The sequence below is a fragment of the Brassica napus genome, chromosome C3 (genome assembly GCF_020379485.1).
Source record: "Brassica napus cultivar Da-Ae chromosome C3, Da-Ae, whole genome shotgun sequence".
NCBI classification, from domain to species: Eukaryota; Viridiplantae; Streptophyta; class Magnoliopsida; order Brassicales; family Brassicaceae; genus Brassica; species Brassica napus.
The window spans coordinates 55717946-55858432 of NC_063446.1; the positions used below are offsets into that span (position 1 = coordinate 55717946).

General features: G+C 35.8%; 17 protein-coding genes, 3 long non-coding RNA genes, 1 other non-coding gene and 2 pseudogenes across 26 annotated transcripts in view; 7 read left to right on the top strand and 16 right to left on the bottom strand.

Annotated features, from left to right (window-relative positions):
* Nucleotides 1-2380, top strand: part of LOC106360081 (ethylene-responsive transcription factor ESR2-like) — a 4587-nt gene extending 2207 nt beyond the window's left edge. The window contains exon 1 of the mRNA XM_048750852.1: nucleotides 1-2380. This exon is cut by the window's left edge and continues 2207 nt beyond it. Coding sequence (XP_048606809.1) covers nucleotides 258-1157 — 900 coding nt within the window. The 5' untranslated portion in view covers nucleotides 1-257 and the 3' untranslated portion in view covers nucleotides 1158-2380.
* A 172-nt stretch (nucleotides 2381-2552) lies between these two features.
* LOC125583609 lies at nucleotides 2553-4219 on the top strand. Its single transcript, XR_007320653.1, has 2 exons — nucleotides 2553-3802; nucleotides 3929-4219. It is a non-coding gene; the product is annotated as an uncharacterized LOC125583609 (long non-coding RNA).
* A 984-nt stretch (nucleotides 4220-5203) lies between these two features.
* Nucleotides 5204-5831, top strand: BNACNNG04910D. Its single transcript, XM_013801569.3, has one exon. It carries the CDS (start codon nucleotides 5296-5298, stop codon nucleotides 5551-5553), a length of 258 nt encoding a protein of 85 aa, XP_013657023.1. The 5' UTR covers nucleotides 5204-5295; the 3' UTR covers nucleotides 5554-5831.
* Nucleotides 5832-10179: 4348 nt separating this feature from the next.
* Nucleotides 10180-11086, bottom strand: LOC106361762 (probable E3 ubiquitin-protein ligase XERICO). The gene is made up of 2 exons (XM_013801566.3): nucleotides 10915-11086; nucleotides 10180-10815 (listed from the first exon to the last, which is right to left on the bottom strand). The coding sequence occupies exon 2, from the start codon at nucleotides 10787-10789 to the stop codon at nucleotides 10370-10372; it is 420 nt and encodes a 139-aa protein (XP_013657020.1). The 5' UTR covers nucleotides 10790-10815; nucleotides 10915-11086; the 3' UTR covers nucleotides 10180-10369.
* A 206-nt stretch (nucleotides 11087-11292) lies between these two features.
* On the bottom strand, nucleotides 11293-14474 carry LOC106361761 (annotated as a pseudogene).
* A 10676-nt stretch (nucleotides 14475-25150) lies between these two features.
* On the bottom strand, nucleotides 25151-26747 carry LOC111208243 (protein JINGUBANG-like). Its single transcript, XM_022707175.2, has one exon. The coding sequence runs from the start codon at nucleotides 26555-26557 to the stop codon at nucleotides 25289-25291; it is 1269 nt and encodes a 422-aa protein (XP_022562896.1). The 5' UTR covers nucleotides 26558-26747; the 3' UTR covers nucleotides 25151-25288.
* A 6025-nt stretch (nucleotides 26748-32772) lies between these two features.
* LOC111203788 lies at nucleotides 32773-39360 on the bottom strand. Its single transcript, XR_007320654.1, has 3 exons — nucleotides 36062-39360; nucleotides 35902-35952; nucleotides 32773-35808 (listed from the first exon to the last, which is right to left on the bottom strand). It is a non-coding gene; the product is annotated as an uncharacterized LOC111203788 (long non-coding RNA).
* Nucleotides 39361-48664: 9304 nt separating this feature from the next.
* Nucleotides 48665-49935, bottom strand: LOC106360080 (anther-specific protein BCP1). The gene has a single exon (XM_048750853.1). It carries the CDS (start codon nucleotides 49765-49767, stop codon nucleotides 49414-49416), a length of 354 nt encoding a protein of 117 aa, XP_048606810.1. The 5' UTR covers nucleotides 49768-49935; the 3' UTR covers nucleotides 48665-49413.
* An 11393-nt stretch (nucleotides 49936-61328) lies between these two features.
* On the top strand, nucleotides 61329-70960 carry LOC106359193. Its single transcript, XM_022699884.2, has 4 exons — nucleotides 61329-63224; nucleotides 63313-63384; nucleotides 65281-65349; nucleotides 65437-70960. The coding sequence occupies exon 4, from the start codon at nucleotides 67979-67981 to the stop codon at nucleotides 70295-70297; it is 2319 nt and encodes a 772-aa protein (XP_022555605.2). The 5' UTR covers nucleotides 61329-63224; nucleotides 63313-63384; nucleotides 65281-65349; nucleotides 65437-67978; the 3' UTR covers nucleotides 70298-70960.
* On the top strand, nucleotides 62804-66148 carry LOC125575245 (receptor-like protein 1). Its single transcript, XM_048749799.1, has 5 exons — nucleotides 62804-63224; nucleotides 63313-63384; nucleotides 65281-65349; nucleotides 65437-65848; nucleotides 65965-66148. The coding sequence occupies exons 1-5, from the start codon at nucleotides 62804-62806 to the stop codon at nucleotides 66146-66148; spliced, it is 1158 nt and encodes a 385-aa protein (XP_048605756.1).
* LOC125584685 lies at nucleotides 68387-68493 on the bottom strand. Its single transcript, XR_007321595.1, has one exon. It is a non-coding gene; the product is annotated as a small nucleolar RNA R71 (small nucleolar RNA).
* An 8053-nt stretch (nucleotides 70961-79013) lies between the features above and the next one.
* LOC106359192 lies at nucleotides 79014-80012 on the bottom strand. Its single transcript, XM_013798927.1, has 3 exons — nucleotides 79912-80012; nucleotides 79539-79710; nucleotides 79014-79400 (listed from the first exon to the last, which is right to left on the bottom strand). Exons 1-3 carry the CDS (start codon nucleotides 80010-80012, stop codon nucleotides 79014-79016), a joined length of 660 nt encoding a protein of 219 aa, XP_013654381.1.
* A 742-nt stretch (nucleotides 80013-80754) lies between these two features.
* Nucleotides 80755-84513, top strand: LOC106361760 (T-complex protein 1 subunit epsilon). Its single transcript, XM_013801565.3, has 9 exons — nucleotides 80755-81059; nucleotides 82227-82545; nucleotides 82642-82990; nucleotides 83089-83221; nucleotides 83301-83353; nucleotides 83452-83554; nucleotides 83709-83875; nucleotides 83969-84082; nucleotides 84175-84513. The coding sequence occupies exons 1-9, from the start codon at nucleotides 80861-80863 to the stop codon at nucleotides 84343-84345; spliced, it is 1608 nt and encodes a 535-aa protein (XP_013657019.2). The 5' UTR covers nucleotides 80755-80860; the 3' UTR covers nucleotides 84346-84513.
* Nucleotides 84514-84597: 84 nt separating this feature from the next.
* On the bottom strand, nucleotides 84598-91604 carry LOC106361758 (trans-Golgi network-localized SYP41-interacting protein 1). 2 transcript variants are annotated; one of them, XM_048750854.1, is made up of 8 exons: nucleotides 91196-91604; nucleotides 90986-91093; nucleotides 87890-90892; nucleotides 86361-87195; nucleotides 85647-86278; nucleotides 85319-85457; nucleotides 85128-85209; nucleotides 84598-85033 (listed from the first exon to the last, which is right to left on the bottom strand). In XM_048750854.1, the coding sequence occupies exons 1-8, from the start codon at nucleotides 91346-91348 to the stop codon at nucleotides 84931-84933; spliced, it is 5055 nt and encodes a 1684-aa protein (XP_048606811.1). In that variant the 5' UTR covers nucleotides 91349-91604; the 3' UTR covers nucleotides 84598-84930. The 2 variants fall into 2 exon arrangements, with proteins under 2 accessions (XP_048606811.1, XP_013657018.1); XM_013801564.3 differs by having other exon boundaries at nucleotides 87890-90898.
* A 2323-nt stretch (nucleotides 91605-93927) lies between these two features.
* BNAC03G75840D (E3 ubiquitin-protein ligase AIRP2) lies at nucleotides 93928-95981 on the bottom strand. Its single transcript, XM_013801563.3, has 4 exons — nucleotides 95293-95981; nucleotides 94825-94981; nucleotides 94656-94722; nucleotides 93928-94577 (listed from the first exon to the last, which is right to left on the bottom strand). The coding sequence occupies exons 1-4, from the start codon at nucleotides 95370-95372 to the stop codon at nucleotides 94129-94131; spliced, it is 753 nt and encodes a 250-aa protein (XP_013657017.1). The 5' UTR covers nucleotides 95373-95981; the 3' UTR covers nucleotides 93928-94128.
* Nucleotides 95982-96171: 190 nt separating this feature from the next.
* Nucleotides 96172-97613, bottom strand: LOC125583610 (annotated as a pseudogene).
* A 128-nt stretch (nucleotides 97614-97741) lies between these two features.
* Nucleotides 97742-100239, bottom strand: LOC106361756 (3-oxoacyl-[acyl-carrier-protein] reductase 2, chloroplastic). The gene is made up of 11 exons (NM_001316054.1): nucleotides 99990-100239; nucleotides 99755-99909; nucleotides 99414-99467; nucleotides 98997-99077; nucleotides 98878-98923; nucleotides 98710-98804; nucleotides 98607-98639; nucleotides 98395-98529; nucleotides 98205-98298; nucleotides 98028-98110; nucleotides 97742-97962 (listed from the first exon to the last, which is right to left on the bottom strand). Exons 1-11 carry the CDS (start codon nucleotides 100165-100167, stop codon nucleotides 97930-97932), a joined length of 987 nt encoding a protein of 328 aa, NP_001302983.1. The 5' UTR covers nucleotides 100168-100239; the 3' UTR covers nucleotides 97742-97929.
* A 6556-nt stretch (nucleotides 100240-106795) lies between these two features.
* LOC106361755 lies at nucleotides 106796-111719 on the bottom strand. 4 transcript variants are annotated; one of them, XR_007320655.1, is made up of 4 exons: nucleotides 111458-111719; nucleotides 110644-111375; nucleotides 107220-110412; nucleotides 106796-107072 (listed from the first exon to the last, which is right to left on the bottom strand). It is a non-coding gene; the product is annotated as an uncharacterized LOC106361755 (long non-coding RNA). The 4 variants fall into 4 exon arrangements; XR_001272959.3 differs by having other exon boundaries at nucleotides 106796-110412; nucleotides 110644-110842; nucleotides 111002-111375; nucleotides 111458-111657; XR_002657191.2 differs by having other exon boundaries at nucleotides 106796-110412; nucleotides 110678-111375; nucleotides 111458-111658.
* Nucleotides 111720-121195: 9476 nt separating this feature from the next.
* BNAC03G75800D (uncharacterized membrane protein YuiD) lies at nucleotides 121196-123121 on the top strand. Its single transcript, XM_013801561.3, has 5 exons — nucleotides 121196-121887; nucleotides 122099-122255; nucleotides 122341-122391; nucleotides 122489-122581; nucleotides 122808-123121. Exons 1-5 carry the CDS (start codon nucleotides 121763-121765, stop codon nucleotides 122880-122882), a joined length of 501 nt encoding a protein of 166 aa, XP_013657015.1. The 5' UTR covers nucleotides 121196-121762; the 3' UTR covers nucleotides 122883-123121.
* A 277-nt stretch (nucleotides 123122-123398) lies between these two features.
* LOC106361752 (U-box domain-containing protein 6-like) lies at nucleotides 123399-127172 on the bottom strand. 2 transcript variants are annotated; one of them, XM_048750857.1, is made up of 6 exons: nucleotides 126851-127012; nucleotides 126643-126743; nucleotides 125990-126175; nucleotides 125806-125913; nucleotides 124570-125702; nucleotides 123399-124464 (listed from the first exon to the last, which is right to left on the bottom strand). In XM_048750857.1, exons 2-6 carry the CDS (start codon nucleotides 126691-126693, stop codon nucleotides 123651-123653), a joined length of 2292 nt encoding a protein of 763 aa, XP_048606814.1. In that variant the 5' UTR covers nucleotides 126694-126743; nucleotides 126851-127012; the 3' UTR covers nucleotides 123399-123650. The 2 variants fall into 2 exon arrangements, with proteins under 2 accessions (XP_048606814.1, XP_048606813.1); XM_048750856.1 differs by having other exon boundaries at nucleotides 126643-127172.
* A 217-nt stretch (nucleotides 127173-127389) lies between these two features.
* On the bottom strand, nucleotides 127390-129722 carry LOC106361747 (nuclear pore complex protein NUP54). The gene is made up of 9 exons (XM_013801557.3): nucleotides 129121-129722; nucleotides 128990-129043; nucleotides 128853-128912; nucleotides 128654-128764; nucleotides 128383-128448; nucleotides 128214-128300; nucleotides 128010-128111; nucleotides 127780-127929; nucleotides 127390-127698 (listed from the first exon to the last, which is right to left on the bottom strand). The coding sequence occupies exons 1-9, from the start codon at nucleotides 129535-129537 to the stop codon at nucleotides 127585-127587; spliced, it is 1161 nt and encodes a 386-aa protein (XP_013657011.3). The 5' UTR covers nucleotides 129538-129722; the 3' UTR covers nucleotides 127390-127584.
* Nucleotides 129723-130657: 935 nt separating this feature from the next.
* On the bottom strand, nucleotides 130658-131059 carry LOC106359191. The gene has a single exon (XM_013798926.1). The coding sequence runs from the start codon at nucleotides 131057-131059 to the stop codon at nucleotides 130658-130660; it is 402 nt and encodes a 133-aa protein (XP_013654380.1).
* A 6421-nt stretch (nucleotides 131060-137480) lies between these two features.
* LOC106361751 (putative F-box/kelch-repeat protein At1g27420) lies at nucleotides 137481-138529 on the bottom strand. Its single transcript, XM_048749800.1, has 3 exons — nucleotides 138447-138529; nucleotides 137930-138153; nucleotides 137481-137857 (listed from the first exon to the last, which is right to left on the bottom strand). Exons 1-3 carry the CDS (start codon nucleotides 138527-138529, stop codon nucleotides 137481-137483), a joined length of 684 nt encoding a protein of 227 aa, XP_048605757.1.
* Between the last annotated feature and the right edge of the window lie 1958 nt (nucleotides 138530-140487).

A 140487-nucleotide genomic window follows, 5' to 3' on the forward strand; every position in this document is an offset into this window, starting at 1 on the left:
CGAACGTAGAACATGAGCTTCGTTAACTACTAAACCTACTTTTGCATTCTACATCACTGATAGAGTGGTCAGAAGTCAAAAAGACGCAAGTCTCTTTTATTTAAAATTTTAAAATGAACAGTGTAGTTTTTTAATCTCTATCTATAAATAAGTTATCACCTACCATCATCACATTCAGGTACTCAAAACCGTAGATAGCCCACAGAACAAAACAAATACTTTCTTTGCTTACAAAAAAACCTTCCTTAGGTCAAACCATGGAAGAGGCAATCATGAGACTTGAAGGTGCTGAGCACAGAGAAACAAACAACCATTCCCTTAAGAGAAAGCCATCAAGAACTTCCTCCACCGCTCCTAGCACTCCCGGAGGTGTAACCATCGCAAAAGCTGCCCCTGGCGGCGGCGCTTCCGGTGGCACAACCATAAGGTACCGAGGCGTTAGGCGTAGACCATGGGGTCGTTACGCTGCTGAAATACGCGATCCTATGTCGAAGGAGAGACGATGGCTCGGTACATTTGACACAGCCGAGGAAGCAGCTTGCGCATACGACTGTGCCGCTCGAGCCATGCGTGGTCTTAAAGCTCGAACCAACTTCGTCTACCCACTTGAATCTTACCACCACAGTCTTTTCTCGCCTCCTCCGATGAACATGTTCCTTCTACGCGACGTCTTAAACTCTCAGCCTCTTTCTCCTTTCGCTTACCCACACTACAATATTTCTAACGTAAGCGGCCTCGTTAACGATCCCTTCACTAACGCTAACAATGTTTTCGAAGATCATTCGCCTAAAGCAAAGAGGTCAAGTACCATCGACAACGACAACATGATATCAATCCTCGAACCAGAACCAGCTGGGTCTGGTCTTCTTCAAGAAGTTGTTCAAGGGTTCTTGCCAAAACCTATCTCTCAACAAACTTCAACCCCTCCTCAGACCAACCAACCGTGTGTTGGTGTTTTCCCGACAATGCTAGAGAACGGTTTTCAGACAGATCTTGGTGTACCGAATCACATCAATGTGGAAGGAAACGGATTCAATCAGGTGAAGTATCATGGAGAGTTGGCTTGGGCCGATCATGCGAGTGGGTTTGATGCAGCTAAGATGCATCAGAATGGAAATGGCGGAATGTTTTATCAGTATTGCTTTCATGATTATTAGACCATTATTGTTGCTATTCGTACTTTTTTTTTTTTTGGACGAATTCGTACGTTTCTTTAAGGTTATGAGAAATGAGGTTATGGGTATCTAGCTCAAAAGTCTTGTGTCCTTTGTTTCTGTTTAGTTGTATGATCAGTTTTATCGCCCATGATAGATTATTTTTGCAAGGGCAATATTTATCTTTAAAAAATAAAAGAAAGAAATTTTATCTGAGTATGCTTTTTGGGGTACAGTAGTGTATGAGAACAACTAATTGATGATATATGACATATGTCGAGTATATAAGCAAAGTTACGAAGAACAAGTAAAACATACGGGGAAAAAGACAACACCAAAAGGACAAAAGGAGATCTCTAGAAATTAGATATTTTCTAATAAGTTGACTTCAGAATTCATGAAGACAGCCTTTGCCTTCTTGCTTTTTTCATCTTTTCTCTCACCCTCAAATCATAGGAAGCACATATTCTGATGTTTACAATATCGTTAAATCGGAAGTACATATTTTAAATCTGAAAAGGATAATTGTCTAAATACTTGTGTTTTTTTTTTTTTTTTGAACAACAAAATACTTGTGTTTTCTTTGGGTAATTCAGGTATTAGGCACAATAATACATCGTATGAAAATATGCAATGTTATTATTATTTTTGAAAATATGTATGTATGTATTTGGTACGGAGGAAAATATCAAGCTAATACGGAGAATTTTTCATGTCATATTTGGGTTAGGAAATCTACTTCAAAGGTGAAGAGGATAATCCATCCTTTAAGGTTTAAGAAGACTCTTTTTACTGAGAATAAATAAATCATTAGAACTCTGATAGTTGTGAGAACTTTGATGATTAATTTTATTATTGTTATCAAATTTGTTATTAATTAAAGAAGGTGAATAATTAGTCAAGATCAATAATAAAATACAAACAGTATCCAATATCTTTTAAGTTAGGTAATTTTAAATTAATTTGAGCTCGAACAGTGCAAAAGCTTCATTAAACAGGAAAAATAGAATTACTCGGTATGTATTTAGGAATGAGCATTTTATCCGTTAAATTTGATTCAATTCGATCCAAAAATTATGGATATCCGTAAAGTTTCGAAGTAAAATAAATAATAAAAATCAATATCCGTTAAAATCGAAACAAATCACAAATATTAAAATTTTGGGAACCGGATATGCGCCCTGGCAATATATAAATACATGTGAATCTTGATTATATTTAAAGTTTAAAATGTATAAGTTTATATTATTATTATTCTAACATATGGTTCACAAATCTATTCACGTTATTACTTAAATAAAAGTATTACATAAAAAGAAGAGGAAAAAAAATGTCAACTATAACTTTTTTCTTAAGTTTTGTGTTATTATAATTGTTAACTAAGTTTAAAATTTACAAAATATGTTGTTTCAATACTTATTTTAATTTTCTATATCATGAAGAAAAAAATTAAAAAAAAATTTGTATCGAATTTTTAATATTATTTGTATTAGTCAAAATGAATGAGATATCCATAAGTATTCGTAAATATCCGCAAATATCTATATATTTTCCGGATATCTGTTTTTCTGGATATCCGTATTTTTTCAAAGCAAAGCAAATAAAAAAATTAGATATTTGTTACTTACGAAACAAATCATAAATACTTTCAAAAACCCGGATATCGGATCCGTGTCCAGTCCTACTTGTAATAGCGAATTTAGGAATGCACAAAGAGCTGCATTAGCTAAGAAATCACATCTATATTGATTACCAAAAAAAAAAAAAAAACACATCTATATTTTCCCAAATGGGGTATAAATCGAGAACATATAGAATCGAATGAATAAACAGAGTGAATGAATATCGCGAAGCACTCTTGAAGCTTAAGGCATCTGCCATAGGTTGTCTTTTGACGTCAGTTGTTACGATAATTATTTTTATTAATAATTGTTGTTTTATAGATTACCCCTTTTTGGCCGGCTATTAACTACTTACCCCTTTTATATTCAGTGCATTGCATTGTATTCGTATAAAATTAAAATTTTGGATTGCAAATAAAAGAGGCCACTATACAAATTCCTTTTGTACAATTTAATATATACTTTTAAACTGCACTTAAGAAAGTGTATACTAGATAATTGATGGGAGTAATAATCATGGATGATCATCATCCATTAAACACAAGAAAAGGACTGACGTGGCTTGTGGGAATAGGAGTAGTTGAAGCATTATGACAAGTTGAAGGATATAGTTGGTCCTTAATGGAAGGCATCATCATTCTCGTGATGACCAAACAGAAAAGGAAGTTATAGCTTATTCAAATCTAAAATTGACCATATAAACACAAAGAAGGATAACTCTTTATTCATCTCGAATCCTCTTACCTTTCATATTGAAATTATGAACGACAAAACCGAGATCGAAGCTACCATGGAGAGTACTGCAGCAGTGAGCACTGGCGGGCTATCTCGTCAGACCAGCATCACTAAGACCAATTGCCTTTGTTCACCGACCACTCACCCGGGCTCATTTAGGTGCAGGCTACACCGAACTCCTTCCCTGCAACGTACCAAGAGCGTTGAGGCAACAAACGTACTTCAAGATTCTATGGCTAAGCCGGGTGCTTCTAGCACCGGGGATGAACCGGCTAAGTAGTCGCTGGGATAGTAGGTTCGCTTAAGTGTTTTTTGTTCTTTCGAGTATCATGGATCTTTTTGCTAGCTACTGAGTAGTAACCAAACAAGGTTGCGTTTCATTTTTGTTGTTAACCAAAGAACTTTTTCTTGACGTAGGCCTATAATCTTCTTGGACCGGACACCAAAACAGGTTAAATTAGACCGCCGGTGTTTGAAATCGGATCCCTACAAATTTTCTCCATTTGGATGGCCAGCCGGATAGTAACATTTCTATTTCTCATTTCTTCTCTGTGTCTTGTATTTATTGGCTTTATGTATAGAAGGGTTTCTATTACTTAAGAGTGTGTAAAACATTTAAACTCACTAGATGTTAGAAAAAAAAAACATTTAAAAACTCACTATCTTCGAATGTCTGATACATATATTTATTGATAATTCGTTCACTTATCAATCTTGGTTCAATATTTCAGATGTTTAAATTTTGTCAAAAACATATATTTTTTTCTAGGTATTAAAAAATTCGTCTCCTGAAGATATTGGCCTTTAAAGTGCTTCAAAGGGCAGTATAAAATTGGTGTCTATCATGAGACTACAAAGGACAACTGTAAAAACGAACTTAATGGTGATAGCCGGGTGATAGTTGACTGGATGAATGCAAGACGTTAAATTGCTTAGAGCAGTTAAATGTCAACTTCACTTCTGAATATCTGACATGGTACATTTCTAACCACTGAGCTACTCCAACTCCGGATTAGTTGGGCTTCGGCATAGTTTAGATTATTATAGAAAATAACTGTAAAAACGATTACAAGTTGGACTCTCACATCCTCTTTCTAAGGCGCTTGGGCTTGTTTCATGGTGCAAAGTCAAACCAGCGATGGGCCGGATCAACCTGGTTTGCAAAAAAAAAAAAAAAAGCTGCATCTCTTTTTGACCACGCAACAAATACAAATCTTTATATAGGACCACGTTTCTCTTACGTTTTCCACTCAAAATTGCGCATTATTAAGGCATCTAATTCGATCAAATCAAACTAGGACGAATAACCAACAGTAACTACCTAGTCTACCATTTACCGTTCCTTTTATACTCATGGCATATACCTTTGAGGCTTTGAACCTTATAACCCGTTGGCCCACGTCTCAAGGGTCCCAATAATGTGGTATGTATTGTAAAATGTTCTCGAATCAATAAACTTGCTTATTGTTGAAGCTAATTATCTCTTAACCCTATATCGTATTAGATCCTTATCTATTAGACTATCATTATACCATATTTGTAGACATGTGCGTCGAATAATATTAAATCGGCCAAAGCCTTCATATTATATTGCTATATTTTCTCGCAAAGACGTAATAAAAAAAAGGGGAATACGATTCACCCTCGTCTTTTTATGTTTTCTTCATGTACCACATTACATCCCTTATATAAGGATACTTCCTATAGTTTCAAAGGTATCACTAACAAAATCATATTCAAGAACAGAAAAAAAGAGCTAAAGAGGGTTTTTCATTTGAAGAAGAATGACACTTGGAAACTCCTCTAACCACAAATCTCATCATCATCCTCATCACCGCGACTCGGTGAAGGAGTTTCGAGTTTCCTTTGCAGCTGAAGAACCGATCCATGTCTTGGAGTATGAGGATATGAGGAGGACTCAGAGCGAGAGAATGAGTAGGAGAGAGGCTACGAAAGAAGTAGATGTTGACAAGGAAGCAGATGAATTCATCAAGTTTGAGCATAGGAAGTTCTGTAAGTGGACGACGACTAAGAGCGTCTAGAGCCGTCTAGTCCATTGGGGATGAATAATTTAAAAAACACAATAAGGACATATACCATATTTTATATATATTGTATTGAATTATATTGATGTATTGTGCTCTGTCTTCTTCCTTTTTCTTGTGTGGAACCATCTTCTGGTTCTTACTGAGGTTTAGCGTCTAGAGCCGTCTAGTCCATTGGTTCTTACTGTGGTTTTTGTAAGAAGATTGATGTCGTCTGTTTCCTTTATCTACTAAAAGGGTGCATGGAAATAAAAATTTAAAACTATAATTGGTAATTTTCTTGAGTACTTTCATTTTAGAGTATTTAAATTTTAAAATTTTAATAGGTATTTAAATAATTTAACAATAATAATAATTAGAAATAGACGAAAGGACAAAAAGTCAAATTAGAAATTCTAAGATAATAACATCAACCATATTATAAATGACTTTTAAAACATTACAAATTAATTAGATTTTGTTTTCAATATTATCTACACTATTAAAATAGAATCCTATTTAAATTTTACCGTGGCATATTTTTTTTTGACTTATTAAGTAATGTTGTGACTAAATGTATACACGCTTCAAAATGATTGATATAGAAGTCTAATAATTTTATTTTGGGAAATTTGGCGACATGACTATAGCAAACAACAAAATTAAGTCTATACTCATTACAATCAAATGGCTATGATATTTCTATAATATTTACTATATTATCCTTTCTCACTTTCACTTTTCTTTTAATTAACTTTATAAGTTTAAAAATTATATATTCAAATTTTTTATATGTCTATAAAAAACATAGATTTTTTTTTTGTATATGACATTTTTGAGTTTTGTAAAACTAACATATATTTATAAAATTAAATATATACATTTATAATACGAATCTATTCTATTTATAAAAAATAGAATAGAATTGTAGCTATACAATTTCTATTTTTTCTGGGTTTCATATATGTTTCTGCCATATCTTCATCTTTATGTTCCTCTCCCTCTTTCCCTCATCTTTGTCTTTTTCTCTCTATCTTATATGTAATGTTCAAATAATATATTGTTGTATTATATTTTATTTTTTTATTATATTCTATTTATGTATCATAGAATAGAATTGTTTCAAAGCATTCAATATCCCTCCCTCCCTCCCTCCCTTTGAGAAATTGCATTCTCTATACACCACTTTCTTGATAATTAGGTAAATAAATGGATGTAATGTGTTGAACTGTTTAACTTAGGACACATCTGCTCCTATCTTTAATCCTATATGCCTATGGAAACTGAAGAGATAAAGGTTTTTTTTTGCTAGTATACCAACATTGTGCGGCCCAAAGAAACACTATTCAAGACAAATTGTTAATTTCACCATAGTTTTAAGATTTTTGCCCAATTGACTTTTTTTCCTATATACTTCCACATATTATACTATATGGCCACAAATAATAGAATGATAATTTTTTTTATTATTTGTACTATATAAATAATTTTTTTCTTTCACATTCTATATTATACACTTAAACATCTATTATACGAATAAATATTCTCTTTCATATTAGACATTTCTTAAATGACTTTGAACTCTACAAATAAACAATACTAATATAATTAATTCTCTTCTATAGTTGTATTTATATTTGAAACAGACTATTCTATATCGTTTGTATAAGTAGAATGGTATTTGGTTATTGTGTTTATAATGCAAACACTCACGCGCTTCTGAAGGAGTAAAATGTCTATTGATGTGCTAAATTGACACACCTTCCAAGCTATGGTTATTTTGTTTAATTCTTTTGCTACTATGGTCATCTCACAAATTCACCCATTTATTTTAATTTATCTTTTACTGTCATCAACGCAGTCGTTTTCATCTTCTTCCTCTCTTTCTCATTTTCGCCGTTGTTCCCATCATTTGTTGCTAAATTGAGATTTTTCGTATGGATTGATCTAAAGATTGATAACAATTGAACTAGAGATGTACACTGTGATTTTGTGTGTTTGTGACACTAAGAATTGAGTTTAAGAGTTGTTCAATTGAGATGCTGGGTATTTGGTTTGAGATTAGTAGGCATCGATCTAAATATCAAAATTGGTGATTAACGATTGTTTTAAGAGCTGTTTTAGAATGATCTTTGCTGTGAGTTTTTGCTTTTTTTACAGGATGGAGCAATCACTTTGTGTCGAAACCCTGATTAATCAAAACATATTGATCGAAGAAGGGCATCAACGGTCTGAGATACCCTACGGCCATTTGGAGGTTCATCAATCCTTTATTTATTTACAATCTCTCAGCCATCACTCACTTTGCTCATCGCCTAAATCCTTTTCCGTTCTCTCTCACACAAATTTGCTCACCGTAAGGAGAATCTTAGAAAATAAGGATGTCTGCAGCCCAGGAAGAAGACACGAAACACAGACTCAGAGGAGCTCACATCAACCTCAAGGTCGAGGGTCAGGTAAATTCTTTATGTGCTAAGATTTAGGTTTTCTATTTCAGTGTCGTGTCTAAGTGTGATAAGGCTTTTTTGTACTACCTGTACCGGCGTCTGATGAGGGTCTTACCTTTTTTGTTTAGATCCAAAACCCATTGATATTTACGAAACCGGACCAGAGTATCCTCCTTATGTTTAGTGTTTACACGTTTGCTTCACTTTGCTAATTCTTTATCAAAATTTTGAAACCTTACCTATTCTCTTAGCTCTTAAGTTTTTGTAAAGCTGTTGGTTGTTGTTCCTGTTCAAAGGTTTTTACATCTTTATAAGGATAATGTAAAACTTTTTGATGTTCATACGGTTGAAGACTATGATGTAAAATAAAGTTGAATACATTTAGTATGTGACAACTTTCATTGCGAACATGAGTATCAATCTAATGAATTATCTGGCTACATATTTGCTGATGCATTTGCAGTCCGTTTCCGAATAGTTTCCCCGTATAAAAACCTCTTTTTAATAGTTTGTGCTCCACTTTACGACTTTTACAATTTTAGTTTTTTTATTTTATTTTGTCTCTAACCTATAATGGCAATGTATTGATGCTCAAGATCAGACTCATTGTTTCTTTTTGTAGAAGTGCTTTATGTTTACAGGATGGAAACGAGGTGTTTTCTAGGATCAAGAGTAGCACCCAGCTGAAGAAGTTGATGGATGCTCATGATTTCAGAGAGCATAAAAAATGCAGACAGGTCAAAATGTTTTCCAGTACTACAAAGAATGAGAGAAATTAGTGAAGGGCATTTGAAGTCATTCAAAGATCTCTTGCGGTATATGCGTAGAAGTTATAATCAAGCCTCATGCTCCTCAAAAGAATAACTTTCACGCTACTTCTCCTTCTCTCGCTACTGATTCTCCTCAGCATAAAAGATCAAACAAGTTTATGTACGAAGAAAAGCATGTCATAGGAATGAGTTGATACAACAGTTATAGTATTGTGGCAGCTAATTGGGAAGTATAAGTCTGTAAATTTCAGTGAAATCTAAACACCATAAACTATAGTATATTGTATATATATATTTTTGAAACACTTAACCTTTGGGTTGAATTTTCCAATGTTTTGAAAACCCAATATAATATTATATTGTATAAATTTTTAAAAACTTCTTGTGAGTTATTCCAATAATGTTACTGCTCTAAGCACCTAAAGTTTTATTTAAGTACATAACAGCTGATGCGAGCACCATAAATTATAGTATAAAACAATGTTTTTATATTGACACTGTTTATAGTTGTTTTTTGTCAAAATTTATAGTTGTTACTATATTTATTAATGAAATAAATACACAAAATATTATTAGCTGAATAATATATATATAGTAAATTTTATATATTATAATCTTATGCCAGGAAAAATGTACCTACTCCTAAATCTTTAACAAAAATAAAATATTATTTTTTGATAATTTAAAAGGTTAACTATTATTAATTTCAAAAGAAAAGGAATATTTGTGCACAGAGCGTAGACCAAACTTTAAATCGAGAAAATATAATAAAAAATATAGCTATTTAAATCAAAATCAAAATCGGAAATTTTATATCCCTATTCAGATCTACGCATTCGAATTGAAGATTAAATTTCATTGGCTTCCTAACATTACTCTTTGAACCAAACCCAAAATTAAAAAAAAAAACTAAATTCAAACCAAACCCAAATTCATAAATAACCAAACGATTTTTATATTTCTGGAATCGAAAACAAAAACTCACTATCAAACAAGAACCAAACCTAAAACCAAAAAAATACAATTCACACAAACCAAAATTTATAAAATATTATCAAATTTAAAATTTTAATTTAGAAATATAAATTATATATAAACAATCATGCGTAACCGCGCGGGTCAGAATCTAGTTTGATTTAAATATCAATATGAAATATTTGAGCGATAGAAGTGTCATTAATCCAACTTTACCCTTTTTATTATTTGGATGAGTGTTCGATTCATGGCTTTATCAAAATCCATATTCATTTGTAAAATCATTATCCCAGGAATGGGTCAGACGTTTCTAGATTCATATGTTTTCTTTCTTAATGTAGAAAACCCTAATAATCTCCAATTTCAAACAAATATATTCTTCTATATGCAAATACAAGATATAAGATTTCATGCATATAGTGTCATCTAAGTGTAATCAGAAGAGCTTAAAACACAGCAATTCAAGTCCTTTATTATTATGCAAAAAACCCGTTTCCATTAAAAAAGGGGAAAACATAAAACACCAAACTGGTAAAAAAAGCAGAAAAGGGGACAAAACAGAGAATACAGAATGTTGGTGTTTTCATAACAAAAGCAAAATAAAAAAAAAGGAAAGTGTTAAACAAGGTAGTTCCACCACCACTAGAGAATGGATCTGCAAAGAGGACAGGTTGTGTGATCATTACCGAACCAGTTGTCTAGACAAGCTCTGTGGAAGAAATGCTTGCAAGAAACCAGTTCACTCACTTCCTCTTCCTCTTTAAACCCACAAAGACACACACAACACTCAACACCTTCCTCTTCTTCTTCATCTTCTTCATTTTCTTCTCCTCCTCTGTTCTCACACAGAGACTTGAACTGCGTTATCGAGATTCTTCTTCTCCTCCTCCTAACGCAATCCTCTTCACGCTGCTCTATCTCCATGGACGCTTCAGTATCGGTTCCAACAATTCGGAAAACAGACATCACCATGTTCTTTAACAGAGAAACTGAAACAACCGTGTTCATTACCAGAAGTGGTAGCACTCCTTCCGAAGCTGTCGGAAACTGCGAAAGACCCATTTTTTGTAACTTCTTGTTACTGTATCCTATCCACAGAGATTTTGAAGCGTGAGTTTAAAGTTTGAGAGTTTGAAAATCTTCAAAGGGAGAGAAGAAATAGAGAGGAAGGATTAGCCGCCACTCACATTCCGGTGGGCGATTTTTTTTTTAACTAGCGGTGGTCTAACCACGTGTGACCACGAGAGAGGTTGTGGTTAGAGACTCATCACCTTTCAATGATTGTGGTGGTGACTTGATATTCGTCTTTTATAACGAAATAAATCGAAAATGTGTCTCTCTGTTGTGTTTCTGTGGTTACTGTTTCTCTGACACGTGTTGTGAAGTGGTGCGTTGTGGAGAGCTCCTTGTTCTCCCGAGGTGAACTCACAACTGACACGTGGAAATTCAAATCTCACGGGTTGTTACGTAAGCTCGTTGGCTACAACAAAAATGACATTCTCTTGATCCATGTCACACTTTGGCAAGGCATCAGCCTATTACACTATTGCGAATGTGAACAAAAAGATCGTAACTTCCAGATTTATTGATGGGTGTTAACATTACAACAGGAAAACATGCTTTAAAACTTTATCAGCTAGAATATACATAAGAATCAAAACTAAATACTGAAGAGTAACTGTATAAAGTACCGGATTTCGTCATAGTAGAGGTTCAGCGAGTTCCATCTCGTTCGAACTGTGTTGTTGTTGTTCAGACTCAACTCTTCGACCTCCCACAAAATCAATCCCGAGAAGTTGCCATGGCCAACATACGTATCTAGCTCTGTTTGAACTATTCGTATCTCGATGGGTTTCTAAATCTTCGACTTTACGGTTTAGCTCTTGCATTCTTTCCCTCAGCCTAGTTGCCCTATTGTCTGCGAGTTTCAGAGATCTCTCTGCTGCCTCCCTTGCACCCATGGCTGCTGCAGCCGTCTCTTCCTTGAACTTTAGTTTCTTCTCTGATTCTTTAATCGCATGCTTTGCCTCTTCAAGTTCTTCTTTAAGCACATGCAGCTGAACAGACAAGGACAATAAGAGTTCAGACCATCACTCTTTGTTGAAAGGATCCAAAACCAGCGAAACTCCTTTATTCACTTCACCAAGAACTACACACCATAGACATACTTGATTAATAAGATCTTTAATCTCTGCCCGATATTGAATCTGAACCCTATAAAATCCTGAATACCCAACTCATTCTCCTAAACTTCCTTTTAGCTTGTTAGCTCTCTAGCTAACCGACTCAACTATTAGTTGCTGAGCTGTCAACACTGACATAATCTAATACAAGCTATTTCGGGTAAATTACAATGCTCATGCACTAGACTAACACAAGGACTTATTACGCACCTGTGATGTGAAGTCTTGTTCAACAGCTCCACCAGCAGCAGCCTCTTACTCGGCTGCTACTTTCCATCTTGCTATTTCTTCTTCAGCAGCAGCAATGTCAGTCATAAGCCCTTCAACCTAAGCATCAAAAGAGTTTAAACAAACTCAATTTCTCGGGGCAGCGTATATAAATTCAATCATGCATTGACAAATTAAAACAATTAACTTCACAACTCTACAGCAAGCAGAAATCCACTCACATTTTCATTCGCTATTCTCTCCTTTTCTTTAAGTTCTTCTATTTGGCGCATTCTCTGGTGAAGCTCCTTTGTCTGCGAGTCCAATTGTTTCTTAAGAGAACTAGTCTCTTCCCTGGTTGATTTACAAAACCAAAGTGGTCCACGTAAGTTACACCAACAAAAGCAAGAAAATGATCACTGTGGACAAATAGTTACTTCTACGGACTTTCAGTAAACATCAATTGCGATGTCGCAAGCACATGTGGAAGTTAGTGTTCCCAATATATTGCTGTGCGAATCAGATTCCTACGATTTGGACTTGTTCGGATAATGATACCCGTGGTTCCTAGGCGACCCTATGCTCTGAACCTACTCATTTACTTTACTAGTTAAACTAAATAAATGTCCTCTATCAAAGCAACTAGATATAAAGGAGTTCCATTTTTGAGAGTTTGCCTTGATTCCTCCAACGAATGCTGCAGTTCAACAATCTTGACCTGAGATGCCTTAACAATATTCTCCAATGTGCTTGCCTGCATTCAAATGTGGACACATCATAAGGGACCCAAATGAATGAAGCTGGTAAAACATAAATGACGTAGAGAAACACTAACCAGAGAATATATTTCATTCTCTTCTGTACTATTATCAACAGTATTGATATCACGTGTGTCTTGAACATTCTCATCCTTTAAAGGTTTAGTGGGCTTGAAATCAACACCAACATCTCTCAAACCATTCTCTGCAGCTTGAAACAGTTCGCTTTTTTGGGATGGCTGCTCCGTTATCATTCTTTTGGACAAAGCGCTCCTCAGTAAAGTACCAATATGTTCCTTCTCTTTAACTAACAGACCCACAGTTTCATTCAAATTCTTCACTTCGTGGCTCTTCTCTTCCACCAAACTTTGTGTTTTCCCAGAAACCACTTTCGTCAGTTCAAAGATAGATTCCATACCTGCTAACGAAGCTCGAACGTTCTCCTCCATCTCTGTCTCTTGTGGCATAAAGAAAGACTCAGACAAATCTAACTCTTCTGAACTATTCACGTCAACTATCCTCACAACCTCGTAAAGCTGGTCATGGATCTTCGAAACAAGATTCAGTTGTTCCACCAACAAAGGACGCTGAGCAACCATCTTCACCTCCAAAGCCTTCAACTTCCCATCATACTCGTCAACCAACTCCTTCAGCTCCACAACTTCACCTTCTCTAACTTATCTTTCTCAAGCTCACCAATCCTCTTGTCTTTCTCACTCACATCCCTCTCTAAATCATCAACAAAAGAGGCCTTCTCCGCAACCTCTAACCTCAAGTTACTAATCGTCGACTCCAACTGAGAAACCTCAATAGCTATCTCGTAGTTTCGCTGGTCCACCTGCTCCCTAGCTTCATTCCTAGACTTGTCAATCTCCCTAACGAGATCCTCCACGATCTCATTCGCAGGCTTGATAACACCATAGGCAACAGAAGCCAAGCCTGTGTACTTCTGAGACTTCGGAAGAGTTGTGAAACTCTTAAAGCTCCTTACTTTACCAGATACCTTCTCAATCTCTCCTTTCAACGCATCTCTATCTCTAACAACCTCATCAAGCTTCAACTTCATCTCATCTTTACCTTTACTCACACTCTCCAGCTCCTTTGAAAGACTCTCCTTCTCCTTCAAGGCTTCGTCTCGTTACCTCTTGGACTCGTCGCGCTTCTTGATCACCTCGTGGGCAAGAGCCTTGAGCCGATTGAACGAAGCTTGGAGATCCGATTTCGAACTCTCGGCCGCTTCTCGAGCCTTCTTCTCGCGATCGAGCTCCGCGATTAGCTCCGTCACCCTCTCGTCTCGTACGTCTTCACGAGGCGGGTCGTTTAGAGCAACGGGAGATGGCTCGTCGATCTCGACGTCGCTGAGGACGGCTTCTGCGTCCTCAATGGATTCACTAGTCATTATTCTCACCGTCGAATCAGCGAAGACGAGATTGCCTTCTCAACGATCTAGTGAATTCCGAGCAGAGATAATGTCGGGAGGTAGTGAAAGTCTGAAAGAAGAGCCGGTCTTCTACGGCGGTGGAGCTTCGAATTCGACGGCTAAACTCACGGCAAGCACGCGGTGGAGCTTCGAATCTCGGGTTTTCATTTATTTTAACTTACTCCTTAGTTACAAGACTTGGTGGCAACTTTTCATTTGCTTTAGGCCCAACCGTGTTAGTTAAGCCCGTTTAGCTCTAGGCATTTAAGATTTTAATTTCAAAAAAATATATTTCAGTTACATGCTAAAAATTCGATAAATTAATAAGTGTCATAAATTAATAATTTTTACTGGTTCCGAACCATCTTCTAAAAATATGACACAATTCAATAACATAATAAATTAATATTTTGTTTTTATTTACAGTGAAATTTATCTTTAAGTTCTTTTAAATATTTCTAAGTACATTATATAATTGAATAAAAACAATATAAATTTATATCCATAAAAATTCAATCAACATACATATACCGTAAAATCAAGTATTCTTTATTTTTTTACATAACACATATTTTAAAATATATAAATATGAAAAACAAATTCCGTAAATTAATAAAATCAATGTCCTAATATTATTAATTTATAGAATTTTTACTTTATACACTATAGAACTGAATAAAAAAATATAAATTTGTATACATAAAATTTAATCATTACATATTTGTCATAATTTTACATATAGCATATTTTAAAATATATAAGTATAGAAAAGAAAATTTATGCAAATTAATAAAATATCAAGTTCTAATATTATTAATTTATAGAATAATTACTGTATAATGTTTTATCATATACAAATCTATGCATTTAGATTGGAAGAGTGAAAAGGTCCAGTTCTATTATCGAACGGCGAAAAACCATAAGTAGCAAAAAAACATAGTGGAAAAAAAAAGAAAAATTGGACAGTATAGCAAGGAAAAAAAACATAATTCACCAAATAACCAATTTTCCTAAATTTTCTTTACATACCGTCATATATATAATAATACAGTATTGTCCTTTCTTACAACTGGCGTAACCTGCAGAGAAAAAAATTTAAAATTAATAATTATTATGTGTAAAAGTAAATCATGGCTTAATTGGATCTTCACATCTTAGAAAAGGCTTGCGAGATTACGTGTTACAGTTCTTGTTACATGTTTTTGAACATGTAAAAATTTCACTATGATCTATACTGTATAGTTTAATATTACATAATATAGTTTAATATTACATAATATAATGTATTTTTTATATTTTGATATTTGGGTTTAGATTTTATATTTAGGTTAGGGTCTAGAGATTATATTTTAGGGTTATTTAGAAGGCGAAGGGGTATTGTTGGGGTTAGCATTAACTTCTTACATGCAATTATAGATATCATAATTTCACGAGTATTGTTGGGGTTAGCATTAACTTCTTACATACTATGTCATTTATTTTTGTTCCATTTTATTTGGGTTTATGGTTATATTTGAGTTAAGATTTATATTTGGGTAAGGGTTTAGTGATTAGAGTTGGTTTATATTCGGAGTTTAGGATTTAGTGATTAGGGTTTTGGTTTTAGTATTTAGTAGGTGAGGGGTATGGTTGGGGTCATTATTAACTTATTCCATGCAATCATATATGTTTCATGATTTCACCAATATATATGTACTATGCTATGTATTTTGTTCCATTCTATTTGGTTTTATGGTTTATATTTGGGTTTATGGTTTAGTGATTAGGATTTTGGATTTAATATTTAGTAGGTGAGGGGTATGGTTGGGGTCAACATTAACTTATTCCACGAAATCATATATGTTTCATGATTTCACTAATATGTAATATGCTATGTATTTTGTTTCATTCTATTTGGGTTTAGGATTTATACTTGGGCTTATAATTTATATTTGGGTTTAGAGTTTAATAATTAGGGTTTAGTAATTAGGGTTTAGAGTTTCGTATTTATGAATTGGCGATAGTGTTTAGTATTTAAGGATTGTGGATGTTGTTACGTCCTCCTATACTATTTCAGTGACATGGAATAGAACACTACGTGCATATGTATATTACCGTATATTATTTTTTTAGATGTTGTGGTTCAGGTAATGTTTAGTACTTAGGTGTTGCATAGTGATTGAGATTTATGGTTCAGTATATAGGGGTTGGGATAATGTTTAGTATTTAGGGTTATGAGTGGAGTTATAATCTTATACTATTTCAGCGATATATATGGAATAGAACATTCGGTGTATATATGTGGTTAATGAACATGTGACGTGGATGTTTGATATGTGATTATAAACACGGTACAAAAAGAACGACGTCACCTACTTTCTCACTTGCAACTGGAAACCTGTTATGAAAAAGGACAGAATCAGATGAAATGTGTTCAAAGAATCTGACATTGAATTATGTCAAAATCAATGCTACTCACCTAATTTATCACTCAAATGTGGCTATTTGGCTAATAAGCCCAAAAAAAACACCATAGTTGACAATAATTTACTTACGAATTACTAAATTATTTGATAGTCTTTTAGTATATGCAAGTGTAAGCAGTTCATTGACAATATAATTTAAAAAAATTATATAAGCTGACCTCTTGTTTTATAGTATAAATTAAGGGAAATTAGGCAGTATAGCTAAGAGAAAAACAATATTTAGCTCTATACCCAAATGCCCTACCATACATCGATATTAAGTGTATTTTATATAATATTACCCTGCTAGCCTTCAACGCAACCGGCGTAACTTGCAATTAAAAAAAAAATATTAATTATCCAACCAGGCAAAAACTATGTGTGGCCATCGGAAAGTCACACATCTCCCAAAAGTAACTTCTTCTTCTTCGTCATTTTCCGAGAATGTGAAAAGTTTCTGGCCAATATTTGTTGAACCACGAAATCAAGCAGCAAATTAGCTGTCGTATATTGCTCTTCCATCCACCGCGGAGCCATCGTCTTCCGTTCAAACTCGTCACTCATCATAGGTTCATCAAGCGAACGCGCCGATTCGGAATTCGAAGGAGATTCAGCGAGTTTAGACGGAAACTCGTACTCGCAGGCTGAGCCTCTTCTAACCAGGGTTAACAAATTAACGACATGTAAGTCCTCGAAATGCGTTGCGAAGGGGAAATCGTCTCTGCTTGTGAAATTGGTTGCTAGAAGAGTTCGTAAGTGTGATCGGCATGAACGACCACCATAGCCTCATCTCCTTCATATCGGCGATTAGGTTAAGATATGTTGCAATATTGTAAGTTCTATGTTTTGTGCCATAGATTAAATTATTTCAATGTTTTTCCCCTTATTTGGAATAGATTCGGCCCTAGTCTATTCTAAGTTGATAAATCTAACTCATCGTTTCTGTTGCATACCCGATCTAGTAAGTTGAGGCAAACAAATTGATTTAGGGTTGAACTTTTCTTGGTTCGTCGTACTCATCTGTTTACTGCGAAGGGGGATAGTCATTTTAGAATGAAAAGTCCTTTTACGATAAAACAAGTTTAGTTCTCTGTGAAATGAAATATCTTATGAAACACGTGCTATTTGAAATGGAAAATCTTAGTTTTGGAGACTGGTTATGTGCCATTCCATTTTCTGCTATTTCTGAAGAATCGTATCAGAACTAATATACTGTTCGTTTTCCATTCCATCTGACCTTCAGTTCCTTTCCATATATATATTCTATATTATTTCAGATGGTATAATTCTAATTGCATATGTTACTTCTTTACTCGCATAGGCTATTTTCGATTGACACAACTAAACATTTAACCCAAGCATAGAGTAATTCATATACTAGTAGCATATCACGTATGCTGCCATTTCCTTTCAACTTGTATACTAACATGTGTTTCTTTTTCATTTTGTTCTTCAGGTTTGTCATGGATGAGCTGGAAGAGTAATAGTATTTCTATACTATTTTATGAAATGGAACAGCTCTTCTCTTATTTGTCATGTTTATTAATATATAATGTACTATTTAGTAAGTTATATTTCATTCGATGCTTGAAAGAAATGGTTCAATCTTGTTCTTTGTTGTTTTATGTTTTATTGATATGAGTTTTGTATTGATATATACATGTGTTTTATATTAGTCTGTATATGATTTTGTAAAGAGAAAATAATATATTGAACGTAAATGGAACATAATTTATTATGACATCAAATAAAACAGAATACAGTGTGATGTTGAATGAGAATACTATTCATATTATCTTATCTCTTCCACCTCTTTTAATGCCATTAATCTTTATTTCTTTTTGTTACAATCAATATGAATTTTGTGTAAGCATTACGTCATTCTCTGTAATCATAGACACCTCCAAATTTTAGACAATATACATGTATTGTGCTATATCGTTTGTTACCTTTTTTATTCTATATACTCATGTAGAATGAAAATGCATGTTACTTGCAGTTCGAAATTTTGGTTTAATTTATGAAAGATTGAGGTTGAGATTGGATAAAGGTTTATATTCCGTGTAGGATTTAGTGATTAGTGGCTAGGGTTTAGTTTATGAAAGATTGGGGTTGACATTGGATTAGGGTTTATATTTCTGTGTATGGTTTAGTTTATGTATGGGGGGGTTGACATTATGGTAAACATTACCATCTTCCATGAAGGCATACCCATATAAATATTTGAGAAATATGTTAAGATGATCTTTAGAGTGTAACTACATTTTCAGATTTTCTATTTTATATGCCTCATGTAGAATGATAATGCTTTACATACTTTTAATATTTGGGTTTATGGTTTATATTTGGATTTAGGGTTTAGTGATTAAAGTTTAGGGTACAGTATTTTGTAGGTGGAGGGGGTAAGGTTGGAGTTGGCATTAACTTCTTCGATGATAACATAAACATTTCATATTTTCACCAATATGTATTATGCTATTTATTTAGTTCCAGTCTATTTAGGTCGAGGGTTTATATTTGGGTTTAGGGTTTATATTTGAGTTTAGGGTATAGTAATTATGGTTTAAGGTTAAGTATTTAGGGGTTTATGGTGGGATTGTTATATGGTTTATTATTGAAGGGTTGGGATGTGATTGGTGTTATATACTATTTTGGTTGGAGATGGGTTAAGGTTGAACATAAATGCATTAGTTCACAAGAATAGTCTCCATTCCATTTTAGATAGTATAGAATCATAGTTCAAAATTTATATATTTTGCTTTATTTTATTTTTAAAAAATATTATAATTGGAAGTTAGATTTAATATTTGGGTAGTGGTTTAGAGATTCAGGTTTAGGATTTAGTATTTAGGTGTGGAGTTGAGTTTAAGGTTTATATTTTTGTTTCGTATGAAACTGTTTTGTTTGTTTCTATCAAACATAGTACTTTTATAAATGGAATATAATATTTATATAGCACAGTTTACTTGTACGTGGTAAGAAAACAAGTGACGTAGATGTATTTGCTTGATTCGTTAGTTAGTTAACAGTACATAGTGAATGTGATACACCTCTTAAGTCATCAATGTCATCTCTTTTTATGTTTTGACCGCTAACTTGTTTGTAGCGGGGGTATAACCGGCTTAGGAGAAGACAAAATGTTACTCACTCAATAACGTCAAAATCATATTCATCTACCTAATTATACTCTCGATTTTTATTATTTCGCAAATTCACCCATAAATTAAACTTCAAATAAATATATGTACATATTGACTAGGACTAATATTGACATGGCCTACAGACTATTAATTATTTCACTTCAACGGTTATGTGAACGCTGTTCTTTTGTCAAACATACTTTGTGCATAAATGTAGTGAGGAAACATATATAACAGACTTGACATTTATAAGCTATAGTTGGTTTTATTTCGTTAAAAAGTTATAGTAGACTTATTAAACTTGAGTTATGAGGTCGTGAGTCGCGAGACAGCAGACCCCGTAAGTCAGTCCACTATAATATCGTACTACACTAAATATAAAAGTATAAAACTGATTTATACGTATCCACGTATATATGAGGTAACGTAAATATTCATATCAATATATGTCTAGATATACGCTTAAAGACATTTGTCATCTTCTACTTAATTCACCTGCAGCAATCGAGATACACGTGAATCCATACTTGCGAGATGATGAGATCTTTAGGGTTTTTATGAACTTCCAATAGTTATATTCGAATTTACCCAATCCTCATGTTTTCGGTCTAAGGTCGTAATCGGAAAGCAATCTTCTCCACTAACCGTAGAAGAAGCCTAAGTTTGGGCCACACATAGTAAGATTAATATCTATCCGTCAATAGAAAAAGGAGTATATCATCATGAGAACTGACTTCTTTGGTAATAAGACGAGGTCAAGTTGGCCAACTTGTATGTCTACTTTTCATGCTCACGGTCACGTACACGTATTAAGGTATGTGTCAAGTTTGTCCACTTTTGTCACACAAGATGGGTCTTCTCATTCCATTTATTTGGAAAAATGTGTGATGAACAGTCTATGCATCTGTCTGATGGTCGTTTCAGTAGTAGAAAATAGTAAAAGCAATATAAACTATGATTAATCACACAAAATTTAAAATAATTCACAGAGATGTAAGGGATTATATGTAAATACAAAGAAAACATCTTCTTATAACTCTTTTAATGTATTATATATTTTATATTTATAAGTATTTTATATAATGAAAGTACATTATAAAATCAGTCACACACACCATGGGACTGGCATTGTGGTAAAAGACCTATGCTTGCTCTATTCGAGAGGCCTCGAGCTACAGTGAGAGTGTTATGTACACAATTTTCTAGTTGTAGTTCACAGTCCACATGCTGTTTTGATCAGTTCTCCCTATGCAGAAAGGGGATATATATTGTTGGATCTTCACAGAAAAGATGTGTTCATTTTGATATTACATTTGTTGAGGTTGTATTCCCTTAACTCTGATACGTAGGAAAAAACCAGTTACTTTGTTTCAGGTGACTTCGAAGATTCTCGGAGGAAAACGAGGAACTTTGAAAGTTTAGCAGTCAACCTTCATTTTGAAGAAAAAAAACAGTCAACTTTCTCATAACGTTGAAGCCCTAAAGTGATGTGGTGGTGGCTGAAGCTCGACCACTTAACATAATCTGTTTTTTATTCAGTGAAGCAGAGTTGGTCCAGTTGGACATATGCAAATTCTCATTGAGCAATATACAAAAATGTTTTAGATATATTACAGATTAGTAAATACAATTAGTGTCATAATCAAGATTTTATTCGAATATTAATGTAGCTACTCCTTTTGATCAATTACAAAGTCCTTAATACTATATATGGTCAGATTTTGATATACCACCTATAGTGAGGAATAGACTATTACTAACTACTACTCATTCAAAGTTTATAACTTAATATAGCCATTTAGCTGTAATGGCTACGTCCAGATAGGGCTGGACACGGATCGGATATCCGAGTTTTTGAAGATATTTGTGATTTGCTTCGTATGTTACGGATATCTAATTTTTCGATTTGCTTTGCTTTGGAAAAATACGGATATCCGGAAAAATGGATATCCGAAAAATAAATAGATATTTGCGGATATTTACGAATATTTACGGATATCTCATCCGCTTTGATTAATACAAATAATCTTAAAAAATTAATACAAATTTATTTTTAATATATTTTTTTTGCATGATATACAAAATAAAAACTAAAAGAAATAGTGAAACTACATATTTTGTAAATTTTAAACTTAGTTAACAATTATAATAACACAAAACTTAAGAAAAAAGTTATAATTGTTTTATAAATTTTTTCTCTTCTTTTTTAAGTAATACTTTTATATAAGTAATAATGTGAATAGAATTTTTCAAATCATATGTTATAATAATAATTATATAAACTTATACATTTAAAACATTAAGTATAATCAAGATGTATATATATTTATATATTTCCGGATCGGAGCGGATATCCGCTTCCCAAAATTTTTATATTTGTGATTTGCTTCGATTTTAACGGATATTGATTTTTAGTATTTGTTTTGCTTCGAAAGTTTACGGATATCCAAAAATTTCGGATCGAATCGAGATAAATAACGAATCGAATCAAATTTGACGGATAAAATGTCCAGCCCTAGATACTTTGACTCCAGTATTATTGATTGGTTGGCAAAAAAGTACTATTAAAAATTGTTTTGATAATAAGTCACACCATGTTAATTAAATGTTAACTAATTAAAATGTACTTGTTTGACCAAAGACAATAAATAAAAATGTATTTTATCATGCAATTTCTGTAGAACTATTTACAAGTTGCATTTTATGTGATTCATCTTTGTCCAGTTTCTAAGTCCCCCTTGTTTTCTTTGTCGGCTTTTCCAAGTAACACTCTTTAATATTTCCAAGTAATTTTCTTCCATTGAAAAATGATTTTGTACTTTTTTGTTTGTGCTAAAGAAGCTTATAATTCCATTTTTCTGGTCTACCTATGAAAAGGAGATGTTTCACTATAATTGTAGTTTTGCTTTGTGTAATCAGAATGAATGGATTACAGTCTGTCAGTGATAGTTTATTTAATAGTATAATCTTATCCATTGGTATAAAAGTCTCAGGCCTTTTTCATTCGATCCCGAGTAGAAGACCGCATTTTGTTTTTAAGTTAATGGCTAAGCAATCTCATACTCCCTCCGTTTCCCAAAAAATATAGAATGTTTTAGATTTTTTAATTGTTCCATAAATATAGATTTTCTATATGTTTAAGGTATTTTTTTATACTTTTAAGAAACATTAAATAAAAATATTTAAATTGATTAAATTTCATTGGTGAAAAGTTATTGCAAAGTGTATAATAAAATAAAATAAAAATTAAATTATAAATATTTATTAAATTCTTAATAATCGTGAACGCTTTAGAAAATCTTACGTTCAAGAACAAAGGGAGTATAATAGATTCATTTACTGTAGCTAGATCTCATTTATATATATATATATATATATATGAAAATAGCTAAAAAGTCAATTAGGCAGCAAAAAGAGTGTAACAATTGCATGATCTAATGATTGAAACACGATGCATCGATAAACTAATAAAAATTAAATTTGCAGTATCAAAATTTTATAATTTCCAGTCATTATTTGTAGAGTAATTTGTGATGCATACTTTTTATTAGAAACTTATATTGCTATGGATATGATACAGTAATAGTATTTAGTTATCACCAATGAATGAATATAAATTGTTCATTAGTCCTAACTCCTAATACATGAGAGACTAAAAATCTCTTGGCATTGTTTGCTAAAATTTTAGGTTGGTTTTCCAAGGCTCTGATACAGGAATTTTTTAGTTCTTTACCAACAATATTGTTTGTCAAAAAAGATTCCTTCAATATAAGAAAACAAAAACATTATTATAGTGTGGGTCTGTCTACTATCTTCTCCACTTCTCACCTTAATACAAGAGATGAAGCACCTAACGAATTACCCTTTTCTCATAGATAATTCTCACTTTGGGTTAAAATACATCAATGATCATTATAAAGGTAAACACAGTAATTATGTTATCTTGGTAAACTCACATTTTTCGACCAAGAAAAAATTAAACTCACATTTCTTTTGAATTCGCATCCCAGTTCCCACTAATAGATGTTATGTGTAAAACTAAAAACTATACTTTATAGGCCTAGGGGTTAGTCTCGATTTCAGTTTTAGAACAATTTTAGCTAATTTCGTCCAAGACAAGAAATCTTAGTTATTAAAAAAAAATATAAAATGTCTTATCCACTCTCACGGGTCTTGGACTTCTTATTTCGGTATATCTTATGTGTCTTGAAAATCTCACTTTGGTACATTAACTTTTGCATGCGAATATTTATAATGTACTCCCTCCGACTAAATCTAATGTCCACCAATCATATTTTCAAAGTATAATTGTCTACAAACCAATCCCAAACCTCTACAGAATCTAATACAGAGCGAATGTCATAGACTTATCAAACATCACCACATAGATTTCCCCAGGTTTCAAGGTGGCGCAGACAGCATCTTCGTTCCTACGCCTGAAAACATGTAAATATGACTGTACACGGATCGGATATCCGGATTTTTGAAGGTATTTGTGATTTGTTTCGTATATTACGGATATCTAATTTTTCGATTTGCTTTGCTTCAGAAATATACGGATATCCGGAAAAACGGATATCTGAAAAATAAATAGATATTTGCGGATATTTACGAATACTTACGGATATTTCATCTGCTTTGATTAATACAAATAATCTTAAAAAATTAATACAAATTTATTTTTTAATATTTTTTTTGCATGATATACATAATAAAAACTAAAAGAAATAGTGAAACTACATATTTTGTAAATTTTAAACTTAGTTAACAATTATAATAACACAAAACTTAAGAGAAAAGTTATAACTGTTTTATAATTTTTTTTTCCTTTTTTTTATGTAATACTTTTATATAAGTAATAATGTGAATAGAATTTGTCAAATCATATGTTATAATAATAATTATATAAACTTATACATTTAAAAGGTTAAGTATAATCAAGATGTATATATATTTATATATTTCTGGATCGGAGCGGATATCCGCTTCCCAAAATTTTGATATTTGTGATTTGCTTCGATTTTAACGGATATTGATTTTTAATATTTCCTTTGCTTCGAAAGTTTACGGATATCCGGAAATTTCGGATCGAATCGAGACGAATAAAGAATCGAATAAAATTTAACGGATAAAATGTAGAGCCCTACATGTACATGTGTTTCCACTCGTTCGGTTTATCCATTTTATTAAACCACTAATGACCTTGTTATTCTTAATACCATTATTAGTTTATTTCTATCTATTGTTTTGCAATCTTACATGACACGAATATATAAAAACTTTCTGTCACGTATTGTAATATTCCTTTTTTTTGTAAAGTGACGGTTAAAAAACGCCAAATTGTTGTTCGCCAAACAAATAAAATAGTAATATCACAAAAAGAAAAACAATAAATAACTATTTTAAAAATTATGCAATGAGATCCGTGTAAACTAAATTATCCGGTTTGGTGACGGAGACCTTCCAACACTTAACCTCCCCGTCAAGACTTCCACTAACGATTGAAACGACACCGTCTAACTCCGAATCTTTAACCGCTGCAAGCGACTTAACCGGCTTCGTGTGACCGGAAAGCACCTCCAAGCAACTATAACAACCATCTGTTCCGCGCCGCCAAATCCTGACCGTCCGATCAGCAGATCCACTTAGAAGCAAATCGGAGACGTTAATCAAGCTCAGTATTGCTTTATCGTGTCCCCTCAAAGCGCCACTCACCGCCATGTAACTGGAACTGTCCTCTCTCTCCCAAACCAAAATTGACCGGTCACACGAACCGGAGAACAAAACCGAACCATCCTCATTTAATGCCAGAGCATTAACCGCCGACTTGTGCTTTTCCAAAGTCGCAACTAACTTGTACCGTTTCGAATCTGCGGGTTTCGCCCAAACCCGGATACGTCTATCCGCGGATCCAGTGTAAACGGTGCCGTTAGTAGAAACGGCGACGGCGTTAACGGCGTCATCGTGCGCTTTGATAGATTCCTGGCAACGAAGATCGGAGGCTCTCCATATCTTCAAGGTCTTGTCCCAAGAAACGGAGTAAATGAACCCGTTATTAACGGCGAGAGCGGTAACGGCGTCAGCGTGTTCGATCCAGAGACGTTTTTTGTGACGGCGAACGTGAACGTAGTTTTTAGGAAGAGCGAAACGTCGCAAACGGTCGTTTAACGTGGGCAGAGTCGTTAACTGTTTGTAACCGTTTTTGGCGGTTAATTTCCAAACTCCGATTTTACCGTCCTGATGAGCAGTAAAGATTTTCTCACCGTAGAATCCGACAGACTTGACGGATCCTGAGAAAGGATCCTGGCCGTTGAAAGTGTCGAGATGAGCACACATGGCGCGGTCGTAGATGCTGACTTCGTGTCCGGAGACCGCGAAGATATAACCGCCGTTGACGGCGAGACAAGTGACGGGGAGACTCCGTTCCCGGAGTTTGAAAGAGGAGGTAACGGAGTGGGAGACGGCGACGGCGAGAGTCTCGGAGGGGATTTTCTGGAGAGAGGGAACGGAAGGGAGCGTCTGGAGAGAGAGGCTGCTGTGGAGGCTGGTAGAGCCGGTGGCTTCGCTGAGCGACGATGACGTGGCGCTGTCGGTGGAATCCAAATGCGTCGGAGATTTTGGTGTTCGTCTTCTCCGGGAAGAAAGTTCTGAATCGAACAGCCATGAGATAACCCGCATGCTCGTTAAGTTTCTCTTTCTGGTAAGTTTCGTTTGGTGAGAGATGTTAGCTTCTTGTAGGCGAAGGTAGAGATGACGAAGAGATATGCAAGTATATATATACTAGACTAGATTACAACCGGCTTTTTAAAAGCCCCAGACTAAAAGGTTGTAAGTTTTATGTATCTTAAATAATTGACAGATTTCTTAAACATATATTAAAAACATTAAATATTATTTTATTATTTTTTGTCCTATTTAAAAAAAAAAATCCACTAAAATCTAACACTTATATTTTTTATATTCAGATTTTCAAGTAAATACATTAATTAAAAGGTAAAACATCAGATTTTCAATATATATATATATATATATATATAACTAAAGTATCATGTAATATATTTGAATTATTGGGTATTTTGGTAAAAGAAGAAGCATAGTCAAATACCCAATGCCAATGGTGTGTTTGCAGGGTAAAGAACAAGAACTCAAAAATCAATGAATAAGAAAGATATTGGGTCTGCGTTACAGCATTGATGAGGTTGGAAGATAGCGCATGAGTCAAGGAGAGAGTAGGACACTGTAACTATGAGCCAATTCTATCATCAATAGCTAAAACTATGATGTTATAAAGATGTAGACGCACTTTTTGAATGTTGAATAATTGCGATCAAAGGAAGTAATGAACGGTGTGAGTGCACAAGTGGGAACTTGGACGAAACACGAGACTTAGTGTAAGAGATTTGTCACATCGTTGCTGGAAAGTTGCTAACTAAAAGAAAGACACAATGAATGGGGTCAATGTCAGAAGGGAGCCACGTTGAATAGCTTAACCAAATGGATAAATAATGTTTGTTTCTTCGTAAAGAAACTATACAAGTTGGAAAACTCAGGTCGTTATCTTGAGTAGACTGGGAAGCAGCGATGACAGGAGCTAGTCTGCCAAGAATAGTGAAAGCTGGTAGGAAGGTTCATGCAGTCTTTCTCATATGTTTCCCAAGAACCTACAATCTGCTTTGTACTAAGGAGAAATATTTTATGCCACTTAGCTTTAGGATCCGAATGGTAACCGCGGTTTTGGTAATAAAAGTGGTGCGGAATTGAAGTGCGGTACGGTCCAATTGTGGTTTGTGCGGTTTGCGGGATAAGTGCGGTTTTGAGAAAATTAGCGGTGCAGATTTGTGTTTGATTGGTGAAAATATAATTTGTGGAATTGAAATTTTTTAAAAATATAAATAATGCAAAAGAAATATATCAGTATAACTAACATAACTATTTTTTTAAGTATTAACAATTATATTTAAGTTTACATGATTTACTTTAAATTTAAATAAAAAGCCGAATTTTGATATTGAACCAATTTTCTAGTTCAATTTTGTTGTAATTATTTTCTTATTATTAAAATATATGATTTTAGTTTGTTTGTTTTCTGTTTTTTTTTTAAATAAGAAATTAAATAAAAAGTAAAATATTTTGGATTTAAAATTGTGAAAAGAAAAAATAAATATTAATTTCATAAAGTATTTTAGATGAATAAAATCTATATTTTCAAAAAGAATCGTAAACTAATAAAGTAAATTATATTATTTAAAAATAAATCAAATGGAACTTGTAACCCAAAAAGTTATACACAATGCAAGTCAAAATATTATTATATCCTATCAAAAACATAACAAGTAACTTAAGGTACTTTTCATTAATATTATAAATAGTGGTACGTGAGTCGATGATATTTGAAACGTAGACTTTGTGCTATATTGAAACAAATATTATTTACACAGGTGCGGTTTTCAACTGAACCACTATCTTTTACGTGGGAGTAGTTTTAAAGTGCGTTTTTTGGATTCTGCATATATACAAAAATAATTTGCGTATTTACTTTTTGTTTTTTACTAGTGTGCGTTTTTGAGTGACAGTGGTGAATGGTGATCAATTGCGGTTTTGACAATTCCTCACTGAAAACCGCGAATTGCATGTCGCCATTCTCAACCTTAGTTTGCCATAGGTCTATCACAAGTCATAATATACCTATGTAAACACAAAACAAAAATATGCTTATTTGACAAACTAGAGGAAAACATTTTTAAAATTGACTAATGCGAAACCAGTGTAGCCTAAAAAAAAGATTAAACAACTGACACTAAGCCTAAATAATCACCAATATAGATTCGCTTCATGTCTTTTAGTCTTTACATACATGTTGATCACTTTATTCGAAGATCTGTTGAGGATTAATACAAAACTAGATCATAACCCGCTCATATGCGCGGAATAAATTTTTATACTAATATTTATTCGGTTTTAATATTTTATACCACTACAACCTTTATCGATATAAAATGATGAAAATAAATATTGGTCTCTTAAATATATCATATACCTAAGAGTTATGAGGTCCGTCGATTTTGGTTCAACTGGTTTGAATTTTTAAATTTTTAGTATTATGCTCTTAAGTTCGGATTTTACTAATTATCAGATTCGGTTCAGTTTCTTCCGGATTCGGTCTAGATCGAATTACAACCAATATCCGAAATCGTCCCAAAATATATTTTTTAAACCTCAAAAATTGACAAAAATGTCAAAATATTTAAATTATTCATAAATCTAATTTGAACTATTTAAAATATAAAAATTAATTAAAAGATATTTAAAAATAAATAAAACAAACTACAAAAATATTTAAATAATATAAAATATCTAAATTACTTTGACATATAAAAAACATTAACATATTACACTAATTTTGGATATCTTCGAATCATAGTTCGGTTCAGATTATAATCAAATCCCAACGTACTAGGATCATAAGTTCTGTTTGGTAAAATTATAGTAGCTGTATTGAGTTATGGAGAAAAAAATATTAGACGAATGATCAAATCTCTCATTCTTCGAACAAACTCAAAAGAAATTGATTGTAATCTTTTCATGATATTTCATTAAAAGTCTTTTTGAAATAAATATCAAAACTAAATTATTTAAAAAAGTGTATTTTTGGGATTTCTAGGATCAAAACCAATACCTTTTGTTAATTTACAATCATATTTTTAGTAAATAAATCAAAATAATTATTTTATTTATTTTATATGGTATATAATTAAATGTTAGTGATAATGACATAAATATATATAGTATATTTTAATATATATTTATTATTTACACTTTCTACTCATATGATTTTATTAACATTTGTATATTTGCTGTAATAAAAATTTAAACCATTAATCACAAAAATTTAATGTGAATTGTTCCAATACGAATTTCAAAATTAAAATATTGAAATCTCAATAAATTTTCACTGCAAATTTTGAAATTAATAAATTTATATATTTATATTATATAATTTAATTTATATGATATTAATATATATATATATATATATATATATATATAATATGAATATCTTTTAATGAGACTTTATACTCATTTTTATTTTACTTGAATAAAAAAAGTTAAACCATTGATTACAAAATTTCAATGTGGGACTTTTACCATTTTTATTAATATAGTCGTTTTAAAATTCTAAATATAACATATACGAAAAAATCTAAATTTTTTATATTAAATGTTTAATGTGATTGTTTAATTTCTTTTAATAATATAAAATTAAAAAAGATTCAAAAATTGTTATCAAATATGTATAAATTCATAATCATTAATTATCATATATATGTTATTCTTATTAAATAATTCCGTAGCTTTTATTTAGGGAAAGAAAGAATATTATTTTGTGTGTATATAATCAATTTGTAGTTATTTTAATGAAAAATATAATATATAATTTTATGGACCAACTTATTTTTTTAACGATTCCGAAAATCGTTCTGGTGATGACACATGGCTATCAAAACATGTTGTAATGTTCCATGATTAATATATAGGGGATATTATTAATTAATATTAATGACATTTTTTAAAAAATAATACATGAAATATAAAATTAAAATTAATTAAAAATAAAAGGCCTTGACATTAGTGAATTTTTTTCATATAAAGAAAATAAAATTGTATCCTTAAATAGGGGTGGACACAGATCGAATATCCAGGTATTTGGAGGTATTCGTGTTGATTCGATCTTTAGCCACCTGGATATTCAATGACTCGGATATCCGAATTTTTTTAAAAATTTTAAAGAATATCCGATTTGATCCGTAAATAAATTAAAATTTTTAAAATAATTGAAAATTTTAATAATAACATTTTATTAAAAAATAAAGCATTATTTAACTTTTAAAATTTTAGTGCCTAATATAATAAATTTAGTTCATAAAAATGTTGTAAGACTTATATAAACTATAATATATATATATAACGTCTATATATAATTCTTTACATATAAAAATATATATATGCATATAACATATCGAATTATATATTTGTTCCTGTCGACAAAAAATAAATATATTTGTTCCTAAAAATATTGGTATTTGTGATTTTTTTTGTTTTTGGATATTGTACTTTAATATTTGATTTGCTTCGTAGAGTTACGGATATCCAGATTTTTTGATTCAAATCAAAACGGGTAATGAATCGAATCAAAACGGATAATAGATCGAATTAGGCTGTTGATTCGTTATCTCTTTGGATTCGAATCAAAAAAATCTAGAGTTTTATTAAAAGTATGCATGTGAGTTTTATATTAAAAGATGCGCAAAGTACTTAATGTGAACACATTTATGAATATAGTGTGAATGCATTAGCATATTTATTATCAAATCATTGTGAGGTTGTTACGTGTCCATTTTAATGTGAATGCATTTAATACAATGCTTATCATTTAATATATAAGGGATACGAGATAGTAAAAAGAACAAAAAAAAAACAAATGAGAGAATCACCTCATGATGTAGAAAGTAATCTTTACTATATAAAAGTAACTAAATTTGAGACTCATAGACTATGCCACATCAACCAAAATATTTATATCCAATGAAAGTGCCACATCATCAAGATTTACATGTCATCATCTAACCTCATGAAATCTGTATTCATTCCCTTCTCTAACGTTCTCGGTATAACTCTTAAAGACAATCCAAAAACCCTAAAGACAACCGTTCAGCAGCTCCGTAATGACCACTTAGATTCCTGAAAGCCTTATTTAATAATAAAACATTCCAATGTCAGATGCCCCTTCGATTTCTCCAGCTCTATTATATATATATATATATATTCCTCGGGTTTTCGATCTTGCACTACTCCATAGGCCAGCAAAAAAGATTCCAGATTTTATGGCTTCAAAATCAATCTTCATGGTTCCATCAGCAATTTCCAGTGAAATTTGGGACGATCATTGGCGTTGAGCTGCTTTTCCTTGAAGATAAGGTACAACCTCATATTCTCAAACCAATAAATTTGTTACCCTTAATTGCAATTGCTATGAATTAGTGAGAATGTTCTTCAAATGATTTTTGGTATGTATTTAAATTCCTTTAGATGCTTGATATGTTATCATGACTCTATTCTTGGTAATGATATTATCGTGACACTTTCTGATGGACCTTTTGTTTTTGCAGGCAAAACTTTGCAAGAGTATCTGAGTGGACAAAACAAGCCTGAATGTCTCAAATAATAACCTGAAGGTATAGTTTAGTAAATTTAGATATTGAGGATTTAGGTTTCTCTGGAAACAAAAGAGACAGCTTTCGTTGATTATTACGAGATTGATGATGCCTTACAGACAAGAAGCACGAATGTCAAGCAAATGGGTGGTAGTTACTTACATGATTTTCTTCGACCACAAGCCCCAGATAGTAAGATCTCTTATGACATAACTTTTGATAATCAAAAACACTATAACAACATATTATATCCAATGAAAGTGCCACATCATAGACTATGCCACATCAACCAAAATATTTATATCCAATGAAAGTGTCACATCATCAAGATTTACATGTCGTCATCTAACCTCATGAAATCTGTATCCATTCCCTTCTCTAACGTTCCCGGTATAACTCCTAAACACAATCCAAAAACCCTAAAGACAACCGTTCAGCAGCTCCGTAATGACCACTTAGATTCCTGAAAGCCTTATTTAATAATAAAACATTCCAATGTCAGATGCCCCTTCGATTTCCCCAGCTCTATTATATATATATATATATATATATATATATATATATATATATTCCTCGGGTTTTCGATCTTGCACTACTCCATAGGCCAGCAAAAAAGATTCCAGATTTTATGGCTTCAAAATCAACCTTCATGGTTCCATCGGCAGTTTCCAGTGAAATTTGGGACGTTCATTGGCGTTGAGCTGCTCTTCCTTGAAGATAAGGTACAGCCTCATATTCTCAAACCAATAAATTTGTTCCCCTTAATTGCAATTGATATGAATTAGTGAGAATGTTCTTCAAATGATTTTTGGTATGTATTTAAATTCCTTTAGATGCTTGATATGTTATCATGACTCTATTCTTGGTAATGATATTATCGTGACACTTTCTGATGGACCTTTTGTTTTTGCAGGCAAAACCTTGCAAGAGTCTCTGAGTGGACAAAACAAGCCTGAGTGTCTCAAATGATGACCTGAAGGTATAGTTTAGTAAATTTAGAAATCGAGGATTTAGGTTTTTCTGGAAACAAAGGAGACAGCTTTCGTTGATTATTACGAGATTGACGATGCCTTACATACAAGAAGCACGAATGTCAAGCAAATGGGTGGTAGTTACTTACATGATTTTCTTCGACTACAAGCCCCATATAGTAAGAGAAATGACATAACTTTTGATAATCAAAAACACTATAACAACATATTTTATTCTGAAATAAAGTTGCATTTTATTTTACCTTTAAGAACAAAGAGCTGGCTCTTACGATAATGCATTGTGAATTATAAATCGCAGGTTAATTTTAAAGTGTTTAAAGTAGTTTGTCTCATGTTGCTAATGATATGTATCTGTTATAGTTGTTTTGATGTTTTATTATATGCTTACAGTATCCGCACTCGTATGAAGATGCCAAAGGAAATGACGACTCAAATAAGGTTTTGTGGATTCTTTTTAGGTGAGATCAAGAGGCAAACAATTTTTTTCAATGGTGTCAAATCAGACTAATGCAATGAAAAACTGGATTTGGGAATCATCTATTTATGGAAAGTGCAGAATCAAACAAAAGTGGTTTACTCATCTTGCTCTAATAATATCAGCAACAACAAACATGTATGCAACTTCTCTCTTTCATCCCTTCTCTAAATAATAAACACATTAACAACTAAAGTAGTTTCCACCCCAAACATTGTCCATGTCTTGAAAGGCAACTGTTACTCACGTGCCTGAAACCAAACTCCTTATACAGTCTCACCAACTTCTATGCAACAACTCAAGCAAAGACATGTTCAAGTCTACCATTCTCACAATATGATTCATTGACAAAATCATCTTTAAAAGTAGTATCTAATTAATGATATTTAAAAAAAAATTCTCAAAATAAGCTACCAAAGATATAAAAAGAAAAATATCTAAAAGTTTTTATTTTTTTGCTAAAAAAAATCTAAAAAATTAATAGATATATATACTAACTTATCGAAACTAACTTCAAAAGAGTCCAACAAAACAATGTTAACAAGTTTTATTTTACGGTAGATTACATGAGAATCATACTCCCAAACTAAATTAGAAAAAATAACAAATAAAAAACATCAATAAGAAATTTAACTTGATATGGAAGCTCTTTGAAAAAGAAACATGAAAATGGTTAGCTAATAGTTTTTTTCCAACAAGTTCCCTATTTACAAATATGGATCATCTATTCTGGAGAGTTTTCCCGCAGATGGAGGATCACCAGTTTGCATGGATTCTATGGTATATCTGGAAATGTAGGAATAATAAAGTTTTCAGCAACTTGGATATAGATCCTATGGATATGATTAAATTGGCGGAAACAGAATCAACATTATGGGCTGAGGCACAAGTAGTAAATGACCAGAGGACGCCAACACCAAGAATAGACACGGTATTGCCGTCGATCCCAGGAAGATGGTGTTTTACGGATGGCTCGTGGAAGGAGGGTGCTAAGTTTTCAGGACAAGGTTGGCTTAGTACTTTGGAAGGTTTCGATGGATTACTGGGGGCGAGGAATGTAAGGGCTAGTCTTTCGCCTCTTCATGCGGAGATGGAAGCACTTTTATGGGCAATGGAATGCATGAGGAACTTACGTCAATTTCAGGTTACGTTTGCAACAGATTGTTCTCAATTGGTGAAGATGGTTTCGGAACCAGAAGAATGACCAGCTTTTGTAATTTATTTGGAAGATATCAAGACCCTGAAAGAGAGTTTCATATATATTCTAACAAAGCTGTATTTCATATATATTCTAACAAAGCTGTATTTCAAAACATTATAATCAAGAAAGATGTCTTCGGTATACCTAAAGCTTGATAACTACATATAACCACAACGCAGTGATATACCTTATCTATATTTTGTGCCATAACATGTTCTGCCTTTTACCTTATGTGGCGCTTAAGGAAGAATATGTTTCACATCTACTCTACTGTGTTCTGAGTTAGCTAGGATATATATTCTACGGAAAATCCGGAAAATATGGAAACTTCCATATTCGGTTAAAGATGTTTCCTAAATCTAAGCTAAATCTTCTCTAAATATCTCATAGAATAGTTTCTCCCACGTTTTTCTCCTTCTCCCACGATCTTTTTCTCTTCGTTTTTTGTGTGTTCTCTCTTCTTCATCCACATAATCATCTATTCTCTCTATCAATACAACATGGTTCTAATCTATGTTTAATCTGGTGAATGAATGTCTAGTTGCAGTGAAGAGTGGAGTTTCGTAGTAGACAAAAGGTCGAATGGTAACATTAGAAACTACTAGTCCATTAGAAACTACTACTCTATCTGCAGAGGAAAACAAAATAGAGATGCACTCTTTTGAACAATGTGGAAGGCTTTCATTTATTAGATTGGGAAAGATGATGAATGTAATTTCAGTGATTTTTGTCAAAAAAGTAATAATAATCAATGTTGTTGAGATCAATTCACAATGTAAAATGAGATCACCGAATAATATCTTCGTTATATTCTGCTTCATCTTGATTTTCATATTCAAGATCAGCTCCGCCATATAATTCATCCTCTCCTCCATTAGCTTCTTCAATACTATAATCCTTGTTCCAGACTGGTTTATCTTCTTCTGGTGCATCTTCTTCAGAACCCTCAGGTTCCAAAAGGCATTCTTCTTCGCTGCTTTGCTGTGAATTTTTCACTTGGTCACCAACAACAACTGATTCTCCAACTTAGTCATCTTTGGAGAGTTCTCCTACACAGAAGTGAATACACATAAGAAATTACACAAAAAAACAAGAGGCTAGATAATGTGACAGATAATGCTAGAGAGACGGGGTAAACTTACATCATCAAATAGCTTATCCAAGACATCCAAATTGATATATGCACTAAGTCTCTGTACACAAGAAGACACAAGAAATTTAGCTACATTTGAAAAACTAAAGAAGATCTAAAAATATATCAAACTATAACAGAAAATGAGCTGGAAGAAAAGTAGCACCGACCTTTTTCTTTTCGCTTTCTGCATTGCTTAGGCTTGTGGTTGCAGAAGTTTTCTTACTAGGAGGAGCAGCAGTCTTACTAATAGGATCTTTCTTTTTCACTGCTGTAGGTTTCCTATGCATTCCCTCATAATCGATAGAAAATGTAAGTATCATTAACAAGAACGTCAACATAACAGTTAGCAGAATTCAAGAAAATCAAAGACAGGATGAAAGCAAAAATACCTTTTTGTACTCAGGGTTCATCATCTCCCACGCCATCTTCATCAGAAGGGATTCTTTTGTAGTATTCAGATAATCAGCAACCTGATGAGCAACAATAAACCATAAAAAGTGAGAACAACAAGTATATAAACCAGGTTTTATCATGCATAAAACCGAACAATAGACACAGCAGAAAGAAAGCAGAAGACAAAACACAAGAGAATCAGTTTGACGATGTTTATATGGTCGGAGAACCAACGCGTGATGGGACTTACATGTGTAACAATAGGCGTGGTTTGCCACATTCCAGGAACCAATTGTTGTGTTTACAGAGACAAGATTAGAGATTACGGGCAGATGAAACACTGACGAAGAACATGGGTTCTCTCCATTGAACCCTAAATTGCCATGGAAGAGAGCCATGACTTTGCGGCGGAGAAGACAAGAAGAAAAATAAATTAGGGTATAAGGGTGGCCACGTCTCCCTTTTGTCTATTTTAAAATTTTGTTATTTTTAACTTTTTAATATTTTAACATTTAAAATCAATTACGAAAATTACAATTTATAATAATAATTCAAAATTAAGGGTAGTATGGTATTTACAGGAATTAAAATCATAATTTCCTAAAACATCTTCTACAAATCCTATTGTGACAAACCAAAGTTCAAAGTGTCTCATTTTTCTAATTTTTCCTTTAAATAATCATGTTTATCAAAAAGAAAAAACCAATGTAAAAATAAATTAGAAAAGGAAAATACTATCTAAAATTAGTTGATATCTATGCTAAATTTTTGAAGAAATAACATGAAATATTTTTAAATGAATCATAGATTATGTCAAACATACGGAAATTGAATATATCAAAATAAAATAAAAGTTGTCAATATAATTAACCTGATAAAATTGAAAGAGAAAAGAAGATACATGGAGAAAATATTGAAAATAAAACAATAAAAACATATAATTATTAAACAAAAAAATAAAATTTTGAAATACAAAATCTATCAATATAACAATGTTTTAAAAAGGGAAATACCAAAAATACCACATTCCTAATACTGGGTTTTTTGAATATGGAATTTAGGATTCGAATAAATATATAAATGAATAATTATTTAGAAAATTAAAATGTAGTTTCCAAAAGAATTTTCAATTTTCAAAAGATAATTAAAAAACAAATTCAGAAAAAAAATTATTAGAAAGTTCGAATTTGAAAAAGTATAATTCAAAAATATAATTTTTTATTTATTTAAATAATTATTTATTATATATAAAAAGCAAGGTCTTTTGCTTCTTAACGAAGAGGGTAAACATGGAAAATTTCTTTTTTTAAAATGTTTTTTTTAGCGGTAAACATGAATAATGTACGAGTTGGTAAATATGAAAATTTCCCTTTAAAAATTTTAATGAAATATTTTATCTATAATCACCTGCATTATTGTTTTAAACATTCCAAGCTTTTTTTGCTCTAGTTTAATTCAAAATAATTTTAAATATTCAAAATAATTTAAAAGTTAAATTTTTTATAATATAGAATCCGCGCGTAGCGCGGACACGGATCTAGTACTATTAAAGAATCCAAATATGATTAGCCGCATATTAACTTTCTTATTAACAATAATTAATGATACTTTTACATGAAAAAGAGATCAATATGAGATCAGTCGTTTTTGCAAATAAACCCATAGCAACAGATTTGCACTACTATCCTATGCAGTCATACAATATTTCCATAAATACATATTTTTATTCATGTGTCTCTTATATCAGTTTCAGTATAGCATTCTAGTTATATCATCTTAATTCATTCCAGAAATGGGATCTTTAATCCACAATATTCATTGAGCTTCTCAAAGAAGAAAGGTCAATGAATTTCCCAGGAAGTAACCATGTACCTTTCTATCCTTTATGACTGAAAACTTATTTTTTTGTTCAACCATGATTGAAACCTAAACTTTGAAAACTTCAGGTTTGATTGAAATGAAACGGCTCGTAATGATTTCCATTTATGTATCTGAATTAAGAGAAGACATATCATATATAGACGATCAACATTCTAGAAGTTTTGTTTAAAACATTTTAGAAGTTAAGTAATTATCTTAATATATGTTTCATCTCTCGTTATCAATTTGGACTCCTGTGTTTTTTAGGGGTTTCTTTTATTTGCATTTTAACTGGCACATTTACATGGCTATTCGAAAACTTGTCTTTTAAAGAATTCCTTGTATAAGTTTAATTTGTATATGAAAATTATCCATATGATTTCACCATCGTATTTAAACTTTGCAGCAACCTAAAGGAGAAACAATAAGACCTTTCAGCGTGTCTATCAATGAAGATTCGTTTGACAATGGTCTATATGGAAATATAGGTGAGACCGGTCTCAAAATCCAATATGTAATGAAAGAAAAGTCTCATGTCCGAGAACATGGAAAATTTTGATATTAAGGTACCAGAAATTGAATATCACTATATCATCGACTGAATATTGGTCACTAATTATTTGTTTCTTCTTATTGCTCTGATTTTAAGTAGACTTTTAACTAAAATATCACAAGGAGTTTATAACATTTTGGGGAGACAACTCAAATGCCAGCGCAAAAATCGAAAGATCAACGAAACATAAACTGCCGGAATAGAACATGACTTTTTCTGTGTCTTTATGTTAGTAGGTACTGTGTTTGCTTTGGGAGTCTAGTAACCAAGTATCAATTTATCAACTTCTCTATTATAATTCAAGAGGCGTTATATACTGTTATAAATAGAACTGGAATTTTATTGTATCGCAGGAATTTAAATAAGGACAAAATTTTATACCCGTGGAATTTTTAATACTGATAGAAAGATTATTATTAGAGAGAAGAGAAGAGTGAATGATGATCTTACAAATGATCGAAATCGATCATATATATAGAAAAGAAATTTACTGTGTAAATAATGCAGCGGACCCCACATCCTTTATATTTTCAACATATTCGGTGCTGTCTCGATATGACTTTCATAACACTCCCCCTTGGGGGCCGGTGTCACTATTCACTCTCGCTTAACGTCTTTGTTGCCTCGTTAAAAACCTTTCTAGGAAAACCCAATGGGAAAAACCATAGTAAGGTAAAAAGAGTACAACTACGTAAGCTCCCCCTCGAATGAGCAGTCATAGATCCTTCTGATGACGCATTCCAATGTTATGGATGTGTTTTCTGAATACCGAGGTAGGGAGTGATTTTGTGAAGAGGTCGGCTGCATTGTCGCATGATTGGACATATCTTACTTCAATCTCTTTCTTCTTTACGAGCTCTTGAGTGTATGAGAAGAATTTCGGATGAATATGCTTCGTTCTATCGCTTTTGATATATCCGTCTTTTGTTTGAGCAACACATGCTGCATTATCTTCATATAAAATAGTTGGCTCCGTATTTTCGTCAATCCCACTGCTTGAACAGATGTGTCGGCTTATTGATCTCAGCCATACACATTCTCTACTTGCTTCATGGAGTGCAATGATCTCAGCATGATTTGAAGAAGTAGCCACGAGCGTTTGTTTCTGGGAACGCCAAGATATAGCAGTGCCTCCGATCGTAAAAACGTATCCTGTTTGCGATCGGGCTTTGTGTGGATCTGAAAGATATCCTGCATCTGCAAAACCAACCATTTGACCTTTTGAACTTTTAGGATAAAACAAGCCTAAATCAATGGTCCCTTGGAGGTAACGAAAAACATGCTTAATCTCATTCCAATGTCTTCGAGTTGGGGATGAGCTGAATCTTGCCAAAAGATTCACAACAAATGATATATCAGGCCGTGTACAATTTGCAAGGTACATCAGTGCTCCAATTGCACTTAGATATGGTACTTCCGGACCAAGTATCTCTTCTTTTTCCTCAGGTGGTCGAAATGGATCACTTTCAATATTAAGTGATCTAACGACCATTGGGGTGCTAAGAGGAGTTGATTTATCCATGTTAAATCGTTTCAACACTCTTTTAGTGTATGTGGATTGATGCACAAATATACCATTTTGTGAATGTTCTATTTGTAGGCCAAGACAATATTGTGTCTGTCCAAGATCTTTCATCTCAAATTCTCCTTTGAGATAGTCTGATGCCTTTTGTATTTCCTTTTGAGTTCCGATGATGTTAAGATCATCAACATATACAGCGATTATTACAAATCCGGATATTGTTTTCTTGATGAAAACACATAGGCATATAGGATCATTCACATATTCTTCTTTTGTTAAATGATCACTGAGACGATTATACCACATACGTCCAGATTGCTTTAACCCATATAATGATCTTTGCAATTTTATTGCACATAACTCTTTAGGTTTGGAACTTAATGCTTCTGGCATTTTAAATCCATCAGGAACTTTCATGTAGATATCAGTATCTAATGATCCATATAGATAAGCTGTAACAACATCCATGAGACGCATCTCTAGATTTTTATCAGCTGCTAGACTCATCAGGAATCTAAATGTAATGGCATCCATAACTGGAGAATACGTTTCTTCATAATCGATTCCAGGTCTTTGAGAAAAACCTTGAGCCACTAGACGAGCTTTGTATCTCGTAATCTCATTTTTCTCATTTCGCTTTCGAACGAAAACCCATTTGTACCCAACTGGTCTCACATCTGCAGGTGTGAGCACAATAGATCCAAATACTTTTCGTTTATTAAGCGAATCAAGTTCAGCTTATATTGCATTTTTCCATTGTTCCCAATCATGTCTCTTTTGACATTCATAGACAGATTTTGGTTCTGGATCATCGATTTCTTCATTTATTTCACTTGACACAATATATGAGAAAGCATCATCAAGGTCATTTTGTTCATTTCTATTCCATATCCTTTTATTATGGATGTAATTAATAGAAATCTCATGATTATCTTTTGATTCATGATGCTCTGATTCATGATGCTCTGATTCATCAGAATCTTTATCATTTATTTCTTCCAAAATATTTTCTGCTATTTTGGGTGCATCATATATTTCAGCTCTCTTCTGTTTCCTAGGATTCTTATCCTTAGAACCAACAGGTCTACCACGCTTCAGGCGTGTTTTTGGCTCTCGTGTGTCATCCTCCTTTTCTTGTTCATTTGGCATTTTGATACGAGCAGGAGCATTTGCAGCTGGTATATGAGATTTAGTTACCGTCTTGGTATCTACAAATGCATCAGGTAGCTGGTTAGCTATACTCTGTAAATGCATAATTCGTCGAACTTCTAGTTCTGACTCTTTAGTAGGAGGATCAAGATATAACAATGATGGTACACTCCATTTTATATCACTTCCAACATTTTTGTTTTCTCCCCCTAGAACTGGGAATACATTTTCGTCAAAATGACAATCAGCAAAACGTGCTGTAAAGACGTCACCAGTCTGTGGTTCTAGGTATCTTATAATTGATGGGGAATCACAACCAACATATATTTCCAATCTTCTTTGTGGTCCCATCTTTGTACGTTGTGGTGGTGCTACAGGCACATATACCGCACAACCAAAGATTCTAAAGTGGGAAATGTTTGGTTCTCGACCAAACGCTAACTGTAGTGGGGAATACTTATGGTATGCACTCGGTCTGATCCGAATGAGTGCTTCTGCATGCAAAATGGCATGTCCCCACACAGAGGTTGGAAGTTTTGATCTCATGATCAATGGTCTTGCAATCAATTGCAGACGGTTAATTAAAGATTCAGCCAAACCATTTTGCGTATGAACATGAGCAACCGAATGTTCAACTTCAATTCCCATTACCATACAATAGTCATTGAATGCTTGGGATGTGAATTCACCAGCGTTGTCTAGTCTAACTCTTTTAATAGTATAATCAGGAAACTGTGCTCGCAGTTTGATTATCTGAGTTATAAATCTCGCAAATGCCACATTTCGAGATGATAATAGACAAACGTGTGACCATCTACTGGATGCGTCAATTAATACCATAAAATAGTGGAATGGTCCACAAGGTGGGTGTATAGATCCACATATATCGCCTTGAATTCTTTCAAGGAACTTTGGTGATTCTTTATCTATTTTGTTTGGCGATGGCCTTACGATCAATTTTCCTAGAGAACATGCAACACATGTCATTTTATTCCCTTGAGAAATCTCCTGGATTTTCAGTGGATGACCATGTGAACTTTCTATGATTTTACGCATCATTGTAGTTCCTGGGTGGCCAAGGCGATCATGCCATAACGTGAACTCTTCTGGGCTCCGTTCTACTACAAGATTTGATTCGATCTCATCGATATAAGTATGATGTAACCCCGAAGGAAGCTCTGGAAACTTTTCCAATATGTGTTTTCTGCCACATTTCTCAGAAGTTACATACATGTATTTCTTTCCATCCTCAGTTGCAGACTGAGTATCATATCCGTGAAGATATATGTCTTTAAAACTCAACAAATTCCTTTTAGAACTTGGAGAATATAGAGCATTATTTATGGAAAATTTTGTTCCATTCGGTAAAGTAAAGTTTGCTTTACCAGTTCCTTCAATCACGTCTGCAGGACCTGATATTGTATTGACGACAATTCTTGTCTGTTTTATATCAGAGAAATATCTCTTTTGTCTCAGAATAGTGTGTGTTGTTCCACTATCTGGTATGCATATTTCACGAATCCGTTTCTTGGATTTTGCTTCATTAGTATTCTGATCCATTTCTGAAATTGTTATAAATATTAATAAAAGAAAAACATAAAATTCATTCATATAAAGAAACACATAATAATTATACAATAAGATGACGTTAAAAACATCATTATTTGTTTAAAACATGAAATATAATAATTATACATGGTAATACTGAAAACTATTCAATACTCTTATCATAGGCATTTCGATTCTCTTCAGGAGTAATCTAGTCCAGCTCATTAGCGAAGTCGGAGGATTCAAGGTATGAGGTCCCTTCAACATTTTCCGTGAGGTTCACCTCTTTAGCCTTTCCTTTTATGGACTCTTGATATAACTTGCACAAATGTGGGGGAGTACGATAGGTACGGGACCAATGTCCTTTACATCCACATCTGTAACATACAGTCTCACTTTTCTTTGTGGTATCCTCTTCGGTTTCTTTGCTTTTAGGAGGTTGTTCAGATCTAACCCATTTGTTAGATAGTGCAGCGGACCCCACATCTTTTATATTTTCAACATATTCGGTGCTGTCCATATATGACTTTCATAACATATACTTTATTATCTTTTAGACAATTTGTTACTATCTTGTAAGTTTTACACACTGCTTAACACGTGTCTAAGCCCATAGTGACACATCTTGATAAGTGTGTCCCTTACACCATCACCATCGCCTACATTAGACAAATAAGACGGTAAATATATTCTAACTCAAACAATATTAAATATATTTTTGCTCATTTTTTCCTTTTTATTTTTTTTCTGTTTACTCAATATTTTTCCATCACAGTTTCAAAGTAATTTCTATTAAAATTGTAATCAATACTATGTTTAATTAACATCTTGTGGCTGAAAGCTTCCAATCCAAACTTCTGTTAGGTAGAAGAACTTTCCAGTCTGAGTTAGAGGCTTTGAAACCATGAGCTATTAATTAAAAGCCAGAAAGTTTATCATAATTAGCTTAGAATAGAGATGGTAGCGTTCTGATAAACAAGACAAGTAAAAATATTAAATTAGGCTGTCTAGAAGAAAAACCAAAAGTGTTCAAATTTAGTCAGCAGCTCGACCGTCTAACATTTCTAACTACTACTTCAAAATGCAAGCTATAAATCAAGGTAAACAAATGAAAAAATTCCAACTATAACTATGAAATGTTTGTGAAAAAAGAAAAAATAAATACTTCAGCACGTGAGCCAGTTTGCAAGTTGGATACTTAAAGAAAAAAAGGGCAAATCTCCAAAATAGCACTTTTCTAAATTTATATCACAAAAATAGCTCTCGAAAAACTAAAATGACCGAAATAGCATTTTATGTTTTGAAAAATTTAATTTTTTTTTATTTTTCAAAATTTGAAATCTTATCCCAAAACCCCACTCCCCAACTCTAAACCCTAAAACCTAAACTCTAAATCCTAAACCCTAAACTCTAAACCCTAAACCTCACCTCTTAACTCTAAACCCTAAACCCCACCCCTAAACTTTAAACCCTAAACCCTAAACCCTAAACCCTAAATCATAAACCCCACCCCTTAACTCTAAGCCCTAAGGTCTAAATTAATTTACCATTGGGGTATAAGTGTATATTTATCTCTTTTGATAAAACATTAAGTGCTATTTTGATCATTTTTATTCTTAGAAACTATATTTGTGACAAAAACTTTTTTAGTGCTATTCTAGTTATTTTCTCAATAAAAAAAAACCCTGTAATTTGACGTTGATCATGAAATCAACTGCCACATCTACATTAAAATTGTCTTAGTTGAGAAGTTGTTTTCTACGATCGAGTAAAATGGCATGATGCATGTAAGATTTTCACAATATAAATTACAAAAGGATTTTGAAAGTTCTTAAAATTTGTTCTCATCAAATCGTACATATTATATAGAAGGATAAAAATTCCTTTTACGAATATTGAATATCCGGATGGTTAGTAATAATTGTGGAACCTTCTCTATCAAGTATGATATATGAGGACTTGAGGATGGTGCTTTAGATTATTGATTTATACTTTACATGGATACCTCCAATATGTCGTCACATATTGATAAATTTGACTAAAAGATCTTCAAGGGAGGAACAATATCTAAAAAGAAAAAGAAAGAGGTATTAGTTGAATTAGGACCAAAAGAGTAATACACCAATATTTGAACCCGTTCGCACTATGCATACCGCTCTTTCTTCACTCGTAGATGGGTCCATCACTAATACAGAGAAGATAAATATCTTATTTATTTAGTGTTTTATTTAGAGTTTATTTATTATTAAGATAAATTATCTCTAATGTTTTAGGATTTTTATATTTTTTTATATATAGTCTTTGAAGCTATGGTTTTATGTAATTTATGAGTTGATAATTTGATTAATAAAAATTGAGAGTTATCTCTTTGTTCCTTGTTTTCGGTAGATCATTGGTGATCTCAACTAATTTAGGGGGGTTATTGGGCAAAGAATTATAGAAGAGTTATTAAATTTTGAGATTCTATTCTTATTGGTTTGTGGATTTTTAAAATCTAAATAGAATCCATTGTTATTGGAGTGATGATTTTTAAATTCCACTCAAAATCCTTTGTTATTGGAAAAGTTTAGTTTTCATTGATTTTAAGATTCTATTAAAATCTATTGTTATTGGGATGTAAATTTTCTTTGTTTTTACTCATAGTACTCAATTTTGAGAATATCATCTATACCCATAAGATTTTTGAAATCAATGTAATAAAATACACTCACATATAAAAACTCAAATTGAAGAATGAAATAATATACAAATCACAATTTTAACATTATACAATTCACAACTTAAAAAAATAGAAAAAATATTAAAAATTTAAAATAAAAATTGTAAAAATAGTTTTAAAAAGCACTTTCGTATTTTTTAATTAAACATTTCAAAAATAATAATTCAATTTTTTTTACAAAAATTCAAATTTAAAACATATATTTCGAAATTATATAATTTTTTTTAATTATTTATATATCTATAAAGTAAGAAGTAGAAATTAATTTTTTGGTCATTTTATTTCTTGAGTTTTTTTTGTGACATAAACATTTTTAAAAGTTGTTTAAGAATTACTTTAATTGAAATGATTTTCTTTCTTTTTTTTTTCTACAACCATTAATTTCTTACTTTAAAAGTTAATAACAATCAATAGAATTCTATACAAAAGTAATGAAAATCTATGTAAAAATATTTGATAAAATTTGTTAAATCTAGTTAACTTGTAAAATCCTCTCAACTATTAAAATCATCAAATTCCACATAAATTTATGTTCCAATAACCCCCTCTTAAGAGGACATTGATCTTAGGCATTCTTAGACTAAATAAGATCTTTGTGATTATTATAGTTTTTCGGGTATTCTCATAATCAACGGATCTCTAGTTCTATCCTATAAAGCTTCCGCTACATCAGTTGGTATCAGAGCTGGTGTTTTGGTTTCTTAATCAAAACTCAATTCTGGAATCATGATTTTGTTCTTGGAAAGTGAAGAAATAGTTTCTGCCATCTATGATCGATATGGTGAGGATATGATGGTGGTCGAGCCAATTGATTTTGTATTGAGCAAATATGTGTTCAAGACGTCAGATGCACACGCAAGATATTTGTTTAGTGTTGTCAAAAGTGGAACATCAAAGTCTAAAGAAGTTAATTGGTCTGTACTAGACGATTTGATATCACTTGGCTACTCTTTCATCAATCCTTGCAGTGAAGTACTTCTCCAAAAGATAATAATTCCTCTCGTGGTTGACAGCCGCTTGGAACTAGGTAATTTACTTTTTGAAGATTATAATGCTAATTGGGCTTTTGAGAAAATTAGCCCAATAAAATCTTCAAAACGTCAGCGTAATGCGGAAGAGCATAAGGATTTAAGATCATTCAATCTCACGTTGACGTTGTTCAAGCTTGAAACAAAGTTTGATGTTCGAGATCGGAAGTGGGCAATTTTCATCGTTTAGCAGTTAAGATTCGAGGACGAATCTTTCCAACCCGGAGAGAATGATGCAGAAAAGATAAATATCTTATTTATTTAGTGTTTTATTTAGAGTTTATTTATTATTAAGATAAATTTTCTCTAATGTTTTAGGGTTTTTATGTTTTATTATATATAGTCTTTAAAGCTATGGTTTTATGTAATTTATGAGTTGATAATTTGATTAATAAAAATTAAAAGTTCTCTCTTTGTTCCTTGTTTTCGGTAGATCATTGGTGATCTCAACGAATTTAAGAAAACATTGATCTTAGGCATTCTTAGAATAAATAAGATCTTTGTGATTATTCTAGTTTTTCGGGTATTCTCAAAATCAACGGATCTCTAGTTCTATAGCTTCTGCTACGTCAATCACTGAGCTTCTAATAGTGTGAACGATCCTCAACACCAACCGAGAAACTTGCTTGTGACTACACCCTTCAAATTCCGATGTAATATTTTTTTTAGTGAAACATAGTTACTTCCCTTCATAAGTTGCCTAGTACTTGTAAGTGGAACTAGTAGTTATTACAATTGTAGAATTGACGTCTGAATATGAATGACCATGCATATGTTTGCAGCCTACTTGACAAAAATTCAAAGCCGGATTTGGGGACAGCCGGATAAAACATTGGTCTCGACTCCAAAATTTTTGGACAAATTTTATATAGATAAAGGCCCCAAATTATGAAAACAATTTTTTTTTATAAAATTCTTTAAAAAAATATTTCAAGCCCCCAAAATTTCAGATCCGGCTATGTAAAAATTATATTTAAACTAAATACCCCAGTTAAATGTTTTTGATAAGCAACATTTACTTCAAACAGACAAAATAATAGCAATTGTATTTTTTTTCTTTCTGAAACTTAACAAGGACAAACTTCCCTGCAGCTCTGTTTTGAATTTCTTGCTTGTCAGAAAACAGTGGAGGTGAAGTTTTTCTTCATTAAATGGTGATATGTCATTATGATAACTGCAGCATGTTTTGAGGACAATGCAAACTTCACCGCTGCTATTCTTATAATTTAATTGATTAAGGAAACTATTTATGAATTTTATGACGACTTCTTAAAGGATCGGATAATTTAGGGATTCTCTTATCAAACATATGCATTTCAAAAAAGATTGCCTTCAGTGGTTACGAATCTACCGAATTATCATGTATTTTGCATTTTGAAAACATAAAAAATTGACATACTATTCGATCCGTAATTCTGTATTTATTTTTATTTCAAAGACAACGTTTCTCATAACAAAGGGGGAAACAAATTAGGGAAAATTGCCAAAACAGAACAAAAAAACAACATAGTTGTCTCTATGGTATAAAACCATCACTAAATTGTCCCTATAGTATAATATTTTTTATAATCCCAAAACTAACCTTTCCTTAATCAAATTAAACATAAATTAAAACCATTTTTAAAAACTTTAATGGAAAAAGATAAAAAAAAAAGGTAATTCCATAATGTTTTAGGAAGAAAAAAAATGTAAAAATATATATATTTTTTTTAAAACACACGACACATAAAAATATCCCCTAACCCAATTGCATTTGGTTTCTAAAATCTTTCAAAACTGTTCTTTTAAAATCCTCTAAGGTAGAACTTGATTCCAATAACATTAGTCTACCTCCTTTATCATCAGCCGAAAATACCCATCCCGTGCTTGCACTAAATTCCCAAACACCACATATTGTATAGATATGCATTATAGAACAAGAGCCTGTGAAAATTACAAGAAAAACTATGGAGAAATCATAGATTGATGAAGAAGAAAAGCCAAAATCGTTTTTTTTTGATATTTTGACAAAGAAAATCGACCAGGACACGTTTTAGGAAATTAGAATATTTTTAGAATATTTTCTTAACCGAAACTTCCTTAATTTTTGGAAAAAACTGATTTTTTATCCGTAGAAGGCACTTTCTACACTGTGTAGAACCATGACAAAAATTCTGAATACAATTTCTACTTTTTGTAGACGTTCGTGTTAAGTTTAGATTTCGCATACCCGAAATTTTAGAATACTTCATAAAAGTAGAAACTGCATTCAAAAGAAAAGTAGTGATATTTACAATTAGTAGAATTCGCATTCCTTATATTTAGAATTTTAATAATTTTTAGATTGTTTCTTCTAAAAAAAGTAGATGGACTTGTTTATTTTGGAATTCGTTTTCTACTAACCCATTTTCCGTGGAAGACGAATTCCACTTTTAGTGGAACGTAATTTTAAAATTTTATTTATCAAGTTTTTTAACCAAAAAAAAAATATGTGTTTGTATATATAAGTGTTTTATTAATTGTTTATATTTTTAATATTTTTTTGGATTCATAAAACTATTTATTTCAGTAAATTTCAGAAATGGAAAGGATAAAAAGGAGAATAAATGGACAAATATGATTTTATACCATAGGGACAACTATGTTGTTTTTATGTTCCGTTTTGGCAATTTTCCCAACAAATTACAACATAATCATCACAATCATCCATATATATATAAATAGTCTCCATTCAATATAATCTTATCTTTCTCATGATACTACACAACTCAGAGAAACAAGAAAGAACCGGCGATGGATGTAACACCAACGACGACCGCAGAGACACCAAGAGCCGCCGCACCGCTGTCAGCAGCTGGGCCTGAAGGTGCAATACTACCGTATGAGGAGTCACTTCCAAGAGGACCAGCCACAGCCACGTCACCATCACCAGGAGAAGCAGCTGCATCGTCGTCGGTGGTTCCAATGGTGTCCTCGGACACTGGTGCTTCGACATCGGTTGTGGGAGTAGAAGGAGCTTTGGAGGGTGACGATGAAGGAGATGGAGAGGAGGCAGCTGCGGCGAGGCCAAGAACGGCCAAGAACACGAGGCTAAACACTACGAAAACGTTTTGGCGACCCATTCTTCTCTGTTCTCTCCTTCAACGTAGATTCCTTTTAATTTATTTTAGTATTTAAGGTTTAGAGATTGTGATGATCGGAGAAGAGATGGGTTTGATGTGTTTATGTAGTTGTCTTGTGTGATTGAGATAAGAAAAGCAAAATAGAAAACTTTTGTACTATTATGGAGGAATACCGTTCAATCCAATGGAGTACCTAAAAATGGGTTTGCTAAGATATATATTTTTCAATGGTAACAAGCCAATCAAGAGAAAAGAACGATAACATGCCAATGAATTGATTCAATACAAATATTTGAACATGTCTTTCATTCGTTAACGAACGGATAAAATGAATATAGACAATATGAAGATGATTTTATACGCTTGTTATAGAGTATACTAAGACGAATACATTCTAACTAATATCGAGTTAAATGTATTGATCATTTGATCAAATATGAGAAGAATTGATACATTGTTCACTCGGCCTGAACTAGATATTGAATCTAGATGTGAAATTTATAAATAGTAACCCTGGATTGTCTTGTTCGTTTATGACTGATATGCGACTTATAATCAAATATTGTTCTTTGTCACATCGATTAGTTGTAGATCATAGAAAATTAAAATTTAAATCGTTAACTTTTTACTGATATTATTTAATGGTCTTTCACGTCCGAGCGTTAAAAGTTAGAACGATTAAAGTTAATAATATTTTTAATAAATTTTTATATAATTTATTATATAATTAAAAACAAATTTTAATAATATTAAATTTATATGTTATACTCGATATTTGATTATAAATTGTCAAAAACAAAAAAAATATTTAAAAAGTAAGATAATTTTTTTTATATATTGTGTTATTATCTGAAAATAATATTTTATATTATAAAATTTTTAAAAATAAAAAATAAAAAATAAAATAATTTATAGTTAAATACTAATCAAACAAAAATACTTGTATAAAGATATTTAAAAAATATTTCTAATATGTGAGTGCTTTTTTTTAAATTTCAACATAATAATAAACATATATATTTGATGAAAATGTTTGATTTTAATTTTTTAAGAACATAAATAATAATGATAATCATGATGGTTTTTGAATTAACAAGATATAAACTAGTAAATATTCGTAAAAAAATTATGTCTGTATTTGCGAACAAAACACTTGTATTTGCGAACAAAACACCTAGTTATTAACTATTAGTAAAAATAAGAACAGGCTACATATCACATCCACAAGTAAAAGTACATGGCATGTGATTGTGATAGATGATGTTAATTGTTTATTTCACTAACAAACAAATAATTCTGGGAGTTCTTAGAGCATCATTAATCCTGGAACCCATTAGAGTCTCTTAATGACTTGTTGAATATTAAATGTTAATTAAGAACTTAGTTAAGAGACACCAAGAAAATTAATGCTCCAATGCTAGTTTCTAAATCAAGGGTTCTTAAAAAAAACTATGCAACATCTTCCATCAACTTTACTTTCTTCTCCAAAGAAAATGTCTTTGATGTCATATTCTCAACAAGCTATAAAAACGTGTACGTGCCTAACTATACATGCTTTATAAGATTTCCAGATCAACAAGCTATAAAAACGAGTACGTGCCTAACTATACGAGAATATAACGCGGAAACATATGAGAATCATGGCAAAGCAAAAGACATTGACACTTACTCCATCTTCTGCATGCATCGTAGATACTAGATTCCGACCTTTGCTTTGTACTCCCTCCGTTTCGAATTAGATATCGTTTTAGAGTAAAATTTTCGTTTCAAAATTAGTGTTGTTTTATGGTTTATTGACTTTTTATTCTAATCTATTTTTCTATTGGTTGAAATCTGGTTAGGTGTATTGGTAATGATGTTTTTATCTAGTAAATAGATAAACTTAAATGTTTTATTAATCTGTGTGTCGAACACTACAAGAAAACATAAGCTTAACGAGGGCGGTTTTCCTCGTGAGTTCGTCGTAAAAGAGATTTTACGAGGAATTAGCGAGAAAACACGTTTTCTCGTTACTCATCCGTCGTAACAAATATTTCCTCGCCAATTCGTCGTAACTTAGCGAGGAAAATATTTCGTCGTAAAGACGAAGTACATCATTTCGTCGTAAAGACCACGTAAATATTCCACGTAAGGAGGTCGCTATATTTCTTCGTAAAAACCTCGAAACGTTTTCCTCGTAAACCACACGTAAATATCTCGAAAGTGTTTCCTCGCAAAATACACGTAACTACCACGAAAGTATTTCCTCGTTAAATACTCGTTTATCTCCCCTCGTCATTTCCTCGTAAATGTTTCCTCGTAAAATACTCGTTTATTTTTTCTCGTAAAGTTTCCACGTAAATAGGTCGTACATTAGCTACGAACTTACTTCGTTTTTATTATTTTACAGAATTTAAAAATATAATTAAAAAAAATAATTAAAATTATTTAATTTATTAATAAAATTATAATTTAAAATAAAAATCAAATCAATACGAAAATATTTTATATATAAATAAGTTTTCAATTTATAATACAACAACCGGAAAAAAAAGAATTAAGGGTCGTTCATCGCCTGGTAGAATTCCTCACTCCTCCTCGCTACATCCGCCTCGTTATATGTGTCGGATGACTCGCCTCGAATGGGATGTTGTTGTCGCATGTTCCTCAACATGGACTCCCATTCCGGATTTGTGGCCGCTATAACGTCCAGGAAGCCCTCGACTCCACCCATACGAGATTTTGTCGCGGCCAACTCGTTACGCAGCTCAGTGACTTCATCATCCCGTCGCTGACCATAAGACGATGTCGCTCTCGGAACATCGTTGACGGAACCAATCCCCAACGTCCGTCCCTTTTTTTTAGGGACAACCTTAAAAACAAAAAATAAATATTGTTAGTAAAAATTTAAAGTTAAATTAAATGAAAAATAAAAAAATAAAATTTAGAAAATTTACCTCCTCGTAAATCTTATCCACTTCAAGTGTGGATAAGGTGACGGGTAATCCGTCGGTAGACTGCTGGGTCAGCTGGGTCTGGCGGTCTTCAACCCGAGCAACCACGTCGTTGTAGATTTGCTCGGACTTGCCATCTACAAATACGCCCGACTTGTTCTTGTGGGTTTTCTCGTAAAGTTCCATAAGAGACGGGAGATGTCCCGTCTCTTTGGCCTAAAAATCATTTAAGAAAGTTAGAAAAAAAATATATATATTAAAAAAATTATTTAATAAAATATTTAATTACCATTTCCAAACGGACACCGGCGTGGGGTTTTTGGCCCGTAGTGTGAAGCATCGGCCCGTTTTCGTTCTCATCGACCGTGTTACGGGAGTTAAAGCAAGACTGGGCGATTCTAATGGAATCAGGAAGACGCCAATAACGGATGAGGCCATCCCACACATCCGTGGTGAGCTCAGCAGGTTTGCCACGCTCATACCCCTTCACGATCCAGTCACCCTTCCAGTTGGAGACTGTGTCCAACAAGCGAACTTTCGCCTTCGCGTTAAACTTCTTCCTCATCCTCTCAGTGATCCCCAAGGCCCAATTATATTTTTGCTGTTGGAAAAAATAAATTAACAATTAGTTTTTTAGAAAGTATATATATAAATCATGAAAAAATTAAAGTATATATAATTAATTAATAGAAACTTACGGCGTAAATTTTGAACCACGACTTTCTGACGTAGTGAGGCGTCTTACTCCAGTTCGGATGTGCCATGGAGAAGTAACTTTTGATCGTGTCGGTTACGTCCGATGCAAGACATCCGTCAACCCCCCACCTGGAAAATACAAATTTAAAATATAAATTATTTTTAATGTTATAAAAGAATTTTAAACGAATTAAAAAAAATTAATGCAACATACCACAAAGTTTCGTCCGGTCGGTCGGGGTCGATGACTGGTAAACCTTCTCTGCCTGGCAGACGGAGAATGTCTTCTACAGTGTACTGCGAGTAAGGAGCACTCGGAGGCACCATCAAATTGGGATGAATATCAGCGGGCATCGGAAGTGCCATCGGAGGAGGCACAGGAGGAGGCATCGTCGGATGAGCCATCGGGGAAGGCACATGAGGAGCCGATGGTGCACTAGAAGAAGTAGACCCAGAGACTCTCTGAGTGTACTGAGTCTCGGGAACAGTCTCCTGACCCGAAGAACCGGGAGCTGAAGAAGACGGGTCTAAACGACTACCCGGCTCACCGAACATCTCTCTGTAATGAGCAGTAAGTTTGCCTTTTCGAACCTGAGAAAAAAATTTAATTTTTAAAATTAACATCAACAGTATATTTCCCAACATTATCCACCTAATCAACACTAAATAACATAAAATCCGTAAACCTATCTAAATTCTCTATACTAACCACCTAATATATCCTAAACTAACCAAATTAGAGAGGAATTAGAGAGGCTTACCATTGCCACGAAATGGAGAGGAAGTGGAGAGGAAGTAGAGAGGAAAGAAAGAGTGAGCGCTCGGGGGTATATATAAGATTACATATCGTCGCAATTTTATCGTAAAGTTACGACGAAATAGCGAGCAATTACAAAGGCCCGCGTTTTATTCTACCAGGAAATATCGAGGAATTACAAAGGCCCGCGTTTTTATATACAAGGTATTAACAACGATTTTATTATCGTTGCAAATTCCTCGTAACGTTACGACGAAATAGCGAGCAATTGTACGAGGAAATAGCGAGGAATTACAAAGGCCTGCGTTTTTATATACGAGGTATTAACGAGCCGCGCTTTCCTATAAATATACCCACAACTCTCCTTCTCAAACCACACACAAACTCTCAAATCACACTCCTTAGCAAAATCCTATTCAAATTATAAATATTTGAAAAAAAGGAAGAGAAGAAGATATTAGACGAGTCCTACGTGGAATTAAGGCTCGTGTTCTTTATTTATTTTACGAGGTATTTACGACGATTTCGTCCTACGTGGATTCAACGGGGGTCGCTTTCTTTATTTTTTATTTCATCGTTATTTCCTCGTCTTCTAACGAGTCCTTTACGACGATTCTCTCTTACGTGGAATTAATGAGGCCTGCGTCGTAAGTTCGACGTCGCTTTACGAGGAATTAACGAGTTTTATGTTTAAATCCCTAAAATCCGAAACCCCAAACCCCATATTCCTTATTTTCTACTTCATATATTCCAAACCCCACATTTATTTCCATTCCAAACCACAATTCCCACATTTGCTTATTCATAAAACAAACTCCCACATTACCTTATTCATAAAACAAAATCCCACATCTTATTCATAAAACACCCTACACAAAATCAAATACATCTCACCATCCGTCTGAGTATGCTCGGCATGCCATCTCATCTTTCCAGCAGTCTGCTCTGATTGATACAGTATGCTCTGATTGATACAGTCTTTTCAATCTGTCTGTAATTGGTAGGTACCACATCCTTTGGTACGGTACCCTATTACGTCCCCGTTCTTGCGGCTTGAATCGTGGCTTCTTGCAGAATCGACATTCTTCTAGGTTCTCATCATCTCCCCAATAGATCATGCAGTTGTCGATGCAAACATCTATCATCTCCGAAGGCAACCCAAGACTATAAACCAGTTTCTGAATCTCATAATAAGAATCAGCAGACACATTGTCTTCCGGCAAATACTCTTTAAACAAGTCCGCCCATTCGTTCATGCAACTTTCAGGTAGATTGTGATCAGTTTTAATATTCATCATTCTAGCAGCTAACGACAATTTAGAGAGACCTTCTCTACAACCACTATAAAGTGGTTGATTCGCCGCGTTTAACATTTCGTAAAACTTTTTTGCATCTATATTAGGTTCTTCATCTTCATCATGAGCTACGAATGCATCAGCTACCATATCATGAACCCTATCATAATCTACCATCTCCTCCTGATGGTAACTATGTTCATTATGCAAATGATGATCAACCGGTTCTTTTTCCTGAAAATTGCTATTACTACTACTAGCTTCATTCTGATCATAATTAAAACCTTCTCCATGTTGAAACCAGATATAGTAATTTGGCGTGAAACCTCTATTTATTAAATGCTTCCAAACATTTTCACGGTTTGCCAGTTTCGAATTGTTGCATTTCCGACAAGGACAGTACATCTTACCACTTTCTTGGGAGAGCGGTGTTAAATCTGCTTGATGCATAAATGTCTTCAGGCCCGCAAGGTATTCTTTCGTCACTCTCCCGTTAGCATCTCTATGCATATACATCCACTTCTGCAACTCGTAAATAGTCCCGGAGCAAGCCATTTTTTTTTCTTTCATGTTTTTTGTTGTTGGTGTGTTTAAAATGATGTTCAAACATCCATATTTATAGGAAATTTCGAATCTGGTAGTTGTAATTTTCCTATGAATTTACGACGAAAATTAATTAGGTGGCAAAAAAAACGTGTAACACCTACAAAGTTGGTGGATTCAAAATTTCCTCGCTAAATACACTTAAATTATTTCCTCGTAAATAACACGCGAAGTTTACGTCGTATTTACGAGGAAATAGTATTTCCTCGTAAAAGACACGTCAAATTACATCGATTTTACGACGAAACGCTTTTGTCGTTACTTTACGAGGAAATAACGATGACATTATTTTTCTACGTAAGTTTCTCGTAAAATCGACGTAAATTTACGAGGATTATTTTTCCTCGTTAACTTTCCTCGTTAAGCATGTGTTTTCTTGTAGTGGAAGTCTAGAACGACAAGTAAAATGAAACGGAGGAAGTAATAGTATAGATTACACATAACATACTTATATTAGATCATAATTATGTATTTCAGGATTCCAGTCACTGCTTGGTGATTTTACACATACCAAGGAAGATGAGAATTTTACTTTCGTTTCCAAAATACTAAGCACTTGAGGTTTACTTTTAATGTTTTGCATGAGGTTTTGGTTATCTAATTACTTTCCGTGTCGATATTTTGTTAAAGAAGTGATCTTATCATTCGTTAACAACTAAGCATCCCTAACGAAACAAGAGGACAAAAACAAAGATATCGAGATGTAGTTCTGCAGAAATGATATTATCTAACATATTTTCAGCTGAAATCTATACTAACAATTATTATTATTTTTTAAATCTATACTAACAAGTCATGTATTTAATCACTTTCTAAAGCTATACAACAAAGAAGATACTAATCTCAGTGTAGTGGTCTTATGTATTTGAACTGATGTGTAGATGTCTAATCTTTGTTTAGCACGCTACGGATTGTATTTGAAAAAATTGGCAGAGATTGCACCTGACGATCTGTTGCCAGAATTGAAAAAGAAAAAGAGAGTTACAAATTTGTACTTCAGATTTTGAATTGATCCATGCGTGTAATCGAAAGCGAAAGAATTCGTTTTTCGGGTTGAAAAATAACCAATATTTGGAATTTGTTTTTCTTTTGAAAACTTAATCCCCCCTATTATTGATATTTTGGACTGTAGATAAATATTTCATTTTATAGTATTATGGTCCCATAGGGATTTCTTTGAAATAGTCCAACTCTTTTAAACTGAAAGATAAAACGTGTGTGTATATCTTTTGTGTTGTCAAACAAAAATATTAAAACAGAAATAAAAAGGAAAGAAATGAAAAAGAACAAAATAATAGGAATAATTATCCATTATTTTTCTTTGCTGGATTTGATAAGAAATAGTTTTATTCTATGATTTCTTAAATTAAAAAGGGAAAACTATTTTTTTAGAGCAAAAAAATAGGAACTATGTCTCTTTAGACTAATTTATATTTTGTGTCATATTTTCCTATAATACCCTTTAATATTTATGAAAATAATTTTAATAAATAGTTTTACAAACAAATTTTTTTTGGAAAAATAGTAACATTTGTTAAAATACCTATATGAACTTAATGGTATATTAGAGACAGAAAAAACTGGGAATAGTAGTACTAAGACTAAAACGATTTCGACGACCTAGAGAGCGGAAAAAAAGAAGCTTGATCTCCACTCTCGACGGCTCAGCCGTCTCCGATTTCACTTTCTGGTGACTCATCGAGCAGCAGCTGCGGGTTCCTCTCCTGTTCTCTTCTTTTTCATCTCCAGTTTAGCGACTTCGTCATGGTTGATTCTTCGATTCAATCTGAACCTGGAGATTTGGACGACGACTCTACCACAGAAGCTCAACCTCAAATCGACGGAACTGGCTCTGAAAGTTCTCAATCTCTTGTTACCATCAAGGCCGTTACTGCATCTCCGATCTCTTCCTCACCTGCGGCGAAAGATGGCGATGAAGAAGCGCCTTCTACGGTTACTCATGTTCTGATGACCTCCTCTCCTGCGCTTGCACCTGCGGAGACTAACACGGCCCTTGTGTCATCTGGAGAGCCTCCTCCTTCACGTGCTGGATCTCTCGAGCATGGGGTGACGGATTCCGTGTATGAAGTCAACACATTAGTTTCGGTCGGAATCGAGCCTGCGTCTCCTACTGCTACTAACCCTCCTCCACCAATCTCTACATCCCAGCAGAAAGAAGTTGTAGCACATGGAGCCCCAACCACAACACTCCAAGAAAATACTGCTCAGCCTCCACCAATTCAAGTTGGTCCTTCTGATGGTTCGTAGCAATCTTCTGCAAATATACGTCCACTGATTGGTTCTTCTATTGCTCCTCTTGGAGCATGGGCCAAACCATTAGCTTGTGTTGGGAAATCGTTTGTTCAGTTCGACGTGCCTCCAGAACCAGTCAATTGGCCTCCTCTATCAGCAAAGTCTGTGGGGAAAAAGGTTTCTGGTAATGAGATTGCAGGGAATTCGTCAAGCAATGCTATTCCACCTCCTACTAAAGCAATTCCAACTGATAAAAAACGCTTTCCTTGGACTGCTCGTTTGAATCCGAAGTCAAGAAACCTTCATCGAGTGACTATCCCGGAGTACATGGAAGATGGTACTCCAAAGGTAACAATTCCAAACCATGTACTACTTAATGGGTTGCAAAATCAGAAAGAGTATGTGGTTGGTCAGTTCACTCGCTGTCTAGTTCCATCTGGTGGGTTGGTTCATGCCGTTTTAAATAAGATTTGGGGTAGGAAATGCAGCATCTTTGTCAAGAAGATAAGTGATTCTTCCTATATTTTCCACATTCCGGATGAAAATACACAGAATGGGTGCTGGAGCGTGGTCTTTGGCATGTTGATGACTGTTTAATGTTTGTAGCAGCATGGAATTCTAAGGAATCTTTATCTCTCCCAGAAATCACTTTGATTCCTCTGTGGGTTACTCTTAAAAACATTCCTGCTCAGCTTTATTCCATCTTTGCTTTAGAGTGGATTGCTTCAGGTTTGGGAGAACTGATGTTGTCCCACAAGCCGTGGTTGGATCCTACTATGCTAGGAGAAGCAAAAGTTTTGGTGGAAATTGAGCTTGATAAGCCTTTTCCTCAAAAAGTCGCAGCATGGGATAAGCAAGGGAACTACTCCATGATCGATGTTGAATACACTTGGCTTCCTTCCAAGTGTGAGAAGTGTGGTCATCTTGGTCACAAGGCAAAGAGATGTTTGTCCACATCTCAACAAACTACTCCAGCAAAGGATCATGGATTGGTGGTTGTGGATGTTTCTGCATCTCCTACAAGCGTGGGTGCTTCATCTCCTAAGGTAAATGCTATCTCTCATCCGTCGACGGATCAGGTTAAAGCTGCTGATGAACCTAGTAGCTGCCAAGTGGATTCTTTTGTTAAATCTGTTGCTGTTGAGGTAGATTTTTCACCGGTAGTCTCAGGTTTCAACACAACTATTGTTTCATCTTCCCCTACGATTGACATGTCTTCATTGGCGTCAATCACGTTACTTGAGAACATGTGTACCTCTCCTTCAATTATCTGCATCAACGACACAATTGAGACTCCAACTCAGGAGCCTGCCCAACATCATTCAGCCACTACAACTTCTCCAGAAATATATACAAGCACCAGCAATGGAGCTTGTCTCGATGAACCTGACTTGGGTTCTAACAAATTTGCTTCTTTGCTCAATGTGGAGGAGGACGAAGAAGATATTCTAGAATTTGATAATGATTCAGAGCCGATGGATTACATGTCACCATTTGGGAAAAGAATCCTGCGAGAAAGGCCCGTAAAACCAACTACAAAGGCTAAGGAGATGCATTCGCAATCCACAAGCCGTGGACGGGGGAGTCGAGGCCGAAGCCGTGGACGGGGGAGTCGAGGCCGAAGCCGTGGGAATCGTGGTAGACGTGGCTAGATCTATCTCTGGTTACGTTATTCAATAGGAAATGTCTTTCCTATTGTTGTTATGGTTCCTTTTATGTTCCATTTACTTTTGTGATCGGCTTCTAAAAAAAAAAAAAGGACTAAAACGAAGGTGTAACAATGGTGGAAGTTTGGTACACCGTTCATTTTTGAATGCCACTTTCTTTGTTTAAAAAAAAAAAAAAAAAAAAAAACTTAATGGTATATTTTCCAGTTATAAAAAATTAAAATTATAAATTTCAGATTATGTTCTAAAAAAAGTAGAAATGACATTCTACGAAGTAGAAAACGAAATCTACTTTTTTCATTGAATCTACAATGTTTAGAATACGTGATCTACGTAAATAGGAGTATTCTACAAATATGTAGAATACACATTCCGCGCTTAACCTACCATTCTAAAATTCTTAGAAATCAAAATCTACACATTAATCTAATTCTAAAACATGTAGAAACCGACTTCTACAGATTTACTATAAATCTAAAACACGTAGAAATCAAATTCTAAACATTACTATAATTCTTTAAAACTGTAGAAACTGATTTCTACATATTAGTTGTATTCTACGGATAAGAAATCAGTTCCTGAAAATATGGAAACAAAATATTTGAGAATATTCACTTTTATATTTTTTAAAAAAAATTGATTTAAAAAAAATGAAAAAAGCGACAAATCGATTTGAGAATATTCACTTTCATCCCAGAGAAAAATATCCTATTTTTAGAAATTCAAATTCAAAGGGGTGCTATTGGTTGTTGTCGATGGAACATTCTTGAAGAGGCGTGTCCTATTTTTAGAAATTCAAATTCATATTTTTAGAAATTCAAATATTTGAGAATATTTGAGAATATTCACTTTCATCCCAGAGAAATCGAGTTTAAAGAGTTGAAATCATGCTTGGTCGGTTCAAATCAAGTGGGAATCAATCCGGATATAATCATACAAAACCAAAAAAATCGATTTGGGATTCTTTCCTCGGCACGGGATCGATCGATCTATTCTTACAGATCGGTCGATCTGTGTAAATCGACCTTCGCCGATCGAGTGAAATAGACCAGGTCGATCAGTATATATTTCGCATTTTTTTTTGTTCTGAATAATGATCGGGATCGATCGATCAACTATAACTTGTAAAGTGGGATCGATCGATCCCCCTTGTCGAACTCAATATATATCTTTTTAAAAAAATTACAATTTTAAGGGCATTACTACCATTTTGGAAAAAAATAGTCTAATAAGACATAAAGTAGTATAAATTAGTCTAAAGGGACATAGTTACCATTTTTTTGCTCTAAAAAAAACAGATTTCCCAATTAAAAAGAGTAAAAAGAAACATTTAAGAAAAAAATATTTTTATAAATAGTGTCAAATTTAAGGAATTATTTATTCCACTCATTATCTTGGTCACTATTTAGAACCTAAATATTTTATTTTATACAAAATAATTCACATATATATTCACTCTGCGCATCTGTGCGGATCCTTAGTTACTCTTAATTAAGAAACATTTCTTCTAATAAAAACTATTTTTGATTTATTTTTAATCATAATTACACTAGAAATCCTTGCTAAGCAACGGCTATGATGATGCTCTTAGACCATAAATATTTAACATAGAGATTCTAAGGTGGAAAATTACTATATATAGAAACTAGTTAGACGTAGTTGCATGGTAATAGAAGATCTTTCCTTATCAAATAGATATTTCGTTAAACCTGAAAAATAAACAGATGGGCTTTAAGCTGTAAGCCCAAATACTTTCGATTGATTATTGTATTCAATACCAGGTATATACATGATACATTTCCTATTTTGTGTCGTCAAACAGTTCTAATAAATCAATAGATGCAGGAGTGTCTACGCTGTTTTTGGAGGTGATCTTGAAAGCATTTTTACATGATGTTGTGAACTTAAGTAGGCTTATGGAGGTAGTTTTGAAGAATTTCAGGCTAATGGAAAGAAAATTGAATCAGTCCAAGTTGGTCCAGTTAGATTCACTCTCCTACGTCCACCATCCTCCTCCTCCTCCCCTTCACCACCAGCTCTATCTTCATACTCACGTTTGTTCTCAACGTACCAAGGAAGCTTCACTCCTTTACCAGCAACACCGTACCCCAACCTATACTTCTCCTCATCCGGATCCCCTGCCCTCACTGCAGCATCTTTCGCAGAGGCTCTCGCGGTCGCAGCAGTTTCTTTCCTCACCTTCTTCCTCCTGTGATCTTCCTCCTCCCCAGGCTTACCAGCATCCTTCTTCGGTGTTAGCTCGATGGGGTCGAAGATCTTGATCCTCCTCCTCCTCCCATTCACGAAATCGAAAGGATGATTTTACCTACCCGAGAAAGAGGTCGAAATGAGATTCGAGAGAGAAGCGGAGTCTTCGAGAATGGAGGAGAAAGAAAACTGATTTCGCACAAACGAAGGGGAGAGAGAGACATTAATGTGCGTTCCAATTACAAGATGACACGTTAGGGTGTCTTACTGATTCTAAAATGCTCACGTTTGGCAGCGGTTCTCAATTTATTTAGCATTTTTCATTTTTTTTTTTTTTTTGCTTTTGGTTAGAACCTGTATTAAACTACTCCGATGGAGGTGCTCTTATATCTCTGGTTTTGAGTTGCCAATATAAAAGAACTTAGAATGGGCCCTCCAGATTGTACCATGATATTTATTAACATACTAAACTAACAAAATGCGTAACATGATGGATGCTGAAAGTCAGGGGGACATGATCATTGGTTTTGGACTTGTCCTGGGGCGTTTTTGGGACCTACCTCTTACAAATCTTCAACCTATCTAATTTCTGATTCAGTTTGTGTACCACAGGAAAAAATAATAATGAGAACATATGAGAGATACTGGTGGTGGGTTAAGAAGAAGAAGCAGATGGCTTTGGTGTTGTTCATGATAGTAACGTTGATGCTTCAACTCCAGATGAAAGGATGTGTCGGTTGTCTGGAAACTGAACGGATGGGTCTGTTGCAACTCAAGAATGGTTTTAAAGTAGAAGAAGAAAGCATGCTGAAATCATGGAGTCATGATGATCCTAGCAGTGATTGCTGCCACTGGAAAAGGGTAAAGTGTAGTGACGCTACTACCGGTGGCCACGTAGTCCACCTCTCGCTTGATGAACTCATACCCGCCAGTTATGAGTTAGAAAACCAGTCTCCAAATCTGTCTTTGTTCCATAGCTTCCCTCGACTCCAAAACCTTAAACTTTCGTTCAATAAGTTCAGTGACTTGTTTGATCCCATCAATGGTACATTTTTGCCAGCTTAACCCCAATTTTTCTTGCATGAAGAGTATTTGTTTCCTTCTTTGTAAGAATGATACTTGTGTTGTTGCAGTACTGACAGGTATGCCAATGTTGCAAGAACTGGATCTAAGTAATAATGGATTCACCGACTTCGACAAGCTAGGTAAGATCGTCATATACATAACCAGAAGAAGTTAATAAAAAAAAACATAACCAGAAGAATAGTTGAACATCTAGACCGGTTAGTAAAAAAGAAGAGAAGCAGGCAGTGATAACTAGGCCTGGAACTTTTATCCGAGATCCGGATTCGATCCGAGATTCGATCCGGATCCGATCCGAAAATCAGGATATCGGGAGGGGCCGAATCCGGATCCGGATAGTAAAATGTTGGATCCGTCAAAGCCGGATCCGGATATTTTAATTTTCTAGTCCAGATATCCGGATCTGTAAGTTTTATTAATAACTATTTCAAAAATAGTAATATTTATATATAAAAATTAATTTTATTTAATATATTTTCATTTTTATAATAGTATATATAAATTTTATGTAAATTTTGTAATATTATACATAGAAATAATTAAAAACATTATATATATTTTTATTTTTAAATTATTGTTAATATTTTATATATATATTGATATTATTTTTTATTTATTTTAAGGATCCAAATCCGGATCCGAATATCCGCCGGATATTACAATTTTTAGAAGGATATCTGACATCCGGATATCCGAGAACCCCAGATCCGGATAAGGATAGTAAGATTATGGATCCGCCGGATAAGAATCCGGATCCGGATACCTTAAAATTGCCCGGATATCCGATCCGCCCAATGCCTAATGATAACGATTCTAGATAATATTGTTTGGTTTGATAAATACTGGGGTGATTGGGTTGGTTGGGCTGTATCAGTTGTTTTTAGCTTTAATCTTTGCCTAAAATTAACAAATTTTAAAGTTACATTGAAAGCCGTGTTTGCCTTGTAGAGAAAAAAAAAGCATTTGCCTTACGGCTCTAAGTAATACTCTCTCCCTTTTTTTTATATAATTCGTTTTAGAGAAATTTTTATGTTCCAAATTATATAACGTTTTGGTTTTATATGTAAAATTTAGTAACACTTAATATTATATGACCAATGATCATATACCTTCTATTTTATTATTGGTTGATTTGTAGTTAGTTAAATAATTAATGATGTTTTTGTTTAGAAAATATAAAAAATTAATGATTTCTTAATCTATGCGCAAAATTCTAAAATGACTTATATTAAAAAATGGAGGGAGTATCAAATTTTAGGGTTCCCTAATTTCTAAAAAAAAGTTTGAGTGTATGCTTAAATCACAATTTTTGTTGGATTTCTACATATTTCAAAAACAGTTTTTTTGTTTGAATAAGTATTTTTCTCATCAATTTATTATGTTTTATTTAAAATTCTTATGATTTAATTGCTCTTTTAAAGTTACCAATTTTATAATCATGATAATTTAGTGAAGTAATATATAGATAAAATTTTGGTGTAATTCTTTCTTGACATTTATAATTTTATCTATTATTATTTTTTATATATGTATCCTAAGTTTAAGAAATTATGTAAAAATTTATATGTTACCTAATTTTTTAGCAATTTAATGAGTTTATATTTTCCACGTTAATGTACACTCGTTCATACAATATAATACTTTGGTTAAAATTTTGTTCAAAAAATAATATATGTAATAATTTTTTAACATTTAAAACTTTGTTAAAACAATAATATATTTGTATTATTTAAATTTCAATTAAAACTTTATAAATTTCTATTCATATTCGTCTTGGGCCCCCTATGAAGCTCTGTACGCCACTGGTTATATCCGTACAACTAAATCAATAAATCCTACAAACTAAATTCTAAGATCTTTACAATTAATTACGGTCCAACCAATCATTATTTTTGTGTTAGAATGCAAGAGTTTAATTTTAGCTAAGCAAGTGAATGATTTGAAATTCGAGTTTTTTTAGATGCCTGGTGGAGCATGCAAGACTGTTTTCTATTTATTGTCTATCCTATCAATTGCAGGTGTAATGCTTCCTTCATCTTTACACGTACTGAATCTTGCAAACAATCAATTACCATCGACACCAAAAGGTGAAAATATTAAAAATCGTGTCTCATCTTTACATATCAGTCTTAGTGTGATCATCCTCTAACAAGTCTTATTTTGACTAATTCCAGGCTACTTGAAGATTTGCGCATTAATGAATTTTAGAGAACTAGATTTAAGCTCCAATGCTTTGACAAATACTCCTTATTGTCTGGCAAACCTAAGCCGTCTTCGAACTCTTGATCTATCCGAAAACAAAATCAGTGGAGACTTGTCTTCCTTTGTACCTGGTCTACCATCAACGCTTGAGTACTTATCCCTTTTTGATAATGACTTCAACGGTTCCTTCTGGTTCAGTTCGCTGGCCAATCACACAAGACTCACAGTATTCAAGTTGTCAACGAAACTTGGTACGATCCAAACTCAGGCTGAGAGCTCCTGGCTTCCACCATTTCAGTTGAAGATACTTAAGCTAAAGAAATTCAATCTTGGCAGCACAATCCCTAGCTTTCTTGCTCATCAACATGACTTGCGCTCTGGCTTGTGCAGAATAATACAAGGCTGGCGGCTATTAGACTGACCAACAATTTGTTGACAGAGCTTCGACTACCTTCTAGGCTTGTTCATGGACTAAATTTTCTTGATGTCTCATGTAACAGGATATACGGTTCACTTCCAGAAGACATAGGGATTGTTTTTCCACATCTAAGGTACATGAACTTTTCTTCAAACCACAATCATGGAACCATTCCATCTTCTATGGGCGAGATGAAAAGTCTAGAATTCTTGGACATGTCCTCTAATTATCAGATGTACGTGGTTGCTACTCTCTCAGCGTTCTGAAGCTCTCCAACAACCAACTCCAGGGGAAAGTATTTCCAAGGCATGCAAATCTTACTAGTTTAGTTTGGTTGTTTCTTGATGGAAACCGTTTTGGTGGGAGTCTCGAACAAGGTTTGTTGAACTCAAAGTCTCTACGTCTTTTGGACATATGATCAGATAATAGCTTTTCCGGCACGCTTCTGATATCTGGCATATTTACATTGTTTTATCCATTCATCCATGAGAATTTTCATCATATAGATTATGATTTAGCCATGTCTAGGTTGCATTTTGCATTCATTGTCCTTATTAGGTGTTAGAGTGTGCCATGGAGTGATTTGAGATGTTTGGGAGCATTGTGATCCAAAAGGAGGTGAAAGATGAGCATGGATGGAGCCTTTAGAGAAATCTCCTGTTGCTAAGATTTTGTGGAGACACCGAAAATTGAGTTAGCTTTCTAATGGAAGTGGTTTCAAGTCATTTGGAGATGTAATGAAGGAGTTATGATCAATTTACTAGAGGCATATCCATCCTGGTCGAGCATCGCAGAGTGACCTCTCAGAGCGACCTACCGAGGTCGCTCCCAGCCAGAGCGACCAGGCAGAGCGACTAGCTCAAGTCACTCCCAGCCAGAGCGACCAGCCAGAGCGACCAGCTCAAGTCACTCGCGTTTTGACGGGTCGAGACACAAAGAAACGCGTCGGGAGTAACCTCCTAGAGCGACTATGCTAGGTCACTCCGCGTGTTTTGCTTGGACGATTTTTATGTTATTTCAGGGGCCTTTTGGTCATTTTTTTGATGTTTTTACACTTTCTAAACCTAATTTAAGTACTTTTGTAAGTCATTGTAGGCAGAGAATCTCTTTTCGAGAGAGAAGAACTAGTAAAAACTTCTTTTGATTCAGATTTCATTGCTTTCATCTTGTGTTCTTGTTGATTTCTTATCTATTTCTCTACATGATTAATCTGAAATCCAATATGGGTTTAAGAGGAATCATGGAAATTAGTGAGTAATCACCTTTTGAATTCATGGGTTAGGGAGATTAAGGGTGATTAGGTTAGTTCTAGGATGTTTTAGTGTAGATCATTCTTGTTCCTTGCTAGTAGAGTATTCATAATGCATCTTCTGAGTTGGCCACTCAAAAGTTGATCAATAGACATTTCCCACCCAAAAGGTGTTTGATGAAATGCCTGAGACAACTCTCCTAAGCTTTTAGTATACTTTGCCAAAAACATTTGTTGTTAAAGGTGCTAAGATAGCTAATAGACTTGTTAGTTATGATTGCTTTCATATTATTCAACCAAAGACATTTGATGTTTGAGATATGTTAGCAAATGAGCGTTCATCTAGGCATAGAGCTTGCTTAGAATTGTGTCTAGGCTTAAGGTTGATAGTTTGATTGATCATTTGTCATCCTTAGTTCGATACTTGATCACCCAAGGTCTAATCCCTATGCCCATGAGTTCTATTTTCCCTTAGTCAAGAAAGTATCATTCTGTTATTGCTTTCTAGTATTAGTAGTAGTTTAAAACCCATCTAAATCATTGGTTGCACTTAGATTAAGTGAGTACTTGCATTCTCGGTGCTTTGATATCCCTCAGAACTGGTTCGACAATCTTTTATACTACAACATTTGTCTTATGAGCCTTGAAAACTCTTAATATCAAATTGGCGCCGTTGCCAAATTCTGAGTAGATTGAAACATTGAGATTTAGTCACTTGCTTAAGACTAAGTCATTTTAAATTTTGTTTTGTTACTGATTCTTCTTCTTCAGAGCTTTAGAGAGAGAGTGTGCTAGAGCTAGAAGAGAAGAATAGCAACAAGCCCACTTGCAGGAATTGGACGTTGATATGGCAGATCCACAACAAGGGGCAGAACACCAACCGCGGGCAGCTCGACCCATTGGTACTTATGACCGGCCCAACATTCATGGTCATAGATTGGGAATCCGAGCACCGGCTGTGGCAGCTAACAACTTTGAGGTCAAGTCAGGACTCCTCAACGTGATCGAGAACAACAAATTTCATGGCTTGGCTTTAGAGGACCCATTCGATCACTTGGACAGGTTCGACAGCTACTGCGGGTTGTCAAAAACCAATGGTGTGTCAGAGGATGCCTTAAAGCTGAAGTTATTCCCTTTCTCTTTGGGGGATAAGGCGCGTCGGTGGGAGAAGTCTCTACCCAGCGACTCTATCACCACTTGGGATGACTGCAAGAAAGCATTCTTGGAGAAGTTCTTCTCTACTTCAAGAACTGCTAAGCTGAGAAATGAGATCTCCAGCTTTCAACAGAAGGGCTTGGAAGGATTCAGTGAAGCCTGGGAGAGATTCAAAGGCTACCAAGCTCAATGCCCTCACCATGGTTTCTCTAAGGAAAGCCTGTTGAGCACATTCTACAGGGGAGCTCTTCCTAAGTACAGAGCCAGATTGGATACAGCTAGCAATGGGTTCTTCTTGGGAAGAACTGAGGAAGATGCAGAGGAGCTGGTTGACAACATGGTAAAGAGTGACGCACTCTACAGTGGAGACCACGACAGAGGCAGTAGAACAGATGACAAGCAGACGAGGAATGAGTTAAAGGCTCTACAGGATAAGATAGACATACTCATTGCTGATAAATCCACCCAAGAGCAGCTGAACTTTGTTGGTAACTCAAACCAAGATGCACCACCTGGGATCAATGAGGTTGAGGGTTTGGAAGGTCAAGAAGAGATGTGTTTCATCAACAACAATGGCAGTTGGTACAAGAAAGAGCCCAACTTTCACTACAACAACTACCAACAGAAATCATATCCTAACAACCAACAGATTCGTTATCAGCCTAGGAACAACCAGCAAGGCAACTATCAGCCTCAGCAAAACCCTCCTCCTGATTTCTCCAACAAAGGGAACCAGTCTTCTCAACAACAAGTTAATCCTTCTACCTCTACTCCTCAGGAAAGCAGCACTGATGTTCTACTGAAACAGATCTTGGAGTCTCAGACTAGAAGTGAAAAGCAGGTTGGTTATGAGTTGAAGAACCTTCACTCCAAGATTGATGGAAGTTACAATGAGCTCAACAACAAGTTCAGGGCTTTGGAAAACCAGTTTGCTTCCATGACCACTCACCAGAATCGCCAGCAAAGGTCTCTACCTGGAAAATCTGAGCAAACACCCAAGGAGTATTGCAATGTTGTCCTCTCTACCACTTCTTCAGGGATTGAATTGAGTAACCGCAAGAAAGAGGTAGATGAAATTGAAAGATTGGTGTTTGGAACTGAGATTGAACAGGTTCAGCATCTGATTGTAGCAACAGCTGAAGCAAAGATTGTGGAGGAAGCTGACAAAATGGTTGAAGTAAAGATTTTGAAGGGAGATGAACCCATGGCTGAGAAACCAGTTGCGAAGAGAGCTAACCAGAAGCTGAAAGAGGTCAAGCTGGAGGACACCACTGAGGTTGAGCAGCCACCCTATGACAAGCTCCCATTTCCACAAAGGGTTCTCACCAAAGCTCAGAAGAAGGTGATTTCCAAGTTCAGAAAAGACCTAAGTGATATTGGAGTTAAGCTTCCAGCGATTTCGGGTATGCGTGAGGCTCATGTCCAAATGATGCTCATCAAGGACATTGTAGACCACCAAGCAGAAGTAGCAGAGCTTCTCAACATCTCAACTTTGAAACTTGATCCACCAGTCACACCAAAGTCTCTCCCTAAACTAGAATCCCAAGGGAAGTTCACCTTGTCTTGCTCTCTTGGTAAGCTCAACTTTGATGATGCTCTTGTTGATTCTGGTGCAAGTGTGAATGTGATCTCAATGGAGATGGTGAAGAGTCTTGAGATTGAACACATGGAGCCAGATACTTCCTCTCTCACGTTTGGGGATTCTTCTTCTACTACCCCTATTGGTCTCATCAAGGATTTCCCTTTGAAGATTGGATCTTGCACCATCCCCATAGACCTCACTGTCTTGAAGATGGCAACTGAGAAGAGAGTTCCATTGATCCTGGGCACACCATTCCTTACTTTTGTGGGTGCTTGCATCGATTTCGCCAACAAGAAGGTCACACTCCTCAATGTCAACGAAGCTGTCTCTTACCCAATTCAGTCTCCACTGGATGTTGAGTATTGTGGAACCATCACTTCTGGAGACCCCTACATTGAGAAGGATCCTCCTTCTCCACTTTCCACTTGAGGTACTTCTCTACTTTCCATTGTATATACCATTTCATTTTTGCATATTAGCTTTCTCTTTTGGGTATCTCTCTCTGCTTGACAACACAGAGACTGTGTCATCTAAGTTTGGGGGAGGTACCAAGTATTTGATCATGTTTGCTTTGATGATTTTTCATTGAGTCCTGCATACATACCTTTTAGCATAAAAAAAAAAAAAACAAATCATATAGATTGCATCACTTGCATTTTTAGGAGAGTCTAGAGCATATAGGTTGCATTCACTTGCATTGGGAGCAATGATTTTAAACGCCTTGCAAAGAACACTACTTTGCACCTGAGTAGCTTATGCACCTCTCAAAAAGACTTGTATGCTTCGAGCCTTGAAAACTCTTCCTGAAACTAGTTGATTGCTGAAACTCAGTCTTTGAAACCAACTACAAACCCTATTTGAACTGAATGAACTTAATGCTTCTTGCTCATGGTCCCTTGTGTACTGAGTCATGGCTATACACACTTGAGTTGTCACATCCTTTATGCCAATCTTATTTTGACAAACTCTAGTGGTAGACCACTCCAAAAAAAAAAAAACTTTTCCCTCCTTTTAAGCTTTCATTGTTTGATGAGTGAGGTCTTCTTCGGAAAGTCTTACATGTGCATAATGTTGAGAGTATCGGGAACGACAATGCTTGATCTTCATTCTTGCTAGATTGGGCACTCTATTGTCTAGCTATAGGTGGGGGATGAGTGTTGTGATTATGATTTGGGAGCAATGAAAAACGAAAAGAAATGACTCTTTGTGTTTAAGTGAATTGTTTTATTGGGATAAGTAGATAAACCTCTAGCTCAAGTTATGAAAGTTTTGGCCCCCACCTAAAAAAAAAAAACGAAATAAAAGAGAAAAGAAAATAAAAAATGAAGAAAAAAATAAAAAATAAAAATATGAAAAGAAAAGAAAAAGAAAGAAAAAGGGGGCTAGCAAAGTTGTTAGGAGCTAAATAATGTTTTGAGGTTGTGAAAAATCCCTTGTAGATTTCAAAGAGAAGAAGTTAATACTCTTAGGATCTTTTGGTGAGAGATGTGAGTTGGGTTTGACATTTGGGAATGATTGTGTAATTGTATGTTTGGGAAAATGGTAGAACAATGGAGATTGAGCATTGTATGCATGAGTTGATCCCTTTCTTAGATATATTATGTGCAATGTCAAGTCTACTTGTTTCGAGAGTAAACTACTTTAAAGATCATATGTTTTGAACCTCTTGAATCACTTGAATAAAAGCCTTCCCTTACCCAACCAGATGATTTGGACCAACTGACCATTTGCAAGAATTCACCTAATGTTTTGTGCTTAACGAATGTGAGAGTTGGTTGTTTTGAATATGTGGATGATTGATGATGAGTGTAAGGGCAAAAAGAGTTGAGATAGGCCTAGAGAAGCTAGAGTGTAATAAGAGAGTGTGCTAATTGTGTGTGCTAGTTGTGTTTCTTTTGGCTATGAGCTCCCAACTTCAAACATCTCTCCCTATGAGTTCTAGAAAGTTCACTTGTGGACAAGTAAAAGAACAAGTTTGGGGGAGTTGATATCTGGCATATTTACATTGTTTTATCCATTCATCCATGAGAATTTTCATCATATAGATTAGGATTTAGCCATTTCTAGGTTGCATTTTGCATTCATTGTCCTTATTAGGTGTTGGAGTGTGACATGGAGTGATTTGAGATGTTTGGGAGCATTGTGATCCAAAAGGAGGTGAAAGATGAGCATGGATGGAGCCTTTAGAGAAATCTCCTGTTGCTAAGATTTTGTGGAGACACAGAAAATTGAGTTAGCTTTCTAATGGAAGTGGTTTCAAGTCATTTGGAGATGTAATGAAGGAGTTATGATCAATTTACTAGAGGCATATCCATCCTGGTCGAGCATCGCAGAGTGACCTCTCAGAGCGACCTACCGAGGTCGCTCCCAGCCAGAGCGACCAGGCAGAGCGACTAGCTCAAGTCACTCCCAGCCAGAGCGACCACCCAGAGCGACCAGCTCAAGTCACTCGCGTTTTGACGGGTCGAGACACAAAGAAACGCGTCGGGAGTGACCTCCTGGAGCGACTATGCTAGGTCACTCCGCGTGTTTTGCTTGGACGATTTTTATGTTATTTCAGGGGCCTTTTGGTCATTTTTTTGATGTTTTTACACTTTCTAAACCTAAGTTAAGTACTTTTGTAAGTCATTGGAGGCAGGGAATCTCTTTTCGAGAGAGAAGAACTAGTAAAAACTTCTTTTGATTCAGATTTCATTGCTTTCATCTTGTGTTCTTGTTGATTTCTTATCTATTTCTCTACATGATTAATCTGAAATCCAATATGGGTTTAAGAGGAATCATGGAGATTAGTGAGTAATCACCTTTTGAATTCATGGGTTAGGGAGATTAAGGGTGATTAGGTTAGTTCTAGGATGTTTTAGTGTAGATCATTCTTGTTCCTTGCTAGTAGAGTATTCATAATGCATCTTCTGAGTTGGCCACTCAAAAGTTGATCAATAGACATTTCCCACCCAAAAGGTGTTTGATGAAATGCCTGAGACAACTCTCCTAGGCTTTTAGTATACTTTGCCAAAGACATTTGTTGTTAAAGGTGCTAAGATAGCTAATAGACTTGTTAGTAATGATTGCTTTCATATTATTCAACCAAAGACATTTGATGTTTTAGATATGTTAGCAAATGAGCGTTCATCTAGACATAGAGCTTGCTTAGAATTGTGTCTAGGCTTAAGGTTGATAGTTTGATTGATCATTTGTCATCCTTAGTTCGATACTTGATCACCCAAGGTCTAATCCCTATGCCCATGAGTTCTCTTTTTCCTTAGTCAAGAAAGTATCATTCTGTTATTGCTTTCTAGTATTAGTAGTAGTTTAAAACCCATCTAAATCATTGGTTGCACTTAGATTAAGTGAGTATTTGCATTTTCGGTGCTTTGATATCTCTCAGAACTGGTTCGACAATCTTTTATACTACAACATTTGTCTTAGGAGCCTTGAAAACTCTTAATATCAGCTTCCATATTGGATTGATAAAATCTCGGGACTATCCTTTCTACTCATGAGGGGAAACAAGCTAAAAGGCCATGTGCCTCATCAACTACAAAATCTACAGCTTTCGGTTGTAGACATGTCCCACAATAGCTTTTCTGGCTCCATTCCAAGGAATTTTAATGTATCATCTCTCAGGGAATTAAGGCTACACAGCAATGAGTTTATGGGTTCAGTTCCGAGCTATTTATTCAAGGCTAAGGGATTACAGGTGCTCGATTTGTGGCACAACCGTATTTCTGGAATGATTCTGAATACTATTGGGAAGACATCTGACTTGGGAGTTCTTCTTCTAGGGAATAATAGCTTTCAGACCCATATCCCTGAAAATATATGTCAGCTAAGTAATGTTGGTCTCTTAGATATATCTCACAACAAATTCAAAGGCGCCATACCATCATCACTACAAGAAAACATCGGTATTCTGACGGACATTCCGACGGAAAATAAAATCATCGGAATTTCCCGAGGAATTTCCTCGGAATTCCGTCGGTATATTCCGAGGAAATTCCGAGGAACACTTGATATACTCGATCGATCGATGCGTTTTTGAACATAAACGGATCGATCGATGCGTTTATAAAAAAACGTTCTAGATTTTGTTCATTCGATCTATTGGATATCCACATCGATCGATGGGATAATCTAATCGATCGATCACATTGTTACGCTTTGGTCCATTTTGGTGATCGATCGATCCATTTTGGGATCGATCGATCCATTTTGGGATCGATCGATCACATTGTTACCCCAAACCCTGTTTCCTCGGAAAAGCCTCGGAATTCCTCGGAATATTCCGAGGAAATTCCGAGAAACACTTGATATACTCGATCGATCGATGCGTTTTTGAACATAAACGCATCGATCGATGCGTTTATAAAAAAACGTTCGAGATTTTGTTCATTCGATCTATTGGATATCCACATCGATCGATGAGATAATCTAATCGATCGATCACATTGTTACCCCAAACCCTGTTTCCTCGGAAAAGCCTCAGAATATTCCGAGGAAATTCCGAGGAACACTTGATATACTCGATCGATCGATGCGTTTTTGAACATCAACGGATCGATCGATGCGTTTATAAAAAAACATTCGAGTTTATCAAGTGTTCCTCAGAATTTCCTCGGAATATTCTGAGGAAGATAAGGGTTTCCTCGGAATTCCCTCGGAATATTCCAAGGAAATTCCAAGGAAATAGAGTTTTTAAACCGAAAGCAACGTTTTGCGGTTTGAATAACAATTATATAACCCTTATTAAGTGTCTTAGACTGATTATGAAGTCAAAAATTTGTTCCTTACCCTATAATAAACACTTTTCCGTTTGTATGAACGAAATCCCCACAACATAAGAGAAACATTTATACACTTTAATGAACGGTAAAGTGAATACTTTCAATTCGTTTTGAAATTTGTTATTTCATGGTTTATGCTCATCTATACAAAGAATCCTCAATGGTATGCATTACAATTGTATAAGAAATGAAATACAGCAAAAAAAATTGATGTTTTGAAACCCCAAACACTAGTTCCTCGGTATTTCCTCGGAATATTCCGAGGAAATTCCGAGGAACAATATAAATTAATAGAAATACATGCACAGGATATTCTTTTTCCTCGAATTAATGAAAATATTCCGAGGAAATTCCGACGGATATTTAAGTGGCCGTCGGAATTTCCTCGGAATATTTTCATTTAACCGGGCAAACAAGCCGCCAAATATTTCGCGAAAATTGAAATTGAAAATACTGAGGGAATTCCGACGGAAAATATCCGTCAGACCCAAGGTTTTATAAACTCGAACCGCATCTTCTTCCCCATTTCTCTCTTTTTCCTCTCCGGCGATCTCTCTCTCCTTCCGGCGTTCTCCACCTTCTCTCGCGACGATCTCTCCAGCGAATCCTTTCCATTCCCTTACAAATCATGTAAGGACCCTATCCCACTCTCTTAGATCCTATTTGTTAGGTTTTTAAGTAGATTTGATGATTTTAGAAGTTTTTTGATAGATTTTTGTTAGGGTGATTGGGTAGGATTGTGATTTGTTGTGTAATAGGTTTAGAATTGTGATTTGGTTGTGTTGAATTGATTTAGAACTTTTTTTATAAATTGTTTATTATTTTTGTATTTACAAAACGTTTTTTCTATATAAATTCGATTTTACAAAACGTTTTTGTATATAAATTCGATTTTTGGATTTATAAAAGATGATTTCATATTTATAAAAATATTTATATTTATTAAAACTAATTTTGTATTTATAAAACATTTTTTTGATTTATAAACACTATTTTTTTATTTTTGTATTTATAAAAACTATTTTTAAATATACAAAACGTTCTTTGTATATAAATTCGATTTTTGGATTTATAAAAGATGATTTCATATTTTAAAATTAATTTTGTATTTATAAAACATTTTTTGATTTATAAACACTATTTTATTATTTTTTGTATTTATAAAAACTATTTTGTATTTATAAAAAGATGATTTTGATATCTATAAAAATATTTATATTTATTAAAACTATTTTTGTATTTATAAAACATTTTTTTGATTTATAAACACTATTTTATTATTTTTTGTATTTATAAAAACTATTTTGTATTTATAAAAAGATGATTTCATATTTATAAAAATATTTATATTTATTAAAACTAATTTTGTATTTATAAAACATTTTTTTATTTATAAAAACTATTTTATTAATTTTTGTATTTTAAATATGTTTTCTATTTCAATTTTAATTTTATATTTTCGAATTTCAATTTTAAAAAAAATAAATTTATAATTTTTTTTTTTAATTTTGGAAATATTCTGAGGAAGTGTATCCCTCGGAATATTCCGACGACATCTTCATCGGAATATTCCGAGGAATTTCCGACGAAAAAAATCCTCGGAATATTCCGAGGGATTTCCGAGGAAAGATGAATTTCTGAGGAGTTATTTCCGATGATTTTTTTCGTCGGTATGTCGTCGGAATAGCATTATTCCAGCGACATACCGACGATTTTTTCCCTCAGTATGCCGCTGTTTTCTTGTAGTGCATGTTTTGGTAAAATGTCTTTTGGATGCAATGCAATAATCAATCCATATGATTATTCAGTAGGATTTTCATTCTTCCAACGCTGGCGCTATCCATCAGCTCTTTACCTTGTTGATACCCAACTAGAGCTTGGCCTTCAGTCAACACCAGCAACTACAGTTAATTTTTTTATCGAAAAGCAGGTATGAAACATATCAAGGTGATATTCTTCGCTATATGTATGGTCTGGATTTGTCAAGCAACCAATTATCCGGTGAGATTCCAGTTGAAGTTTGGGATCTTAAGAACATCATATCCCTGATTTTTTCAAGCAACTGCCTCATCGGCTCCATACCAGATAGCATTTCAAATCTGAAGAATTTGGAGAGTCTGGATTTATCTAACAATAAGTTACATGGAAACATCCCTCCTCAGCTAGCCGATCTCAACAATTTAGGATACTTCAATGTGTCATACAACGATTTGTCAGGTGAAATCCCTTTCAAAGCGCATCTTGTGACCTTTGAAGCAACAAGTTACATAGGCAATGATCAGCTTTGTGGACTTCCTACCAATAAAAGTTGAAAAATCTCGAAAGACTTTGAAAAGCAGTTCAAAGAGGAAGAAGAAGAAGAGGAAGAGGGTGATGGTCTGATAGACATGGTGTGGTTTTACTGGACGTCTGGTGGAGTCTTCATCTCCACATCATTGGTTTTGTTTGCTTCCCTCTTCATAGACTCACGCTGGTCCCGTGAATGGTTTTATCGCGTTGATTTGTTCATTCATCGTGTTCAAAGCTTTAAAGGACGTTTCCTGTGCAACTGATTCCATGATGGGGTCAGTCCAAGGTATACTGTTACCTGTTTGCTAAAACATGTATGTTTGACGTTATTATCTTTGAATAGGAGAATCTCCTAGACTATATTTGCGAAGTGATTTTACCACATATACTCTTTACAATCAATTTCACAAAACAAATATGACATGACTACTGAAATTGATGACATGGCTTCCGGAAAAATATGACATAGATAGTTTCATTTAATGTTGATTTATATTTTTGGCAAACTTATTAGAATATTGTAATAATTCATATATTACATTTAATATTGATATTTCTTTTTGGTAAACTTTTTTTAAATATGGTAATAGCTCATACATCATCTATAAAATAAATATATTCATATATAACATTTCAAATTTCGAAATGTTATTATTTTTGTATAACTATACAATTTGTATTACTAAAACTTTCAAAAATTTCTACAACTTTTTAAAAAATTAAATATCTAATCGTAAAATCATTAGTTTCTTATATATATACAAATTTTATAAATATTGTTTAGGCTAAATTTTTGATAATTATACAATTTTTATTAGTTTTATGCAAATTGATTTAATATATATCAAATCTATATTAAATATTAGTAAGAAAATAGTAAAATACATAATATTTAATAAATTTATTTTTAAATATAAATTATATTAAAAAAATTCTTTACTGCAAATGGTTCAGGAAAACACATAGTATTCTATGTTTGTGGTGTACGTCATCAGTAGAAGAACATGTTAAAAATATATTAGTGGTATTAAACAGTTTCACAATTTCTACTTCACGTATCATATAGTTTATTACATTGAGATATATGAAAATATTACAACGAAATAAAATAATTAAAAAGACATTGTCAATTATTTCTTTCAAAAAAGATAAAAAGTAAATAATATAACCATTTAATCTAATCAATTCCACAAATTATCTATATGGAACCACTAAAATTTATTTAAAATATTTATAAAATTGCCACTAGATAATTTCACAACTTACCAGTAAATAATATCATTTTTCATCTTTACCACTATTAAAGAGACATTTTCAAAAATATTTTTTTCATTAAGTGGCAAAAGACTCTTATACCCTTGTTCTATATATATATAATAAATCATTATTTAAATAAATAAAAATAATAAATAATAATAATAAAAAAATAATAATAATTTTTTTTATTTTCGAATTATACTTTTTCAAATTCGAACTTTTTTATAAAATTTTTTTTTCAAAATTTTTTTTTGACAATCGAAAATTATGTTTGAAACTATTTTTAAATTTAAAAAAAAAAAATTTTAAGTATTTATTTATATATTTATTAGAATCCTAAATTTCATTTTTCAAAAATTCTATCCCACCCCTTCATCTCTAAACCATAAGTCTAGATTAGTTAACCTTATGAGTATAAGTGTATTTTACCCTTCATTAAAAGTAATGGTAAAAATAGTTGGTGTAAACATGAAAAGTGGTACTATGAATGTGGTATTTGTGATAATTTCCCTTCTATTTTCACCTCGTGAGCACAGAAAAACAAATGTTTCTACCTTGTGGCTTGCTGAAGGTGTAAACATTCTAATTCTAGGGTTTCGATTTTTTTTGGGTAAAATGTTAAATTTATACCATTTTCAGATTTTTAAATGTTGGTTACAACTTATTATGCAAGAAACTAAAACAACCAAAACACAAGAACAGACTCTCAAGGAGGTCTAAAAGACAGGTAAAACAGCAGCAAAGATGGAGACAGTTCAGGAGACGGGAAGGAGAGTAAGCGATCTCGGATTAGACGGTCCAGGGCATGGCGAAGACCTTCAGCAGAGGTGGAGACGGAGGTGAAAATACGAGAGTTGCGTTCCCTCCAGTCTCCAGATAAGGTAGATGGCGTATTGCAGTATAAGCTTAATCACTGCAGAGGCTTTAGGACCAAGACGATTAAGAGAGATTAAAGCAGCCGCAGAGTGAATGTCTGAGGGTACAGCAGGGATGATTCCTTGCGCAAAGTGCTTCCATAAGGTGGAAGAGAATTCACACTCAAAGAAGAGGTGATGGTGTGTCTCGACACCGGTGGAGCACAACACACACGAAGCTGGTACATTTAAGCCCCAACGACGAAGACGGTCACGAGTGGGTAGTCTTCTCAACAAGACTAGCCACGTTATGAACGCATTACGGGGAATATGCTCTCTGAACCATACAACCTTGGACCAAAAGACCGTAGGAGAGTGATGGTCTTAGAAGAGAAGGATGGCCCGAAGCTTCCATCAGTTTTACGCCAAAGGAACTGATCACTTCCGTTATCTGGAGATGGAGGAGGAATAGTCAATTTGGAGAGTCACCGCTTCTGGTGATCTAGCAGATGGAAGCACCCAATTACCATCGCGAACCGCTTCAGAAACTGTAGCGTCCTTCCTAATTCTCAGCATACGCGGACCATGTTCTTCTAACACAGAAATCAGAGGACCTAACAGAGCCCAAGTGTGGTACCAAAAGGAGGAGGAGATGCCGTTCCTAACCAGGCAACGCAAGAAATCATTTAGCATAGGTTTGAGCTGAAGCATACTCCTCACAGTTTGATTTACACCTCTGCTTCGTTTGATTTCTCTCTCGTTCGATCGACATACACAGGTTGATCCAGACATACACAGGTTGATCCAGACGCTAGGATTTGAGAGGACAATGGCGAATAGATTAGACAATGAGTATGATTACTTGTTCAAGATTGTCCCAATCGGTGACTCAGTTGTTGGAAAGTCCAACATTCTCTCCAGATTCACCAGAAACGAGTTCTGTCTCGAATCCAAATCCACCATTGGCGTTGAATTCACCACCAGGACAGTACATAATGTGATCATAAAGCGTTTTCAGACATAAACAATAAGCATAATATATATGTGAGTGTTTTTAAAATTTCTAACATAATAATAATAATAATCATATACTGTATATTTGATGAAAATGTTTGATTTTAAAAAAAAAACATAAATAATGACTTATCATGCTGGTTTTTGATTTAACAAGATATCACTAATAAATATTCGTAAAAAATATGTCTATATTTGCGGGTAAAATCCCTTATATAAGCAAAGGGCGGAGGTAGTTAAGTAAGAGTAGCTGACCCCACAATTTTTAAAATTGTTTTTGTAATATTTTTTATAATTTGTAAAAACTTACCATAAAAATTGTCAGTCGTAAAATTGTCTTTATAATATTTTTCATAATTTATAATATAATAATTAACTGGCGTTAAGAGAAAAAAAATAATCGATATTTATGGGAGCTCTTGAATCATAAACACTTACCATAGAGATTCTAAGCTGCAAAATTACTATATATAGAAACTAGCGTAGTCGACGACTCGACGTAGCTGCATGGTAGGTAATAAAAAGATCTTTCCATATTAAAAAGATAGGCAAAGTCGTCAAACCTGAAAAATAGACAGATGGGCTTTAATCTATATAAGCCCAAATACTTTTCACAGAAACACAGCCCCTTGGATCGGTTTGAAATTACGATTATGCCATCAAAAACGAGTTAGGGTTTTACACTCAGACCATTTTCACAGTCACTCTCCTTCTCCTTTCTTCTCTGTATCGCCAGTGAGAGAGAGGAAAGCGAAGATCTGTACTTGGATCGGATCGAGAAAAGCTAAGACTCGAAGATGGCGCTGGCGTTCGATGAGTTCGGGCGACCGTTCATTATACTAAGGGAGCAGGATCAAAAGACGCGTCTTAGAGGCATCGATGCTCAGAAAGCCAATATCGCCGCCGGCAAAGCGGTGGCTCGGATCCTCCGTTCTTCACTCGGACCTAAGGGGATGGATAAGATGCTCCAGGGACCTGACGGAGACGTCACCATCTGTTCGTTTCTCACTTTTTTTTTTTAATTTTAGTATCGAGCACAGTTTAATTCGTTGATGAATGGATCCATCTAAGCTTTTCGCTGTTTAGTTATTGGAAATCGAATTGCTATGACTGCAAACTTAGCTATGAACAGTGTTGGCTGATCCAGAGTTTTTTTAAACCAGGGGCACTATCGTAAATTTTGAATTAGTTAGGGACATTTTCATTAAACTAATTAGCACTATCTAAAAATCGGCCGTCTGGCCTTGATTTATGCCAAATCATTTTAAAAAATCGGATATCCTATTTTTCTCCGCCTAGACGGCCGAATAATCTATTTTTTAGTTTTTTAATAATATTTTTATTTATTTATTTGATCTAAAATTTTATAAATATCATTTATATTCATAATTTTGATGAAAATTATACTATATTAAGTTTATATATTCTATTTGTGTGTTTTATACAATCTTATGTATTAATGTTATACACAATTAAAGATTAACATGTTTTATAACATAGTGAACAATCTAAAAATTCTGTCCCGCATAATTTTCGATTAATCCCGATTTTATCTTTAGGCGCTAGGCCCAACCTGACCGTCGTTCCCAGAACAGGGCTAATTAGTCAAGATTTTAAGCTATTTAAAAAAAAAAAAAAAAAAAATTAATTGGGGAAGTGGATCAGCCACTGGCTATGAAGCTCAAACTAGTTTCGTTTGCGGCTTAAATGCTAATGAATCTCTCATTTGGTAGCATTGAATTGTAAAGTTCGTCTCTTTTGTCATGTTGCTTCTTGGAATCTTAAGACAAATATCTGCATTTATCACATTGTTTGAACGTTGGATTATGATTGTTTTATTTAAAATCAAGCTCATGTTCGATGTCAAGTTAATAAAGATTCGTTAAAATCCTGACAAAAATTTTACTTTCATCTGCTGGATATGCATAATATGGTTTCTTTTGACAACCGATGCTATTTTGTGTACACCTTTCTCATTCTTGGCTTACAATGTCTGTTGAAATTGAACTCATTTCACTTAGCAGTAATTGAATATGCGTAAATTGGTAATACTAGTTTCATCCTACAGAATCGTGTTCTTTTTTTGTGTGAAGCATGATCTGTTTTTTCTTCTTTTTTTTTTGCTTTCTTGTTTATAACTTTCGCCATTTTTCGTTTATCCAGCAAACGACGGTGCGACCATCTTGGAGCAAATGGATGTTGACAACCAGATTGCAAAGCTTATGGTAGAACTTTCGCGGAGTCAGGATTATGAAATTGGTGACGGCACAACAGGTGTTGTTGTCATGGCTGGTGCACTTCTGGAGCAAGCTGAACGTCAGTTAGATAGAGGAATTCACCCTATCCGTATTGCTGAAGGATATGAGACGGCTTCTAGAGTAGCTGTTGAACATTTGGAGCGTATAGCTCAGAAGTTTGAATTCGACGTTAATAACTACGAGCCATTGGTTCAGACATGCATGACTACTCTATCCTCGAAGATGTAATATTCCTTTTAATATTTGAGTTTCCTTTCAATAGATTTTGCTTGTAGATGAACGTTGTTCTAACATTTTGTTGTTGTTGTTCGCTGCTGCAGTGTGAATCGATGCAAGCGCAGCTTAGCTGAGATTGCTGTGAAAGCAGTTCTTGCTGTTGCTGATTTAGAGAGAAGGGACGTTAACTTAGATTTGATAAAAGTTGAGGGCAAGGTCGGGGGAAAGTTGGAGGACACTGAGCTTATATATGGAATACTGGTTGACAAAGACATGAGCCATCCACAGATGCCAAAGCAGATTGAAGATGCCCACATTGCCATTCTGACTTGCCCCTTTGAGCCACCGAAGCCCAAGACTAAGCATAAGGTGGACATCGACACAGTGGAGAAGTTTGAGACATTGCGCAAGCAAGAGCAGCAATATTTCGATGAGATGGTTCAAAAGTGCAAGGTAGGTTTTCAATTTTTTCTTTTTTTCTTTTTTTCATAAATATCACAATGCATCTTATGATATAATTTATGTATGTTCCCTATGCTTTAAAACTACAGGATGTTGGTGCTACACTGGTTATTTGCCAATGGGGATTCGATGATGAGGCAAACCATCTGTTGATGCACAGGAATTTACCTGCTGTCAGATGGGTCGGCGGTGTTGAATTGGAACTTATTGCAATAGCCACAGGTATGACATTTCACCAAGCATTCACTTCTAATGGTTGAATCCATTGTGTGGAGCTGATAGAGTACTTTTGTTTATGTAGGCGGCAGAATTGTTCCAAGATTCCAGGAGTTGACCCCAGAGAAGCTAGGGAAGGTACTATTTACTTTCAGTTAGTGTTGCCCATAAAATGAGTGGAATGTTTAATATGTTTTAATCAGAGTATTGAATCCCACTCTTATGCATGTTGTTAGGCTGGCATGGTCCGTGAAAAATCATTTGGCACAACAAAAGAACGAATGCTGTATATTGAGCACTGTGCGAACTCAAAAGCTGTCACTATTTTCATCCGTGGAGGTACTCGTAGCCCTTTTTGTTTGTTTGTTAACAGCGTTGAATTTTAAGTAGCTGAATAAGCTATAAACATTGATGTACTGAGTTAATATGCTTCAAATGGTGGACAAAAGTATTGTTCCAATTGATTAACAATTCATTATGGGATATGGTTTAGGTAACAAAATGATGATAGAAGAAACGAAGCGTAGTATCCACGACGCTCTGTGTGTGGCAAGGAATCTCATCCGCAATAATTCAATTGTATATGGAGGTGGTGCAGCTGAAATCACATGCTCACTTGCAGTTGATGCAGCTGCTGATAAATACCCTGGCGTCGAGCAGGTAAGAGACCATCTTTACTCTTCTCTTTGATTCATTATTTCACAAATCTTAACGCCGAAGACCTATTACTTACAAACACTTCCGTCTATGCAGTATGCAATAAGGGCATTCGCAGAAGCATTGGACTCTGTCCCTATGGCTCTTGCGGAGAACAGTGGACTACAGCCCATTGAGACACTCTCTGCGGTTAAATCTCAGCAAATTAAGGTAAGCGACTTGGTTATCTATTGTGCCATCGGTTTGTTTGGTCATTGACTGAAAGAAACTTGACATTAGTGGGTGTATTGTATGATGAACAGGAGAATATTCCTTTCTATGGGATAGATTGCAACGACGTGGGAACAAACGATATGAGGGAGCAAAATGTGTTTGAAACATTGATAGGGAAGCAGCAGCAGATATTGCTCGCAACACAAGTCGTTAAAATGATTCTAAAGATCGACGATGTCATCTCTAATTCTGAATACTGATGATGTACTGCTGCAACCTTTGTACTTCTTCCCTTTTGCCTCTTTTGTTTGCTTTTTCTATTAGCTTTTGATACTATTCAACCATTTTTTTCCTCTCTTGTAAGCTTTTATTTTAAGATCATCCTCATTTGTGTTCCTGATTTTGATTTTTATTCCACCTTTTCGACATCTTATATTTCTTCATTTTTTCTTCTGTTTATTTTATTATCTAGGAGACTAGAGCCTCTTCGGGACCCATTGAGAGTTCTCTAATATCACAAAACTTTCGTACTGTCATTACAAACTTAAAAGTCAGACGCAAAAGGCGCAAAACTGTTCTTAAGTCCTGGAACAAATGTTCATGACAAAACCACCTGTAATAACGTACTGAGTCCTAATTAAATATTCTAGGACTATGAAACCGAAGAACTAGATGAAAAGAGGCTGAGACATTATTCAGGATATACAAGAGGACACCTATATCATTCTCTTCTTACGGGGTCGACAAAGAATGGGAAGAATAGGGAAAAAGAGCAATTTGTGTGTGTTATGTTGTGTAGTTTCATGTGGGAGAGGCCTAAGAGATATCAAATCACCCGTCTCTTGTTACAAGATGGAAGCTAGGAGCCACAGATGCAATAAGAGACTGTATACCATAACGCCAAGCCTTGCTTGTGGACGGCTCATTAATACTCTTCCACCTGAGACCCTGCATTGCACACAAATCAAACACCACACTCAATAACATGAACAAAAACTCAGGAGCCCTTTCAAATCAGTTTTGTTATGACTTGAGTGTTTACCATATTCCATCGACACGATCTGCTATCATCTTTCCTTGCGTTGGAATCAGACCAGACATGTTGAGAGACTTGAAAACATGTCCTGCCAAAGAAAAATACATTTTGTTTATTAAGATGAGTGAGCTTAGAGGCTCAAGGTCATACTTTTAGCAATATACGAGATATAGATACGTAGACGCCTCAGTTCTGACCTTTATCTTCATCTGCTTCGTTGTGGTTCATCAGATGCTCGGACTCTGAATCTATGTTGATTGCAAGATGATCCGTTGATGCTTTCCTCACCATTCTCACTTGCGCTGCTGTAGGCACCGCTGATATTGATTTTTTTCCCTGAGCACAAAACATTTCCAACCCAAATTTTAAGATAAAAAAAAAAGAGACCTTAGCTAACTCACTGCTTCTAAATATTCAAAATAACAATATCTAGTTCATAACTTAGCTGCAGATATAGTAAAAAATAGATGGCATCCACAAGGGTCAATAATAAGCTGAGATAACACAAGATAAATTTTTTTTTACCTTGTCCTCAATCTCAGATATCTCTGAGGAAGAAGATGCTCTTGGTGCTTCAAAGATGCTCCTTTCATGAACAACAACATCAGGCTGAATGGCTTTGCTTTGAAGTTTATCCTCAAACTCTTTGATTTTGAGTGATAATTTCTCCACAAGTTTGTCACTGCTGACTAACTTTAGACCAAGTTCTTGTGCCTTTGATTTTGAACTCTCTGACTCTAGTATAAGGGAAGCTATTTTTATCTCTAGTGCTTGTAAGAGTTTCCATGACTCAGAGAAGTCTAGGTCTTCAACAGGATCATTACCCAGCAGTTTCTCCAAGCCAGATATAACCTTGGACAATTCTTTATTTGCCTTCACTAGCTCTTGCTCGGTTGTGCTATTTGCTTCAGCTGTCTCCTTTAAACCTTGAATTTCAAGATCCTTTGCTGCCAAGGTGGAGTTGAGTTCTTTTTGTCCATATGATATCTGATGCTGCATCTTAGTAACACTATCAACAACCGCGAATAGCTTCTTTACATCATATACACTCTGTGGATCTAACTCATTGACCTGATCTACTGAAGGCATCTCAATACCATTTATCTTGTCAAAAAGGGCACGTATATCAGATGCTGGAATTAGGTTTTCCTTTGCTTCTGCAACTCGAAGAAACAATTTTAGTAAAGTGGTAAGGAACTGAGAGAGAGGACAAAAGAAAAGAAAAAAATATATATATACCTTGCTCTTGCACTTGCAGTTTATTATATAATGTAGAAAGCTCCACCTCTTTTTCATGCCATTTCTCTTCTTCGGCTTTGAGATTTTCCAACTGAAGTTTCAGATCTTTGCAAAGCGCTTCCGTAGATTCCACCTTGGCCTCGGAACTTGAAACCTTAGTTTGGTTTACATCTCTTTCTAACACAACCTTTTCTAAAGCGGTAGATGTTTCTTTTAGTCTGTCCTCCATATCTCGGATGAGAACAGCAGCTGCATTACTTGTTCTCTCAAAGAGCTTAAGAGTAGTGCATGCCTTCTCCGCGGCACAAGATAGTTCTTTCGCTCTCCGGGACCATTCACTTACATCAAGAAGCTCTTGTGGATGTTCGGCTGATTCAGTCTCAGCACCGTTGTAATTTTCTTGGAACTGAACCAACTCTAGAAGGTCGTTTTTCACTTCCAACTGCAGTTCGCTGGCAGCCTCGCTGCATACAGACATCAAAGATGACAAGTCTGTTTCTAATGCAGCTATAGTGTTTTCCTTTTCGCGGAGAATATCTTCAGCACTCCTCACCTGTTCTTGCAGGGACTCGTTATGACCCATGACGTTTATCACATCAGCCCTTGCTGCTGTCATGTTGTCCATCAAAGCCGCAATGAGTGTGTCAATGGAAGTTGAGAAAACCTCGAAGTTTTTCTCGAGTGTTTTGTTTCTCAGCTTGATCCCCTCTGTGATCTTCCTAAGGGATGATGAAATTTCGTCTTCATCAGGTGTATTCTCTTGGCTATTCTCCAGCTCTGTATCCACTGAATCATCAAGACCACTCAACAAGGATTTTGCCACAGTAGAATCATCCTGGAAATAAACAGCGCCAAGAGAATATCATTATCATAAATTCGTCAAGAGAAGATCCATAAAGTGTGGTCAATCTGTATACATGTGCACATGCTGGATAGATGTATGCGCTATTAAAAAAATGATTTACAGAATAGTATTCATCATTCTTACATCCGATTAATTAATTTCTACAGAGAACATATTCTGGCTAGAGTGTGCATCCTTGTAAACAACACATTGGAGATTTCTATAAAATAAAGCATTGACAAAAATCGGTTATGGCCAAAACGATTTTCTTAAAATCTGATCTATGCAATTTAAATCGATCTAAATTGGTCTTTAATCAAACAACAATGTTAGTGCAAATTCATAAATTTGACTAATCTCATTTTTTTTTTGTATATCAAAACTTTAGAATTTATCAAAATAATTTTATAATTAGAACAAAAAACTAAAATATCTAACATAAATGTAAAATATAAAAAATATATATCAATATTCTTTAAACCATGCCCTCATAATCCGTATAGTTGCTAGTCCTCTATAAAGCCCCTAGTTACCATCTAGCTATTTCTTGAACATTGAAATAAAGCATGTTTGAAACCAATAAAAAAGTGCAAAAAGGAATGATGAAGGTAAGCAGTAAACTGATATGTAAAAAGTCGGTAAACAATAGAAGGATTGATATGGTAAGGTTCAAGAATACTCTTACCTCTGTAACGTTTTCCATTTCCCCAGCCAATCCCTTCTCACCAAAATTTATCATGATATCTCTGGCAATGACATCAATGTCTCCAAGGCTCCTAAATTTCCTTTCAAGAAACTCATTCACCCTGGAAATCACCCCTCCATCCTTCAGAACCATCTGGAGATTATCAAGATGAGCAATAACCTCCATAGATTTGCTCTGTGAGTTTCCATTTGATCCAGCCAACTCTTCCATGCACACATTAAGTTTACTACTCAGAGTTGATTTCTCCACTTCAGCTTTCACCATTTCTCCTTGTAAGACAGAAAGGCTATTCTCCGCCTTCATCAGTGCCTCTTCCAGGGATCCTATTGTCAAGGAAGCCTCAGCCATCTTGCTACGCTCTAACTCTAACTCATTCTTCAAATTTGTAGTCAGAGCTTTGTCATCTTCAATTTGTTTGGACAGTGAATCCATGTTGCTTTCGGTCTGAGTAAGTGTATCTTTAAGTGATTGTATGGTGCTATTTGCTTCTGTTAATTTGTTGTTCACCTTCTCACGCTCCATCTCTGCAGTAGCAGTACTGCTTTGAGCCTCTTCCTTTTCACTGATGATATCAGATATATTTCTTTCAGCCTGCTTAAGTGCAGCTTCAAGTGTATTCCTAATTGCACAAGCTTCATCCAGCTCGCTAGACAGAGAGGAGGCTTCTCCAACTGCTTTCTGCAGCTCAAGTTCTACAAGCTCCTTGGCAGCTTGAACTTGTCTATTCTCCTCAGCGAGTCGATCTATGTTACCCTCTGCAGCAGACAAGGCATCCTCAACCAACTTCAAGGCTGTGTGGGCTTCTGCTAACTTACTAGCTAATGTATTTGCTTCTTCTTTTACCTTTTCTAGCTCTTCTTGTTCCTCTACTCTAGCTTCCTGCACTTCCTTGAAGTACCCAACAAGTCTGTCAATCTTTTCTGAAGAATCCTCAGTTGCTAAATCAACAGGGATGCTCATCACTTTCTGCAACAAGGTGTCATTCAGCGATAAAGACTGCTTAAGTTCATCTCTTTCGTCTTTAACAGCAACAAGCTCATCCTCTAGCTCATTTGTCCGCTCTAAGTCTCCTGATAACGCACTTATCTGATTCTTGTAGCTATCCACCGTACCAGTTAGCTCCTGCAGCTCCAGCATCAGCTTCTCGATCTCAGAGTTCTTCTCATCCAACTGAGCTTTCAACTTCTCCCTATCTTGAACAAGTCCCTTGCCTTTCTTGATAGCCATGGAGAGTTTGTCTTTGAGCAAAGCAGATTTCTCCTCTGACCTCTCAAGATCAGTCTCCAAAGCAATTTTTTCTTCTTTCACCGAAGCAAGTTCATTTGAGAGATTGCTTACCTGCAAGCTATCCTCTCCTAACATTTCCTTACAAAGTGATAACTCCAGACCACTAGCATAAAGGAGACTTTGAAGTCTTTCAAATAACTCTTCGTTGCCATAAGTACTCTCACTAGAGTCCCTGAGTTTCTTTTCTATCTGATCTAAAGATCTATCAACAAGGAGAGCATGATGTTCAACTCCTTCTGTCATCATCAAGCCAGAGGTTTCCACAAGCCTCCTAACAGTTTCCTCTCTCTCCAAAGAATCTCTCTCGGCAGTTTCCTCCAATGCTTTAAACCTCAAAGTTATATCATCAAGCTCCTCTCTAATGCTACTTTTCTCCTCCATTTCTGCTGAAAGAGACGTACTTAATCTTTCTATCTGGTTCTGCAACGCGCTAACTTCATCCTTTGAATGTAAAAATGATTCACTAAGCCAAGTTAGGCGAGCTTCTAAGGTGGATTCGGAGATCTCCTCAGGTAAGTCAATAGAGAAGTTCATATCTTTAAGCCTGTTGTATTCCTGAGAAACATTTTGAAGCTCTTCCCTCTCTTCTACAAGTGACCTAACCTTCTCAATGATATCTTCAGAGCTATCATTAATGTGTGACAAGATGGTTTCTATGTTTTCAATGATTGAGCTCTTTGACGACGCCACTTCTTGATATGATGCAACCATAGCTTCGGATTTCACTAACTCCCCTTTGATGAGTTCTGATTCATCCAATGCTTGTAGTTTCATCAAACACTCTTCAAGTTCTTTTGCTTTCTCATCTAAAGACTGTTCTACCTCTCTCTTAGCTACCTCACATGCTTCCAAGGATACAGACTTATCATGCAGTTCATCTGCCATCTCAGCTAAAGATTGCTCAAGCTGTCCCTTGAGTAACTCACAAGTTTCAAGAGCAACCGTCTTCTCTTGTAACTCAGCCAACCTATTCTCAAGCTCCGTTGTTTTCTCAGATATTTGATGCTTTAACGCGTCCCGGTTCTGAACCAACGCCTTCCCCTTCGTTACAGCCATGCTGAGCTTCTCTTTCGTGTTGACACACCTCGTCTTCTCCTGCTCAAGCTCTGTCCTCATGGACTCGATCATTTCTCTATCTTTGCTCATTCCCTCAACCAGTTTCCTGTTCTCATCTTCTAGATGGGTGAGTCTTTCATGAAGGGATGCTTCCTTCTCCTTGAGCTCAAGTAGCTCAGAGCAAGCACCGCCGAGAGCTGAACCAAAATCCTCTTGGAAACGAAGATCCGCATCATCACTAGACAAACACTTCCTCAGCTGATCAGCACCGTAGTAAAACTCAGTGTACTTTGCGCTTAAAAACGCAACTCCGTTTTCAAGATTAGTAATCTTTTCAGAGACGAAAGAGCCAAGCTGGGGCTCCTCTTGCCCAAACACGTTACTAAGAGAAAGCAGAATCCTATCCGTTGCAGCGACAAGTTGTTGCTCCTCCTCGTCCTGTGAGGAAGAAGAAAGCTCTGAGATCTTTGTGGTGAGGTGAGCAATCTCCTCGTCTTTCTTAATGATAATCCCTTGAAGCTCCTTGAGTGCATCGTCATGCTGAATCTTCTCAACTTTGGAATCGTTCTTCTCACCAGTTGAGAGGTTGAACTGTTCCTGCAACGCTACAAGTTCCTTCTCCCTATCCTCCTCCTCCTTCTCATTCTGTGTATATGAATGGTAGAAAATAAAACATAAATTAACAAAAGAAAGATACTTTCAATAATTAACTAAGGAATACATATAAATTACATTGTTATCATCATCTGTGGTGAGAGCTTCCTTGCTAGGTGTATCAAAGTTTAACTCTTCAGGAGCATCAACAAACATATCTTCCTTACTGTCAACGAAAGCTGTTCCCTGCACAATCATTTACCCAATTTTAAGCATCTAAAAATGAACATAAACGATTCGGACAAGAAACAACAAAAGCATATGGTAACATTTTAACAAATCTCACACCTGGTCAGGATCAAGCTCTTGCTCATTTGTCTCGTCGTCATTCTCAATCCCATCAGCAGCTACAGATTCAGCCGAGTCCTGCGGAGGATCATCATCATCATTCACATTTTCATCAGCTACGGAATCAGACGGAGGATCATCATTCTCGTGCATTATCACGATTGAACAGATCCAATTCAGAGATTAGCAATATTCGTGATCGAAACAGGAGAAACTCTACAGACAAAACTGCGAAGAGAGTCTAGAAAATGAAGGTAAGAACTACAAGAAACGGTTTTGCTTTGTTGGTTAGAGTCGGAGATGGACCCGTGAGTAAATAATAAAATCAGCGAGAGAGGAGTAAGAGAGAGGCGTTGCAGAGCAAGACCGACACGGTGCGTTTTGTTTTCTCTCCCGTTTGTGTTTATGTCGTGAGATTGAAGTGTGTGATGTGTCTTAACCAATCAGAAACGTTCGCTTCCGTTTTAGCTTCAGATCACGTGACTTAACTTTTTTAATGTAGTAATCTAATCCAAGGATCACATACTTTTTGTTCAAAAAAAAAAAAAAAAAAAAAGATCACATACTTTTGGTCAAAAAGTATTATTTAATGTGAGACAAAATTAGAATGTGATCATAAAGTTTCTGATGTAATAAAATCTTTAGATACTAAGTTTAATACTAAGTTTCTGAGTATACTAAGTTTAATACTCATTCAGTTTCATAATAAGCGTCACTTTGACATTTTTCATATAGATTAAGAAAATGATTGAATTGTATTTAAGCTGTTATTAGTTATACAATATTTGACCAATACTATTTGAGATAAATAAACTGAAATTAAATATAATTTGCATTTACATTCTAAAATAATATTTTTTGTGCATCAATAAAAAAATGTTTGCTACTATAATTTTGGCTATTTGTTTTCATCATTAAAACTCTATATAAATACGCAGTGTCTGCAACACAATTCCTCACCACGTCACTTTTTATGAATCATCATTAACAAAACCAGAAGTACACCAATGGCGGACTTTATAGGATTGTAAACGAAGAGTTTTGAAGATACTTTTCACAGCAGTTGTAGTTTTCTTAGTTTTATTTATTTATTTGTTTCCTTATTATATAGGATATGCTTTCACATTTTATTTTATTTTATCGCCTATGTTTCGTTTTATCTTTATTTCATAATTAATTTTATATAAGTTTTTGTTTACTCTTATAGATTCATTTTCACGAACTATACTTCAATCACACAAAACAAATAACACAAGTTTTAAAAAACTTTGAAGCTTACTTTATTTACATATCCACAATTTCGTTGAATTTCTTAACATAAATAACATGTAATATTTGTGTCTATGACTTTTACATTTTTAATATCTATATATTCAAACTTATAATTTATTTAAGTTTTCTCACTCCGCGCAGGGTGCGGATAATCACCTAGTGATACTTATTATGAAACAGAGGAGTATTACCATCGGAAATAAAATCTATAATGGTGGATGGGAAGATGAAAATAAGTATAATTTATATTGGAATTCTAAAGTGACTTTTTTTTACTAGTTTCCAAACGGATATTCTTTTTCTACTTTCTGGAGTTTTTTCTCTCTTCCTTCTTTCTTTTATGATGGTATCTTTAACACGCAGTGCTATATGGGAGCTCCAGCAAATACTGTATCTATGTTGACTGACATAGCTTCACTTGTAACTGAAGCACAAATAGAAGGTTTTAATGAAGCTCACAACCATCTCATACGATCTAAAAAACTACTAATTACGAAATTTGTTTTGCTTTGTTTTTCTGACAGTACGTAATGGCTAATTTACAACAATATCTAAGCTACGCCAATTAGTTGGTGTTTTATTGGGCTTGTAATGGACTAATAATGCTCAGTCGTCCGGGAATGAGAGAGTTGATCTCGATGTTAAACCAAATTTCAATTGATAAACGACGTCGTCTACCACAATGCTTGGTTCATGATATACCGGATTTGCTTAGTTTAGCAATTTGTATAGAATGTATTAAATTTGATATAATTGGATGGGGTTTTCTACCAAACGTGAATATCCATCCAGAAGATTCATAAAGAAATTATCTCTAACTAATTAAATTTTTTTCGAAAAGAAACTTGGGACACATGTAAGCAAAGGAAGCTGATCAAACCTTAAACGATATACAGGTTAATGATAGATGATAAAAGGCACTACAAGCAAAAGACACCATCATTTTTTAACACAGAACTTAGCCTACACTTGTCTCTTTTTTGTTTAGTGTTAGAGCCCTTTTAGTTGAAAGTTTGAAACATTACACATTGCAGCGGGGACTTTTCAACTGGCCCCTTACATGATCCTCACAACATTAACCATTATTATGTTTTGGTCATCAAGACTCATCACAGAAAAGAAGAAACCAACCGATTAGTACCATATAAAACAAAAAATAGACTTTAGAACACCAGTAATTTATAACATAGACACTAGCTTATCTTCATGTACTTTTCAGAAAACCTTGGTGTTGATTCTCCAAGCAAGACACCAGTAAAAACCTTAAAATTTGCCTAAATCGTGTTTTCTCTTGCTTTTTCAAATTTGATTCGCGTTAATTCACAACAACTGATCACCTCATTAACCCAATAGATAAAAAGATTTCCCTAACCCCAGCACAAAGGATGGCCAAGTTTCTTAATCTCATCTCGAGACATATGTTTGTGCTATCAAGAAGAAATCAGACAAGAATTGTGCAATATGTAACAGCGAAAAAACATTTTCTCTCTTAATATTTCATAACAAAGGGTACACAATCATCTTATTAACCATAATCTAGAAAAATGAAGGGAAAATCTTGGATCACCAGAATCTTATATACACTTAGTCAAAGGTCTGGGATCTTCCTCTCCCCCTCTCTCTACACCCACCCACCACTGATGTGTCTTCCCACAATAAAATCATATCAAGTACTCGTTGTACCCTAAGAAGACAGCTTCAGGATAATCTTTAGGCAGACTATTAATGTGTAGATAGAACCTAAAAAGATCCTCTTTCGTAACAGTCTCTGGATCCACCACATCTTCATCACAAGTAAGCACCCAAAGATCCTCCGAGTTAACTCTCTTGATGTTCCCTCGACAAAACGGGCACGACTCGGACTTGGTGTTCCAGTTCCTATAACATTTGATGCACATGGCGTGACAGCAGTTAGGCAACACCATTTTGGTGCAAGGCTCTAAGCAAATCCCACATTCTTCTTCTCTCTCAGAGTCAACGCTGTTAGTCATGAATCTGTTGCCTTCGATGTCATACGTGATGGCTTTTGGATTGGGATACCACAAGGTGTTGTCGCCTGGTGAGTCAGAGAAGTTGATGTGAAGACGCTCTAGTGATGGTAATATAACACCTGCATATAGACAAATCCTCTGTTTCTATAAGACTAAGCCAATAGTGTAAACAACACACACAAACGTGTTAAACTTACAGTAGAACTCTCTGATTGTAGCTTTCCTTCCGTACCTGGATCGATTCCACCTCCCATCAGCACGTACCTGTATACAAGATCAAGAAGAAAACAATCAGCTTCCAACCTCATACACAAGCACAAGCCGTGGAAGAAACTACCATATGGTAAATTGGTAACAAGTAAGAACCTTGTAGATGAGTATGTGGAAGAAATCAAAATATCTTGGGAGGAGACATGAGAAATCCATCCATTGCAGGAGGAATATGAAGAACGGAGCCAAATTGCTGCAGACCAGTTTCACCTGAAGTCGAACACCGCTCTTTCCCATGGGAATCTCGGCAGCCCTGAGTCAAAATTATGACGCTAATCAGTTACTAATATATCTTTCTAATCAAATAACTCGCTTTCTTCAGACAACATATGCTTCAAAGACAGCAACACACAGACACAGATACGATAAAGTTGACAACTTTGGACCAATTCTGCAATATTCCAAGTTTAAGAATGTGCAGAAAACTGAAAGCAAAGTGGGTTTCTGCTGATTGATTCAATCCCCTTAATTAGTCAACTGCTAATTTAATCATCAAAACCCTAAACCCAGAAAATCAGAAACCAAAATTAAAAAGGAAACTCAGATAGAATTGAGATGACTTACAGTCCATTGGCGTGCTCAATGTCAGCCTCAAGAATCTTCAAAGAGTCCATGTAAGAAGACTTGGTCAACTGATAATACATCTCTTCTCCTATTCTCTAAACCCCTTCTCTCGAATTTAAGAAACTATTACAAAAGGGAAAGACAAGAAGAAGAAGAGAGAATCCAAAGTTTGAGTCTTGGAACCAGAGATGAACAAAACAACAGAACACAGATACGTCTGCTTCCTTTCTCCTCGTCTGTGTTATCTCTTCCGTTTTGCTTTATAAATTTTCTAGAAAAGATAAAAGAAAAAGCGACTTTTGATATATTGCGGCCAGAGAAAGAGCCAGCCTTCGTGAAAGCCAAGGCAAAACTGAAAAAAATATATAAATAAAAATCTTATCTCTTTTTTTTCCTCCCAAAAAAAGTTCTTAAATTTTTTTTGACAACTCTTAATTTTTTTTCTGTTACAGAAGAAGAGATGATGAATTGATGATGATGCGATAAGGTCCTTATCTATAAAAACATGTTTTATGCTGTTATGTTGGCAGGTCTTCCTTACCAAATTGGCGTTCTTAATCATCTTCTAATAAAGTATTCAAAGTCTTTAATATCTGTGACCTGTCATAACCAGCATTATTTATTTCCAATTCACTTATGTTAATTATGGAATCAATGTATCAAGTTGTTTTTGAATAATCTGTATTTGCTTCCTGTTGTGTTATTCAAAGATTTATCATTCCAAATTATGAGTATCCACATTGGGGTATCTATCTTATGGATTCGGTGCTTTCGATTACTATTAGTTAGCGTTGACCAAATTTATTTTATCAGAACCAGTTACAAAACCTTCATCCTAAATCCACGAGTCACTCCAGTCAATGTCACAGGCAGTTAAGAACATTAAGTAAAATAATAATGTATTTTTTAACAGTTCAGAAGTTTGTACGTTTTCTATTGACTACAGTGGATAATCTCTTACTAATTAAGTTCGTTGAATAATCAAAATTCAGATGTAATCCTTTGAACGTGACGCGGATCGTGTTGCGAACTGACATACGTAACCCTTAATAAAACCCTACGTTTTTGGTTCTGTAAAACTGTTGTTCTAATCCTTTTCTAAATGCTGGAAATTCTGAACTTTACATCTAGTATACTCCTTTCTAGATTTAGAGTTAATTTTTTAAATATTCTGATTTAAAAAAATAAAATTCAAATTCAAAAATTTTAAGTTGAACTTTGAAAATAAATTGTGAAGTTTTTTTTTTTAATTATAGGTTGTTCCTCCAGTCGAAGGTTTGATCAGCTCACATCTTATGAATGGTAAGACTGTCATAATAAGTAACTGTATATAAAACATTGTTTTATAAAATTACAGAATATTGTTTTATAAAATTACAGAATACGACTATTATTCGTCTGGTTGGTTGTTATTGGTCGTCATTATTGATAAAATTAATTCAAAGTAGCCCATGTATGCGCAAAAGAATGAGAATTTGAATAATTCATACCCTAATTTTTCAATTCAAAAGTAGAATTGAACTAATCAAAGCTTTGGCCTAATGGTTCCATTGACTTGGAAAAGAGGAATCTATCGACCACAAATATACAAATAATACAACTATATGTTTTAAGTTGCAATACAGAAATATAAACGAGAGCCAAGTAAATAAACTGAGCTAAAGGATTAGACAAATGTGTTAGTAGTGTTACGGTCAAGAAACTTCAAGAAGTTAGCTGAGGAAACTTAGAGTTTCTTAACAAACAAGCTTCAGGTTTTGTTAAAGGAAGGATTTGCTTTGCTATGCCTCTTCAAGCCCAAGTGTGAATATCTTTTCATCTTGAGAAACATGTAATCTAAAAGTCATTTACAGTGAGTTTGAGTTTGTTTTTTTCTTGCAATAAGAAAGAAAAGAGCATTTCCACAACCAACACTTTTAAATTTTTTTGAAAGATGTGACAATTAGAATCAGAAAATAATGGGTAAAAGAGAGAAGCAACGTTTAATGTATTAACAAATGAACCAATGGCTCCTTTTGATTTACTTATTATCAGATTTCTTGCGAAGTTCCTTGACCCATTTGAAGCCAAGTATGGCCTTCCCCAAACTGCTTTTGCTTCCATCTTCCTTCTTCGTTTATCTTCTTCTTATCGTCTTCTTTATTTGAATTTGAAGGAGGGTCGGAGTTGTAATCCCATTGATCAGCCCAAGATAGTCCTGAATCCATCTTTTGTTCTATCTTTAAGATTTTGTTGAATGAATAGGTTTAGTAACAAAAGATAAGATAGGGCGAAAGAAAGATTGAGTTCTACTTATTTTTAGACATTATTATTGGTCTGCCTCAGTGTCTATAAGTTTCTTGGTTGCTTATTTTTGGTCTCCTCTGTTTTTAGTTGCTTTTAACTGTGTTAACTGTAACATAAAGGGAAACACACATACACAATCAACTAAAAATAACAAGGATAACCCTTACACACAAAAAAAAACCTCTATTGAAATCAACAAGTTTGTCTACAAGGCTCTTTGATTTATAACATAGTATAAGCAATGAGTTTTACATCTCTCCCCAAACAGAAATAGATATCCGACCAAGTGCCAGAAACAACTCAACTTTGTCTGTTTATTGCCTAAACAAAAGCCGATCTTACCAAATGCTCCTAGATGGCAATACCCCCATCGATGGTGAATGCCTGCAAACAACATCATCAGAAACCAAGGCTAATAACCAAAACTTAATTTAATAGGAGTAGTTAACCTGTCCAGTGATGTAACTGGCTGCAGGACTGAGAGCCAAGAATTCTACCAAGCCAGCCACATCTTCCGGTTGTCCATATCGTCCTGAAAAATTAATCCAGTTTGCTTTGTATCAGAGACATACTAATAACCTACATAAAATAACCGCAACAAATGTAAAATCTTGACTCTCCATTACCTAATGGGATTGTTCCCAAGATTTTCTTTTCCATGTCTTCTCCAAGTTTAGCAGTCATGTCAGATGCAATGAACCCGGGGCAAACCACATTGACCTGTAATAGAGAAAAACCGTTAACAGACCAGACCAACTTAAAAATCTTGTACAAGCAAGCCTCCAAGGAAAGAAAGAGAGAAGCTAGGTCGCGTACGTTAATATTCCTGCTCGCACCCTCTCTGGCAGCAGTCTTGGAGAACCCGATAACTCCAGCTTTAGCAGCAGCGTAGTTTGCTTGGCCAATATTACCAATGAGACCAACAACTGACGCTATGTTGATGATTCTTCCCTGCAAAGGATCCTATGTCAAAACTATACTCGTCTTTGTTCACTTGTTAATCTTATAGAGGAGGAGCTCATTAGTACCTTTCTCTTCTTCATCATTATCTTTGTCGCTGCCTACAGAGAGTAAATATGAGTTTCAGTCCCTGAGTATCAAAATTTCAGGCAGGGTCGCAAGAACACTAACCTGGGTACAGAGGAATACTCCAGTGAGATTCAAATCAATCACTTCATCCCATTGGGACTTCTTCATTCGTATCAACAAGGTATCCCGAGTAATTCCTGAAAGTTATGTAGCCATGTCAGCAAGGTACTAACTAAAAAAATCAACGGGAAACAAGGTTTTCATATATACCTGCATTGTTAACGACGACATCAATGGTTCCCCATGCATCAACAGCCTGCAAAAAACATAATACAGAATGATAAAATTGTATGAGAAACTATAAGATAGTATACAATTTGATCACTTACGGTTTTCATCATGGCATCCACATCAGCCTCTTTGGAGACATCACCCCCAAAAGTAATAGCCTGGCCACCGTATGCCTCAATCTATAGTTCAATAGAGAACAAATGTCAGAATCATAAGGCGAATGGTAGAAGAAGAATACTATTGACAACAGCTGCTGCTATTCTTTAAGCAGTGTGGTTTGAGAGAGTGAATCACAAGAAACAGAATAATGAAAATGCAGGTGTGATTCAGTTCTTTAAGGATTTTTCACTCATTGTTAAAGCTCAAAAGGTGCCACATTTCTTTATAGGTTTCCAATAAAAACATCCCTCCATAATTAACTAATACCTACCTATATGATTTATTGGTCTAAAGTGAGAGACACCACCCGAAATAGAAACCAAGGAAAGAGCTGCAACACAGAATGAATCACACACCTGTTTAGAAACTTGTTCAGCCTCCTTAGCTGACCTAGCATAATTCACCAAGACCTGCAAAGCACAAACACAATGTCTCAGCAGCATTGGACTGTGTTTTTCCTTTCTGAAGAACTAAAACACTAATAACTAAGACTTATAGGTACCAACCACACCAGGGAGAGATAATAACTCAGAAAAAAAAAAGAAAAACGAAGACTAGCATGGTGCAGAGTGAATGATTTAGGGACCAAATCTATAACGAGTATGAATACGTTGAATAAATATAAAAGCAAGAACACCCCCCCCCCCCCAGAACAGAAGAATCCAAAATTGCAGGAGATGGTGTGTAAAGTCTTAACCTTGCAGCCAGCTTTGCCCAGGGAAAGAGCAATGGCTTTACCAATGCCTCGAGAGGCACCAGTGACAACGACAACTGGAGACTCCACTTTCGGAACAGCTTCTTCTTCACCTGTTGATTGCTCAGCAGCAGTGGCTTGAGCTTGAGCTTGAACAACTGATAGGATAGAATCTTCTAATGAGAATGGAGATGATCGAAATGTTAAGGGAACAGAGAGAGAGAGGGGAGCTGAATACCAGTGGAGGAGGAGGTTGCAAACGGGCGTCGCGATCCACATCGCAGCATTCCGAAATGAGGCATCGGAGAATGAACCGGAGCCCATTGCCGGACATGACAGATCTCACGGTAGCCGAGCTTCCCGGCGGCGGTTTTCAAGGAAGTGAGTCTGGGTCCTGCGATGGAGGTGGTGGCCATGGAACGGAGAATGGGTTGTTTAACGGCGAGAGTGGAGATCAGAGAAAAGCCGTCTGTACTAGCGAACCTCGTAAAGATCGAATCCTTGAAGAGGAGAGAGATGGGAAGGAAGAAAAAGTCGTAATCTTGTCTTTCTTCTCTAAACAAATATTTAAATGAAAAAAAAAATATATATATATATATTTAAATGAGAAATTTTCGAAAAGCAGCGATACGAACAAGGTTTGTGTGTGCCCACTGCAGTAGTAGTTGAATTTAGACAGCAAGCTGGAAGTCAAACAGATTGAACCGAACCAATTTTATACCGAACCTGTATATACCCAACATCAAACCAATATGTTATTTATCAATGAGTGTCTTACCATTTAGGACACTTTTTGTTTAGCCACATATCGCTGGAGTGGCACTTTTTATCATGGTTTGGCGGAATTCAGACCAAACTGCCTCTCGCTAAGTGAAGGAAACAAGAAACTAGTTGGTGATTGTGGGAACTTTTTATTTTGGATATATTAATGTGTAGTCAATGGGGACCAAACTAGTTAGAAATTAGTTTATCTATCTATCTATACTAATAAAGTAGACTTTTCGAACAAATAATGACACGTGTCATTCATACATTAGCCGCGTTTCTATTTATTTGTTTCGATTGGACTGTGGAGTTTTGTAATAATTTTTGTTTGGGCTTTAACATTTCGAGCCCAGTAATGAATAAATGTTTCTTCTTGGCTTTGTTTTAGAGCGATAGACTTCTCCGACGAGCTCCAGGATCTTTGAACGAAGCAGAACTTTTCGATTTCTTATCTGTAACGGCGAATTGATTCTTAATTCCCTCACAGGTTCTATGTAATTAACCCACTCCTCCACTCTGCAGGATTCAATCGACCTAATCAGATCCTCAAAGTAACTGGCTCAAGCTACTACTATAAATATCCACAATAACAGCCATGAACATCACAGCTTGGACGAGATCAAGGAGAATAGCCTGTTCTACTAACTGATTACTGAAATGGCGAATTCCTTCATCATCCTTGTCGATTTGAAAGCCAAGTGCTGCTCCAACTCTGCAGAAGTTCGTTTTGCTGAGGTTTGGGCGTTTCCATGATTCTCACAGATTCATTACAGTCATTCTCTCAAGAGAAGGTCACAATCTCAACCAACCAGTAAAGATATAAATCTTTTTCTCCTAGAGGTATTTCTCATTCTAGCCTCTGTAATCGTCTATAGGCTGAAAAACATATGAAATCAATCCTCAACAGTCTTTAGTATATGTCATCTGTTCCTTGGCTATTGAATGCTTACTTGATTCTCTGCATTGTTTTGCTTGGCATGTACACTGAATACTCTGTTTTTTTTCGTTGGTTTGACAGTGTCTGAAGCATCAAAGGAAATGGAAGAGCGTTCCCAATTACACAAAGTCATGGTATGACAGAGGTCTAGAGATCTACCAAGCTGAAAAATACAGGAAGGGGGCACGTAAAAGTATGTCTTTCTCTTATTTTGAAACCTTGGTTATATTGACAGATGAAAAAAATCGTGTTTTTTTTTGTTTTGAACTTGTTTTTGTTTCTAACTTTTTCCGTTTCTTTAAATTGTGATGTAAGACGCACAATGCTAAGGCGTGTATGGATAGACCGTGAACTCGACTATGATGGCAAGAGGGACAGATGGAATTGATATGATCCTTCAACCTACCATCTTTATGAAGCAAAAGAGGATGAGCGAAGAAGTATCTCGAGAGTCTACATGTCCACATGTCTCTCTAATTATTTGCATTAATGTCACATACCATGTTGTGTCTTTGTGTGCACCAGCCGGCAGTGTCTCCGCAAGTGGGATGCTTTACACTGGTGTAAAGAAGCTCGAGACTGTAATGGTGGACGCAGTATGCTTTAGCACCTTCACAAGTTTACTCATAATCCAGAGCTAATCCCACGTAACTCATTGGCATGCAGACTTATTTTCGTTTGTAACTTATGTGTGTCTGTCTCCCTTTTCATTATCTTACTTCTTAATATTTCTTATATTTAATATGAAATTCACATTTTGACAAAAAAAACTCTAGGAGACACTTGGTAAGGTCCAAATTATAATGGGAAAATTGCCAAAATGGAACAAAAATTTAACATAGTTATCCCTATGGTATAAAACCATTTTTGGTCATTTTGTCTCTCTTTTACCCTTTCTATTTGTGAAACTTAATGAAATAAATAGTTTTATGAATAAAAAAATTTATTAAACATATAAAAAATTAATAAAATACCCGTATACACAAATACACATATATTTTTGGTTGAAAAACTTGATATATAAAATTTTTAAATTACGTTCTACTAAAAGTAGAATTCGTTTTCTACGGAAAATGGCTTAGTAGAAAACGAGTTCTAGAATAAACATGTTCATCTACTTTTTTAGAAAGAACAATCTACAATTCTAAATATGGAGAATGCGAATTCTACTAATTGTAAAGATCGCTACTTTTCTCCCGAAAGCAGTTTCTACTTTTATGAAATATTCTAAAATTTCGGGAATATGAAATCTAAACTTAACACGTACATCTACAAGAGGTAGAAACTGCATTCATGAATTTAGTCATGATTCTAAATAGTGTAGAATGTGCATTCTACGGATTAAAAAAACCTGTTTTTTCAAAAATTAAGGAAGTTTTAGTTAAGAAAATATTCTAAAAATATTATTACTTCCTAAAACCGTAAAACGCGTTTTGATCGATTTGCTTTGTCAAAATATCAAAAAAAAAACATTTTGCCTTTTCTTATTCATCAATTTATGATTTTTCCATAGTTTGTCTTGTAATTTTCACAAACTCTTGTTCCATGATGCATATATATACAACATGTGGTGTTTGGGATCAATGAAGAAAAAAATAATTCACATGATGCAAAGAGTTCGTAAAGAGTTCGTTCTACTCGTATTGATGATAGGATGCTGGCAGAGTCATAGAGTTCCTAGTCTCTTTTGCAGTTTCGGTTAGTCTCTGGATGTTTTAGATAAGTGGATATTTAATACATGAGTAACAGAGTTGTACTGTCGTTTAGGATGTGAAGATTTCAATTTGTATGGTAAAAGCCTCTGTATAAAAATTGGTGTCAAGCTTCTAAGGTTTGAGATTGCAATTGTCATATACAAACAAATCCCTCTTTAGAAGGAAACGAATGTACCCTATTATTTCTTTGTAATTAAATAAGAAAGCCGGATGATTTTGCAACACAAATGTAAGTACTGTCTAAAGAAGAGGTCTTGATAGAAAATGCAAGTGTTTTTGAAGCTTGGTTTGAGGATTTTTCTAAGTGTCTTTGAAGTTTCAAATCAAGATCGCAACTCTCTTATAGAGCAAGCCAAGTTATTGATTGAGTTGGGGCTTGGAAGCTTCCATGAGTCTAGCTCTCAACCTACAAGAAAGACAGCAACGTGAGCCAGAAGTTCATAGCAAGGGAAACCATAAATGTGCATAATCACTATTCTAATAGGCTGTCTTTTATGATAGTATTTTGTACTACAACAGAGTGGGATCAATCAAAGCGCAAATGAGTCATTTCAGGATGCAGAACATAACACTATCACTACTAATAATATAGCTACATGTACAACGAGCAACAAAAACTGAGACACTGGTAGAAAATAGAAGCTCTGAAACCACAAGTCTCAACTCACAAACAATCTTCAAGTCTGAACTCGCAAACAATCTTCCAACCAAACGCTAGAGAATCCACAATCTAAACTGATCTCTAACCAACTTAGAACAGTGTATTGGATATCGAACACTAGAATTATTCTGGTTATTTTGTGAGCATGAGACTTACACTCAGATGGAGAGAATAACATGAAGTGCTTCCACCGGAAGAGAGAGTCGATTTCACTGAGAAGCTCAGAAATCGCACAAACACGTCGAGAGAGAGAGAGAGACAGAGAGGCAGCGTAAGATGAAGGGTTTCCGCCGAAAGAGAGAGTGGATTACGCCGTTGGCTGGTCTCGCTGATGATTTCACCGAGAGAAGTTGTGTTTGTCGACTTCGGCTATCACTTCGCCGAAGTGTTCATCGAGAGAGATAGGTTAGGCGGCGTAATTGTTTTTAATTCAATTTCCTTTTATTTTTATTTAATTAAGTGTAATTAAATAAATATGAGTAATTATATTTTACTGATTAAGTGTGATTAATATAAAGTTAACTTTGGGATTATTGAAAATATTATACTATAGGGACAACTTCAAAGTGATATTATACTAAGGGGACAATGAAGTTGAATTTTTGTTCCGTTTTAGCAATTTTCCCTATAATGGTTTGGGAGATTAGTTTAAGATTCACCTACCCTAAATGTTCTACGTGATTGGAAAAAAAGTAATCAGCACTTTTAAAAACAACAATTGTAAGGTAATCCCACTCAAGAGTAAACTATTGTAAGGTAGTCCACTTGAGTCATTAATTTAAATGTGCTACTCACCTGTATCAATAGAATGTTGTCATTAATAAGAAGAGTTCTCACAGTCACATTTAATAAATAAACGCTTCAAGAATCCAACTATCTTAGGACTTTTATGCTTAATTATTTACTCTTTCTTCAATTGGCGTCTGGATTTATACATGGAGATATAGGGTATGGTAACTGGTAACGCCATCTACGTAAGGTTCAATATTAGTAGCAAATCGTAGAGGTCTCCTCCCATCAGTCGCTAACGTACTTCTCCATTATTTATGTTCTTACAGGAGGACACTTCCTAATTTACGTGAGTTATACCCATAACATGGAATTGATAACAAGTCTCAAAGCTTATGGAACAGCAAAATTAGTAAGAAACAAAATGATGGATCTCCAGAAATCATCGAAAAATCATTGTAAGTTTCGAAACAGAAACTCTGCAGTTTTGATGTGCATAATTGTTTGCTTAATGACATATTCTTTGATTGTTTTGCGCTGGAGTATAAAGCTAATATGTTTTTTTGTTCTATTTTATTATGTAATTATATATGATTTTCTATGTTTGATTAGATAGGAATTATATACTTGCATTCAATACAGCCAACACGGAAAATATTAAAAAGTTAGTTACTTTCTTTAGTTTGTCGTTCAAAGAAAAAAAAACAATTTTCAAAAAACATTTGTATCCAGTTTGGTTCATCTTAATTTCTAGATTACTAATGATTATGTTTTATTTGATATCATAGGGTATGAAACTCAAGTAAAATTCTGCTAAAAATATAATATTTTATTAATTTATAACAACATTAATCTATAAAAATAGTTTCAATTAGCATGAGCGAAATTTCCAACAAGTTTTTTTTAATAAAAAGTTTAACCAATGCTAAAATAATCTACAAAAACATAATTAGTCAAACATTAGAAACTAAAGAATTTTTTTATTATAAACTGAAAATTTAATATAAACTGAAACACACATATATTATAAAACATCATTTGTTGTTACATAATATATACTAATTATTATTTATGACATCATTGAAACTATTCATATATACTTTAAAATATAACTTTTTTTTATAATTTTATCACATTAGATTTGATTTTAAATTGATTTAGCTTGGAAGTGGTTGTATTAATTTATTATCGTGAAAAGTTAGTTATTGTAATAATATTAAAATCTGATACTCTTAGAAATAAAAAAATATTAGTTGTTCTTAATTTAGTTTTTTTTCAATTACATCAAACTGAAATGAAAATCAAATATAAAAAATATAAATCATTATATTTTCCTTAATTTTTAATTTAATAATTTTGTGTTTTCTGACAAAAAAAGAATTGTTAGTGGTCTTTTTAATTCAAAACCAACAAAATCTAATAAAATTTAAAATATAATTATAGAATAAAAAGAAATTTCAAATATTTTATAACATTAAAATATATTTTGATATAAAATTATTTTAGTGTAAAATCTACGGCCCGTAGAGCGGGCCAACCCCTAGTTTTATTTATTTCTGAGTTATTACGGTAGATTTACAGAAAGAAAGAAGTTTTTGTGAATCGTTAGATGTGCTTAGTAAAAGTAGTTCGTAGGGCTAGGATTATTTGAACTTTTTAATACTACTAATATCAATTCTCCTTCTATTTTTTTATGTGATTATTTTCAAATATTAAAGTATAAAAATAAATAATTTTGATGTAATAAGCTAAAATATTTTATCTTCTGCATTTTAAGATACATTTTCATATATATATTTTAACGATTATATAAAAATGTATGTATATAAAAAATGTGGACGGAAAAAATCTGAACATGTAAAAAAATTACATAAACAAAAAAGATGTGGACATGGATGGATGAAGAAAGTGAAAAAAAATTAAAAAGCTCTAACACAAAAGTTGTTTTGTGTTCGTAGTTGAGGAAGCTTAGCAGAAACCATTTCTTGTGGATGAATCTTGTTTAAAGAGATTGGAGATTATATTTCTGCCCCTAATCGTTATGACTAAATGGGTGGACATGGATACAGAAAATATGAACAGAAAAAATATTGACTTGTACAGAGTTCATGTTCTCTCTATTAAAACAGCTGCAGAGTTGTTGTTTCCTTCTAGATGAACTGGTTTAGAGATTTTGAGAGCATTCATTGAGTTAAAAAGCATATCCTAAATCCAATCAACCAAACAAAGATAGCATGTTCAATAAACAGATGAGGCCAATTTTATTAATCATGATGAAGGGTTTATAGTCAACAAACAAGAGCTTATATTCAAAAAACATAATAGACACGAGAGCTTGTCGTCGTCTTTCCCACAACGGAAGTTGGACCTGCTCGTCGTTGCGTCCTCTCCACACCGGAGCTCGGATCTGCTGGCCGTCCTCTCCACAACGGAACTCGGACCTGCTTGCCGTCGCGTTGTCCTCTCCACACCGGAGCTCTCGGATCTGCTCGTCATCTCTCCCGTCCACAAAATCTCAGAGATTCGATTCAATTGGAAAAGTACAACACAAACAATTAAAACAAGAAAACATAAAAAGTTAGGGATTTTAAGGAGAAAGGTAATGAAATCGGACGACAGAGAATGAAGGAGAAAGGTGATGAGATATGAAGAGATGGATACGAGATTACACAGTCACAACCGTTGCAAGCCCTCTAGATTCATGGTGTTTTACTGAGAAATTGAAGATGAAGAAGAAGAGTTTTAGCAGAATAAGGGTCACTAAACGAAAGGACTCTCAAATTGGGAAACGTAGATCTGAATTTCAAAAAGTAAAGTTGGAGAGAGAATAAATGATGGTTTCCGAAAACTCAAAAATAAAGAAACTGATTTGGCAAATTGTTTTTAAAAATATGGAAAGTGACAGCTTAGTTAGTTAAAGGTGTTCTAGTTAGGAGAGAATTTAGTTAGTTTGAGGGGACGTAGAACATATTGCACAATGAAGAAGTGTCCTTCATCCAACAAGTGTCTTTTTGTGCTAAATTGAAAGACAAAAATTATTTATCAATCATGCGTTTTCTGTTATAATTTGTCAAACCTATTAGTGACAAACATTTTGAGACGTAGGAATAGGACAAATCATATAGTATCATCAGTTTTGGTTCTTTATTTTATTTTTTTTTTGAATGAATGTTAAATTTATTCAAGACAAAGAACACTTTTTTACAATGGATGTGTCTTTGTTTTAAAGAATATGAAACTTTTGAAACTACTCTAGAAAAATTTCATCTAGTAGTAAACCACAATTCCATAGCTTTGCTATATCGTCTGTTGCCAAATCCTCTTAGTGACTCAATCCGGTTCCGGACCGTCTTGTCAATGTACTTGACAATTTGAATTGCGCTTTGTGGAGGTTCGCCATGCCTCCTATTGTTCCACTCTCTCCATATCGAGTATACCATAGCCTGAAAGGTATATCAAGTAAGAAATAATATTGTGTCATCCCTTCTCTTGTCCATCACCGGATCAAGTAGCTCAGTCCAGATAGTTGTGTATCTCAACCAACCAGGTTCCCAATTAGCTTCCGCCATATCTCTTCTGAATAGGGCCAACAAAGGAATAAATGATCTCTCGTTTCCATTCTGCCACTGCACAGTACACATGTAGCATCTGCTTGCGGATTCCATCTCAAGACTCGCTCCCCTGTGGCCAGTCTATCTCGGATCGCAAGCCAAGTTATCACAGAGAACTTTGGGGTTGCAACAGAGAACCAAACTCCCTTGTACCAACTCACTATAGGACTAGATACTCTCAGAAGCTGCCACGCCTGGCTAGTGCTGAAACCTCTATGAAACCTGTCCCAGTTCCTTTCCACAGTCAAATATCCTCATTGTGTCCCAGCCCTTGGTTTCTCAATATCAGTATCTCCTTTTCAATGGTGCATAGAGTCTCAACCCTGTGCCTACGCCTTCTATACTGATTCACAGTTGTCTCCACAGTGGCATTGATATTGATTCCTAGATCAATACAACCTCTAGGCCCTATTAAATCAATAATCCGTTCCAATGGAGACCAATTATCAAATTAGAAATTTGGTTCTTTATATGATTATGAATTATGGAATTAAACTATACATATATGAATTTATCTTCAATTTGCGTTATCATGCAAGTCCTTTGAAGATGATACTTAGAGCATCTCCAATGGTGCTTCATTTTCCATTTTTTGCTTCATTTTTTACTTCATTGCTACTTCATTTTTTCTTCATTTCTTCAAATTTTGATGAAGATGAACTCTTTTATTTACAAACTATTCCTTTAACTTTTATTTATTGTTATTTTTTACTTAAACAAATTAAAAGTGTTAATGTCATCCAATTAATTCAAATTTTACATTATTACTTTTATCTAATTGAATGTTAATAACGAAGAATATGAAATTATTGATTTCTAAGAATTTTATGTTCGATTTAGAAGAATTTAGAATAAAATAAGCTCATTTTTTTTGTTTTAAAATACATTTTAATCACTTAAGATATATATGTATTTACTGCTTTTTATAAAATATTTTGTTTATTTACTTACTAGGATCAGTCCGCCCTACGGGAGGGAATTTATAATAAATACTATTTTATATGAATTATATCATTTTGTGAAGCTTTTAAAAAAACAGTATATAGAAACTATATTATAAACAAACAAATAATGAATAAAATTCAGAGATCGTATTGTTACTTTTAATAATCATTTTTAATTTGAATTAAAGTGACACTAATCTTCTTTTTTCTCTATTTTCAGAGAATATATAATTAGTAAAATAATTTAGAAAATGTAATAATATATATCTTGTTATTATTATATTTCACTTTGACATAATAATAGAAAATCTAAAGTTTAAATAAATATTACTATATTTAATTCAAGAAATTTTAATTTTTTTTTTAAATTGCACTAACTAATTTTTCATGTTAATAAATTAGGCTAACTCCAACCTAAATCAGTTAAAAATAAAAAAATGATTAAATAATTAAATGTCAATTTAAAAATACTATATAAATAGTTTAATAATATCATAACTATATATGGAATGAAATATACTAAACAATAAAAGTACAAAGTGTAATATAACAATTAACAATTTGGAAAATCAAGATGAATTAAGTCCTTTCTAAAAATAAAAAAAATCAAGATGAACTCAACCAGATATAAATGCTCTTTTACATTCGTTTCCTGAAGAAGTAATTCTGTTTTGTAACTTTTAGTGTGCGCTGTATTAAACAAAATCCTATAATCCATATTTCATCAAATATCCCATTTTCATAATCAAATTGAACAATCAAAGTACATGTTAACTTTATATTACCACCCAAAAAAGAAGCACACCACAAAGCAAGATGTATATAATAATCTTTACAATCCAAATATCGATCTCCTTTCTGTAATTTCTTCTTGATACTTCATGAGCAATATAATAAACACTTTCTACTACTTTTTAAACAACATATGAACACACGATTTTCAATTTAAATGGCATAACTTGACAATGTAACAGTGTAAGAGGGAGACAATTATTCATACTAAAACTCCCATAGCCTATTTTTGAAGCTTACAATGATATTCCAAAAGTTTGAAGAGAAATAGTTTCAAGATAGAAAAAGCCTGACCCGAGTTTCATAACATTCCCGACTACAAATGTTATTTTCTCCAAATTCAACAACTCATGATCTCTACTTGGGATATTATCATGCAATAATCACCACTGCAGACGTAAAGTTAGTTGTTTTTTTAAGTTAGAATAGAGTCAAAACCTTGAATATTGTCCATTTTGACTTGTCGTCTGACTCTCGAACATGTGCCTTGGATGAGCTGCACAAAACCTAATGAGTTGCATAATGTGTTAGATTTTTTAGTGAAGTTTGTAAAGAAATACAGAATCACTAATTGATTCAGCTTTGGTGCAAAGCATAAGCTATATCCAAACTCAACCATCTTTCCTTTGTAGATAATCTCAGATATAGTCATTTTGTAAGTTATATTTTATATGGGTATGTTATTAAATATACTTTTTATTTGTTTTGACTTTTGAGTTGAAAAGAAAACGGTAAAACCTTGGAAAAGAGGTTGCACCATCGCCTAACTCACCATTGACGCACCACCAAAAGCTCTATTCTTAACTTAATTCCCCAAAGATCGACCCAAAGACTAATAATAATCACAAATTTTGTCTTAAATCCTTGATTCCTCCCGTTACGGATGCTCTGTCTCAATCTCTTCTCCCTCTAATTCATCCTCTTTTCTTCCTTCAAACTATTTCTCATGGTTTTGCATTGACCGGTTAATCATAGTTTCAATTTATATAACCACATCGAAGATAAATCTAAGATATTGAGGTGAGAGAGAGAGAAAACAATAATGTCGTACAGAGATGTTGAGAAAGGAATGAATAAGAACAGAGGAGATAACAACCTATTTTTATGATGAAAGCTCTGGCAGAAATCACTGGATTTCCTATCTGATTCCGACGACCGTAGTGGCGAATCTAGCCGTATTTATCACCGTCGTTAGGTTCGACAAAACAAATCGCTAAGTGCATCAAGATATATGATGTAAATGGATTTATTGATGAAATTTTGAGCTAGAGTGAATGGTTTTACAACTTTCCCCAAGTCCTGACAATGAATTCAGCTTCAGCGACATCTACTCTTCTCAAACCCAATCCTCCACCTCATCATAAATCCAATCATCACTGTCTCTGTATCTCCGCGTCTCTATAATCCACTTCACCACCTCATCACCCGTCGCAGTTTAATCTCCTTGTCGGTTGGATACACAGAAGTAACCTATTGTTAGGAGGTAGATTGATTTCTGGAAATCTTATGATCAAAAATATCAGAATAATGAATCTTCAGGTGTAGAACATACCCTTTTATAGTAGAAGATCCTAAGCAAAGAAGTAATGGTGGGATATCTTCAATGATAAATCGTGGGATGAATGGGGACCTAGTGTTAATTCATCCAGAAAGTCGACGATCCGATTTCCCAAACTGAGGCGGCAAGCATCTCTAAAGCCTAAAATAATACAAACTTTACCCGCTACGTTAAAAGCCCACGATTGGAGCCCATCAGATTTCAGACGAAAATGAAGCGATGCGTTTTGTAAAACGAGACACGTGTCAGCACAGAAGTCAAGTTTGTGACATGGATCCTATGCGGCAGCACCAGGATAGAGAGAACTCTATATATATATATATGTTATGTGTAATAATTGTAGTATATAATAATTATTAATTTATAATAAATCACTACAAGAAAACACATGCTTAACGACGAAAATTAACGAGGAAAAACAATCCTCGTAAATTTGCGTCGAGTTTACGACGAATTTACGTGAAAAACTAAAGTCATCGTTATTTCCTCGTAACGTAACGACAAAACTATTTCGTCGTAAAGTGGATGTAACTTTACGAGTATTTTACGAGGAAAAACTATTTCCTCGTAAATACGACGTAAACTTTGCGTGGTATTTACGAGGGAATAGTTTACGTGTATTTAGCGAGGAAATTTTTGAATCCACCAACTTTATAGGTGTTACACGTTTTTTTTGCCCACCTAATTAATTTTCGTCGTAAATTCATAGCAAAATTACAACTACCAGATTCGAATTTTCCTATAAATATGGATGTTTAAACATCATTTTAAACACACCAACAACAAAAAACGTGAAAGAAAAAAAAATGGCTGGCTCCGGGAATATTTACGAGTTGCGGAAGTGGATGTATATGCATAGAGATGCTAACGGGAGAGTGACGAAAGAATACCTTGCGGGTCTGGAGACATTTATGCATCAAGCAGATTCAACACCGCTCGCCCAAGAAAGTGGTAAGATGTTCTGTCCTTGTCGGAAATGCAACAATTCGAAACTGGCAAACCGTGAAAATGTTTGGAAGCATTTAATAAATAGAGGTTTCACGGCAAATTACTATATCTGGTTTCAACATGGAGAAGGTTTTAATTATGATCAGAATGAAGCTAGTAGTAGTAATAGCAATTTTCAGGAAAAAGAACCGGTTGATCATCATTTGCATAATGAACATAGTTACCAGCAGGAGGAGATGGTAGATTATGATAGGGTTCATGATATGGTAGCTGATGCATTCGTAGCTCATGATGGAGATGAAGAACCTAATATAGATGCAAAAAAGTTTTACGAAATGTTAAGCGCGGCGAATCAACCACTTTACAGTGGTTGTAGAGAAGGTCTCTCTAAATTGTCGTTAGCTGCTAGAATGATGAATATTAAAACTGATCACAATCTACCTGAAAGTTGCATGAACGAATGGGCGGACTTGTTTAAAGAGTATTTGCCGGAAGACAATGTGTCTGCTGATTCTTTTTATGAGATTCAAAAACTGGTTTATAGCCTTGGGTTGCCTTCGGAGATGATAGATGTTTGCATCGACAACTGCATGATCTATTGGGGAGATGATGAGAAGCTAGAAGAATGTCGATTCTGCAAGAAGCCACGATTCAAGCCGCAAGGACGGGGACGTAATAGGGTACCATACCAAAGGATGTGGTACCTACCAATTACAGACAGATTGAAAAGATTGTATCAATCAGAGCAGACTGCTGGAAAGATGAGATGGCATGCCGAGCATACTCAGACGGATGGTGAGATGACTCATCCATCAGATGCAAGAGCCTGGAAACATTTCAACAAAGTACATCCAGATTTCGCTAGCAATATCCGGAATGTGTATCTCGGATTATGCACAGATGGATTTAGTCCGTTCGGAATGTCAGGGAGACAATATTCATTGTGGCCAGTCTTTCTTACTCCATACAACCTGCCACCGGAGATGTGCATGCAACGGGAGTTACTATTCTTGACCATATTAATACCTGGTCCGAACCATCCAAAAAGGTCCCTGGATGTTTTCCTACAACCACTGATAAAAGAGTTGAAGGATTTGTGGTCAACAGGGGTGAGGACGTATGACTGTTCAACGAAGACGAATTTTACGATGCGAGCGATGCTTTTGTGGACCATAAGTGATTTCCCTGCCTATGGGATGTTGTCTGGATGGACTACACATGGGAGATTAGCTTGTCCATATTGTAATGGAACGACAGATGCGTTTCAACTGAAGAATGGTAGGAAGACAAGTTGGTTTGATTGTCACCGTCGATTTCTTCCCATTGGCCATCCTTACCGAAGAAACAAGAATTTGTTTAGGCACAAAAGGGTTGTGAGAGACACTCCTCCTCCATATCTAACTGGAGAACAAATTGAAGCGCAAATCGACTACTACGGAGCTAACGAAACAGTTCGTTGGGGTGGTAATTGGCATGTCCCTCGTAATATGCCAGATTCTTACGGTGTTCATCACAACTGGCACAAGAAGAGTATATTTTGGGAGTTGCCATATTGGAAGGATCTTCTTCTGCGCCACAACCTCGATGTGATGCATATAGAGAAGAATTTCTTTGAGAACATCATGAATACAATATTGAATGTCCCAGGGAAGACAAAAGACAACATAAAATCGAGGTTGGACTTGCCGGATATTTGCTCAAGAAGCGAGTTACATATTAAAAGCAATGGACAAGTTCCCGTTCCGATATTCAGATTATCTTCAGAAAAAAAGTCGGTGTTGTTCAACTGGGTGGCATCAGAAGTGAAGTTCCCCGATGGGTATGTTTCGAATCTCTCTAGATGTGTTGAAAAGGGTCAAAAGTTCTCCGGGATGAAGAGTCATGATTGTCATGTATTTATGCAACGACTACTGCCCTTTGCATTTGCGGAGCTACTTCCAACAAACGTACATGAAGCACTTGCAGGTACGTAGTGTATTATATCACAATAATTTACAAAAAATATATGACTAACAATGTGTTTAATTTTTTTTTGAATATAAAAGGCATTGGAGCATTTTTCAGGGATCTGAGCACACGCACTCTTAAAGAAGAAGTTGTGGAACAGCTTCAGGAGAACATTCCCATCTTATTGTGCAACTTGGAGAAGATATTTCCTCCCGGATTTTTTGACGTCATGGAGCATCTAGCTGTCCACCTCCCATATGAGGCATTGCTTCGTGGACCTGTACATTACGGATGGATGTATCAGTATGAGCGAGCCATGAAATATTTGAAGGGAAAAGCTAAGAACCTCGCCAAAGTTGAAGGTTCTATAATTGCTGGAAGTTTGACGGAAGAAGTTTCTCACTTCACATCGTACTACTTTGCGTCAAAAGTACGTACACGGAGAAGAGCTCCAAGAAGATATGATGATGGTGGTGTTGCGCCAACATATGCAGTTGCTGGTGTTCCAGACATCTTTAGCCAGATTGGGCGACTCGGTGGGAAGTGTAAAGAGGTTTGGTGGTCGAGTGAAGAAGACGCTCATAGTGCACACACCTATATTCTACTCAATTGCGAAGATCCATTGATGCGTTATTTTGAAAGGTAACATATATTGACACTTCGAAACACATATATATAACTATAATTAATTGTATAATTGCGAGAGATTCATTCCTATAAAATGTGATTTTACAGCCTATTTGTTTCTCAAGTCGAAGAAACATTTCCTGGTATATCCACAAGTGACGTAGACAAAAGGAAAGATCAACACTTCATTAAGTGGTTGCGGAATCAGGTATTAACTAAAACTTTTTTTTCATACATTATCTGTATTTCATTAACATTCTCTTTATTTTTGCAGGTTGATTATGACGACGACGATGCAGATTATCCTAAGTGGTTACACGAAGTAATTCAATCTCCACTTGTAAAGGTCACCACATCACAGATGTATTTCACACGGGGCTATACTTTTCATACATATGACTATGGTAGACAGCGGGCGACCAGTAACTATGGAATATGTGTGAAAGGGGAAACAGATTTCTACGGGATCTTGACGGAGATTATTGAAGTCGAATTTCCAGGGATACTGAAGCTGAAATGCGTCCTCTTCAAATGTGAATGGTTCGACCCCGTCGTCAACAGAGGTGTTCGGTCTAACAAATTCGGTGTAGTTGATGTCAACGGTGGACGAAGGTACAACAAATTCGAGCCTTTCATCTTAGCTTCACAAGCAGACCAAGTTAGCTTCCTTCCATACCCTCGGATGAGAGATTCAGGTATAAATTGGTTAGCAGTGATCAAAGTTACACCTCGAGGACGAATCATCAGTGGAGAAGAACCACCATTGCAAGAAGAACAGATAAATGAAGTCGAGGAACCTGAACAAGAAATTGATGACATTCTTCTCATTGATCCGCATAATCACGAGTACGAAGATCTTACCGATGATGCCACAGACGAAGCTGTTGAAGACGAGTTTAATGAAAATGATGATGTTTCTAGTGATGACGAGAATGTCGATGTATCCGATTGATGTATTTGTTCTATGAATAAGATGAGGGAGTTTGTTTTATGAATAAGATAATGTGGGGTTTGTTTTATGAATAAGGTAATGCTGGGAGTTTGTTTTATGAATAAGCAAATGTGGGATATTGTGGTTTGGAATGGAAATAAAGATGGAGTTTGGAATATATGAAGTAGAAAATAAGGAATATGGGGTTTCGGGTTTTGGGTTTTGGGTTTCGGGTTTGGGCTTTCGGGTTTCGGGGTTTGGGGTTCTAGGGATATATGAAGTAGAAAATTAAAGATGGGGGTTTGGAATATATGAAGTAGAAAATTAAAGATGGGGGTTTGGGTTTCGGGTTTCGGGTTTGGGGTTTCGGGTTTGGGGTTTCGGGTTTCGGGTTTGGGGTTTCGGGTTTAGGGTATGGGGTTTGGGGGTTGGGGTTTCGGGTTTCTGATTCTAGGGATTTAAACATAACACTCGTTAATTCCACGTAAGCACAAATCGTCGTAAAGTCCACGCAGGATGAAATCGTCGTAAAGTCCACGTACGATGAAATCGTCGTAAAGTCCACGCAGGATGAAATCGTCGTAAAGTACACGTAGGATGAAATCGTCGTAAAGTCCACGTAGCATAAAATCGTCGTAAAGTCCACGTAGGATTAAATCGTCGTAAAAACCACGTAAGACAACGAGGAAATAACGACGAAACCTAAAATTAAATATGAGGTTTGGAATATATGAAGTAGAAAATTAAAGATGGGGGTTTGGAATATATGAAGTAGAAAATAAGGAATATGGGGTTTGGGGTTTCGGGTTTCGGGTTTCAGGTTTCGGGTTTGGGGTTTTGGGTTTCGGGTTTCAGGTTTCCGGTTTGGGGTTCTAGGGATATATGAAGTAGAAAATTAAAGATGGGGGTTTGGAATATATGAAGTAGAAAATTAAAGATGGGGGTTTGGGTTTCGGGTTTCGGGTTTGGGTTTGGGGTTTGGGGTTTGGGGTTTCGGGTTTGAGGTTTCGGGTTTTGGGGTTGGGGTTTCGGGTTTGGGGTTTCGAGTTTCGGGTTTCGGGTTTGGAGTTTCGGGTTTCGGGTTTCGGGTTTCGGGGTTGGGGTTTCGGGTTTCAGGTTTCGGGTTTGGGGTTCTAGGGATATATGAAGTAGAAAATTAAAGATGGGGGTTTGGAATATATGAAGTAGAAAATTAAAGATGGGGGTTTGGGTTCCGGGTTTCGGGTTTGGGGTTTCGGGTTTGGGGTTTGGGGATTCGGGTTTGAGGTTTCGGGTTTTGGGGTTGGGGTTTCGGGTTTGGGGTTTTGAGTTTCGGGTTTCGGGTTTGGGGTTTCGGGTTTTGGGTTTCGGGTTTCGGGTTTCGGGGTTGGGGTTTCGGGTTTCGGGTTTCAGGTTTCGGGTTTGGGGTTCTAGGGATATATGAAGTAGAAAATTAAAGATGGGGGTTTGGAATATATGAAGTAGAAAATTAAAGATGGGGGTTTGGGTTTCGGGTTTCGGGTTTGGGGTTTCGGGTTTGGGGTTTGGGGTTTCGGGTTTGAGGTTTCGGGTTTTGGGGTTGGGGTTTCGGATTTGGGGTTTCGAGTTTCGGGTTTCGGGTTTTGGGTTTGGGGTTTCGGGTTTCGGGTTTCGGGTTTCGGGTTTCGGGGTTGGGGTTTCGGGTTTCGGGTTTGGGGTTTCGGGTTTCGGGTTTGGGTTTGGAATATATGAAGTAGAAAATTAAAGATGGGGGTTTGGAATATATGAAGTAGAAAATAAGAAATATGGGGTTTGAGGTTTCAGGTTTCGGGTTTCGGGGTTGGGGTTTCGGGTTTCGGGTTTGGGGTTTGGGGTTTGGGGTTTGGGGTTTGGGGTTTGGGGTTTCGGGTTTGGGGTTCTACGGATTTAAACATAACACTCGTTAATTCCACGTAGGATGAAATCGTCGTAAAGACCACGTCAAAAGATTTAAACATAAATCACGTTAATTCCACGTAAGCAAAATCGTCGTAAAGTCCACGTAAAGAAAAACACGGGCCTTTGTGATTCCTCGCCATTTCCTCGTAAAAAAAACACGGGCCTTTGTAACTGCTCGCTATTTCGTCGTAAATTTACGACGAATTTGCGACGATATGTAATCTTATATATACACCCGACCGCTCACTCTTTCTTTCCTCTCTACTTCCTCTCTACTTCCTCTCCATTTCGTAGCAATGGTGAGCCTGATTCCTCTCTAATTTGGTTAGTTTAGGATAGATTAGGTGGTTAGTATAGGGAATTTAGATAGGTTTGCGGATTTTATGTTATTTAGTGTTGATTAGGTGGATAATGTTGGAAAATATATTGTTGATGTTAATTTTAAAAATTTCATTTTTTTTTCCAGGTTTGAAAAGGAAGACTTACTGCCCATTACAGAGAGATCTTCGGTGAGCCGGGTAGTCGTTTAGACCCGGCCTCTTCTTCCGCTCCCAGTTCTTCGGGCCAGGAGACTGTCCCCGAGACTCAGTACACTCAGAGAGTCTCTGGGTCTACTTCTTCTAGTGCACCATCGGCTCCTCATGTGCCTCCTCCGATGCCTCCTCCTGTGCCTCCTCCGATGGCACCTCCGATGGTTGCTGATATTCATCCTGATCTGATGGTGCCTCCGAGTGCTCCTTACTCGCAGTACACGGTAGAGGACATTCTCAGTCTGCCAGGCAGAGAAGGTTTACCAGTCATCGACCCAGACCGACCGGACGGAACGTTGTGGTATGTTGCATTAATTTTTTTAATTCGTTTAAATATCTTTTATAACATTAAAAAATAATTTATATTTTAAATTTGTATTTTCCAGGTGGGGGGTTGACGGATGTCTTGCATCGGACGTAACCGACACGATCAAGGGTTACTTCTCCATGGCACATCCAAACTGGAGTAAGACGCCTCACTACGTCAGAAAGACGTGGTTCAAAATTTACGCTGTAAGTTTCTATTAATTAATTATATATATTTTAATTTTTTCATGATTTATATATATACTTTCTAAAAAACTAATTGTTAATTTATTTTTTCCAACAGCAAAAATATAATTGGGCTTTGGGGATCACTGAGAGGGTGAGGAAGAAGTTTAACGCGAAAGCGAAAGTTCGCTTGTTGGACACGGTCTCCAACTGGAAGGGTGACTGGATCGTGAAGGGGTATGAGCGTGGCAAACCCGCTGAGCTCACCACGGACGTGTGGGATGGCCTCATCCGTTATTGGCGCCTTCCTGATTCGATTAGAATCGCCCAGGCTTGCTCTAACTCCCGTAACACGGTCGATGAGCACGGGAACGGGCCGATGCTTCACACTACGGGCCAAAAACCTCACGCTGGTGTCCGTTTGGAAATGGTAATTAAATATTTTATTAAATAATTTTTTAATAATTATATTAATTTATTCTAACTTTCTTAACTGTTTTTTTAGGCCAAAGAGACGGGACATCTCCCGTCTCTTATGGAACTTTACGAGAGGACCCACAAGAACAAGGCGGGCGTATTTGTAGATGGCAAGTCCGAGCAAATCTACAACGACGTAGTTGCTCGGGTTGAAGACCGCCAGACTCAGCTGACCCAGCAGTCTACCGACGGATTACCCGTCACCTTATCCACACTTGAAGTGGATAAGATTTACGAGGAGGTAAATTTTCAAAAAAATTAATTTTTAATTATTCATTTAATTTAACTTTAAATATTTACTTACAATATTTATTTTTTGTTTTTAAGGTTGTCCCTAAAAAAAAGGGACGGACGTTGGGTATTGGTTCCGTCAATGATGTTCCGAGAGCGACATCGTCTTATGGTCAGCGACGGGATGATGAAGTCACGGAGCTGCGTAGAGAGTCCGCTCAGCTGCGTAACGAGTTGACCGCGACAAAATCTCGTATGGGTGGAGTCGAGGGCTTCTTGGACGTTATTGCGGCCACAAATCCGGAATGGGAGTCCATGTTGAGGAACATGCGACAACAACATCCCATTCATGGCGAGTCATCCGACGACGTACATAACGAGGCGGATGTTACGAGGAGGAGTGATGAATTCTACCGGGCGATGAACGACCCTTAGTTTTTTTTTTGTTGTTGTATTATATAAATTCAAAACTTATTTATTTATAAAATATTTTCATATGAATTTATTTTTATTTTGAATTTTAATTTATTATTAAATTAAATAATTTTAATTATTTTTTAATTATATTTTAAAATTCTGTAAAATAATAAAAACGAAGTAAATTCGTAGCTAAAGTACGACCTCTTTACGTGGAAATCTTACGAGGAAATGACGAGGAACAGTTTACGAGTATTTTACGAGGAATTATTTACGAGAAAATAACGAGGAAATGTTTACGACTATTTTACGAGGAAATCATTTCGTGGTTGTTACGTGTATTTTGCGAGGAAAATCTTTCAAGGTATTTACGTGTAGATTACGAGGAACTTTTTCGAGTTATTTACGAGGAATTGTAGCGACGTCCTTACGAGGAATTGTAGCGACGTCTTTACGACGAATCGTTCTACTTCGTCTTTACGACGAAATATATTCCTCGCTAAATTACGACGAATTAGCGAGGAAATATGTGTTACGACGGACGTGTAACGAGCAAACGCGTTTCCTCGCTAATTCGTCGTAAAGCCTCTTTTACGACGAAATAACGAGGAAAACCGCCCTCGTTAAGATTATGTTTTCTTGTAGTGAATAGTAATTAGGTCGAATTAATGTTAAAACAAAACAGATGGGTAAAATTGGTAAATTTGAAAACATATAAAGTATTATTGATAATGATAGAATATACTTAGAATATTCCATTTTGAAGAAAAAAATGAAGTAAACCATTAGAGAGCATGTTGGTTCATTTTTTAAAGAACTTCAATTCAAATTTTGAAAAAAAAATGAAGTTAACCATTGAAAATGCTAGTAGCATAATGAAAACCCCTGGTCAAGAAATCGCTAGGCGCTAGTCGGGCGGTTGGCTAACGCCTAGCGACTAATCAATAAATCGAAAATTAAGCGGGGATTAATCGGAACCTAGTTTTTATAGTTTTTTATTATACATATATGTATATATACGAATATATGTGAAGTAAATTTGTAAAAGTATCTTAGTTCAGCGGTTTGTTCATCTTTGGTTGCATAGAAAGGTTCTAGGTTCGATCCTGAGGGAACACATCTTCCCTTTTTTATTAAATCCATGCGATTGTGGAAAAAAAAAAATTTAAGTGTCACTTGTATCTGTCCCACATCGGTTATATCCAAGCAACAGAGGTCTTTAGGTCGCCAGATGAGAAGGTCTCTACTCTTCTATCGCGAATAGGCTTGCTTTTAGGCCCACATCTTAGCTTATAAAGTCTAAATTTTATTGTGTTTAGTTTGTATTAGTCGGATTTTTAAACGATTAATCGGTTTTATGGCCGATTATATGCAAATCTGATTAATGACACCGACTGGGCTGAAATCACGGCGGCTACCTTACGCTGAGCGCCTAGCCGGCCGATTAGTCGGCTAGGCGCCCGCGTTTTCGAACAGACATGAAAACTTAGATTAATACAATTTGTTTTCCTTATCTTGATAGAATAAAAAAAATGTTATTGTTTTCTGTTAGATTTGGAGTAAATTTACTTTTGTGGATTCTTTTCGAAAAAAAAAAAAAAAAGAGTTGGTCAAAGGAAAGAAAAAAAAGACGAAGAAGGTTGAACGTCTACGCAGACGCCATAGGGAGACAGTTTGAATAGAGAGATAGAGAAAGCGAATCGGTATATACCTTTCTATGGATTCTTCATCCTTTTCTAGCTAAAAGCTATCGCGCGAATTGATCGATCCCTGACAAGATCCATTCATCCACCATCGGGCGCCATGGAGGATTCCACGGCCACGACGTCTTCGACTCATCATTATTTCACCATTTTCACGAATTACCCTCTCATCTCCTCCCTCACGGCTTTCACCATCGCTCAATTCATCAAACTCTTCACCTCCTGGTACCTTCATCCCTCCTTTCTACATTCATAGTTAAAAAGGAGTGATCTTTGATACAGATCTGTATTTCGATCTTAAGAACGAGAAGCCGTTGACTTTCGTCGTAAAAGATAGATCTTTTGCGTTTCCCTTACAGTTTTCTAATAGGCGTTTTAGGCATAAAAGGAGGATCTTTTTTTTTTGTTTTAACGTGTTTACTTGGTGGTTCTGCAGGTATAGGGAAAGGAGATGGGATCTCAAACAGCTTATTGGCTCCGGAGGAATGCCTTCTTCTCATTCAGCTACCGTTACTGCTCTCGCGGTTGCAATCGGTTTACAAGAGGGCTTCGGTGGTTCTCATTTCGCTATTGCTTTGATCTTAGCTTCTGTTGTAAGTTTTGGAACTCTTTTTTTAGCTACTACTCTCTCTTGTTTGTTTATATTCTTTATATGTGTGATTGATTTTTGGGTGGCAGGTGATGTATGATGCTACTGGTGTCAGGTTACACGCTGGTCGCCAAGCTGAGGTTTCATTGCTGCCTCCAGCTTTTATCTTTATTGATTTTTTTAGTGATGCATTTGAGCTGTGGTATCCTCATCTCTGGGGTCTGATTCATTTTACAGGTTCTCAATCAGATTGTCTACGAACTTCCTGCAGAACATCCCTTGGCTGAAAGCAGACCATTGCGTGAACTTCTCGGCCATACCCCTCCCCAGGTAATGTTATTAGGCTTGTTTTTAACAATTATCAATCATGGTGCTACAGACCACACAAACAGTCGAGTTGGGTTTGTGAGTTGATGGAAGTTGAACTCCATAACAAAGTCAAGTTTGTTTTTTTACTTTGATTGATATGTGAACTACTCTCTGATTCGTTACTGTGCTTTGGTGAACCCAGTTCTTGTTCTCATCAGATTCTGTTTTACATTTGGTGAGCGATCAGGTCGTTGCTGGTGGAATGCTTGGAAGTGTCACAGCAGTCACTGGATATTTATTTACCAGGGTAGCTACTAGCTAACGTGAACGAACCAATCATAGACGCAACTCGCCTGCTTCATTGCCTAGTGAAACCACTCGACAGTGGACAGAACCGAAGCAGATTTACATTCAAAGCCTTGGTTTGATTTCACTATATATATAATCGTATTCATGAACTTTCTATTTGAAATGTAAAGAAAACTTGAAACACCATAACAAAAAAGAACGTGATCTTTATTTGGAAAATAATAAATAGAATACAAAGAATTTGTGGAGTAATTGGCATTGTTCATTGCTTACCAAGTATGATAGTGAAGACATCTCTCATCTGCAGAGTATGGTCCAAAGGAATACTACACTTCACACACCAAGCAATCTGTTGGTCCAAAGGAATACTACACTTCACACACCAAGCAATCTGTTGGTCTGATTGAATGTACATCAATATAACTTAGACAAGAACCACAGAGACAGTTAAGCAAACTAAAAGACGAGTTCTGCTTTAAAGGCTTGTTGGCTCAGATTCTTTTTCTGGTCGAATTGGGTTCTGTTTTTGTACTGAAAGTGAGGTTTCATATATAGAAGAAAAAAAATAAAACTGTTACATCAGTAAGCTATCTACACGATTACCTCTGGTGAGAGAGGAAAAGTGAGCAAAAATGGTGAGGTGAGGTCCCAAAGTGGCATTTACATATCGTTCTTCCCTATCAGATGACTTGTGTAAGAAGTTAAGGATCAAAGGAAAAAAAAAACAGCTTTACATACGAGTATGTAAATGTGAACACACTCCAAATGTATCTTTTCCTTCTCAACGGTGGATGGAGTAGCTTTTCTTCCAAAAGAAGCTGAATGCTCTCGTCATTGTCCTCCTTGCAGAGGTTGATTTAAACAAAGGCTTCCCCTCTGACCCTGGTTGAGCTGAAGCTTGAGCAGGTACAGACATTGGCAATGGCGCAGACAAGCTTTTCCTGGGAGCGTCATCTTTATTCGGCGACGCCTGTTCTCGTTGCCTCTGTTCCCTGAACAGCATCAGAAGCTTCTGAGACTTGTCTCTTCCTCGGCTACTTCCATTCACCGAGATGGAAACCAGAGACGGAATCACTCCTTCTTGCAGCACCATCTGAATACACTGCTCGCTTCCCGTGCACAAGATCACAAGGCAAGAAACGGCCTGCTCTTGTTCCACCGTGTCACCAGCGTCCAGGACCGTTGCGAGAGTGCTGATCATCCCTTGTGATGATATCATCTCTTCTTTCCCTTCTTGGCTAGAGGCTAAGTTTATTAATACCGCTAATGACTTCTCTATCCACAAGTGGTCACCTGTTGATGCTAGGACTTGGAGGGTTTTGATGATGTTACATGAAAGGAGAGTGGGGATGTTGGGAGAGTGGGTTGAGAGGTTGTAGAGAGCGTGAAGAGCGTCCAGCTTGCACTGTGTTTCTTCCTGAAGAAGAAGCTTCACGAAAAAGGCAACTGCTTGACTTGAGCCAATCACAGGCTTGGCTTTCTCTAGGCAGGAGAGGTTTAGATATAACGCAGTTGCTGGCCCTTGGGAGTGAGGACAAGTGATCATTTTCTCTAGCAGCGGGATGACTCCTGAAGTCAGCATCAACTCTTTGTTCCTACAGAACATCAAAACAAGCAAAACAGAAGATATTAGCAAAGAGCATACAGTGACGTTGCTTAGGATTTTTGATTGGTAACAAAGATAGGATGTGCTAACTAACCTGTTATTGTTGACTGCTAAGTTAAACAAAGCCATAGCTCCAGTCTCCTGTGCGGCTACATCGTTTTCATGAACAGCTGATTCTAAAAACCGCAAGAAAGCTTCAACAAACCCATTACCTCCCATGAGGATCCTAGCCTCTTCATCATCCTTTAGCAACAGCCTGACGTTCTCTACTACTTTGCATTTTTCACCCAAGTCCTCCTCTTTGTCCAAGATAGCCAATATATCCTGATACTGTTCTAGAACATTGATAGCAGCAGAAGTCTCCTCAACATCTACATCAGCCACAGTGACATCTTCTTTGTGTTGTTGTTGTTCCGGACCAATAGTACTACTCTCCTCCAAAGGAACGAGTTTTGCGTCCTTCGGTGTGCAAGATCTACTATCAGAGTCAGACAGCGCTAGTCTCCAGTAGTTGAGGTCAAGAGATTGTGGTGGTTCAGTAGGGACTGTGATTCCATTCTGCTCACACCAGCTCGCAATCAGACCTTTCACACAGTAATTAGGAGTCAGGGAAAGATGTGGGAGCTGCTGCTGAGTCTTGGGGCAAGAGTTATGTCCATCACTCAACCATTTCTCGATACAGACACGTTCATAAGTCTGTCCAGAGGCAATAATGACAGGATCACACATAAGCTGCAAGGATATGGGACACCTGAGTTCTTCTGGTGGAGTTGGCATCATCTGTCCTGGTTTCCTACTGTTATTAACAGAACCAAACTTAGATAGCTGACGCCCAAACGCATGGGGACGGTCTTCATTACCAGTGGGGGAACATGGTGGCGAACACTGAGAGTCATTCTCATCCACAGCTTCGCTTCTGAAAAGCTTGGAGTATTTTCTCATGAGATGCAAGAGGTAAGCCACGATTGACTCTTTCCGTTTGTCTTCTTCCGCACGTGCCTTGTCAATGAGCTTCTTTAGAGCACGCCGCTCTGCAAGAGCTGATCTGGATGAAGTTATGCTGAGTTTAGTAGCTGCTTGGTGGAATATTTCAAGCTCGGCGTTGTCGGTGCCGTTGTCAAATTTCTTGCCTTGTTGTAGTAGTGCGATTATACTGTCGCCGACTTCTTTCTCTGATGGATCAAGCAAGAACTTGGTGTGCTCTAGTTCACCTACAATATCCAAAATCTGAAGAAACCAAAAAGAAAATTGTAGTTAGGATTCGAAACTAGAAACTAGTTGAGACCATTTGATCAATCAGATTGGTTATATTCACTTAAACAGACATCACCTGAGAGCCAATTGAGCTAGGGACAATGTCCTCCACGCGTCTAAGACTATCGATAAGTGCAGACTTTGTTTTCTCAAATTTTAACAGAACAGCGTCTCCAGTTATAGCCTGTTCAGAAGAAATGGAGGAATTGAAGAGACCCAAACACAAAAGAGTATATGTATCCAAAGGAAGAGAAACGGACCAAGTAAAGTTTGCTACACTCAGAGCAGTGTTGAAGAATGTTCTTGGCTTTCTCAAGCGCGATATGTAACGAGCACAAGGCTTGAATCCCTGATTTACTCCGGGGACGTGCTTCTTCCAAGGAAGGGAAGATAGACAATACCTTGCAATAAACTGCAGATAGTTCCTTGCACATATCTCTGTGTAACTGCATTTTCAGCAATGAAGGCCATTATCACACAACTTTAGTTTTGCATAGAGAGAACAAGACCCATCAAATTACATCTCTCAACCCAACATTTGGTTACAATTAACAAAGGCCAATGGGGAAAAAATGTATCAAAGGCAGCTACTAGACTCAATATAACCTTTTTTGCTATAACGTCAAAAATACATAACGAGAACTGTTGAACATACAAAACTTGATGATAACATAGAGATGAATTTTTTAACGTTATGGTAGAGAAATGTGTTGCCTTTGGCTACCATTGATCAGGCTAAAGGCAACTACTAGACGCAAATCACATTGCAATAACGTAAGAACATACATAAAAGAGATGATAACATACGCAGAAAATCCCCATTTTTCTGTTCTATATGATTCCAACAGCCACCGACAGGGATTTTTTTTCTGAAAGTGTGATAATTTAAAAATTTTAAATAAAGAGAGTATACCTTGGCATCGCTAGCAGCGAACAAATTCTCTTCGAGCTCGCTTAAATCCATTTTCCAAAAATCACCTAAGCCACAGCTTTATACAAACCTGAGAACAATCTCTTTTTCCAAAAAAGAAACAAAATAAGCAAGAATCATGAATATCCTACAACAAAGTTTTGGCCTTCTGTTCCAAATTTTATGGAAATTTCGATTCTTGAAAAATTACCAAGAATACTCTGAAAAATTAGTTATCACCAAGAAATTAAAAAAAAAAAACAGAAAGAAAGGGAAGTAAATGTTAGGAGCATAACGGAACGGTAGAGCCTCGGCGGAAAAAGTGGGGTTTGATGAGAAAGAAAGGAAGTGTCAGCTCCACAAAACCAGCAATTTCTACGACCACTATTGAAACACGAACCTGACGCGATTTTTTTTGCCACAATAACGACAAAACCAAAACAAAAAGCTGGAAGAGGAAAATAATAATAACACACGTGTGGCATTAAATCCGCAACAACACCAAAACAAAACCGACAAGGGGAAAAATAATTTGAACATTGCAGATATATAAACGTACCGGATATATATAAACGCATCCACAAAAAGGCTTCTTCACAAACCTGATAAGTAATAAGGTATACATGCCATGTTAAAAGGCACTGTGGTATATGTAGCCTTACCTACCTTGTGTGGTTTATGCAGGAACGTGGTTAGAAACTATGACCAGACTAGATATATCTGGGAACAATACGTTAAAACAAAAGGAACTTGAAAAGGTGTACTAATCCTCTGAATCATTTCCGAAGAGGACCTTCTATTTTAGTAAACTGCATACATTGATGAAAAAGAAATCACACAATACATTGAGAATTTTTATAGCTCAGCTACTAAAGTACATGTCAAAAGTCCAAAGCCTTGTGCGAATCCAATAGTAAAGGAAATGAGACATTAGAAACTGGACATCTATGTGTCCTCGGTCATCTCTGTATCTTCAGCCACCATGATTTCCATATCCCTCATGTCTCGCTTCAATACGTTCCCAAGCCTTCCTATTGCTTCTGTCTCCTGTTGCAATACCTGTTTTACAATGTCCCAAACAGTTTTACAATGAATTGGTTTAAGAAAACAAGCAAAGACTAAAGATCTCGCATCTCATACCTCCTGCATATCAATCAGACTCTGCTCGTCTATTTTAGTTGACCCCGGGAGATAAATGGAGCTACCAGCAGAGAAGGAATTTGCTTGAGCGCGACATATTGTCTGCAGACTTTGCACCCTCCTTGAAAGCTCTGCTCCAGGACCTTTCACCTGAGAATATATCCATGTTCTTGTTCTGTAGCAAACTGTGCAAACCTCAAAAAGTTGAATCTGATAGAAATGACACAGACCTGTCTTGTTATTCCAGTTAGCTTCTCAGACAGTTCGGCCTCTCCTTTTGTTAAGGGTAACCGGAAACCCTTCCCCTCTAAGCCCTCCACTATCCTCATCACCTTCAAGCACACAAGCCAAACCACAAGAGTAAATATAATTTGACTGTAATATGAACTGACATAAACAAGATGAGATTTTCAATGTAACGATTTCTCTCTCACCCTCAACATGCGTCTTTGAAAATTCTGCTCCTTCTGTCTCAACCTTTCAATAGACGGAAAGGTATGTGCTTGCAAATGTCTTTGAAGCTGTAAAATAAAAATCAAACAATTTCTTGTAAGATGAGTATCAAGTGAAAAGACGAGAGACAGTGGAGATATGATAAGTCACCATTTTCACGTTGCTCTGAGTAGTTTTTATTCTTTCCCTATCTGATACGAGAACTTCATCTTGAAGCTGCAGGTACCCAACACAAAGAGTGTCAATATTCATTTATCAAATGTACTGAATAATTGATTTTTTCCACATCTCTTGAATGTCAATCTCCAAAAACAATAAGTGCTTAATCCCCCTCATAAACAAACTTGCTGACATATAGAAAAGAAACTAAACCCACTGAACAAAAAAAAATTAAGAAACTTGGCAGTAGACGAAATCTAACCTTAAGGCGCTGAGAAAGATCTTTAAAGCCTTGCACAAGCTGAGGCCAAAGGCGCTCTCTTTCTGATGAATCCATGCCTTCAAGTTTGCTCATGGCCTCTGCCCACATTATCTACCCACCAAGACAAATCAATAACAAAAGACTCATTAGACACAAGAAAGGTACACACTTCCATGAAACGATTCAAGAAGATTCTCACATCTGATACAGCTGCAGGCTTGACACGATACTGCTGTTCAGTCACACTGAACAAAAGATGCTGCAACCAAATGGAAGAAACAACAGTTTTAACTTAAACAGATACATCTCACACAACTCATAATTTTCCACACTAACCTTAAACGCATACTTAGGGTTCGTCGGATCTTCTTTATAGGCTTCAACTATGGCCTAAAACAAAATCGAGTGAAAGACACGATGCTTAGGATTAGGGATTTCAGATCTGGAATTGCAAGATATAGCAAAACCTGGATATCACGATCGGCGAGGGAGAAAGGAATGGGAGCAACGGGAGCCATCTGAGTAGTCAATTGCGTATTTTGGAAAGGCGTCTGCTGCTGCGCCGTGTTGAACGGCGACTGAAAACCGAAACCAGTAGACGCCGGCTGCTGGAACGGCGACGTCTGCTGTTGTTGCTGTGGCTGCTGAGATGAGAACGGAGTGGAGAAGAGCGAGTTGCCAAATCCGCCCGAGGCGAAGGAAGATGTCGACGGCGTCCCGAACGCCGGCGTGGATGAAGGCGTGCCGAAGGCCGGCGTGGCTGAGGGCGTTCCGAAGGCGGGCGTGGACGACGGCGTACCGAACGCAGGGGTAGACGAAGGAGTGCCGAAGGCGGAGGTTGAGGAGGAACCGAACAACGGCGTGGACGACGGAGTGCCGAACATGGGGATAATAGAGAGGTTAGATCTGAGTGAAGAGAGAGAGAGGGAGAGAGGTTTTAGGGTAAAGATGCAGCCCAACTGTTCGACGGAATTACCAGCGCCTTGGCGGAAGCTTTTAGGGCTTTGTTGGATTTTTCTTCATCTTGCGCTTCTCTTCCAAAGTATATCACCACACCAACTTACTCTTTTTTTTTTTTTTTGACACATTGGCTTATTTATTTTAAAAATTACTAATATTTAAATATTTGCAGTTTATGTTACAAAAAGAAAACTAATATTTAATTGTTTATCATTCAATACAAATTAATGATTTTAATGCACTTTTGGAATCAATAAATCTTCAGCCAAAACTAACTGTTTTAAACTTTCAAAATATTTGTATGGTTGATAATTCTTGCAATCAAAATTCACAATATACCAGCTACGATTGGATTTGGAAAATGCATTAGAGAAAAATATAACTTCTAGACACCAGACACCAGAAACCAGAGGAGGTTGTCTCCAATATAAGCTAAACTTGAAACATTCTTATGAACGAATGAAATGTAAGCTCTACTATTCAACATGTCAACTCTTCGAAACAGATTGTCAAAAACTGATAAAGATGATTCACAATCCATGGGCATGGCACAACTTCTGGACAACTTCAAAGAAAACAGCAATACTAAAAAGAAGTATTCGAACTTTCACAACTGGATACTTTCCTTGAATGCTTGAACATTAAATTCTACAGTAGATTCATTAACCAAGCTTCCAAATCTTTTCATACCAAGTTATGTTTGTTGGTTATTCTTTTTAAGTTTGATTATCTAGTCTTAGTCTTAGATTCATCCAGTTTTGTAATCTGTGTTTGGCTTATATCCCAGTGATAACGACTTGGTTGAAAACATTGTTAATTGTGCATATATAACTTTGGTCCTTTCGGTTGTGGAAGGAAAAGTTTTATGGAAGCCAGCAATACTACTTGGGGCTTTTTTTTTTTTTTATAAGTATGTTAATTATCATTAAAAATGAAACTGAGTTGTACATTTATAAAGGTTTGAACGGTAAAGCCGATTAATGTCAAAAAAAGTTAAAAAAACAACAAAAGGCTTAAATGATGAGATAGAAGATCAACATCACACTAGACAGTATGCTTGAGCCATACTTGCATTAGGCAACCGAATTTGCTGCGGTTCTTCCTGGCTAGGATTATGTTCCTGAGAAGTCTGTCAATGTCTTTGCAGAGGCAAGGAGAGCTATATATGGTGGCCTGAGCAACAAGACGTCTGAGAGTGAGAGGGCTCGTTGTGTCTCCAACATCGAGCCAGGCAATAAGAGCAGTCCAGGTGTGGAAGTAGAACGGTCTGTAGCCGAGACGTACAGTGATCTCCTTCCATATATGTTCGCTGAAAGAGCACCTTAGGAAAAGGTGGTCTCTGCTTTCATCATAGTGTCCACATAACAAGCACGTTTTGACAATGCTTGTATCCCAAGCAGCAAGGCGACAACGGGTTGGTAATCTATCATAGTTAGCTACCCACATGTTGAAAGCATGCTTAGGTATATGCCCACTGAACCAGACAACAGATTCCCAATCTACTCAAGTTCCTCGAGGTCTAACAGATTCCCAAGTTTTACTAGTCGAGAAGGAGTCAAGGTATTTGTCATTTACGTACCATTTGAAGACGTCAGGACTGTCTGTTGACGATGGGAGAGTGGTAGAACAGAGGAGGATTTGAAGTTACTCTGCTTCAAGAGATCTCGCAGGTCTTAGAGACCAGCCAGTAGATGTGCAACAATCCTTTACCCTGGCGGAAAGAGGGACACCGATGTCGGCGGAACCATCACTTCCAAAGAACTCAATTAGCGTGTTAAGCAAATAGTTGTATTATTCGATTAACAAAGAAGTAACAATATCAAATTCACCAAGAACCAAAGTTCCGAATGAATCTGATCCTCAGAAACGAGAACAAGCTCTCGAATCTGCCAATCTTGTGAGATCACTCTCTACAAGCCTATGATTCTGTTACAATCTAACGAAATGTATCTATATTTCTCATAACTCTTTTATTTATTCACTTCTTTATTCTTCAAGTCTTCTTTTCCACGTCATTCTGCCACGTCTGCTTCCTCATTTGTTCTCGACCTCTTCCGAACGTAGACTCTCAACGGTCTATCAATACCCGCCGCGTCGAAACGAAGCTTGTCCTCAAGCTTCAGATGAGGAAATTGCTTAAGTAACATTATTGCCTTCTCCCATGAATTCTCATAATCTGGTAAACCTGTCCAAGAAACCAACGCTTCCAAACAACCCTGTGCATCATAGCGTGTGTCTAACACCTGGGCCGGTTCAATCACCACCTCCTCTGCATCAGATAACGAACGCGGTAAATCCAATAACCGGTTTCAATTGTGAGACATGAAACACATTATGAATTTTCGACCCCACTGGTAGTTTCAGCTGATACGCCACCGCTCCAATACGACCAGTAACTTCAAATGGATCAAAGTAACGAGCCGCTAGCTTTTGGTACAAACGTTTGACCACCGAACATTGTCGAAACGGTCGTAGCTTGAAAAACACCATATCACCCACCTGAAACACTAGCTCTCTCCTATGTTTATCAGCATTAGTCTTCATTCGATCCTGAGCCAATAACAAATGTTGTTTAATCTGCTTCAACATACTATCCCTTTCCTTCAACATACATTCCAAATCAAAGTTAGCAGTTGATCCCTCTTCAAACTTCAATATAGATGGAGGATCCCGTCCATATACGACCCGAAACGGCGTTGTCCCCAAAGCGGTATGATAGTTTGTATTATACCATAATTCCGCCCACGGTAAGTATTTTGCCCACAACTTTGGATGAGACGAGGCAAAGCAACGCAAATATGTTTCAAGACATCGGTTAAGGACCTCTGTTTGCCCATCAGTCTGCGGATGAAAGGTTGTGCTATATTTAAGCTGTGTTCCTCCCAATCTGAACAAACTCTTCCAAAAATAACTTAAGAAGATGCGATCTCTGTCCGATACAATAGACGCCGGAAAACCATGTAAGCGAACGATCTCTTTAATGAACACATTTGCAACTTCCACTGCCGTAAATGGGTGCTTCAGACTTAAGAAGTGAGCAAATTTGCTTAGACGGTCAACCAATACCAGAACCACATTCACCCCTTCTGAAACCGAAAGCCCTTTGATAAAATCCATAAAAAGACCATCCCACACCTGTTGAGGACTAGGTAACGGTTGTAAGAGCCCAGCCGGAGTTAGCGTTGAATATTTATGTCGTTGACATATATCACAAGCGGCCACATAAGCCTGAATGTACTTTGTCATCTTGTGCCAATGAAACACCGCTTGAACACGTTTGACAGTCTTCAATACCCCTGAATGACCTCCCAAAAGACTGTCATGATATTCTCTAAGAATCAACGGTATATGAGTTGAATCTTTTGCCAACAACAAGCGACCCTTATACCGTATTCTGCCATGCACAATGTCGTAGCCAGCTTTCTTAAATGCCCCATTATCAATCGCTGTCTTCAATGTTTGTAACTCCTGTGATTGATCAATCTCCACAAAGATGTCTTGCATTTGAATACTCGCCGGAACAGTTAGTGCAGCTAATGACAACTCTGTCAGCTCAGAATCATGCACTCCCACCCGAGATAAACCGTCTGTAGCTTTATTCTCCACTCCTGGCTTAAAGATTATATCAAAATCATAGCCCAAAAGCTTAGTAAGCCACCGTTGATAATCCAAAGAAACTTCTCGTTGTTCCAAGAGAAATTTCAAACTTTTTTGGTTAGTGTGCACTATAAACTTCCTACCAAACAGATAGTGACGCCACTTCTGAATCGCTAGTACTATTTCCATCAATTCCCGCTCGTAAATGGGTTTTATTTGTTCCCTATCTGGCAAACCTGAGCTGAAATACGCCACTGGCCTCTGATTTTGCATCAATACCGCGCCCACTCCATAACCAGACGCATCAGATTCTACTACAAACGTTTCAGAAAAATCTGGTAACGTTAAGACCGGTGTTGTACACATCGCAATTTTTAACTCGTCAAATGCTTTCTTAGCTTGTATCGACCATTCAAAAGCATCCTTCTTCAATAGACTAGTCAATGGTCGAGCTATAGAACCATACCCCTTCACAAACTTTCTGTAATAGCCTGTTCAACCCAAAAATCCTCTTAAAGCCTTCACTGTTTTTGGAATAGACAATTTACGCATTGCCTCTGTCTTTTCTGGATCAGTCGAAACACCTTCACTGCTTATCAAATGACCCAAATACTCCACCTTCGATTGTCCAAAAGAGCATTTTTTTTTATTAGCAAACAGTTGGTGTTTCTCAAACAGCTTCAGAACAATCTCCAAATGTTGTACATGCTCCTCCACGGTCTTGCTATATATGAGAATATCGTCAAAGAACACCAAGATGAATTTTCGCAAATATGGTCTGAATATCTCGTTCATGAGAGCTTGGAATGTAGCCGGTGCATTTGTTAAACCAAACGGCATCACTACAAACTCATAATGACCATCTTCTGTCCTGAATGTTGTCTTGTGTATATCTTGCTCTTTCATTCGAATTTGATGATAACTCGATCGCAAGTCAAGCTTAGAGAAGATCTGAGCTCCGAACAACTCATCTAGTAGCTGATCAATCATAGGAATGGGAAATTTGTCAGCCACTGTTACCTTATTCAATGCTCTGTAGTCAATGCAAAATCGCCAAGTCCCATCCTTTTTCTTTACCAACAACACGGGACTGGAATAAGGGCTGCGAATTGGATGAATGATGCCCGATTGCAACATTTGAGAAACCATCTTTTCCATCTCTTCCTTATATGAGTGAGGATAACGGTAAGGACGAACACTTACGGGCCCAATAACTGCTACAAGATTGATAGCGTGCTCTCTATCACGCAGAGGCGGTAACTGAGTTGGCTCAGCAAAAACTTTCAAGTGCCTTTCCAGTAAGTGCTCTATCGGAAGTGGAATCTCTTGTTGCTTATCGGAAATATTGACCTGGAAGAACTCAATGCCAATTCCATTTAAGTGAGACTTATTTAGCTGCAATCCTTTCTGACTCATGTGCCCATTCTGAAGTGACGAATCGCCATATAATGTCACACGCTCCCCTTTGAAAACAAAAGACATCTCGTGTTTTTCCCAATCCACTTCACACTTCCCCAGCGTGCGAAGCCACTAAACTCCGAGGATCATATCGACTTGTCCCAGTTCCAACATGATAAAATCAGCTTTGTCTTCCAACACTGGCAAGCCAAAATGTACATCCTTGCAAACACCCGTTCCATTGACAGAAATACCATTACCCAATATGATCTCCAATTTCCTATCTCTCACTGGCGTGATTTGTAATTGTTTAACCACCGTGGGAGATAAGAAATTATGTGTTGCACCACTGTCAAGCATTACCACTATCTTCATCTGTCCAATGTTACCCCACACCTTCGTTGTCGTTGGTGAAGATAATCAAAAGAAAGAAGCTAGTGATATCTCCATGAGTTCTGTAACCACACCATTTTCATCTTCAAAAGTATCTATCCATTCTTCATTATGTAACTCGACTTCACAACCATCAATCACCGTTAACACTTGTAAACCCACTGATTTGCATTCATGAGTCTTGGACCACTTCTCATCACACTGATAACACAACCCCAAACGTCTTTTCTCTGCCACCTCTGCTGGAGTTAGACGTTTAGCTCCTGCGTGACCACCCTGTCTTTGTTGTTTAGCTTGTTGACTGCTACTACCCGTCTCTTGGCTGTTACTGTTGTATTTTGATGACGATCGCAGAGGAATAAAACCCGTAGAACGTGATGTTGTGACTGTATGAGCAACTCTTGCTACTGACTTACAAAACGCACTGTCCTCCATCATGCTCACTGCCGCAATGTGCTGACGTAATCCCTTTGGTTCCTTCATCTTAATCACCTCTTTCATCTCAGGTTTCAGGCCATTAAAGAATACATGAACCAAATTCTTTTCATCTATTCCCGTCACCATTGATCGTAACTCTTCAAACTCATTGATGTACTCTGTAATTGACCCCTTAGATTGCAAACAATCTTTTCCCTGGTTCATCTTCCATCCGTTGAGTAAAACGCAATACCAATCTTTCCTTGAAGTCTTCCCAACTAACAAACGGTTCTTCCTCCAACTCAATGTTAAACCAATTCAATACTGTCCCCTCAAAACACACAGATAGCAAATCAAATCTCTTCCGTTCAGAGAAATTCCCCAATCGAAAGAATCTTTCTGCTCTATTGATCCATACGTTTGGATTAGCTCCCACAAAGTTAGGAAGGTCCACTTTTTCAACAATTCACTCCTAGATTCCAGATTATTCGCGATTCCTCGATAACCTAACGATTGATCTTCCATAGGCGTAACTGGAATCGAACGATGTACCTGATCTTGTTGAATCGAAGTTCCTGCAACTGCCTTCCACGCAGCTTTTTCAGCTCGCTGCCATGCTTCCATTCGCGATAACGTCTGTACGATTGTCGCCATCTGCGTTGATAACTCTTCGTTCGACTTCGTAAGACGTTCCCAACCTCTGTGAATCGCCTCGACTTGTTTCCGCAAATCACCGATATTATTATGCATTTCTTCCAAATCATTATCGAACGATGCAATCGACGCCATCTCCGTCGTTCGCCGCTCCGCTTCGCCGATCACAATCTGTTTCTCCGCCGCGTAGATCCGATAGAGTCACCGCACCAATTTGTTAAGCAAATAGTTGTATTATTCGATTAGCAAAGAAGTAACAATATCAAATTTACCAAGAACCAAAGTTCCGAATGAATCTGATCCTCAGAAACGAGAACAAGCTCTCGAATCTGCCAATCTTGTGAGATCACTCTCTACAAGCCTATGATCCTGTTACAATCTAACAGAATGAATCTATATTTCTCATAACTCTTCTATTTATTCACTTCTTTATTCTTCAAGTCTTCTTTTTCACGTCATCCTGCCACGTTTGCTTCCTCATTTGTTCTCGACCTCTTCCGAACGTAGACTCTCAACGGTCTATCACAACAGTCCTATAGGTAACCAATAATCAAACCAAAAGAACGCCAAAGCACCATTTCCAATCTCACATCTTAGGAATTGTTCAGCCATTGACCATATCCAAGAACATTGTTTTTTCTCATCCATACTCCATAGGCTGGCCCCTTTAAGCCGGTGCTTCTTGGTCCATTTTGCCCAAAGAGACTCGGATTTCGAGTGCAATAACCAGACAAGCTTTAGCGAAAGAGTCTTATTCCAAGTATGCAAGTCTCGGAGTCCTAGACCACCCTCAGAGCGAGGTAAGCAAACTGGTTTCCATGATAACTTTGCAGCTGCTCTATTGGTGATATTTCTGTGCCAAAGAAACCTTGAGCAGATGGACTCGATAGCTTTGATACTTGGTGTATTCGAATCAGCGAACACATCTTATAGCAATATATCTCAGAATTCATGGTTATAAATTCACAGGTCTGACGACAGCAATGCCAAAATTGGAATGTGGCAGCAGAGTCATCTTCTGATCCAAACGAAAGAAAATAATGGAAAGAAGAAAGAGAGGCAGCTTTATTCTGCTCATCTCAGTTTCAAACGAAAGTAGCAATCGAATTTTAATGGGCGAGGTTCACCGAGCTGATGATTTTTTAAAAAAATTCTTTTGTACAAAATCTTTTACATGTAGAGATAATTATGAACAAGAGCTTCTCAAACTTTTCCTTGGGCGCTCTCTTTTTTTTCAGGCACATTCCAGAAAAGGAATAAATCACAAATGGGTAATGAAAAATAATCGTGAAAGCATATTTCCACAGGCTTAGTATCATACACACCACAAACATACGAATCATTGACAAGTTTAATGGCCATACACACACACACACAAAGGGAATGAAGCAAAATTAAAGGGGGGAAATCAGAAGTTGATGAGAAGGATGGTCGCGTCATCACCAGATGGTCTAATTTGTGTGACTGTCCATTTGGACGCGTCCTCTTTATCAAGGTCACCAGTTAAGGCGTTATATCCCTGGAATCCTGCAATCAGAATAACCTTATTGTTCCATTCCCTTAGTCTGAACCAGGAATCACTCCGGGACTCATGAGGCACAAACACCGAGCTCCAGGAATTCTCCTCTAGATCAAACACTCCCAGTCCCGACATGTTATAGTCAAGGAAATACACTTTGTTCCTAATAACAGTGTAGGAATAGACCAACAGTGATTTTCCCGAGTCTAACTCTTCCCATGTCTTCGTTTTGGGGTCATATACGTCAATGAACCTCGATCCATTACCTGAAAAAAAAATCATCATCAATTAAAGTAAAGAATAAATTTAGTTTCAACCAGACTAGATCTCTTTCTTACTTACAGCGTAGAGTTTGGACTTGAATGAGAATGCGAAGTCACCCAAGACATGGCGGTCTGGACAATCCATGAGGCTCCACTGGTTAGTTTCCGGGTTGTATACTTCCGCGCTGAGAATGTGTTCACGACATGAGTCCTTGCCTCGGACCACGTACAAAAGGCCGTCCACTACAGCACATGCAAAGTCGTGACGTGGTATATTCATGGACGCCAGTTTTCTCCACCTGTTCCGACAAGAAATCAGACGAAAAACCTTTTCACTTTGGTCCGAATTCAGAGAAGATGTAACAGAGATTTGATCAGATGATCTCGAAAGAGATATCAATAGAAGAGATATTGAGTATACTAAGCTCTCTAATACTTGTATAGAAACAGAGGCTTAGCATACTTTTCTATATACCGTATACTTGTATATAAAGGACACACATTGTACATGATTCATTAAGTTAATATACACAGTTTAAGTTTTTGTACTCTCTCTCTCAATATCTTGATATGGTATCAGAGCATAACTAACTTTTCCGCCATTTTTCTTCGTTCTTGAGCTTCGATTCTCGCCATGAGTGCTTCGATCTCAAATCTTTTCTTCGATTTCCTCATCTCATTGGTGATTCGAGTGCTGGATCTGATCGCTTTCGTTTGTTTCGTCGTCGTTCTTCGTCTCGTGTGCCTCTGAGCTCTGATTCATCTTCGATTGAGCTCCGATTCGCATCGCAGACCTCTCGTTTCTTTGTTCCGGTTCTTCGATTCCGATTTACAAACTTCGATTCAGCTCAACTCGGCTTTCATCACTGATTCGACTCGTTTCTTGACATTCATTCGATGGCGACTTCGCCTTCTACTTCGACTCATCCGCTCGTGGATCAGTATGAGAATCCTTACTATCTTCATAACTCTGATCATGCTGGATTGGCGCTTGTTACGGATCGTCTTGCCTCTGGTGCTGACTTCCATTCTTGGCGTCGTTCCGTTCGTATGGCTCTTAATGTCAGGAACAAACTCGGCTTCATTGACGGTACAATCTTGAAACCTTCTGCTGATCATAGAGACTCTGGTGCTTGGTCTAGGTGCAATGATATGGTCTCTACGTGGCTAATGAATTCGGTTTCTAAGAAGATAGGTCAGAGTTTGCTCTTCATGTCTAGTGCTGAATGTATTTGGAAGAATCTTATGACGAGGTTTAAGCAGGATGATGCTCCTCGCATCTTTGAGATTGAGCAAAAGTTGAGCTCTATCCAGCAAGGTTCTTTGGACATCAGTACCTACTATACGGAACTTGTCATGCTTTGGGAGGAGTATCAAAATTATGTTGATCTCCCTGTGTGTACGTGCGGCAAATGTGAGTGTAGTGCTGCAGCGTCTTGGGAGAAGCTCCAACAAAGGAGTCGTGTCATGAAGTTCTTGATGGGTTTGAATGAGTCCTATGAAGCTACTCGACGTCACATTCTGATGTTGAAACCAATTCCCCCAATTGAGGAAGTTTTTAACTTGGTTACTCAGGATGAGCGTCAGAAGAGTATTAAGCCGGCTACAAGAGTTGATAATGTTGTCTTTCAAAGTTCGACGAGTGAGTTTGATCAGTCTCACTACTCTGGACCAGTTGAGAATGCGGCCTATGCTGCTGTGAACAACGATAACTCATATCGGTCTAGGCCACGTCCTATTTGTACACACTGCGGCGTTGCAGGACACATTGTGCAGAAATGTTTCAAGTTGCATGGCTATCCGCCTGGTCACAGATTCTACAACAACAACAACTCTCAGCGAAGCACCTCTCAGCATAATCCTCAGTCTGGTTCTTCTCAGAGACCACTTCAAACGAAGCCTGCACAATCTTACTCTAAGCAGAACAACGTTGCTAATGCAACAACTGCTTCCTCGATTGCTCCTCAAGCAGGGACTTTGGATCTAACTACTTTTCATCCTGATCAAGTTCATCAGCTCATTCAACAGTTACAGTCTCATATGCGACCTCCTGACTCTCTTGCTTCACAGTCATTGGTTAATGCGTCAATCACAGACAAAGGTTTCATGGCTGATCAATCTTCAAGTGGTATTGTCTCAAATTTCTCTTTTCCTTCCACTAGCCTGCGTTTTGAGCATCAATCTTTAACCTTTCAACACCAAACACTTTCTTCCCTATCTACAAATCTCCCTTTGGGTTCCTGGATAATAGATAGTGGTGCTACTACACATGTTTGTTCTGACTTAGCTCTGTTTAGTTCAGTGTCTCTTGTTTCAGGAGTTACAGTCTCTCTTCCAAATGGTGCTAAGGAACCGATAACTCATACTGGCATAGTGCATTTATCTGATTCACTTGTCTTATTGAATGTCTTACATGTGCCATCTTTCCGGTTTAATCTCATCAGTGTTAGTAGTCTATTACAACAACATCGTCACTCTGCTCATTTCTTTTTTGATTCATGTCATATACAGGAGCATACTCAGGGCTTGATGATTGGTAGAGGTTCTGTGATTCACAATCTATACATTCTTGATCAACAAATGCTTTCTCCGTCGTTGAACTTCTGTGGATCCTTGAAGGTTGATGGTTCTCT

What these genes read in the sequence shown, in the direction of transcription:
- BNACNNG04910D (XM_013801569.3), top strand. Translation starts at nt 5,296, where the DNA reads ATGACACTTGGAAACTCCTCTAACCACAAATCTCATCATCATCCTCAT.
- LOC106361762 (XM_013801566.3), bottom strand. Translation starts at nt 10,789, where the DNA reads ATGGGTCTTTCGCAGTTTCCGACAGCTTCGGAAGGAGTGCTACCACTT.
- LOC111208243 (XM_022707175.2), bottom strand. Translation starts at nt 26,557, where the DNA reads ATGCGGGTTATCTCATGGCTGTTCGATTCAGAACTTTCTTCCCGGAGA.
- LOC106360080 (XM_048750853.1), bottom strand. Translation starts at nt 49,767, where the DNA reads ATGGGTCGCCAAAACGTTTTCGTAGTGTTTAGCCTCGTGTTCTTGGCC.
- LOC125575245 (XM_048749799.1), top strand. Translation starts at nt 62,804, where the DNA reads ATGAGAACATATGAGAGATACTGGTGGTGGGTTAAGAAGAAGAAGCAG. An exon ending in CTTGTTTGATCCCATCAATG is followed by an intron (nt 63,225 to 63,312) that starts GTACATTTTTGC and finishes GTGTTGTTGCAG; the next exon opens with TACTGACAGGTATGCCAATG. An exon ending in ATTACCATCGACACCAAAAG is followed by an intron (nt 65,350 to 65,436) that starts GTGAAAATATTA and finishes GACTAATTCCAG; the next exon opens with GCTACTTGAAGATTTGCGCA.
- LOC106359193 (XM_022699884.2), top strand. Translation starts at nt 67,979, where the DNA reads ATGGCAGATCCACAACAAGGGGCAGAACACCAACCGCGGGCAGCTCGA.
- LOC106359192 (XM_013798927.1), bottom strand. Translation starts at nt 80,012, where the DNA reads ATGGTGGATTTGGATTCGAGACAGAACTCGTTTCTGGTGAATCTGGAG. An exon ending in ATTGGGACAATCTTGAACAA is followed by an intron (nt 79,711 to 79,911) that starts GTAATCATACTC and finishes TTGCCTGGTTAG; the next exon opens with GAACGGCATCTCCTCCTCCT. An exon ending in CTGCTAGATCACCAGAAGCG is followed by an intron (nt 79,401 to 79,538) that starts GTGACTCTCCAA and finishes TTTTGGTCCAAG; the next exon opens with GTTGTATGGTTCAGAGAGCA.
- LOC106361760 (XM_013801565.3), top strand. Translation starts at nt 80,861, where the DNA reads ATGGCGCTGGCGTTCGATGAGTTCGGGCGACCGTTCATTATACTAAGG. An exon ending in AGATGGTTCAAAAGTGCAAG is followed by an intron (nt 82,991 to 83,088) that starts GTAGGTTTTCAA and finishes TTAAAACTACAG; the next exon opens with GATGTTGGTGCTACACTGGT. An exon ending in CACTATTTTCATCCGTGGAG is followed by an intron (nt 83,555 to 83,708) that starts GTACTCGTAGCC and finishes GATATGGTTTAG; the next exon opens with GTAACAAAATGATGATAGAA.
- LOC106361758 (XM_013801564.3), bottom strand. Translation starts at nt 91,348, where the DNA reads ATGCACGAGAATGATGATCCTCCGTCTGATTCCGTAGCTGATGAAAAT. An exon ending in ACTGCAAGTGCAAGAGCAAG is followed by an intron (nt 86,279 to 86,360) that starts GTATATATATAT and finishes TTCGAGTTGCAG; the next exon opens with AAGCAAAGGAAAACCTAATT. An exon ending in CGAAGCAGATGAAGATAAAG is followed by an intron (nt 85,210 to 85,318) that starts GTCAGAACTGAG and finishes TTTCTTTGGCAG; the next exon opens with GACATGTTTTCAAGTCTCTC.
- BNAC03G75840D (XM_013801563.3), bottom strand. Translation starts at nt 95,372, where the DNA reads ATGTATTATCAGTTGACCAAGTCTTCTTACATGGACTCTTTGAAGATT. An exon ending in ATTGAGCACGCCAATGGACT is followed by an intron (nt 94,982 to 95,292) that starts GTAAGTCATCTC and finishes ATTTTGACTCAG; the next exon opens with GGCTGCCGAGATTCCCATGG. An exon ending in TCCACATACTCATCTACAAG is followed by an intron (nt 94,723 to 94,824) that starts GTTCTTACTTGT and finishes TCTTGTATACAG; the next exon opens with GTACGTGCTGATGGGAGGTG.
- LOC106361756 (NM_001316054.1), bottom strand. Translation starts at nt 100,167, where the DNA reads ATGGCCACCACCTCCATCGCAGGACCCAGACTCACTTCCTTGAAAACC. An exon ending in CTGAACAAGTTTCTAAACAG is followed by an intron (nt 99,078 to 99,413) that starts GTGTGTGATTCA and finishes ATTGAACTATAG; the next exon opens with ATTGAGGCATACGGTGGCCA. An exon ending in TAATGATGAAGAAGAGAAAG is followed by an intron (nt 98,530 to 98,606) that starts GTACTAATGAGC and finishes GATCCTTTGCAG; the next exon opens with GGAAGAATCATCAACATAGC.
- BNAC03G75800D (XM_013801561.3), top strand. Translation starts at nt 121,763, where the DNA reads ATGGAGGATTCCACGGCCACGACGTCTTCGACTCATCATTATTTCACC. An exon ending in CTTTGATCTTAGCTTCTGTT is followed by an intron (nt 122,256 to 122,340) that starts GTAAGTTTTGGA and finishes TTTGGGTGGCAG; the next exon opens with GTGATGTATGATGCTACTGG. An exon ending in ACGCTGGTCGCCAAGCTGAG is followed by an intron (nt 122,392 to 122,488) that starts GTTTCATTGCTG and finishes TTCATTTTACAG; the next exon opens with GTTCTCAATCAGATTGTCTA.
- LOC106361752 (XM_048750856.1), bottom strand. Translation starts at nt 126,693, where the DNA reads ATGGATTTAAGCGAGCTCGAAGAGAATTTGTTCGCTGCTAGCGATGCC. An exon ending in AGTGTAGCAAACTTTACTTG is followed by an intron (nt 125,914 to 125,989) that starts GTCCGTTTCTCT and finishes TCTTCTGAACAG; the next exon opens with GCTATAACTGGAGACGCTGT. An exon ending in TTAGCAGTCAACAATAACAG is followed by an intron (nt 124,465 to 124,569) that starts GTTAGTTAGCAC and finishes GATGTTCTGTAG; the next exon opens with GAACAAAGAGTTGATGCTGA.
- LOC106361747 (XM_013801557.3), bottom strand. Translation starts at nt 129,537, where the DNA reads ATGTTCGGCACTCCGTCGTCCACGCCGTTGTTCGGTTCCTCCTCAACC. An exon ending in AGCCTGCAGCTGTATCAGAT is followed by an intron (nt 128,765 to 128,852) that starts GTGAGAATCTTC and finishes CTTGGTGGGTAG; the next exon opens with ATAATGTGGGCAGAGGCCAT. An exon ending in TTCAAAGACGCATGTTGAGG is followed by an intron (nt 128,112 to 128,213) that starts GTGAGAGAGAAA and finishes GTGTGCTTGAAG; the next exon opens with GTGATGAGGATAGTGGAGGG.
- LOC106359191 (XM_013798926.1), bottom strand. Translation starts at nt 131,059, where the DNA reads ATGTGGGTAGCTAACTATGATAGATTACCAACCCGTTGTCGCCTTGCT.
- LOC106361751 (XM_048749800.1), bottom strand. Translation starts at nt 138,529, where the DNA reads ATGAGGAAATCGAAGAAAAGATTTGAGATCGAAGCACTCATGGCGAGA. An exon ending in CGAAGAAAAATGGCGGAAAA is followed by an intron (nt 138,154 to 138,446) that starts GTTAGTTATGCT and finishes TTGTCGGAACAG; the next exon opens with GTGGAGAAAACTGGCGTCCA. An exon ending in GTCCAAACTCTACGCTGTAA is followed by an intron (nt 137,858 to 137,929) that starts GTAAGAAAGAGA and finishes TTTTTTTTTCAG; the next exon opens with GTAATGGATCGAGGTTCATT.